The sequence below is a fragment of the Prionailurus bengalensis genome, chromosome C2 (genome assembly GCF_016509475.1).
Source record: "Prionailurus bengalensis isolate Pbe53 chromosome C2, Fcat_Pben_1.1_paternal_pri, whole genome shotgun sequence".
NCBI classification, from domain to species: domain Eukaryota; kingdom Metazoa; phylum Chordata; class Mammalia; order Carnivora; family Felidae; genus Prionailurus; species Prionailurus bengalensis.
The window spans coordinates 69,385,601-69,512,838 of record NC_057350.1 but is presented as its reverse complement, the minus strand read 5'-3'; the positions used below and the strand labels follow the sequence as shown (position 1 = coordinate 69,512,838).

At 40.5% G+C, this 127,238-nt stretch overlaps 1 protein-coding gene and 1 long non-coding RNA gene across 5 annotated transcripts; both read left to right on the top strand.

Moving 5' to 3' along the window:
* Nucleotides 1-7,428: 7,428 nt before the first annotated feature.
* HACD2 (3-hydroxyacyl-CoA dehydratase 2) lies at nucleotides 7,429-112,590 on the top strand. 4 transcript variants are annotated; one of them, XR_006299377.1, is made up of 8 exons: nucleotides 7,441-7,647; nucleotides 10,288-10,405; nucleotides 33,218-33,236; nucleotides 77,402-77,490; nucleotides 101,853-101,974; nucleotides 103,861-104,039; nucleotides 104,925-104,996; nucleotides 109,515-112,590. XR_006299377.1 is itself a non-coding variant. In XM_043594338.1 (8 exons), the coding sequence occupies exons 1-7, from the start codon at nucleotides 7,493-7,495 to the stop codon at nucleotides 109,322-109,324; spliced, it is 711 nt and encodes a 236-aa protein (XP_043450273.1). In that variant the 5' UTR covers nucleotides 7,441-7,492; the 3' UTR covers nucleotides 109,325-109,335; nucleotides 109,515-112,590. The 4 variants fall into 4 exon arrangements, 3 of the variants coding, with proteins under 3 accessions (XP_043450272.1, XP_043450273.1, XP_043450274.1); XM_043594338.1 differs by lacking the exon at nucleotides 104,925-104,996 and adding an exon at nucleotides 109,296-109,335; XM_043594337.1 differs by lacking the exon at nucleotides 104,925-104,996 and having other exon boundaries at nucleotides 7,429-7,647.
* Nucleotides 112,591-114,369: 1,779 nt separating this feature from the next.
* Nucleotides 114,370-116,686, top strand: LOC122491524. Its single transcript, XR_006299376.1, has 2 exons — nucleotides 114,370-114,894; nucleotides 115,404-116,686. It is a non-coding gene; the product is annotated as an uncharacterized LOC122491524 (long non-coding RNA).
* The last annotated feature ends 10,552 nt before the right edge of the window (nucleotides 116,687-127,238 follow it).

The following is a 127,238-nucleotide window of genomic DNA, read 5'->3' as shown; positions in this document are numbered from 1 at the left end:
AATATAACACTATATGTTAATTCTACTGGAATTAAAAAAAATTTTTTAATGTTTATTTATTTTTGAGAGAGACAGACAAAGCGTGAACAGGGGAAGAGCAAAGAGAGAAGGAGACACAGAATCCAAAGCAGGCTCCAGGCCCCGAGCTGACAGCAGAAAGACCAATATGAGGCTCAAACTCATGAACTGCAAGATCATTACCTAAGCTGAAGCAGGACGCTTAACTGACTGAGCCACTCAGGCTCAATTTTTGATTTTTTTTTTTTAAAAGAGAGAGAATGAGCTCTTTATAGATTTTAGATACTAGCCCTTTGTCCGATATGTCATTTGCAAATATCTTTTCCCATTCCGTTGGTTGCCTTTTAGTTTTGTTGGTTGTTTCCTTTGCTGTGCAGAAAGAGCGCACCAAACTCCACACCCAAAAAACAAATAACCCAGTGAAGAAATGGGCAGAAAACATGAATAGACACTTCTCTAAAGAAGACATCCAGATGGCCAACAGGCACATGAAAAGATGTTCAGTGTCGCTCCTTATCAGGGAAATACTAATCAAAACCACACTCAGATATCACCTCATGCCAGTCAGAGTGGCCAAAATGAACAAATCAGGAGACTATAGATGCTGGAGAGGATGTGGAGAAACGGGAACCCTCTTGCACTGTTGGTGGGAATGCAAATTGGTGCAGCCGCTCTGGAAAGCAGTGTGGAGGTTCCTCAGAAAATTAAAAATAGACCTACCCTATGACCCAGCAATAGCACTGCTAGGAATTTATCCAAGGGATACAGGAGTACTGATGCATAGGGCCACTTGTACCCCAATGTTCATAGCAGCACTCTCAACAATAGCCAAATTATGGAAAGAGCCTAAATGTCCATCAACTGATGAATGGATAAAGAAATTGTGGTTTATATACACAATGGAATATTACGTGGCAATGAGAAAAAATGAAATATGGCCTTTTGTAGCAACGTGGATGGAACTGGAGAGTGTGATGCTAAGTGAAATAAGCCATACAGAGAAAGACAGATACCATATGGTTTCACTCTTATGTGGATCCTGAGAAACTTAACAGGAACCCATGGGGGAGGGGAAGGGAAAAAAAAAAAAAGAGGTTAGATTGGGAGAGAGCCAAAGCATAAGAGACTGTTAAAAACTGAGAACAAACTGAGGGTTGATGGGGGATGGGAGGGAGGGGAGGGTGGGTGATGGGTATTGAGGAGGGCACCTTTTGGGATGAGCACTGGGTGTTGTATGGAAACCAATTTGTCAATAAATTTCATATATTAAAAAAAAAAAAAAAAAAAAAAAAGGAAAGGGAATTAGGGCCAAACTGGTACCATTCTGGACTTCCTGCTGGGGCTGGTGTGAAAATTAAGGAGACTTATTTAAGGGTGCAGCTTAGAGGTGAATGTAGCCCTGTCTGTGCCTTAGGAGGGGATAGAGGCTGAAGGAAATGGAAGAGAATTGAAGGTATAAATAAAAGAGTGTTCTGTTAAAAAATAAAAATAAAAAATAAAAAAGAGAGAGAATGGTATACTGCAAAGCAGAAGGAAGAGAAAGTCTGGCTTCCTTTCAATTCCATGACTGTGCACAATGTCTTTTCCCCCAGTAAAAACATGTCCCAGTGAGTTTCACAGATCTTAACTAATTACATTTCTTTTTCCTCTTTCCAGAGGGGACCAGATGTGTTTATTTCTGATATTTCCTGTGGTAGGTGTTTTTCATTTCTGGCCATCCAGTTCTAAACACACTTCCTATTCAGAGAAAGAAGCTCAAGTGTAGGCAAGTAGCCCCTTTCCCTAGAATTTGGGAATGTGACCTTCCAATCAGTGCAGGAGAATCTGACCTTCCAATCAGTGTAGTGCCACAACCTAAAAATCTGACCCTGGAGTAACACAGGAAGCAAATGACAGTTTTGAATCTTTCAGGAGTAGTAGAAGAAACAGTAATGGCAGTGTTCAACATCCATTTATGGCCAGACCAATGACAGAAGCTGCTGGATACTAACTAGATTCTTCCTGTGTATTGATCTGGTCTCTCTTTTTGGCTGCCTAATTTCCCATGGCTTCCTGTCCTTGTTCCAAACCTCATTTATTAGATTTTCCATCAATTTTGTGAGCTATCCATTGATCTTACCATATATTCTTTTCTCTCTAACTAACCTAAGTTGGTCTCCATTGTGTGGGAACCTGGAAATGATTAATACCTTCCCCTTTTGTATGGAAGTTACCTTTTCTATGATAAAAAGATGAGGGAGAGAAGCGCCTCCTAAGCAATTGCTCCTAGGTCAGGTGGCCAGCTCTAATCCAAAAATATCCATTATTAAGATTTGGGTGCTAATCTCTTCTTTACTTTTCTTTATAGTTCTACTACCTGTGTATATATCCCAAATTATACTGTATATGTTCTTTTGTGCCTTACTTTCACTCAGTATTTGTTTATGAGATTCATCCAAGTTTTCAAGTACAGCTCCAATTTGTTCATTTGCATGGCTATAAAGTAACCTATTGTAAGAACATATCAAGATTTATCTATTCATTCTACTGTGTATAAGACATTGTATTCAGTGTGAAGCTAAAATAAACAAAACTGTTTTGAATATTCTGGTATATGTAGCCCAAGTGGCATTCAAGGGCATCTACTTGGCAGAATAACAATCATGGGTTATGTGTACCTTTGACTTTCCTAGATAATGCCAAACTATTTTCTGAATTGAATGCACCAACTCACCACATCAGCAGGCTTCAGGAGTTTCTCCTGCACTAAGCTGTGACTAACAACTGGTGTTATCAAATTGTTTCATTTTAGCCACCCTGGAGGATGACAAATAGCATCTCACTGCAGTTACAATTTTCATTTCCCTGATTAACAATGAACTTGGAGGAGATTTACATATGTTTATTCATCATATTTTTTATTTGGTAAAGTCCCTATACAAATCTTTTGTTCACTTTTTCAATGTGATTATCCCTCACTGATTTGAAAGAGTTTTCATATGTTGTGAAGGCTAGTCCTTTATTAATTATGTGTGTGGCAAATATCTTCGTCCACTCTGTACTTTGTGGGGGTTTTTGTTGGTTTTATGCTACCTTTTGATGAACAAAAGCTCTTTACTTTAATCTAGTCAAATCTAGTATCATTTATAGTTGGTACTTTCTTGTTTTAAAATTCTTCTTTACTTTTGAGGTCATAAGGATATTCTCCTATATTAATTTCTAAAAGCTTTAAATATTGTCTTTCACATTTACGCCTATAAATGATTTTTGCTTCTGCTGTGAGAAAGGGATATCCCATGTGGATATCCAACTGTTCCAGCAGCACTTATTGAAAAGCCCATCTTCAAACCATATGAGACTCAACTACAGAGAACAACCTGAGGGTTACTGGAGGGGAGACAGGTGGGACGTAGGCTAAATGGGTCACGGGCATTAAGGAGAGCACTTGTTGCGTGAGCACTGGGTGTTGTATTTAAGTGATGAGTCCCTAAATTCTACTCCTGAAACCAATACTACACTATATGTTAACTAACTTGAATTTAAATAAAATTTTGGAAGAAAAACAAAATAAAAACCCATCTTTTCCCTACAGCATCTCTGTCATACACAAAGCGTCTATGTATATTTGGGTCTGTTCGTAGGCTCTCTATTCCACTCCATCAGCCTATTTGCCATCCATTTGCCACTACCATACTATCTTATTTACTGTAATTTATAATAAATCTTGATATAGATCAAATTCTCCCAATATTTTGACAGTTTTTCAACCTTCACATTTCTATGTAAAATTTTAATTTCCTTATCCAATTCCACAAAAACAAAAATTAACAAATAACAAAAACCACCTGGTGAAAATTTGATCTGAGATTGCATGCAACTTTTAAATTAATTTAGGGAGAACTGTCATCTTTACGATATTGGGCCTTTCAATTTATGACTTATAACAGCATTCAAACCAGTCTTAAGGGTTAACTTGCTTCAAGCTTATGTACTTCTTGCTTGCTGACCTAAGTCCCTTGGTCTATAGCAGAACTAAATTACTTTCCTTGGGATTTGCAGACCACCTGCCTTGTGGAGTAAAGGACCAAATCTCCCAGAAGATAATGCCTGACTACACCTGAAAACAGCTGCTGATGATCCCAACAAGTCTGTTCAGTATCATGTCAACATAGGACTAACGGCCTGGGCACTTGCTGCTCCTGCATATAGCCTCACTCCCTTTTCTCCTGCCTTCCCCCTTTAAAACCCTCCAACTTCATGTGGACGGTGATAATGGTCTTTGAGATGTTAGTCCACCATCTTCCCAAGTTGCTGGCTTCCTGAGTCAAGAAACCTTTCCTCTCCCACCATCACTTGTCTCAAGTATTGATTTTTCAGTGGCGAGCAGCTGAGTCTGAGTTCAGAACTAGTTCCCTGTCCAGTAACCAACTCAGAATGTCTCCACTTATTTTGGTTCTTCCTTAATGTCACCCAATGTTTTATTATTCTCTATATAGAATTGGAACATTAGCACAGAGGCCATGTAATTATGTACACATATTTTAAATTGTTATGTTTTCCTTATGAACTGAACCTTTTATCATGATTATCTCTAGTAATGCCTTTTGACTAATATCAAGATAGATATAATTGCTGTATTAGTTTCCAATTGCTGCTATTACAAATTTCCCCAAGCTTAGTGCCTTAACACAATACAAACATATGATTTTATAATTCTGTAGGTCAGAAGTCTAAAACAGATCTCATTGGGCTGAAGTCAGATGTTGGCAGGACTATGTTTCTTGCTAGACAGAGAACCCGTTTCCTTATGTTTTCCAGATTCTAGAAGCCCCCTTCCTCCACCTCCAAAGCCAGAAACATTACATCTCTCTTTGCCTTTCTTCTACAGTTACATCCCCATCTGACTCTGATTCTTTTTCTGCCTCCCTTGGTGATTACACTGAGCCCACTCAGATAACCCAGGCCAATCTCTACATCTCAAGGTCCTTGATTTCATCACACATGCCAAATCCCTTTTGCTAAGGAAAATAACACCTATAATCTGAGCGTTTGTGTCCCCCCCAAATTCACATGTTGAAATCCTGATCTCCAACACACTGGTACTTTGAGGTGGGGCCTTTGGGGGTTATTAGGAGCGGTATTAGCACCCTTATAAGAGAGGCCCTAGAAAATTCCCATTGTTAGTCTCTCAATCTTAGCTCTGGTACTAGAGTTTACCCTCAGAGAAATCCTGGCTTTGGCTTTTGCTAACTGATCACTGTTATAATTTCAATGTCCTGTTCTTAACCACTACCAACAGAAGCTCATTCCCCATTTCTAGCTCCCCCTTTGGAGACCCCTTACTTTCCTGCATAGTTAGTAATGGTTTAAAAAGAATGTCATTTTTCTCCAGTCTTTGGGGGTTTTCTTGCCTTTTTTTTTTTTTTTTTTTTTTTTTTTTTTTTTTGGTAATGGAATGTAGTAGGCTGTATAATGGCCCCGCAAATAGGGCCCTACTCTCTTTTTTTTTTTTTAATGTTTATTTTTGAAAGAGAGACAGAGTGAAAGCAGGGAAAGGGCAGAGAGAGAGAGTGAGATATAGAATCTAAAGCAGGCTCCAGGCTCTGAGCTGTCAGCACACAGCCCGATGCAGGGCTTGGACCCATGAACCGTGAGATCATGACATGAGCCCAAGTCTGACACTTAATGGACTGAGCCACCCAGGCACCCCAAATGCGTCCCTATTCTAATCCCCAGGATGTTACTTATATAGCAAAAGGAGCTGTGCAGGTATGACTACGTTAAGGATCTTGATATGGGGAAATTTTCCCAGATTATCCGGTTGAGCCCAATGTAAAACCAAAGTTGTTTGTTATAAGACAGCAAGTGGAAATTGAGAGAGGGCAAATTCAGTAACAGAAGCACAGACTGAAGTGATGCAACTATCAGCCGAAGAATGCCAGCACTTCCAGAAGCTGGAGTAGGTAAGCAATGGATTCTCCCTTGGAACCTCCAAAAGAAACAGCTCTGTGTGCACCTATCTAAATCTAATTGATTAATTAACCTCTCCACTTGCATGTCTAATAAAAATTTCAAGTTCAATGCATAAAAAACAAAATTCCTGATTTCTCCCTTCATAACAGTTTCCTTTGTAACTCAGTTCCTCCAAGGTGCTCACAACATCTCCTTCACTTCATATTCCACATATAATATATACACAAATCTTATCAGGTCTTTTAAAATATGTCCAGAATTCAATTCAGTTTTCATCATCTCAATCACGACCACTCCAGCCTAAACCATTATCACTACGACCTTGATTACTGCAATAACTTCCTGATAACACCTTTCACCAACTAATAAATACTTATTTTCCACTGGCTCCTTCTATATGGTCTCTGGGAGACAGAAGACTTTATCTCTTTCATTTAGTGCCATGAACCCTCAATGCAACCTCACTGACGCTCCACTTGCTAGAATGGAGCCACAGACACAGCAATTCATTTAAGATATTTGTGTGAAAATTAGCTGTAGGAGCCTTTTACAAATAAAAAAAGCAATGAATGAGCGAGTAGGATCAGATGGTTGAAGCAGTTTCCATAAGCCTTCCCTGTTTCCCTCAGCGGACAGGTTTTCTAAGCCAACACCCTTCTGTTCTTGGGTGGAAAGTTTCTCGCTCCACTCCGCACCTCACCCTTAGCCGACCGCCTAATCACCTCGTCGTGGTCCCGCCTTGGCGACAGGTGAGCACACATGGCTTGGGTGGGAAGATGCACTTGAATCTTCCAGACCCTCACAAATGACACTGGATCCTTGGCCACACGTGCGACTTCAGTCGGATAGTAAAAAAGACACACTTCTCGTTGACTTTCACTGTACCAGTAACTTGAAAATTAAAAGCCAGGGCAGAAACCTTCAGAGACTGAACCTTCAAGCTGGCTTCGGGGGTTAAGAGCAGAGCGCACTCGCCATAAAGGCTCTTCTCTACTGGTCCCTGGGGTTGATGGGAAGCAATATTCGTCTGTGTTACCCTGACCCAAAATGGCAGGTTATTAGATCACGTGCATAGCGGTGACGCTAGAGCCACTGGAAGAAGCAAGATGAGAAGGGAGAAAGAAAGCATCATTTTCTTGATCCACCATGGAGGCAGAGGTTATAGGTGAGAGAATAGGGACGAGGAAGCATCCAGATGGCAGAAACTGCGGGCTTGGCAAGAGAGGCCATAGGCGACACTGACCTAACCCAAAATGGCTCCAGAGGTTATAACCGGGAGCGCAAAAAGAGGCGGTGATTACGGTGATCAAAGATGGCGCTGGCGTCTGAAGGGAGGTGACGGGCAGGGGGGTGCCAGGAGTGTCTTTGCCCTCTTCCAAGATGGCGGCCGTCGTGGGCGCTGTCTCTGGCTCCGCCCCACGGCCTCGGCCCCGCCCCTCCCTCGTCCCTCCCTCCGCCTCCTCTCAGTGCCGAGTCCGGGCGGTGGTGTTCTCGCAGGGAGAGCGTGCTCGGGGCCCTTGACATGGCGGCAGCGGCGGCTACTGCAGCGACAAAGGGGAATGGGGGTGGGGGGGGACGGACCGGAGCCGGCGAAGCTGGCGGCGCGCGGAAAAAGAAGGGCCCAGGGCCTCTGGCCACGGCGTACCTGGTCATCTACAATGTGGTGATGACGGCGGGGTGAGGCCAGGGCTCGGGGAGGCGGGGAGCGAGCCTGGCCGGGGAGGGGGCTCTGCGGCCGGCGGGGCCTCCGGGCCCCCGCGCAGCGCAGCCCGGGCGGTGGGTGTCTGGGTCCGGGCTCCGGGGCACTGTGGGCACCCGAGCGCTGAGCCGGCCCGGGTGCCTGCCCGGAACTCCCGTCTGGGCGAGGGGCCGAGCAAGTTCTCAGGGACTGGGTGTGCCCGAGCTGGAGTTCCCGGGCACCAAGGGGGTACGGGTTTGAAAGCCGCCCTGGGGCTGGTCCCCAGGGCCTTGGAAGGACGGGTGGGCTGGCCAGGGGTCGGCCATCCTGCAGCGCGGAGGAGAGCTCTGGCGGCAAGTCACGAATGCGAGCCATTTCCCCCAAGGGGAGTGGAGGGAGCTGTGGCTGCAGAGTGACCATATATTTAGGCGGCTGTTTTCAAAATCCAGACTGAGCTTTAATCTGAAAGGTAGTGGAAAAGCGTTCAAAGTTTTTGACCAGTGACATGAGCAGAGCTGTGCTTTAGATGAGTTGAGACTTTTTAGGAGGGATTGGGGTAAGGAAGAAGGAATTGGGGAGGAGGGCAATAGACCCTCCAAACTGGTTTTACCTTCTCTTGTTTCTCCCTCATTTCAGCCCATCCCTTGCCTCAGCGGGTTTAGTTCTAGTTCTGACACTAACTAGCTATGTGACCTTGGATAAATCACTTTGCTTTTCTTGTCCTCTGTTTCTCATCTGTAAAACTAAAGAATTTGGGTTAGGTGGGCTCCAAGGTTCCTCCAGTTCTTTGATCCCATAGTTTTGGTGAGGAAGATCACAGGATCAGACTATTTGTTGTTGTTGTTTTTTTAAGATTTTATTTTTAAGTGATCTGCACCCAACGTGGTGGGGCTCAAACTTAGAACCCTAAGATCAAGAGTCGCATGCTCTGCCAGCAGCCAGCCAGGCGCCCCTGTTACGTATTTTTAATTCGTATTTATTTATAAAAGATTTTCCCTAACATTTTATTATGAAAATACTTAAAGATGCAGAAAAGTTTAAAGAACTCTATGGTGAACATCTAGTTTTATTTATTTTTAAAATAGGTACTACATTGGCAGGTGTGTAATTCAAAATATTACCTAAGAGCATACAGTGAAACTCTCCCCTCTCACCCTTCATTTCCACCCAGATCCCCTCCCTGGAGGCAGCTAATTTTGTGATGCTTTCACATCTTCACATGCTGATACAAGCAAATATGTACACACACACACACACACACACCCTTTTTTAAAAATGCTAATGTCATGTTAGCATTTCAGCACCTTGCATTTTTTACCCAAATATATATAGAGAGAGGTTTGTGGACTTGATTGTTTTATTAGAAATGGCTGGTGTTGAAATGTAGTTTCAAAGAGATGGTGACTTGCTTGACTAGCTTGAGATCATGGAACTTGTTAGCCGGAGATCTATATCTAGAATCTATTTCTCTTGACTCACAGGCCAGTGAAGAAATACTACAGATGCAAGTTTTCTTTATCACATAAATCGTCACAGAGTGACTTTTAAAAGAACATTCTGGAATATGTGTGTATTTACATCTATATGTAAATTCTTATCAGCAAGGGCATTAATGAAAGCATTGGACTGGAAAGAGATTTTAAGGTTCATTGGGGAAAAAGGAAAGAAGCCTTTATTCCTAGGTGATAGAGAGTAGGGAGTGGTGTCTTAAGCCAAGAAGAGAAATTGGGATTTTGAGAATAAAGTAGGCTTTTTTTTTTTTTTTGAGGCTGCTAATGTTGAGACAGTTACACCATTCAAGAATTCATTTCTTTTACAAATTCTTATTTGATGTCTTTGTATGATAGTTTCTGGAAATAACATAGATCATATATCCCACTGCCTGGTTGAGATTGTACATTATTTAGGTAAACCTATTGTTGCTTTCAAGGACACATACCTTAATAATAAACGTCCATTTGTTTCATTATGGAGCTTAACAAAAAACTACAGGGCCTGAGAAATTCATTTTTGAGAAGGACACAACAGAAATGTAACATTCCCAGTGATAGGCCTAAGTGTTTCCCTGTTTTGTGTTTTGTATTGATCTGGATTAATTGATTTTGGGAAATTGAGCAAAAAATCCTTTTTTCTTTAAAAAACCCACCTTTTATTCTTATTTCATTTGCAATTTTAAAAGAATAGGGTATAGGTATGTTTCTGTGAGATACTTGTGACAATAGTTTAAAACCTCTTTTCTCCTCCCTATTATTATTACAGACCCTCTGACTGCACAGGCCATTTAAAATTTTCCTGTAACAGCTTTTTTTTTTCTCTTGTCTTAGACATTCTGACACTTAATTTAGCTGCTCAAGGACCAATTTAGCTTATTCTCTTCATTTTGGCCTTGTTCTCAACAGGCAAGTTTGCCAGAAAGCTGAGCTCCAGATGGGTGAGGTGCCACTGTGCTTTTGCAGAGCACTCTTGGTTGGGTGTGTGTGGTGGTGCATTACAGCTTGGCATTTGAGGGCCATAGTTGATAAATCCAGGATGCTGATTCTTCAGTCACCTTTAGCAGTATCTTCTGTTGCCAAATTTCAATTACCTCAGATCCCCACTTTTTTTTTTCTAATGGCTCTTTTTTTCCCTCTTTTTCACAGGTGGCTTGTTATAGCAGTTGGTCTGGTCAGAGCATACCTGGCTAAGGGTAGCTATCATAGCCTTTATTATTCCATTGAAAAGCCTTTGAAATTCTTCCAAACTGGAGCCTTATTGGAGGTAGGTACTCAGATTTGTTGTTGTTATTGGTTTCCATCGTGATGAAATAAGAAACATGCTACTGAATTATATTGAAGGAGCCATAACTCTGTTGGATTTCCTTTAAATTTGAGAACTTGCCTCATAGCATACTATAATGTTGATGACCAGATTTATCTTTGTGACATTCTGGATAAGGCAAAATCTCATTGAATTTATATTACCTGGAATATATTTTACATCCAACTTCTATTGGAAATCAAATGAAACAAGCTTATAAGAGGATTGTTTTTAATTCTAGGGAAATCCTAGGGAAGTGTTAGCAAACTCAGATACTCTCAGCAGCCAGCTTATGATGGAAATAGTGAAGCTGGTAAGTGTAGGATGTTAGGAATGGTAGATCTAAGAAACAGTAGAGCCTCTATAAATGCATCAAAAAATTGTTTTAAATAAATGTTCATTAATTTCCCTGTATGAAGAATAACACGTATCTAGTCCTGTCTCCTGTGTTCAGTATATGTTAGAGTTTTTGAGTTGCGAGTGACAAAAACTCAATGCAAACTATTCTGAGCAAAAAAGGAATTTACTGGCTTTATAGTTGATAAAAATAAAGGGTTAACTTACAGAATCAAAGGGACCAGCTCAGTTATGAGACCCCAGGATTGGATTGGACTTTGTCAGACTCTTTCCACCTCTCATCTGTGTTTATGTCTGTTTCTCTTTGAATGTTGGTCTAAGGCTTCCCTACTATAGACTGCCTTCTCCACGTGGAGAAGTTCTAGGGAAGGGTTCTGGTTGACCTTACTTAGACCAGTCACTCTTGCCTGTGATGTGAGTTAGTTGATTAGCCAGGTCTAGGATATAAGCCCATCCTTCTGGCTAAAGGGACTATAAGCTTTGTTAATGGAAAAGGAGGTATAGGGTAGCTTTGGGCGCATAGTTCATTACGGTTGCAACAAAGATCTGGTATTCCGTTTCATTTCACTTAGCCTCCAGGACAAGCCCATCATGTCATTTGGAAGGTTATTACCTTTCACCTCCAGGAAATGACATGCAACACCTTAAGCTCCCACCTTCACATTTGAAAGCAGAAAGTTGTTTTCATTTTTTTTCCCTCTCAGCAGAGGTTTCAATACTGTCCATATGTACATGTTTTAGGCAGATGGTATGGAAAAGTGAGCTTCCAGCTGTGAATCCAAGTACCCGTACTGTAACTCTGCTGGTTTTACCAACTAACTGTGATTTTGAGCAAGTCATTTACTTCTTGTCCACAGCTTCTTCTCATTTGAAATAACTAGGTTAAAGTCGATTTCCAAAGCCCCTTCCTGCCCTAACAGTTTGAGTCTGAGGAAACTTCAGCAAATCCTTGTGTGGGCCATTTGTTAAACTTCGAGTTCTGAATTTTTTTGGAAAGAGCCAAAGTAAGTAGTACCTTGCCTCTCAGAGCTTTGGCCAGCACAATTCTCTCAAGCTGTAAAGAAGCAAGTTTGGAGCCAGGACCATGAGAAACTTGCCCCAGTGCTTGACACAGTACGCAGGTGTGCCCAATTAGAATATTTCATTAATTTAAAGGGGTTCTATCTCTGTAAGACTTTGTAATAATACAGGTATAATTTTTAAAATTTCAGTATGTCTCAGGGAAGGTAGTGACATTAAATATGTTATACACAAAATCCACTCAGGAACCAAATCTTACATTTTGAAGGATTAGCTCATTTATCCCTATAGAATTTTGAACAGGGATTTAAGAAAACATTTTGGATTTTTGGTTTTATCTCTGTTATCCTCACTCAGAACCAATTAGGTGACAAATCCTGGATTTAATTTTGGGAAAAGGATTTTGCAAAATGAAGTGAGGGCTCCCAGGAATAGCAGGGAATTAGCTGTGTAGTTGTCAGTCACAGCAGTAGACCCCTCAGCCTGGGGCAAGAGAGCAGGCTTATGAAAAGTGCATTTCCTGAGTGGTCGGTGAAAGGCTATTTCATGTCTACTCCACCTGCATCCTAGAATATATTACGTGTGCACAGTGTTGTTGAAGTACAGATTAGTTATCCTCATGGGAGTTATTAGTGTTTGACAATATATCTTTTTTGCAAGGGGAGAAAAGGAGAAAATGATCCCAGGGAGGTTGCTCATTTATACCTCTGTATGCTGAATGTCATTATAATTTTGTTTTATTGAAGGATAATTAGCATACAGTGTTAATAGTTTCAGGTGTGAAATATAGTGATTCAGCAGTTCTATACATTACTCAGTGCTTATCAAGATAAGTGTACTCTTAATCTCCTTTATCTGTTTCACCCGTCTCCCCCCAACCTCTGGCAACCACCAGTTTGTTCTCTATATTCAAGAGTCTGTTGGCGGTTTTTTTATTTCCTAATATCCTGTGTCTTTGACTTTTATTTTCCTCTGTCTCTTTTGCATTTTTTGCCTTATTTTAAATTATAATTCTAGTATATTAATACACAATGTTGTATTAGTTTCGGTGTACAATATAATAATTCAGCAATTCTGTGCATTACTTAGTGCTCATCGTGATAAGTATACTTTTAATACCCTTCACCTATTTCACCCTTCCCCCCACCCACCTTCCCTCTGGTAACTATCAGTTTGTTCTCTCTCATTAAGAGTCCGTTTTTTGGGTTGTCTTTTTTTTCTTTGCTTGTTTGTTTTGTTTCTTAAATCCCACATATGAGTGAAATCATATGGTACTTGTCTTTCTCTACCTGACTTACTTCACTTAGCGTAATACTCTCTAAAATCATCCATGTTGTTGCAGATGGCAAGATCTCTTTCTTTTTTATGGCTGAGTAATGTAATATACATATATATATAATATTATATGTACATATAATATTATATCATTGTATATGTATACTACTATAAATGAGGTTACTTGTATCTTTGCATGCTGAGTGTTAGTAGATTTTGTGGGAGTTTGCTTAAAAAGCAAATGGAGATTACTTGTTGTTTGCAACAAACTTCAAATTTTTTTTAGGAAAATGTAACACTATGCTTTTCAAAAGATTTAAAAACATATGCCAGGCAAGTGCAAATGGGATGAAGTAGTATAATAAAGTAAACGATTTTTCTTCTGAGGAAATTAAATAATGTCTTGCAAAATGGGTGTATAGATATACTGAGTCAGTGATACAATAATGTATCTTTTTTATAAAATGAACACAAATCCTAATGTTTTTGCATGCTTGTTGGACAGTGTCTTGAGTGTATTTTATAGATACTTTTGCAAGTTATTCCACAGGTGATCATTTAAATAAGTGTGTGTTTGAGTTGCTGTAATGTATGCCACGGAGGTTGAGCCCTTACTAATAGAGAGCTTAAAGTCTTGTTGGGTAGATGATTATATTAGGGCTCTTGGCTGGAGATTACAGAAACCTCCTTAACCAACTTGAACCGTAAGGGGACTTTTTTATAAGTTTGTAAGATGTCCTATGGAATCCAAGGACAAGGATGCACCCAGAGCCCTTCAGGGAACCCAGGGATTCTTGCGGCACTCTTATCTCTGCTGTTCTCACTTTAATTGTCTCTGATTCTTTCTTCCCATCTTGCACACTAATTTTCTTGGTTTCTTAATCTACATGGCAAATAATGGTAATAGCCAAAAGCTTCTGAGACTATTGCTCCTGCAAACAAGGGAGCAACTAATTAGAAATAGAATCCTACCTGCTCCCAATTCCACATTCCCAGTGAAGGGCCTGAATTGTCCAGCTTGAATCAGGTTCTCATTCCTGGTCACCTGGTAGACAGGAGCAATTAGTCATATTAACCATACAGAAGTTGGAGGGAAGGGCTAATTTCTAGAAAAAGGGGTACTAGGTGGAAAGCCCGGTAAGTATTTACCAAGGCACTGAAACACAGTACAACCAAAATTACAACGTTTGAAATGATTTATAAATTGACAGAAGATGAAATATACTGATAATCTTGTGAGCCAAGAGGTCAGTGAATGAATATAGTGTGTCTTGAATTGAATCTTGAGTAATCCTGAGAGCTAATTAATATATGTAGGAAAAATATATTTTAAAAATGTCATTCGTGGGTAAACAAATTTCCATACCATAAAATTAATGAATTGGTGATACATGTTATGACACAGACGGATCTTGAAAACATTATGCTATATGAAAGAAACCAGACACAGAACAACACACATTATGTGATTCTATTTATATGAAATGTCCAGAGAGGCAAATCCATTGAGACAGAAAGTAGATTAGTGGTTGCCAGGGGCTGTGGGGAGGACAGAATAGGGAGTGACTGCTAATGGGTACAGGATTTCTTAAGGTGATGACAGTATTCTGGAATTAGTGGTGATGGTTGCACAACCTTGCAAATGTACTAAAAAACTGCTGAATTGTACACTTTAAATGGTGAATTTTGTGGTATGTAAATCATGCATCAATTTTTTAAAAATTCATCTATAATAAGCTGTGGGTAAATTTTCTTCTTCATTTCTGTTTTTGATCTGTGATATTCATTGATAAGGATAGACTGCCTTTCCAGCTTTGTTAGAGTTGAGTTAAAGGTTAGAATTTAGTAGATTGATGTTGTATTATGACAGTTTAAAATTATTTCTGAGAGAATTTGGATTCAGTTAACATAAGACTATAATTATAGCAAAGACACTTAAATACTCATGATTGGATATACTTCAGTGATTGGCAGTGTGATTCCAGTGGTTTAAGAATGGCTCTGCAAAGACATTTAATTGTTGAGACTGAAATAGAACGTCATCAACATATGTACATCACTATATATATCACTTACCTACCACTGTCCAGCTGGGAATGCCTACTGGACCACAGGAATTCCTTTTCTTCCCATTCTCTTCCAGATCCTTCTATTGTTTGGAACCCCCTCACCTACAAAAAAAAAAAAAGAGAGAGAAAACACCCCAGTCTCACTTGTGATCTTTTCTTAGAGTTTGTCTAGGGCTGAGGCTGCAGTGGCACAACTAGTTCCAGAGAAGCAGTGGAGGAGAGTGGACAGTTTTTGTTGTGTCTTCTTACCCTACTACCATTTTCCAAGCCCCATCTCTGTAATCTGTTCTGACTCATCGTGCTTCATCTTTCAACTGCCTTTAGACCCTTTAATGACATATTCAGGAAGCTGACTTTGATTATTTCTCTAAAATAAAGCAAAATGTTGGGGCGCCTGGGTGGCGCAGTCGGTTAAGCGTCCGACTTCAGCTCAGGTCACGATCTCACGGTCCGTGAGTTCGAGCCCCACGTCGGGCTCTGGGCTGGTGGCTCAGAGCCTGGAGCCTGTTTCCGATTCTGTGTCTCCCTCTCTCTCTGCCCCTCCCCCGTTCATGTTCTGTCTCTCTCTGTCTCAAAAATAAATAAAACGTTAAAAAAAAAAAAAACTTTAAATAAAATAAAGCAAAATGTTAAGAACTTGTAGTGTCCATAAGAAGAAGGGGGCTCCCAGCTTGTCTTCCTGCCAGTTTTTCTGTCTGTTTACCTCAAATGGTAGATGACTTTTTTTTTTTTAATGTTTACTTATTTATCTTTGAGAGGGAGAAAGAGAGCACGTGCATGCCTGGGAAGAGGGTCAGAGAGAGAAGAGAGAGAGAATCCCAAGCAGGCTCCATGCTGCTCATATGGGGCTTGATCCCACAAACGGGAGATCATGACCTCAGCTGAAATCAGGAGTTGGATGTTTGACCAACTGAGCCACCAGGCTCCCCTAGATGACTTTTTTCCCATAGGGATGCTTGGAGGTTACGTTCTGTGGCATTATTTAAAAAAAAAAAAAATTTTTTTTTAATCTTTATTTATTTTTGGGAGAGAGAGAGAGACACAGAATCCGAAGTAGGCTCCAGTCTCTGAGCTGTCAGCACAAAGCCTGACGTGGAGCTTGAACTCATGGAACCGTGAGATCGTGACCCGAGCCGAAGTTGGCCACTTAACCGATTGAGCCACCCAGGTGCCCACCCCTTTTGGCATTATTAATATGGTAGTATTAATATGGTAGTATGCTTCAGGAACATCATTGGTTAAGTTTACTTTTGTGTACTTGTCTGGGGACATGACCACCATCTGTAATATTTTTCCTCCTCGTGAAAACATGCTAACTTCTCAAAAATAATAATTTAAAAAGGAAATTTTGAAACACAAGCTAAATGTACATTTTAGACTACCTTCATTCTGAAGACTTGTTTTGAGAAAACAGACCTATAAAAGAGACCTCTGAAATGCTCACAGAGCAGTCATAGTGGGGATATTTCACAAAAACAAAAATGACAACAAACCTCAGACAAAGTAGCTTCAAAAACACTGAAAACCAGAGGTAAACTAGGGAACTTGGGTGTAATTAATGTCACAACGTTAGAAGGGAAGAGGGATCCTGTGGGAAACAGGAGCCCACCCACACAGGCCTTCCTGCTTGATGACTCAAGCAAATAGAAGAAAATTGATATGGCATTCAAACAGGTGAGATAGCTAATGGCTATAGAAAGGAATGGACAGAACATTTTTTTTAAGTGAACTAAAAATATAGGTGGTGTCAGTACAGGGCAGGAAGGAGGCCATAGTGCAGAGAAAGTAGGTGATACTAAAGGTCAAGAAAAGGCAAGAATTCCCAGTTATAGGCTGAGATTAAATAGATTGCAGAGCAGAAGCCATTGAGAATGTTCAGAATTCACCATTTCGAATATAAAAAAAGAACATTATAAAATATGTAGTGCCAAGCAGATCAGAAATACTTCGTGTTGGTGGATTAGCTAACGTGTGAATGATTATCTGAACAATAGGAAAGCGAAATATATGAGAAAGTAGTGAAATTCAACAGACAAATAATAATGCAATAAGAACTGATGTATCTGGATTGAGGGTATACAACTTGTTCAAAAAGTAAGGTTGGAACAACAACAATAGAAAAGGTTGGAACATGTAACTCATAATCAGGAAAAATTCTAGAAAACTTTTCTGAAATTGAAAGACCAACTCAGTATGCTAATTGAGAGTATTTGGAGTTCCACATTGGAGCTGTTTTTCAAGAAAAAAAATCCTTTCCCTTTTTAGGCACCTATTTGTTAAATTTTAAAACTCAAAACAAAGATTAGCAATTTCCAGCAGAAAAGAGATCTTAAAATGTTACAGTAAAACAGCCTAAGGCCCTAGACTTTGAAGAATAAAAAAATTCACATGAAGCTAGGAGAAAGCATTAGGTTCCTGGGTAACCTTGCAATTTCCTACAAATGGAGACAATTTGAGAATACCTACAAAAAGGAATAAAACTTTGGAAAAGCCTTATCAAAGGGTATTTAGCTCTTATGTAAATAAAATTAACTAAGTCTTTAGAGTAGCAATGTTCTGAATCTGTGCAGTTTGATACAGCAGCCACTATCACATGTGGCTTTTGAGCCCTTGAAATGGGGCTGATGGGACTGAGAAACTTGAGTTTTAAGTTTTATTTATTTTTAGTTTAAATTTCAGTAAGCACATGTGGGTAGTGGCCACTCCACTGGACAACATAGCTTTAGAGCATGATCCGATTGCAAGGTGTCCATTTGGCATTTGATAAGATAATTCATATCTGACCCAAGTAAAATGAAATAGGAAAGGAGAGTAAAGAAGCAAAGGGAGACAAACTTAACAGTGTAAATTCTGTGTCACTCCAGAATTTAAATTCCTAATTCATAAGGTGAAAATAATAAGAACGATTATTAGAATATGTTGATGTTTTTAGATTGGGAAAAATAGGAAAAAAGCAAATTGCAGGTAATGGGAGAGGTATGGAAGGGTATGTATGAAGCTGCTACTGATGCTTATCCCCATGGAGGGGTGTGGTATTTGGGGGAGAATAAAAGGGAACTTCTCCTTTTTACTCTCTATACTTCAATGTGTGCTTATATATCACTTCCGTGACTCTTGAAATAAAAGGGAAGGTATAATAAACGTAATACGTGGGACGCTTGGGTAGCTCAGTCAGTTGAACATCTGACTCTTGACCCCAGCATCATGGGATTGAGCCCTACATGGGGCTCTGTGCTGAGCATGGAGGCTGCTTAAGGTTCCCTCTGCTTCTCTTCCCTGCTCACGCTCACTGTCTCTCTCTCTCAAAAATAAAAAAATAAATAAAAATAAAATATAAATGTAACACATAATACAATATAATAGGAAACAAAAAGAGAAAAATAAGATTAAAACATTTTTTGAAAAAAGAAAATAGGCAGCTTAGATAGATTACCTTGTCACTTAAAATGATGTACAGAATTTTACATCTGTTGCTAAAAAAGAAAAAGGAAAGGGACGCCTGGGTGGGCTCAACTGATTGAGTGCCTGACTCTTGATTTCTGCTCAGGTCATGATCTCACGGTTGTTGGGCTTCAAGCTGGGTGTGGAGCCTGCTTAAGATTCTTTCTCTGTCTCTCTCCCCTCTCCCCCTACTCTCAAAAAAAATAATAAAAAATAAAAAAAGGAACAATAACAGTAAACCTACAAGATGACCAAGTATAGCACAAATGTATCACTTCTACTATTTATACAAATAGATTCATTAATTTTATCAAAATAAAAAGGGATACTGATGGTTAACATTTTAAAAAACAAAATTCAGCAACCTGTTGCCTATAAAAGACAAGCTTATTGAAGGACAAACCAGCCTGCCGTGACCAAGCATACAAGAAAAACAGGACCTCCCAGTTACAGCATAAGATAAAGTTGATAGCAGAGCAGAAGCCAAAGGGAAACTGGCAGAGTTCACAGTTTGTCATGCAGGAGGAACATGGCAGACATGTTGGTGGAATTAGTTGATGGGTAAATGATTATCGTAGAAAAGCTGGCAGAAATGTTACAGAAGTAAAATTAGAATTGTACTTAAGAAGTGTCATGGTATATGTAAAAGAACACTGGAGACAAGAAATTTGGGTACTGAGACTTTACCTTAAGTGTTTTCCCAGTTTTAAGTTCAGTGAGGCTTCAGCATTTCATTATCAGATTATAAAAATAAAACAGATTGGGTGCCTGGGTACCCCAGTTGGTTGAGCATCTGACTTTGGCTTAGGTCATGCTCTTGCGATTCATGAGTTCAAGCTCCACTCCACTTTCGATTCTCTGTCCCCCTCTCACCTTCCGTCCCCTGCTTCCATGTTCTTAAAAAAAAAAAAAAGAAAGCAAGTAACGAAGTGATAAATTATAGAGGTTAGTGTAGTAAGTAAGGTAAAATTAAGTGACAAAGAGAAGATAATGGTAATTAAGGAAATTTCACCTGTTTTCTCCTTTAAAAATGACATAAAAGGGTTTTGAAAACAAGTTTAGATTGGAGTCTTTCAGGGAGTCCAATAAATACCCCCTTTTTCTTGCTTATGTTCTGAACATTGGGAAATAACTCAAAGGAATTGAATAAGGATCCTAAAAACTTTATTAGCAATAAAGGCCTGATAGTAGCTGTAAGACAGGTAAACTTGTCTTACTGCATGTAGTGCATTTGTTTATTGTTGTAGTCAATTTTTGGCAAATTTCTAGTATTTGTAGTCAAGGATGTCCTATTTCAAACAGTGAAACGTGAACATACAATTGCTAAAATAAACATATACTGTAAGTGTATTAGAAAATCAATTCCCATAAGCAGATACTGAGGAATCTGAGAGTCTCCGGGTCTCCTGCTGCACCTGTTGATACCAGAAAGCATTTAGCTTTTATAAGACCCTATCAGGATCATGTAGATCTATTGGGAAGAATATGGATTTTATGATGGAGGCTGTGTGTTAGTGTGCAAGCTAAACAGATTTGCTAACTGAACTGCAGAATTAGATCACCACCCACCCTATCCTAGGCAGCAGCGGCCCCGGGTGGTGATGAGTAAATAGAGAACTTGAAGTTCTTTGTGAAAACCCCAGGGTAGAGCTGAGCCGAGCATTCCCCACCTATTCTTCCCAAATTTACTGCTCAGATGAGTCATTCTTCCTTTCCTGGGGTGAAGTGATTAGCAGGTGGAGAGAGACCAGAAATATTTGGGGAGATAACCCTTCTCATGGAAGTCAGAAGAGATGAAAAGGTGTTTCCCTCTAATCATAAGTTCTATATATTCATTTTAGAAAAAAAAAAAAACAGATAAGCATAAAGAAGAAAATGGATGGAATCAATGTTTTAAGAAAATGGAATCATACATACATATGGTATGATGATTTTCAAAACTAACCAGATACTGGTAAACATAACTCAGATTAGTTCTGGACCTCTCCACAGTAACATGAATGTGGTAGACATTTCTTGGGGAGCTGCCCAGCTCAGGAGATTTTGTCCTCACTGGAAATTCTCTCAGTTCTATGGCTATACCTCTGTTTCTTGATAGCAATGAAATCTCTACTGCCTCTCAGGCCATGACTGGCTGATCCAGGGGTGTACACCTGGCCCACACTACACTCGCCAGATTTTTCTTCTCCCAAGAATTTGGAATTTTGAGTTGAAAGATATTGGGGCCCATTGTAGCCTAGTCACATTAAATCTATGAGCTACAGCTGAGGTCTCCAAAGGTGCCTCAGTTCTGATTCCTCTTGAGACTTGCTAAACTTTATTGTGAGCAAATTTTGATTGCCATAGTCAGTAGAGTTGTGACTAGATGTTTTACAACACCTGAGGGAGTCCAACTCAGTAAAGATTTGTCTTGCATCTATCCTGACTTTTGTATATCCCCCAGGCTAACCACTCTGTAAATATAAATTTATAGTTTTGTAGTACATGTTGATACTAAAATATCCTCATGAGAAATTAAGCAAAAACTGATTAAGTTAGAAGAAGGTCGTTGTCTTAATTTTCTATTGCTGCTTCAAAGTCCAGATCTCATGGGCACCTGGGTGGCTCAGTTAGTTAAATGTCTGTCTTTGGCTCAGGTCATGATCTCCCGGTTTATGAGTTTGAGCCCCACATCAAGCTCTCTGCTGTTAACGCAGAGCCTGCTTCAGATCCTCTGCCTCCCTATCTCTCTGCCCCTCCTCGTTCTCTCTCTCTCTCTTTCTCTTTCAAAGATAAACATTTAAAAAATAAAGAAAGATCTCATAAACTTAGCAGCTTGCTTTTAAAATAACACTCATTTATTAACTCATGGTTCTGTAAGTCAAAAGCTGGACTTGGCTGGGTTGTCCACACAGAGTCTCATAAGACTTAAATTAAGGTGTAGGTCCTACACCTTAGGTGTAGGTGGCCCTAATCTCTGGGCTCTAGGTAAGAATCTGCTAATAAGCTCATTCAGCTTGTTGGCAGAATCCAGTTCTTGTGGTTGAAGGTCTGACATCCTGCTTCCCTTGCTGTCAGCTGGAGGTCACTTCCTGCTTCTGCCACCAGCTTTGCTTTTAAAGGGCTCACTTTGTTGGATCAGGTCTATCCATATAATCTCCATATTTTAGAATCAATGGATTTGGGACTTTAATTACGTTTGTAAAAGTACCTAGATTAGTGTTTGGATAACCACCAAATAGGAATCATGGGGAATCATCTTTAGAATTTTGCCTACCACAGTTGATATAAAAAGTGAACCTGAGTGAAATCTATCATCACAAAATAATTGAGTAATTTGTTCACTCTGCCCATTGTACTCTGTAAGTATTAACACCATTTCCAACTTGCTTATTTAGTTGAAAAGGATTTCAGTGCGATCGTGTTGTTATTGCAAAAGCAATGAAATGGACTGAAATGATGTAACAGGGGATTTGAGATTCCTGTTCAGACTTCAGTTATTAAGTTAGTAAAGGTACATGAAATACAGGGATCTCCTTGGATTTTTAAAATATAACTATTTTAATATTTCTTATTAATTGTCTTTTGGGGATTACCATAGTTTTTCAGTTTTATCCTCAAAGTATCCAATCTGTTACACAATTGCTTTATTGCCTTTTGCATTATTGGTTTATTTGTTTTTATCTAATCCATCTCTGCCTTGTTGCACCATTCAAAGAATGTGGACATAAGGATCGGCTTTCTGTGATACTTTCTTCCTACCTTATCTCATGACATAACCTAGAGGATTATTTTGACACCACACTTACAAATGAATAAGACCTGGCTCATTTGTGATGATACTGTACTTTCTTTTTTTTTCTTTTGATGTTTTTACTTTGGCTGTTATTTATCTTGGTGAATATTCTAACTTCAGTTAAGATTACTTCTCTATGTCCATTACTATATTAATACTATTTTTTATTCTAGTGTTGGTCTGTATCTCTGCTTTTTTATTGTTCTGTGCTAGTTCAAAGTGCTTTCTGATATTCTTATTTTTATTTTATTTTTTTAACACTTATTTATTTTGAGAGATAGAGACTGAGCATGAGCCGGGGAGGGGCAGAGAGAGAGGTAGACACAGAATCCGAAGCAGGCTCCACTCTGAGCCATCAGCACAGAGCCCAACGTGGGGCTTGAACCCACGAACTGGGAGATTATGACCTGAGCCAAAGTCAGATGCTTAACCAACTGAGCCACCCAGGCGCCCCTGATATTCTTATTTTTAAATCCAAACTTATTTATCATAAATTGTCACATACATCTGACTGCTTCATTATGTACCCAAACATTTGTATACTGAAATACATTTTTTAAAAAGTAAATTACTTTCTATTTCGTCTTTGCATATCACTTAGAACATCGTACTTTTTAGAAATGTTTGGGTGGATAAATAATATCATCTGTGAATTTCATTTCAGGATAGAAGAGGTATTATAAAATATATGTGATTAAAAAGGGGAGATAGAGTCTACTAGGACTAAGACTTGCTATTCTGTCACACAAAGAAAACGTGATAGCCCTTAAGCACTCTACAGTTGATGCTTACACAACACAGAGGTTGGGGCACCAACCTCCTATGCAGTTGAAAATCCATGTATAACTTTTGACTCCCCAAAAACTTAACTCCTAGTAGCCTACTATTGGCCAGAAGCTTTACCAATAACATAAACAGTTGATAAATTATAAGGAAGAGAAAATGCAGTTATTGTACAGTACATTAGTAGAGTGAGGCACCACACCTCTCCTCATCCCCACCCGAAGTTAGCAAAGCTGGACCCTGGAGTCATACCCGGTCTGTGCTCCTCTTCCCAGGAATGTAGGAAACCTCATTCTAAGCACAGTTCAGGGGAAGTCAGAACTGGCAAAGGCAGAGCACTTTTAGACCTTCTCTGTAGGTCACTTGCTTCACCTGACTCCCCTTTACATAGTTCTAATACAGTTTCTGCTTGTGGGAAATGCTGGCAAGCCAAGAGAGGCCAGTTCCCCTTGGGTATTGGTTCCCAGCCTTAGAGAGTTTTCAGCACCGTGGACAGCGCCCCCTCCCTGCTTTTTCTCTCTGCAACCTAGGTTTCTGCCTGATGCTATCCTGCACCCAGAGTTCTTCTGGAACTCCAAGTTATCATTCTGTGGTCCTTGGACCACTCTGGACAGTGACTGGCCCTGCCATTTGGTTGAGAATCCCTCCCCAGAGCTGGTTCCTTAGCGTCTCTCAGTTGAAGACTTCAATGAACCCAGCTTCCCCAACGTGGGCGGTATGGTAAGGAGTGCCAGGAGCAGGCAAGAGCCCTACTGTCCCAGCTTTCTCCATATGTTTCTTCCACCTTGTCTTCACTTGTAAATATTTGGCAACCTCTATCTTTTTAATCACTATATAAAATATGTGTTTATTGAAAAAAATCTGAGTGTAAGTGGACCCATGCAGTTCAAACTATTGTTGTATAAGGATCAACTGTATATCCTTTGCTGTAATGTCCAATTGTTAATCAGCTGCCTGGATGGGTGCCTTACCACATACGTGGATAGGTTTTCTATTTGTGCACTGTCATTTGTCTTGTCTCAGCATGCTCTTTATTCATATCTTTCATTCCTCATTTAAATCTATAGACATCTTAGTTTTCCTCAACTTTGCAGCAGGAGGTCCAGTTTATCTTGTCATATTCACACATTTGAGATTCTTAGCAGTGTTTTCTTTTGAAAAAGATTATAAGATTTGCAGTGTAATAATGCTTTTCTTGTCAATTATCAACAAATTTGTGAAGCTTGATTTTTTTTTAATCCAAGCCTCCTTCACTCCCCCCTACCCCAGTTTAGTGAAATAACAGTTTTTGAGTATATGGTCTTATATTTTAGATGAGCTAAGTCTTGTCAAGTTATAACTTCAGCAGATATCTTCTAACTAATGTGCAATAAAATAATATGATAGAAAAATCAGTAGAGTAGAAATAGAGCCTAGATTCTGGACCCTGGATACTACTTTGGGCAATTTGAACAGCTTTTCTTAGCCTTGATTTTCTCATCTGTAAGTAGAGATAACTGTCCTGAGTATCTGCCAGGGTTGTTGTTAGGACCAAATAATAAACTGCTACAGAAATATGAATTCTAAAGTGTACTACAATAGCTGATAGGTCTTATCATCCAGAAAAGCTTTGATCATTAAATAATATTATGGATGGGTGCAGATTACATTTTTATTATTATATAAGTTTCAGGTATACAGCTTTACAATTCAATATCTGTATACACTACAAAGTGGTCACCATAAGTCTAGTTCCCAACCATACCATTGACCCCCTTCACCCCTTTCACTCACCCCGTAGCCCCCTTCCCCTCTGGTAACCATTAGTCTGTTCTCTGTGAGTTGTTTTTGTTTTATTTTGTTCACTTGTTTTGTTGTTTTTTACATATGAGTGAAATCATATGATATTTGTCTTTCTCTATCTGACTTATTTTGTTGAGCATAATGCCCTCAAGGTCTATCCATGTTGTAGCAAATGGCAAGATTCATTCTTTTTTATGGCTGAGTAGTATGCCATTTTATAAATATGCCACATCTTCTTTATCCATTCAGCTGTTAATGGACACTTAGGTTGTTTTCATATCTTGGCTATTATAAATAATGCTACAGTGAACGTAGGGGTGCATGTATCTTTTTGAATTAGTGTTTTTGTATTCTTCGCATAAATATGAAGTGGAATAGATGGGTCATATGGTAGATTTATCCTTTTTTTTCTCATTTATTTATTTATTTTGTGGGGGAGTGAGCATTCTTGTCTTTTTCCTGTTCTTAAGAGGAAAAGTTTTTGGGGTGCCTGGGTGGCTCAGTTGGTTAAGCATCCGACTTCAGCTCAGATCATGATCTCGCAGTTCATGAGTTTGAGCCCCACATCAGGCTCTGTGCTGACAGCTTCAGATTCTGTGTCTCCTTCTTTCTCTGCCCCTCCCCTGCTCGTGCTTGCTCTCTCTCTCTCAAAAAATAAATACACATTAAAAAAATTTAAGAGGAAAAGCTTTCAACTATTCACTGCTGAATACAAGAAAAAGATATGTTAGCTGTAGAATTGTCATTTATGCCCTTTATTTTGAGGTACATTCCCTCTGTACCTATTGTTGAGAGTTTTTATCATAAATGGATGTTGAATTTTGTTGAGTGCTCTTTTTTTTTGCATCTATTGAGATGATCATATGATTTTTATTTTTCACTGTGTTGATGTAATGTATCATATTGATTTGCAGCTGTTGAACCATCCTTGCATCCCAAGAATAAATCTCATTGGATCATGGTGTATGATCCTTTTAATGCATTGTTGGATTTAGCTTGCTAAAATTTGTTAAAGATTTTACATCTATTTTTATCAAGGATATTGGCCTGGTAATTTCTTTTTTGTGTGTGATGTCCTTGTCTGATTTTGGTGTTGGTGGTGCTGGCCTCATAAAATACATTTGGAAGCTTTTCTTTCTCCTGTTTTTTGGAAGAGTTTGAAAAGGACAGGTATTAAGTCTTCTTTGAATGGTAGAATTTGCCAGTGAGGCCACCTGGTCCTGGACTTTTGTTTGTTGGGAGGTTTTTGATTACTGTTTCAGTCTCCTTGCTAGTTATCAATCTATTCTGATTTTCTGTTTCTTCATGTTTCAGTCTTGGCAGATTATATGTTTCTAGGAATTTACCCATTTCTTCTAGGTTGTTATTTCTTGGTCTCAATTGTAACTTCTCTTTCATTTCTGATTTTATGTATTTGAGCCCTCTCTTCTGTTTTTCTTGCTTGGTTTAGCTAAGGGTTTGTTGATTTTCTCTTTTCAAAGAGCCAGCTCTTGCTTTCATTGTTTTTTTGTTTTGTTTTGTTTTTATTGTGCTTTGAATCTCTATTTCATTTATTTCCACTCTGATCTTATTTTCTTCCTTCTACTAATTTGAGGCTTTGTTTGTTCTTCTTTTTCTAGTTCCTTTAGGTGCAAAGTTAGATTGCTTATTTGAGGTGTTTTGTTTCTTGACGTAGTCCTGTTTTGCTCTGAACTTCCCTCTTAGAACCACTTCTGCTGCATCCCATAGATTTTGATGTGTTGGATTTTTGCGTTCATTTGTCTCTAGGTATTTTATTTCTCCTTTGGTTTCTTGGATGAACTATTGACTGCTCAGGAGCATGCTGCTTAATCTCCATATTTTTGTGGGGTTTTTTTTTTCCTTGTAATTAATTTCTAGTTTCATACCATTGTGGTCAGAAAAAATGGTTATAATATGATGTCAATCTTTTTCATTTTATCGAGACTTGCTTTTTGGCCTAGCATGTGATCTGTCCTGGAGAATGTTCCATGTGCAATTGAGAAGAATGTGTTTTCTGCTGCTTTGGGATGGAATGTTCTGTATTAAGAACATCAGGTCTAATGTGTTGTTTAAGGCTAGTGTTTCCTAATTGATTTTTTGTCTGGATGATCTATCTATTGATGAAAGTAGGATATTAAAATCTCCTACTGTTACTGTGTTTATGATTTCAGGTCCTCCCTTTAGGTCTGTTAATATTTGTTTTCTATGTTTTGGCAGTCCTATGTTGGGTGCATATGTATTTATAAATGTTATATTTTCTTGCTGGATTGACTCCTGTGTCATTATATAATGCTCTTCTTTGTCTTTTATTATAGTCTTTGTATTAAAGTCCATTTTATCTGATAGGAGGATAGGTATTCCAGCTTTCTTTTCCATTTGCATGGCATATCTTTTTCTAACCCTTCCCTTTCACTCTGTGCCTTTACTTCTGAAGTGAGTCTCGTAGGCAGCATATAGATGGGTCTCATTTTTTTTATATATTTAGCCATTCTGTGTCTTTAGATTGGTGAATTTAGTCCATTTATATTTAAAGTAATTATTAATAAGTAATAACTTATTGCCATTTTGTTAATTGTTTTCTGGCTATCTTTGTAATTCCTCTCTGTTCCTTCTCTTTTTCTCTTTTCTTGTGGTGTGATGGCTTTCTTTAGTGTTAGGTTTAAATTCCTTTCTCATTTTCTTTTGTGTATTTACTCTAAATTTTTTCCTTGTTGTTACTTTGAGGTTCACACAAAATATTCTGTGTAAATAGCAGTCTGTTTTAATTTGATAGCAACTTAATTTTAAACACAATTCAAAGCTTTACCTTTTTACTCTTCTCCCCCACATTTATATTTTTGATGATACATTTTGTATCTTTTTCTTCTATGCTTCCCTTAATTCATTATTGTAATTTCAGTTAAGTTTACTACTTTGTCTTTTAACCTTAATGCTTGCTTTATAAGTGATTGATTCACTACCTTGTTTATATATTTACCTTTTCCAGTGAGAATTTTACTTTCATATGTTTTCTTACTAATTAGTGCCAATTTTCTTCAGCTTAAAGAAGTCCCTTTAGTATTTCTTGTAGGGCTGGTTTATTGGTGATGAATATTTTTAGCTGTTACTTACATGGAAAGCTCATAATCTGTTCTTCAATTCTGAATGAAAACTTTGCTACGCAGAGAATTTGAGATGGAAGTTTTTAGCTTTCAGCACTTTGTATATGCCTTCTAGCATGTAAAGTTTCTACCGAAAAATTTGATAATAGCCTTGTAGGGTTTGGTTTCCCTTGTACATAACAAGTTGTTTTTCTCTTGTTGCTTTTAGGATTCTCTCTTAATCCTTAGCTTTTACCATTTTAACTATAATGTATCTTGGTGTGGATCTCTTTGGGGATACCTTATTTGAAACTCTGGGAATCCTGGACCTGGATGTTCAGTTCCTTTCCCAGATTAGGGAAATTTTCAGCCATTATTTTTTCAAATAATTTTCTTGCCCTTTCTCTCTGTTCTCCTTCTGAGAGCCCTACAATGTGAATGTTATCCCACTTGATGTTGTCTTAAAGGTCCCTTAAGTGTCTTCACTTTTCTTAATTTTTTCCTTTTTTTTTTTTTAAACCACATTTGTAAAGGTGCTATGTAACCTGGAAAAAGTGTTAATTATTATAAGATATTTTGGAAGTAGCCAGATAAAGTGTCAGAGCATAGAGACATGTCTGCTAATGTTTTTTTTTCTTGAATTTACATTCTCAGAACTGTTTCTAAAATTAGAATTCTAATTAATTTCCTATCTTTTCTTCTTTTTTCGAAAGACTGTTTTCAGGTATGTTCTCCTTAATTTTTTGTTCCTTAAAAAATGATTGTGGGGACACCTGGGTGGCTCAGTTGGTTAAACATCCAACTTCACGTCAGGTCATGATCTCATGGCTTGGGGGTTCGAGCCCCACATCAGGCTCTGTGCTGACAGCTCAGAGCCTGGAGCCTGCTACAGATTCTGTGTCTCTATCTCTCTCTGCCCCTCTCCTGTGCGTGCGCTTTCTCTCTCTTTCTTTCTCTCTCTCTCTCAAAAATAAACATTAAAAAAAATTTTTTTTAAATGATTGTGGTAGTTTTTGGTATTTAAAAAATGGGCAGTTAACAAAATAAACAGCTGTATCAATTCCCTCCCCTTTTAAAATTGTGGATATTTTTTTAGCCCTTGTGATTAAGGTGTCTGGGAGCCAATACATTATAATTCTTTGATTCAGATTGGAGTTTGGGGAATTTTTCCCCCTTCTACTGCCTACTCCCATTACCAAGCCCCACCACTTCTTTATCAGAGTAATTCGCAGCTACATTCTTTCTTTCCTGTATTCTCAACTCACATACTGTGCAGGTCATTATTATACCACACTTAAATGCAGCTCCTTTGCTATTCATTCTGCCCTTGATTCCTTTGTGCTCCAAACCTTCCAGAGCTTCTTAACATTTATCCATTGCATCACCTTTTTCTTTCAATGTTTACTATTGAAGTATAGTTGATACATACGATTATATTAACTTCAGGTGCATAAAATAGTTATTCAACAATTTTATGTATTATTTAGTTCTCACCTGAATGAATCTGGTTACCGTCTATTACCATACAACTTTTTTTTTTTTTTTTTTTTTTTTTTTTTTTTACTAACTAGGGAGATACCTTTGGGCTTTTCTTTCTTTCTTTCTCTAAAGTAGCTTTATTCAAGTATTGTTAACATACAGTATTATATTAGTTTCAAGTGTACAACATAATATTTCAACAGTTCTATTCATTACACTCATCATAAGTGTACTCTTAAATCCCCATCACCTATTTCAGTCATCTCCCCTGGCCATCTTCCCCATTGGTAACCACCAGTTTGTTTTCTATAGTTAACAGTCTGGTTTTTTGTTTTTGTCTCTTTTTTTCTTTGTTTTGTTTCTTAAATACCACATATGAGTGAAATCATATGGTATTTGTCTTTCTCTGACTGACTTCACTTAATAGAATACTCTCTAGATCCGTCCATGTCATTGCAAATGGCAAGGTTTCATTCTTTTTTATGGCTGGGTAGTATTCTACTGTGTATATATAAAACGTCTTTATCCATTCATCTATCAACGGACACTTAAGTTGCTTCCATATCTTGGCTACTGTAAATAATGCAGAAATAAACACAGGGGGTACATATATTTTTTTGAATTAGTGTTTTCATATCCTTTGGATAATTCCCAGTAGTGGAATTACTGGATCATATGGTGATTCTATTCTGTTTTTAGCTTTTTGAGGAACCTTCATACTGTTTTCCACAGTGGCTGCATGAGCTTACCTTCGTACCAACAGCGCACAAGGGGTTCTATTTGCTCAGTCTCCCTGCCAATACATGTTATTTCTTGTCCTTTTGATTCTAGCCATTCTGACAGATGTGAAGGGATATCTCACTGTGGTTTTGATTTGCATTTTCCTGATGATTAGTGATGTTGAGCATCTTGTTCTGTGTGTTGGCCATCTGTGTATCTTCTTTGGAAAAACGTCTCTTCATCTCCTCTGCCCATTTTTAATTGAATCATTTGGGGTTTTTTGGTATTAAGTTGTATAAGCTTTTTATATATTTTGGATATTAACCCCTTATCAGATACATCATTTGCGAATAAATATCTTTTCCTAGTTAGTGGGTTGTCTTTTTATTTTGTTGACCATTTGCTTCTCAGGGCAAAAGCTTTTTATTTTGGTGTAGTCCCAATAGTTTAATTTTGCTTTTGTTTTCCTTACCAAAGAAGGCATATCTAGAGAAATCTTTCTACCACATATGTCAGAGAGATTACAGCCTGTGTTTTCTTCTAGGAATTTTATGGTTTCAGGTGTCACATTTAGGTCTTTAATCCATTTTGAATTTATTCTTGTGTATGGTGTAAGAAAGTGATGCAGTTTCATTCTTTTGTATGTAGATGTCCAGTTTTCCCAGCACCTGTTTTGAAGAGACTTTTTCACACTGTATATTCTTGCTTCTTTTGTCATCGGTTATACCATACAACATTATTACAATATCACCTTGACTATGTTCCCTATGCTGTACTTTTCATCTCCATGACTTAATTTATTTTATAACTGGAAATTTATACCTCTTAATCTCCTTTATCTGTTTCACTTATCTTAATTTTTTTTTTTTTTCATTTTGCTGTTCTGTCTGGGTAAGTTCCCTTGCTTTGTCTTCCAGCTTGCTGATTCATTCTTCTACTTCGTCCAGTCTTCTGTTGAATCCTTCTAGTGTATTTTTCAAACTTCTGTTTGATACTTTCTTATACCTTCTATCTCTTTGTTGAACTTCTTACTCTGTTCACCCATTCTTCTGCTGAGTTCACTGAACATCTGTATGATAATTTCTTTGAACTTTTCATCAGGTTGATTGCTTATCTGTGTTTGTTTAGTTCTTACCCTGAGATTTTGGCATGTTCTTTTTGGATACATAGTCTGTTTCCTCATTTTGCCTAACTCTTTGTGTTTGTTTCTATGTATTAGGAAAGTCACCTACCTCTCCCAGTCTTGAATGAGTGGCTTTACATAGAAGATGCACTATTGGGCCCAGAAACACAGTCTCCCAATCACTAGAACCAGGTGTTCAAGGAGTGTCCCCTGTGTGGGCTGTGTTGTCCTTCTGTTGTGGCAGGGCCCAGGGCTGTGGTATGTTGGTGGGCTGGGCTGGCACTTGGTTGGGCTGCAGGTTGTGTCCACAACTGCTGCAGTGTGTCTGTGGGAAGGGTTCTCTGCTGGCTGTGTTTACTGTCACTAGTATGTTAGAGGATTCCAGAATGGTGCCTACCAGTGCCCATATTAGTAAGGCAGACTTGAATCGCAAAAATTCCTCCTACCAGTGTTTGTTTCCAGGGAAAGTTCCTGCCGTTTTAGGTTAGCAAATGATTCTCCTTTACCTATGGTCCATGTACTATTCAAGTTGGTATTTTTGTGCTGGTTTCTGGGTTGAGTGAGTCTGCATATCAGCCCTTTAAGAGCAGATTTTCTATTCCCTGCAGTTTTATAGTCTTCCTGAAGGTGATCCCTGTTGATTTTCAGAGCCTAGTGTTTTGAGGGCTCACCACTCCCATTCAAGATCTAAGGATTTGGTGCCAGATATAGACCTCAGGTATTTTGATCCTCCAGGAAAAAGTCTGTTCCTTTAATGTCCCTCCCAGTTATGATCACCATAGCTAGGGTTTGTTTCATTCCCTAGCAAGTCTGTGTTTCTGCCCCCTCTTTCCCATCTTGATGCTATCCTTTTATCCTTTATTGTGGAGGCTCTGTTCATTGAACTTTCAGGTCCCTTTCAGAAGGAATTATTCCACATTTAGTTTTAGATTTGTTGTGTCCATGGAAGAGGTACATTTAGGATCTTGCTACACCACCATCTTGAACCCAGGTCCTCAGATTACTTCTTTACCACAACCATCACCAGGGTTAAAGCAATGCCACATACAGGATGAATTGGAAGGCAATTTAGAATGACCAAATTGGCCACTTGGATGGCCACTGAGATGGAAAAGAGATAGCAATCACACCTAAAGCACTGGAAATAAAAACCCTGAAGGCAGATGCCACAAGTATTAGCAGGACTTGGAAATCAATAGGACTTGTAGGTGAGGGAAAGGAAAATAGCTGAATTTGGGAGACTGGGAAGTTGATGATCAAGAGGCATAGCAGCCGTGAAGGAAGAAAAGCATGAGTTTCTTGAAGAGGCATGCCATGTTTGAGCCACTGCTGGTACACCTGGATGGAGGGGTGCAAAGGCAGTTTGCAATGTGGGCTTGGAGCATAAAGAGATCTAGGGTAGCAGATTGGACTGGGAATATGCCTGTAATGAGGTCACCAAATGAGACAAGATGGAGTCTGAGTTTGGAGCTTTGTAGGTTGAATGAATGTCTGCATTGAAGGGCCTGCTGGATAAGAAGAGCCAAAAAAGGCTCTTCTAACCCTGTATTCTATAGTCTGACAGTTCTGTTCTGTAGAATGTGGGACATGGGAGAGGTACATCTACTGTTTTTACAAGTTCATGTATTAAAAAAGAGATCCTTGACATCTGGTAGACTACTGGGTCAGATTTACTCCTTACAAAATTTCCCACAGATACAGAAACTAAAAATGAACAAACAAAAATAAATAAGAATTTACATTTTGTTAAATAGCCAGGTTTAAAAATGGAATGTTTATTTTTCAAATTCAATACTGAAAGGCTAGTTTATATAAACTATATTGTTATTGATCTTTACTAATTCTTTCCTCTCCCTTTTTTGTCTCTAGATTTTACATTGTGCAGTAGGTAAGTATGGAATTTTTCCCCTACTATGCAGTGGATTTTGCTTTTTTTTTTTTGAAGTCATAAATAATAGGTCAGTTTGATTATTACTGAATATTGAAAAAACTAAACTATTTAATCATTGTATATAAAATTGCTTACACTGGTATGGCTCTTGGTTTCTGAAATGATAGGTACTATTTAGATGTTATCACTGAACAATTTACTAAATGTCACAAGTATTTCACTCTGTCAGTCTCGTTTCACGGGTGACAGAAACACTAGCATATTTATTAAAATGTGACTTGGAGTCCTGGTTCCGGACTATGTAGAAAGCCCTCTTTATGATCACTTAAATATTATATTTTCTTTCTTTATGTTTAAAATGGAGTACCAGGTGTATTGCCTGTGTCCCAAATGAATATTGAATGTGTGTGAGAGAGATTGGAAAAATATAAATATAAAGTTATATAAATGTAAGGGATTTCTGTGAAAAGCAGATACAGTGTGTTTTCTTTTTGGGGGAAGGAGAGGGTCATCAAATTCTGGTCTGGAACTGAGGTATAACTTCTTGTCTGGGGTGGGTTACACCCCTCTAAATAGAAATGAATTTTGGAAAGTTGACAGATCCTGTAGAGTAAGCCCATAGTTGTTGCTGTGCATCTGGATTTGTCTCTGAAAGGGAGGGAAGGTTTGCAGTTGACCTGGGAAAGCACCACAGGTCTGAAAACTCAAGAACCATGGATCCAGATTCACAAATTAAGTGGGTACCTGCTATATTCAGGGCACTGCACTTGGCACTGTGGAGTTTAGAGATGAGGAGACTTAGTTCAAAAGGACACATAAGTGGAGGCCCCTGGGTGGCTCAGTCGATAAAGCGTCTGACTTTGGCTCAGGTCATGATCTCACTGTCCATGAGTTTGAGCCCCATGTCGGGCTCTGTGCTGACAGCTCAGAGCCTAGAGCCTGCCTCAGATTCTGTGTCTCCCTCTCTCTGTCCTTCCCCAACTTGCTTGTGCGCTCTCTCTCTCTCTCTCTCTCAAAAATAAATAAAAATAAACTTTAAAAATAAAAAGGACACACAAGTGGACACACAGCAAGCTATCTACCTTAGGTCTTGCATGGTAACTCTGATATCTGGCTCCATTACTTTTAAGGAAGACAAAGCATCTTCATTGTAAAGAGTTGCACCTCAGCTAATTTCCCGCTAGGACAGAGGTTTACAGTCAGGAGTTTGTCCCAATGATTTGCAGAATTTTGTGTGCATGTGTCTATATTTTAGGGACAGCTGGATAGAATATATAGCTTTCATTAGATTCCCACAGGAATGTGTGATCCCCAAAAGGTTAAGAAATACTGCTTTAGAACCTTTGAGCAAGAGATTTGAAAGGGGCTTGTGGGGGGGGGGGTGTCTCATCTGTCACATGATCTGCTTTGTCAGAAGTTGTAGGACCTGGGCCATGTCACATAGCCAGTAAATGGGTTTTAGCTGATGTGTAATTTCACACACATTTCCTTTCTAATCCTTTATCTACAATTTTGAGATGAAAAATTTTGCCCCTTCTTAGATGGTTGAATGAAGTTTAAGCATAAGCTTGTAGATGAGGGGCCACATTTGGCCCGAGAGAGTTCTGGAATCACTTTAGGCCTTTCCCACATGATTGAACCCTGTGCCCCATTCTCCCCATTCTCTTAACCTTCAGCTGCCCCTGTACAAAGCTCTTAGATGCATGTTTTCTAAGCATGTGTGCTACACTTTAATTATTATTATTTCATTGTATTTTAATGCCCCAATTCCCTTTATCTTACAATGTATTTTCATACCTGTTTATAATAAAGTTCTATCCCTAGAAATAAAGTTTCTGACCAGTATATTTATTCGCACCAAGAACATTACTGAATGCCTGGCAGGTGGTGGGTGCCAGACAGTGGATTGGACAGTGAGAGTAGAATGTGAGCAGGCACCAGCTTGGGTTCAGGAAACCCACAGTCAGATGGGCAGCCTTCTGAGCTCCGCTGGTCGGATGCACTCTGCAGACTAGTGTTCATGCTACACTCTGTTCTGATGGTTTGTGGACAAGTGTCCCCAGGGCCTAGTGTGGTACTTGATACATCGTAGATACTTAAAAATACCTTCCTAATTCAGAGTGCTTGGGTGGTTCAGTCAGTTAAGTGCCCTACTTCACTCAGCTCAGGTCATGATCTCACGGTTTGTGGGTTCGAGCCCCGCATCAGGCTCTGTGCTGGCAGCTGAGAGCCTGGAGCCTGCTTTGGATTGATTCTGTGTCTCCCTCTCTGCCCCTCCGCCCCTCCCCTGCTCTGTATTTCTCTCTCTCAAAAATAAACATTAAAAAAATTAAAAAGAAAAAACTCCTTCTTAATTCCTCAAGGACCTTGCTCTGTCAGTGATTCTGTCTCCTGCATCCTCATTCTTTGTCATCTACCTCTTCCTTCTCAGCTCACAGAATGCTCAGGGGTGCACCATTCTAAAAATAAACTTAACCTTTGACCCTACATTCCTCCCTTATCACTACTTAATTCCTCTCTGTCCCTTTTACCATATATTTTTTTAATGTTTATTTATTTAGAGAGAGAGAGAGAACTAGAGCAAGCAAGCAGGGGAGGTGCAGAGAGAGAGAGAGAGAGATTGAGAGCCCAAGCAGAGAGAGAGAGATTGAGAGAGCCCAAGCAGGCTCCACACTGTCAGTGCAGAGTGTGATGCAGGGCCGATCTCCATAACCTGGTAGTCATCAGATTTTATCATTTCTGTTTCCTGAATATTTCTCAGATTGTCCTGTTTTTCATCACTGTTCAGGGCATCAGTGTGTCTCATCTGGACTCCCTTTTGGATCTCCCTGAACTTCTAGGCTTGCAATATTAACAGTAATAATAAGAGCTACCCTTCATTGAGCATTTACTATGTTCCAGTGCTTTAGACTCATTACCTCATTTACTTCCCTTTTTACAGGTGACAAGACTGAAGCTTAGAAGGTTTTCAGTCTTGCCAAAGTTCACAGTTAATAAGCCCTAGAGCCAGAAGTTGAACCTTTCGCTGTGTGACTCTAAGCCCATGCACAGCCCTTGAGGGAGTTAGTTAAAAGATAATTCTGAGCCTGTGGCTTCCTTGCTTGAAAACCGTTCACTGGTTTAAACTTCTTCATGATTTGGAGCCTGCCCACCCTTCCCAGCCTTCCCTGTGCCCTGCCTCTCACTCCATGCTTCAGCCACCCTGGCCTTTTTGTGGGTCTCCCCACTGCATCTTGCCTCTGGTCTGTGGCCAGGCCTTGCTTTCTGGAATGAGCAGCCCACCCCCTCCGGCTGACAGCTCTTTGCCACTTTTCCTCCAGTAAACTTTCCTACCAGCCACTGGCTACATTAGGTGCCTTTCCTCACTTCTCTGTAATAGCCGACACCTCGCTGTTGTTGTACCTTCTGCTGTGTATTATGGTCTGTCACTGTACCTGTATCCCCCACCAGCACCACTGAGTCTTTGAGAAATGAGAACTGTTTCTTACTGATTTCTGTATCCCTCCACCTCACGATACAGGCCGCCTAGTGGAAGCTCGGTGAACATTTGATCATACACTTACCAAATTCCGGTGACATTTTCCGAAAATGGTTTCAAAATGTGTTCAGTTCTTTTAGAAAATAAATAGTAATAAATAAGCTGTTTCTGGCATTAATCTAAAGGCAGTCCTTTTTTTTCACTCCTACAATTTAAGTTTAGTTTTAGAATGCTGGTTCTTTTCTTGTGGCTTTGTGAAACTTTTCACTCTGAGAATTTCCTCTTTTACAACTTGTTTTGGAGCCTTGAGATATTTTTAGATTACATTTAGATACCTTTAGATACATGGAAAGTCTGGACCTCAGTCAGTCCTGGGTTGTTTATCGGCTGTGTGACTTCCAGGAAGTAACTCCATCTCTGCATCTTTATTTCCTCATCAGTTAAAGGGGGATGATACCCATCTTGTAGGGTTGTTGTGCAAACGAAAGGGGACATGCATGAGAAATACTTAGCATGATGTCCAAAACATGGTAATACTGAAAACTGCCCAGCCCCAAATGGGAACTATTGTTATTAACTAAAACAACAGTAATGTCATAGAATGTTAGAAGTTTCTGTCCCTGATGTAAGGTTGAATATCTGTATAATTCTTCCATATTCCTAGTTTTCTTAAATTATAGTTTCTGTGTAAGTGAGTGCTTCAGGACTGTATAGGTTGGAGCTGCTTCTGATTCATGGTTGTGACAATGCAACGTGGCAAAAACAGCCTCCAGAAACAGTAAACTAAAATTCTGTATGAGGGGCTTGTTTCTGAGAAGTCAAACCTTCTATCTGTGCAGAAGTGTTCCCATGCCCCAGTTATTTCCAAGTAGGTTGTTTGTTCTCCATTGATAATGTAGAGATGGGAGTTCTTTTTGAGGTTGGGGGGAATGATTTTGAACACGTATTGGGGATGTATTTCTTTTTTTAAGTAAAATATAATTAACATATAACGTTGTATTTGTTTCAGGTGTACAACATAGCAATTCGATATATGTATACATTGCAAAATGATGACCACAATAAGTTTATTAGTTAATGTCCCTCACCTCACATAGTTATATTTTTTTTTCTTGTGATGGGAACTTTTAAGATTACTCTCTTACTAACTTTGATAAAAAATATAGTATTAATTATAGTCACCATGCTGTACATTACATTCCCAGGACTTCTTTATCTTAGAGCTGGAAGTTCATACCTTTTGACCTCTTTCACTGATTTCCCCCACCCCCAGCCTCTGGCACCCACCAATCTGTTCTCTGTATCTGTGAGTTTGGTTTTGTTTTTTGTTTTTTTCCCTCAGATTCCATGTATGTGTGAAACAATGCAGTATTTGCTTTTCTCTGGGACAAGGTGTAAATGCTGTGGTTGCAGCCCTCAACCCAAGATTTGTAGTGCTTTATGTTTATGCAATACTTTTCTTTTTGGAAATGAGAATTAAAAAAAACAAAAAACCACTTTGAGACTTACCTTTCACAAGACTGCCAAGAAGGGTTCTGATTTCTTTATTCATATGGTATATAGTTTGTACTGAAAGAAGGCATTACCTGTTTTCCTGTGTTGTGTTGCAAATTAGGTGTGGAAGAGGTATATGGGTGGCTGTCAGCTAACTACGGAGTATGGTTCTCCCTCTTTGTTGGGATGGAAAGGAGAGGTAGAGGGACTGGAGCTGAAGATACTCTTGGTAAGATGTGGCATTGTGCATTTGGTGAACCTTCATGTTGAAAATTATACCGTCAATATAAATAGCTTTGGAAGTTCTCTTGATTGAAAAGTGTAGAACAGGAGCTCAATCATAGCCCAGAGGGTACTATGTCTAAAGTTGAGTATTAGCACTTTGATAAACAAGGACAGAACCCCTTTTCCTGAAATATTCTGTATTTCTGGTTTCAAATACTTGTTCTATGTGCCGGCTTGCCCTCTTCTTTCAAACTAATGGCACGTTTTCTTTGCTTATTTTTAAAAAGTGAATTTTAAGAAATTTGCATTTGCCTTAATATTAGTAGGTAGCATGTGGCTTCAAAACCGATTCTGCTAGGTAACAAATGGTGCCAGGGAGGAAGAGGAGCAGCTGTTAGGGAGATGAGCACCAGAAGACCACATCTCCTGCCAGAAATCTTTTCCCTTCCACCAATTAGAGTGAACCAGCTCCTCTCCAAACTGTTAACGCTACTGTCCCCCACTTTAAACTAACAGTCATTTACAGTGCAGTATTGTGAAGGAACTGTCATCACATATTATTAAAACCGGGCCCAGGACCCTCCAAATTGTAGTGTAAGAGAACTCCGGAAGGAAGCATCGTGGAGGGAAGGGGATATTCCTCTGGATTCACTTACCTGATTCTGTTTCCACCCCTGTACCTGCCCAGTCCTCAGGGGTATGGCTTTGGACAAAAACTGCTTTCTCTAGTTCCACTTAGGTTAGTTGACATTTTTTGAATGAACTTTACCAAATAGGAAGAGCAGAAAGGGAATGAGTATCAAACTACAAACAGTATAAAAATAGCCATATTTCCAAAGTACAAACTTTGGATTCTGAGACCTCCCCCCGCCCCCGCTTTGTTACTGGGAGCTGACACAGCTTCACATGGACCTCGTTGACTCTCTTCCACCCTGTTCCTAGTGTGCTCAACCCCCTCACAAAAATGAATAAAAAATGTTTCGGATTGAGATTCAGGTGTTTTTTTTGTTTGTTTTTTTTGTTTGTTTGTTTGTTTGTTTGTTTGTCTGGGGAGCCTGCTTAGTGGTGCTAATGGCTGAGGGAAGAAGGAGCCCTTTGAGGTGGGATAATGGACTTAACCTTTCCCATCAGGCTATCCTGTCTCCCCTGCCCAGAGGCTTCCAAGGCTCCCACTGGAGAGCGTGCAAGGGGAGGGTTAGAGACTTGGGCAGGAAGTTGCCAAAGTCAATCTTCACATTTTTGCAATTCTGCCTTTGTCATTTATCAAGTACAGTCATTTCCCAGTGTCTGACAACCAGAGCTCTGTGAAGACTGACCATGGTCAAACCGTAGTCTTTCCCAAATCAGTCAAGCCCTTCACACCAGCCTGGCTCAGTCTCCTGCCTTGGCTCTTCGTTCATTGTGTTGCCTCCTGATCAAATTTTGCGTCCTCCCTTCAGACACGAAGCCAAGAGGAAGGACAGATAGTTTTAGCACCTGCATCTTCTGCTCCTGGCACCCAAAGCTAAAGCACTTGTTCTCTGAATAAACTTTGTGTTTTCACACCTCCATAATTTGTACGTACAGTCTCTTTTGCCTGGAACACCCAGCTCTGTCAGTTGTTTCTTGCTCCGTGTGAATGTACTGAGATGAAGGGAAGGGAGAAATAAATAGAGCATGCTCATTAGGAGCCCCAAGTGCCTGAGCAGGGAAGGTTGGAGACTTACCCAGAGCTCATGTGTACCGCCTGGCGCCTGGCCAGCAGTCAGTAAGCTGTAGCAGCATCTCCGTTGGTGACTAGTGGGAAAACTTCAATTCTGAGGGTTTCTGTTCCCAGTCAGAATTCAGAAGGGAAAGCCATGAAGAGAGCCTAGATGGGGAATTTTACCCTCTGCCATCCTTGTAGGAGCAGCTAGGGGGTTGGTTTGAACGCAGAACTGTTACTGAGTTATTTAAAGTGTCTTCTCTATAAGATACTGTACCATCCAGTCCCTTAGGAACCAAGCTGAGGCAAACCAGGTGTGTTGGAAACACAACTAGTTGTTGACAAGTCAGGCTTCCTCTCGCTAGGCCTTAGTTTTCACATCTGAAAAACTAGAGGTTGGCCTAGCTAATAGATTAATGTTCTTGCACCTTGATGTTCTGACATTCTTTGAAATTAAGGCAGCTTCAGAGATGAATTTTAGTTATCTGAGTAGTGATGGAAAAGGAGGATAGGATAGATCTTACAACATACCTATGTATTAGTATTAGGAAACTTGTTTCAAGTATGGTAGTTTCAGTAAATCTTTCCTCCCGATGCATTTTGAAATCCACATCACAAAGCAGAATTGAAATGGGAGATGCGCACTTGCACATTTTCTGTAGCATGCATTTACCCACAGTCACCACTAGGTGGCACCCTTGTATTAGTAAGGAGATTTTTATCTTGGAAGTTCCAGAACTTCTGGAAGATTTCTAATAAAAATAGATAGCAAAGAATCAATAGCTGAAACTGAGGAATGAGAAGGTTTTTTTAGAAAAAAGAGAAATGGATGTTTTTCTGTGAAGTCTGATGATTTGATCATTAATATCGGAGGTAATGGAAAACTAGAACTTTCTACATTACCCTAAAGGAAATTATCTTGTATTTCTTTTTATAAGGCACCAAAGTGTCTTTAAAGTTAAGAACAAAATTAATTTGCTTCATTAAAAAGCTGGGCAAAAAAAAAAATCTATTTCCCAAATGTTCTCTGGTGAGATGGTTAGTAGCAACCTGAAGTCAATAAACCTGTTCTTTGCTTCAGAAGCAGGTTGGTCCAAGGAAGCTGGAAGCACCGTCTAGTGACTGAGTGGAGTAAATTCCATTGAGCCAAAAGGGGAAAGTTTGAGTTCTCTTTTAGCAAAAGAATTACTTGATTTATGACTCTGTGGGAGGAGTTGACTGGTTAAATAAATAATAAAGGGAGCAAAAATGCTTAGGAATATTTGTATGACACTGGTATGTCTTTTTTTATAGCTTGTACAGCTTTCTTGGGAGAGGATTTTTTTACTCTCTGTTCATAGTGAACATTTTTCCGATAATTTTTTCCTTTCAATAACAGTTTCTGTCTCACTATGTTCTTTCAATTAGCAGTCTGCATTTAAGATTTATCCATGTCTTTGTGTGGCTTGATAGCTCATTCCTTTTGATTTCTGAATAGTATTCCATTGCACGGATGCACTGGTGTGTTTATCCATTTACCTATCGAAGGACATCTTGGTTGTTTCCAACTTGGGATGACTATGAATAAAGATGCTGTAATTATTCTTGTGCTGTTTTCATGCGGACAAAAAAAATAATTTTGCATTTTGAAATCTATTGAGTATTTACCTAGTAGCACAATTGTTGGATTGTGTCATGGGACTGTGTTTAGCTTTGTAGGAATCTGCCATTGTCTTCCAAGGCGGCTGTACCACTTTGCATTCCCATCAGTAATGAATGAGAGTTCCTATTGCTCTGCATCCTCACCAGCAATTAGAGTTTTGGATTTTAGCTATTCTAATGTGCGTAGTGGTATCTTTTCTTTTAGTATTCATTTCTGGAATGACAAATGATGTTGCACATGTTTTCATACTCCTATTTGCCAGCTATGTATCTTCTTTTTATTTATTTATTTATTTTTCAATATATGAAATTTATTGTCAAATTGGTTTCCATACAACAGCCAGTGCTCATCCCAAAAGGTGCCCTTCTCAATACCCATCACCCACCCACCCCTCCCTCCCACCCCCCATCAACCCTCAGTTTGTTCTCAGTTTTTAAGAGTCTCTTATGCTTTGGCTCTCTCCCACTCTAACCTCTTTTTTTTTTTTTTTTTTTTTTCCTTCACCTCCTCCAGCTATGTATCTTCTTTGGTGATGTATCCGTTCAGATCTTTGCCCAGTTTTGTAATTGGGTCTTTTGTTTTCTTGTTGAGATTTCAAAATTCTTATGTTTTGGATACGAATCCTTTATCAGATATATATTTAGCAAATATTTTCTCCCAGTCTGTGACTTGCCTTTTCATTCTCTTAATAGCACCTTTCACAAAAGCACAAGTTTTTAATTTTAATAAAGTCTAGCTTAACTACGTTGTTTTCTTTCATGGATCTTGCTTTTGGTGTTGTATCTAAAAATCCACTACCAAACCCAAGTTTATGTAGATTTTCTCCTTTGCTTTCTTCCAGCATTCTACAGGTAGCTCTATGATCCATTTTGGTTTATTTATTTATTTATCTTTTTAATTTTTTAATTTTTTTTTTTCAATATATGAAGTTGATTGTCAAATTGGTTTCCATACAACACCCAGTGCTCATCCCAAAAGGTGCCCTCCTCGGGGCGCCTGGGTGGCGCAGTCGGTTAAGCGTCCAACTTCAGCCAGGTCACGATCTCGCGGTCTGTGAGTTCGAGCCCCGCGTCAGGCTCTGGGCTGATAGCTCGGAGGCTGGAGCCTGTTTCCGATTCTGTGTCTCCCTCTCTCTCTGCCCCTCCCCCGTTCATGCTCTGTTTCTCTCTGTCCCCAAAATAAATTAAAAAAGTTGAAAAAAAAATTTAAAAAAAAGGTGCCCTCCTCAATACCCATCACCCACCCTCCCCTCCCTCCCACCCCCCATCAACCCTCAGTTTGTTCTCAGTTTTTAAGGGTCTCTTATGCTTTGGCTCTCTTCCACTCTAACCTCCTTTTTTTTTTTTTTTTTTCCTTCCCCTCCCCCATGGGTTTCTGTTAAGTTTCTCAGGATCCACATAAGAGTGAAACCATATGGTATCTGTCTTTCTCTGTATGGCTTATTTCACTTGGCATAACACTCTCCAGTTCCATCCATGTTGCTACAAAGGGCCATATTTCATTCTTTCTCATTGCCACATAGTACTCCATTGTGTATATAAACCACAATTTCTTTATCCATTCATCAGTTGATGGACATTTAGGCTCTTTCCATAATTTGGCTATTGTTGAGAGTGCTGCTATAAACATTGGGGTACAAGTGCCCCTATGCATCTATGATCCATTTTGAGTTAATTTTTGTAAAAAAAAAAAAAAGTCCAGTATGTGTCTAGGTTTATTTTTTTGCGTGTGTATGTCCAGTTGGTTTAGCACTATTTATGGAAAAGACTGTCCTTTCTTCATTGAATTATCTTTGTGCTCTTGTCGGATATTAGCCAATTATATTTGTGTTGGTCTGTTTCTGGGCTCTCTGTTCTATTCTGTTGATCTACGTCTTACTATTTTGCGTATACCATGCTGTCTTGATTATAGTTAAGTCTTGAAACCCAGTAGTGCAATTCCTCCAAGTTTGTTCTTTTTTTTAGTATTGTATGGGTCTTTTGCCTTTCCATAAAAACTTTAGAACCAGTTTGTTAAGACCTACAAAATAGCTTCCTGGGGTCTCGAATGAGATTGTGTTGAATCTGCAGATCAACTTGGGAAGAACATCTTAACAATATTGAGTCTTTCAATTCACAAACATGGAATAGCTCTCCATTTGCTTAGATCTTTGATTTCTCTCATCATTTTGCAGTTTTCTTCAAACAAAATGTTTTGTTAGATTTATATCTAAATATTTCCCTTTTTTTGGATGTTATTATAATTGGTCTTTTTAAATTCAAATTCTAATTGTTCACTGCTTGTATATAGGAAAGCAGTGGACTTCTATATATTTACCTTGTATCCTGCAACCTTGCTCTACTTGCCTCTTAGTTCTGGGAGTGACTTTGTAGTGGTTTTGTAGATTTTGTACATAGACAATCATGCCATCTGTGACTTCCTTTTCAACCTGTCTACCTTTCAAGGTTTTTTTTTTTCCTTACTGCAGTGGCCAGGTTTCCGGTTTGACATTCCTAATGTTCATGACTTGATAAAATAAAGCGATTCCCAGATCAGTTTTTCTCCACAACCAGTTCTGAAGAGATATATACTTTCTGCTTCATATTTACCAACAAGGCATAAAACAATACTTATTTGTAAGGTCACTCAGGATTTTTTTTTTTTTTTTTTTTGTAGATCTTCTCTATCCTTACCTTTGCATGGTCTGTTTTGGACTGAGATTGAGAATACTAAAGCCTCTAATTATTAATGTGTTTCTAATTCTCCTTCCTTCTCCCATAGCTTCTGCTTTAGCAAAGCAGATAATTATTTGTAACTGTTATACCTTCAGTATGAACTGTGACTTTTAGCACTAAAAAATGTCTTCTTTGAAGCCTTTGTGAATCACTTTTGTATTAGCATAGAAGTGAGTCTTGTTTTGTGGGAGCCTGTTTGAAAATCTCTTTCCTTTAATAAGTGACTTAAGCCTATTCACAATTATTGATATGACAGATGTTTGACCTTACTGTCACATTTATGTTATAATTGCTACATATACTATGTAATATTTGCTGTGTTTACCTACATGATGTGTTTGTTGTGTTGTTGGGGTTTTTTATATTTTAGTATTTAGAAGGTTTTGTTCTAGTAGTTACCTTTGTATTTATACTTTTTTAAAGGCTCTTAGTTCTCTGTTTTCTTATTTAAACTGTTGTGACCTAGTTTGTCAATTTTTGAAGATCTCTTTTGAGCCCCACCCATGGCCTGTGTGGCACTCCGGGAGCTTCTTCTACTTCTATCTTTCCCACTCCCTTTTCTTCTCAGTTTTCTTACTTACATTTTTTTCACTTTGTCCAAACGTGTAACGTCTCTGTTACTCTTCTGTCCTGGCCTCACCTTTGTCTGAATCTTAAGTCTACACTTAAATGTGTTAAATACTCATTGTCCTTTGCTGAGGTTTCCTGTCACCTTGTACTTGAGGGAAAGTCACCTCTAGCAGTGTCAGGGACTATGAGGGCTGTGTGAGATTTTACCCCACGTGTAAGCTGGGAGGTTAGTCTGTGACTGGTGGGTGCGGACAGTGTGCGGTGGTTTGTGTCAGAAGGGAGAAACCTGGAGCTTGGGAGCCTACTGCTTTTACTGTGAGTGGAAGCAACTTGCCTTTTGTTGGGTAGATGCTACCTTACCCCTTAAAGCTATCCCATGCAGACACAAACATAAGAAATGACCTGGTTAGAATGCAGTCAGCACCTTGCCTTTCTGGCATGCCCAGCAGGAAAGTACAGAAACGCTCAGGGCCCGTGTCAGCTTGCCTTTCCCAGAAAGCAGCTTCTCAAGAAGTGCTTGTGGGCACAGTACTCCCCTAGTTCACACATGCTTTTAAGACTTTTTTCTGTAGCCTTGATAGTTGAAGGACTGATTTAGAGGTAAAATCTTCAGTTTACAATTTCTTCCCCTGAATTTTTGTTCATTTGCTCCATCATTGCCTTATATGTGTCTCTTGGGAAGTCTGATGCCAACCTAATTATTTTGCTCTTTTAAGATATTTGGTCTTTTACCCTGAAAGCGCTAAAGATTTTTTTCCCACCCTTATTAAAGTATAACTGAAAAATAAAAATTATATACATTTACAGTGTATAGTGTGAAGTTTTAATATATTTATACATTCTGAAGTGTGATTACCACAATTAAGCTAATTAACATATTACTTGATATAGTTTTGTTTTTTTTTTTTTGGAGTGAGAACATTAAGATCTACTCAGATCTACTTAGAACATTTCAATTGTACAATAGTATTATTAGCAGTGGGCACCATGCTGTACATTAGTTCTCCAGAACTTATTCATCCTGCATATCTGAAACTTTGTACTTTTCACCAACATCTCCCAATCTCCCCATCTCCCCAGCTCTTGGCAACTATCGTTCTATTATTTGCTTATATGAGTTCCACCTTAAGTGAGATCATACAGTATTTTTGTTTCTTGCCTGGCTTACTTCACTTAGCATAATGACCTCCAGATTCACCCATGTTGTTTCTCAAATGACAGGATTTCCTTCTTCTCTAAGGCTGAATAATATCCCTTGTGTGTGTGTGTGTGTGTGTGTGTATACACATATATGTGTATATATATGTGTATATGTGTATACGCACATTATATATATATAGTGTGTGTGTGTGTGTGTGTGTGTGTGTGTGTGTGTGTGAAGGGAATGTTATTTTCTTTATCCATTCATCCATCAATAGACACTTAGGTTGAATCCCTATCTTGGCTGTTGTGAATGATGCTGCAGTGAATATGGGAGTGCAGACAATCTCTTCAAGATACTGATTTCATTTCCTTTGGATATATATCCACAAGTGGGATTGCTGGATTATATGGCAGTTCTATTTTAAAATTTTAAAGAACCTCCATACTGTTTTCATAAATGCTGTTCCGATTTACATTTCTACCAACAGTGTACAAGGGTTCCCTTTCTCTGTATCCTCTCTAATGCTTATCTTTTGACTTTTTATTTATTTATTTATTTATTTATTTATTTAATTTTTTTTAAGTTTATTTATTTTTGAGACAGAGAGAGACAGAGCATGAACGGGGGAGGGTCAGAGAAAGAGGGAGACACAGAATTAGAAGCAGGCTCCAGGCTCTGAGCCATCAGCCCAGAGCCCGACGCGGGGCTCGAACTCACGGACCGCGAGATCGTGACCTGAGCTGAAGTCGGACGCTTAACTGACTGAGCCACCCAGGCGCCCTGCTTTTGGCTTTTTAATAATAGTTCTCTTAAGTGTGAGATGATGTCTCATTATGGTTTCGACCTGCATTTTGCTGATGATAGTGATGTTGATTTTTTCATATACCTGTTGCTGTATGTGTGTGTTCTTTTAAGAAAGGTCTCTTCAGGTCCTTGGCCCATTTTTTAATTAGGTATTTGTTTTCTTGCTATTTAGTTGTGTGAGTTCCTTATATATTTTGGATATTAACCCCTTATCAAATGTATGGTTTGCAAATATCTTGTCTCCTTGCATAGGTTATCTCTTCATTCTGATCATTGTTTTCTTTGCTGTATAGAAGCTTTTTAGTTCTACGCAATCCCATTTGTCTGTATTTTGTTGCCTGTACTTATGGAATTATGTCCAAAAATTAATTGCCCATATCAGTGTCAAGAAGCTTTTCCCCCATGTTTTCTTCCACCAGTTTTACAGTTTCAGATCTTACCTTTAAGTCTTTCGTTCATTCTAAGTTGATAGTGTGAGATAGGGGTCCATTTTCATTCTTCTGCATGTGGATATCCAGTTTTCTCAACACCATTATTGAATCCTTTCCACAGTATGAGTCCTTAGCACTTTTTTCAAAGATCAGTTGACCATATCTGTGTGGCTTTATTTCGGGCTTTCTATTCTGTTACTTTGGTCTGTATGTCTGTTTTTATGACCATAACATGCTGTTTTGATTACAGCAGCTTTGAAGTATATTTTGAAATCAAATAATGTGTTGCCTCCATCTTTGTTCATTTTGCTCAAGATTGCTTTGGCTATTTGGGGTCTTTTGTGGTTTCATGTGAATTTTAGGATTTTTTTCTATTTCTGTGAAAAATGCCATTGGAATTTTGATAGGGATTGCATTGTATCTGTATATTGATCTGGGTAGTATGGAAATTTTAACAATATTAATTCTTCCAGTCCATAAACACAGGATATCTTTTCATTTATTTGTGTCTCTAATTTCTTTCATCAGTGTTTGATAGTTTCCAGTGTATAGAGCTTTCACCCCTGGGTTTAAAAATTATTCCTAAGTACTTTTATATGCTGTTCTAAATGAGATTGTTTTCTTAATTTCTTTTTCAGATAGTTTGTTGTTAGTGTATATAAACATAACAGATTTTAATATGTTTAATTTGTATCTTGCATCTTTACTGAATTCATTTATTGGTTTTAACAGATCATTTTGTAAACAGAGACCATTTTACTTCTTCCTTTCTATTTTGGATGCCTTTTAATTTATTTTTCTTTCCTAATTGCTGTGGCTAGGATTTCCAGCACTCTAGGGAATAGAAGTGGTAAGAGTGGGCATCTTTGTCTTCTTCCTCATATTAGAGAAAAGGCTTTTCAGCATTTTACGATTGAGTATGGTGTTAGCGTGGGTTTGTCATATATTTCCTTTATTATGTCGAGACACATTTCTTCTATACCTAATTTGTTGAGAGTTTTTATCATGAAAAGGTTTTGAATTTTGTCAAATGCTTTTTGTACATCTATTGAGATGATCATATGATTTTTATCCTTAATTTTGCTAATGTGCTATATCACATTTATTGATTTGCATGTGTTGAACCATTCTTTCATCCCAGAGATTAATCCCATTTGATCATGGTGTATGATTTTTGCTGTTGAATTTGGTTTGCTAATATTTTGTTGAGAATTTATACATCTGCATTCATGGTGGATATTAGCCTGTAATTTTCTTTTATTGTAGTTTTCTCGTTTGACTTTGGTGTCAGGATAATGCTGGCCTCATAAAATAAGTTTGGAAGTGTTCCCTCTTCAGTTTTTTAGACGAATTTGAGAAGTATTGGTATTAGTTCTTTAAATGTTTGGTAGAGTTTACCAGTGAAGCCATCAAATCCAGGTTTTTCTTTTTTGGGAAGTTCTTGATTACTGATTCATTGTCTTTGTTTATTATTGGTCTGTTGAGATTTTCTGTTCACAACTCAGTTTTAGTCATATTCTAGGAGTTTATCCATTACTTCTATGTTATCAAATTTGTTGGCATATAAATATTCAGAGTAGTTTCTTATGATCCTTTGTGTTTTTGTTGAATCAATTGTACTGCCTTTTTTCTCACTTATAATGTTATTATTTGAGTTTTCTTTTCCCCCCCAGTCTATCTAAAGGCTTCTCAATTTTGCCTATATTTCCAAAAAACTAACTCTTAGTTTCACTGATCTTTTCTGTTGTCTTTCTAGTCTCTATTTCATTTATTTCTACTCTGATCTTTATTATTTCCTTCCTCCTGCTTACTTTGGGTTTAGTTTCTTCCAGTTCCATGAGGTAAAAGTTAGGTTGTTTATTTGAAATCTTCTTTTGTAACGTAAGTGTTATTGCTACAAACTTCTCTCTTAGAACAGCTTTTGCTGTGTTCCATAAGTTTTGGTATGTTGTGTTTCTGTTGTCATTTGTCTCAAGATATTTTTTGATTTCTATTTTGGCTCCTAATTTTCCAACTTTACTCCTGTTATTAGTTTCTAGTTTGAGAACATGTGGTTAGAAGAGGTATTTAATGTGATTTTAGTCTTATTAAATTGTTAAGACTTATTTTGTGACCTAACCTGTGATCTGTTCTGGAAAATGTTCCATGTGCAGTTGCAGAGAATGTGTATTCTGCTGTTGTTGGATGGAATGTTCTATAGATGTATACGAGTGTCCCTTGGTCTGTAGTGTTGTTCAAGTCCTTTGTTCTCTCATATTGATACCTGTCAGGATGATCTATCTATTGTTGAAAGTGGCATATTGAAGTCCCCTACTATTATTGTATTTCTGTCTATATCTCTCTTCAGTTCTGTTAATACTTGCTTTATATATTTAGATGCTCCACTGTTGGGTATGTATATATTTACAGTTATTATATCTTCTTGATTAATTGACTCCTTTATCATTACATAATGATCTTTATCTCCTGTGACAGTTTTTGACTTAAAGTCTGTTTGTCTGTTGTAATTTAACCACCTCTGCTCTCTTGATTCCATTTCATTGGAATATCTTTTTCCATCCCTTCGCTTTCAGGCTATGTGTCCTTAAAGCTAAAGTGAGTCTCTTGTAGGCAATATATAGTTGGGTCTTTAAGTGCATTCAGTCACTGTGTCTTTTCATTGTAGGTTGTGATCCATTTATACTTAAAGTAATGATTATTTTGAATTCTTTGCCAGGTAGTTTATAGATCTCCATTTCTTTAGAGTCAATTATTGGCACTTTATTTTGTTCTTTTTTGACAGTATCATGTTTTTCTGATTACCTGTGATCTTTGTGGCTTCGCATTAATGTCTGTGCACTTGAAGAAATAGTCATTCTTTCTGGTCTTTATGGACGTCTTTGACAGGGAAAGCCCTCTACCAGTCAACCTGGCCAGAGATTCTAGGCAGGCTGTCTGGTGGATGTCTGCATGGCAGCTTGCTGCTGGAGTCAGGCAGGCTGGCCTGGTGCCTCGGTTAGTGAGTGGGTATGCCTTGTACCTGGGTACACTAGGAGAGGTCTGAATCTGGGTCCACAGGATCCACTGTGGCATCTGGGTCCAGAGAGGTGGGCTTAGCACCTGGAACTGCTGTGTCGAGCCTGGAACGTGGGTCCATGGGGCCAGCTTGGAAACTGGGGCTGCAGGGGTCTGTCTGGCACTGGAATGGACCTAGGAATGGGCCTGGGTCCTACATCTGTGGAGGCTAGCCTAGTATTGGAGTAGTTCTAGAGCCTAGGTCAGTAGGGGCTGGTCTCGTGCTGGGTTCTACAGGTGGGGCCACAGGTGCAGGCCTGGTGCTGAGATAAAGTTGGGTGTTTACTTCACTTGCCTTACCCCACAACAAAGAGTATCTCTCTCTGAGCTGTACTGGATGTTTTAAGTAACCTCTACACCCAGTGTGGGCCTCAGACTCATAATCCTGAGCAAGAGTCGAATGCTCCCTCAATTGAGCCAGCCAGGCACCCCTATTAGACTTTAACTTGCTGGGAACACTGAGGATTTTTTCTCTATAGTTGAAGTCTAATAGGGGCACCTAGCTGGCTCAATTGAGGGAGCATTTGACTCTTGCTCAGGATTGTGAGTTTGAGCCCCACACTGGGTGTAGAGATTACTTAAAAAATAAAATCTTTAAATAAATAAATAGGAGTACCTGGGTGGCTGTTGGTTAAGTGTCCTACTTCAATCAGCTCAGGTCATGATCTCACGGTTCATGAGTTCGAGCCTCATGTTGGGCTCTGTGCTGACATGACAGCTTAGAGCCTGGAGCCTGCTTCAGATTCTGTCTGTCTCTCTTTCTCTCTGCCCCTCCCCAGCTCATGCTCTGTCTCTCTCTGTTTCTCAAAAAATAAATAAACATATAAAAAAATTAATAAATAAGTAAATTAAGTAAAGTCTAACAGATTCACAAAGATATGCCTTAGAGTTGACCATTGCAAGGCAATTTCATAGGTAGTTAATATGCCCTTTTGATATGTAGATTCAGGCTTTCTTTTACTTCTGGAAAGCTTTATTGGATTCTAATTTTAAACTTTAGTTCTGTTTCTGTTTTTCTTTCTCAGGGACTCCAAATATATGTACACCCATACCTCAGGGGTATTGTGTTTGTTTCCACACTGTAGCAATAAAGTAAATATCACAATTAAGAGAGTCAAATGAATTTTTTGGTTTCCCAGTGCATATAAAAGTTATGTTTACACTACACTGTAGTCTGTTAAGTGTGTGGTAGCATTATGTCTAAAAGAAGAATGTATATACTTTAATTAAAAAATATGTCATTGCTAAAACATGCTAGCCATGATTTGGGCATTCAGTTGTAATCTGTTTTCCCGGTGGAGGGTCTTGCCTCAGTGTTGATGACTGCTAACGGGTCAGGGTGGTCTGCCAAAGGTTGGGTGGCTGTGGCAATTTCTGACAATATGACACAAGTGAAATTTGCCACACTGGTTGGCTCTTCCTTTCACAGTCTCTCTGTAGCATGTGATGCTGTTTGATATTATTTTACCCACAGAATCAAAAGGAGTCAATTCTCTCAAACCCTGCCAGTGCTTTATCAACTAAGTTTACATAATATTCTATATCCTGTGTTGTTCATTTCAATAGTCTTCACAGCATCTGCACCAGGAGTAGATTCCATCTCAAGAAACCCCTTTCTTCGTTCATCCATTAAAGTTTTACCATGAGACTGCAGCAATTCAGTCCCATCCTCAGGCTCCACTTCTGATTCAGGTTCTCTTGCTGTTTCCCCCACATCTGCAGTTACTTCCTCCACTAGAGTCTTGAGGGTTGGAATCAACTTCTTCCAAATTCCTGTTAACGTTGCTATTTTGACCTCTTCCCAGGAATCATGAATGTTCTTATGGCATCTAGAATGGTGAATCCTTTCCAGGATGTTTTTAATTTACTTTGCTCAGATCTATCAGTTGCAGATCTAGGGCAGCTACAGCCTTACAAAATGTGTTTCGTAAATAATAAGACTTGAATGTCAAAATTACTCCCTGATCCGTGGGCTGCAAAATGGATGTTGTGTTAGCAGGCATGACATTAATCTTGTCGTACATCTCCTTCAGAGCTCTTGGATGACCAGGTGCATTGTCATTGAGCAGTTATATTTAGAAAAGAGTCTTTTTTCTGAGAAGTAGGTTTCAACAGTGGGCTTAAAATATTTAGTAAGCCATGTTGTAAACAGATGTGCTGTCATCCAGGCTTTGTCGTTCCATTTACAGAGTACAGGCAGAGCAGATTTAGCACAATTCCTAAGGGCCCTAGGATTTGCGGAATGGTAAATGAGCACTGGCTTCAGCTTCAGGTCACCAGCTGCATTAACCCTAACAAGAGCCAGCCTGTCCTTGGAGCATTGACTTCTCTCTAGCTGTGAAAGCCTAGATGGGATCTTCTTCCAATAGAAGGCTGTGTTGTCTACTTTGAAAATCTGTTGTTTAGTGTAGCCACCGTCCTTAATTACCTGAATTAGATCTTCTGGATAACTCGCTGCAGCTTCTACATCAGCACCTGCTGCTTATACTTTTATGTTATGGAGACAGCTTCTTTCCTTAAGCCTCACGAACCAACCTCTGCTAGCTTCCAACTTTTCCCCTGCAGCGTCCTCACCTTTGTCAGCCTTCATAGAATTGAAGAGAGTCAGGGCCTTGCTCTGGATTAGGCTTTGGTTTAAGGGAATGTTGTGTCTGGTTTGACCTTCTATCCAGACCACTCAGACTTTCTACGTATCAGCAATAAGGTTGTTTCACTTTCTTATCATTAGTATGTTCACTGGAGTAGCACTTTTAATTTCCTTCAAGGACTTTTCCTTTGCATTCACAACTTGGCTAACTGTTTGACTCAAGAGTCCTAGTTTTTGGCCTGTCTTGGCTTTTGACATGCCTTCCTCACAAACCTCAATCATTTCTACTTTTTGATTTTTTAAAAAAAAATTGTTTTAATGTTTATTTAGTTTTGAGAGAGACAACGCAAGCAGAGGAGGGGCAGAGAGAGGGAGATACAAAATCCGAAACAGGCTCCAGGCTCTGAGTTGTCAGCACAAGAGCCTGACACAGGACTCGAACTCATGGACCACGAGATCATGATCTGAGCCAAAGTCTTAACCAACTGAGCCATGAAGGCGCCCCTCTAGCTTTTGATTTAAAGTGAGAGACGTGCAACTCTTCCTTTCACTTGAACACGTAGTGGACATTGTGGGGTTATTAGTTGGCCTGATTTCAATATTACTGTGTCTCAGGGAATATGGAGGCCCAAGGAGAGGGAGAGAGATAGGGAAACAGCCCATCAGTGGAACAGTTTGAACCCGCACATTTACCAGTTAAATTTGCCATGTTCATGGGCACAGTTCGTGTTGCCCCAAAACAATTACAGTAGTAACAGCAAAGATGACTGATCACAAAATCTTCCTAATTGGGGCGCCTGGGTGGCTCAATCAGTTAAGCATCTGACTTCAACTCAGATCATGATCTCACAGTTCATGAATCCAAGCCCTGCATCAGGCTCTGCATTCACAGTGTTGAGCCTGCTTGGGATTCTCTCTGTGTCTCTCTCTCTCTGCTCCTCCCCAGCTAACACTTTCTCTCTCTCTCTCTCTCTCTCTCTCAATAAATAAATAAATAAATAAATAAATAAATAAATAAATAAATCTGTCCCTCTCTCTCTGCCCCTTCCCAACTAGCATTTTCTCTAAATAAATAAACAAACAAACAGCTAAAATATATGACTGATTACAGATCACTGTAACCAATATAGCATAATGACAAAGTTTGAGATAGTGTGAGAATAACCAGAATGTGACAGAGACAAAATGAGCAAATGCTGTTGGAAAAATGGCACCAATAGACTTGCTCAGCATAGGGTTTGCCACAAACCTTTAATTTTGCAAAACCACAACATCTGTGAAGGACAGTAAAGTGAAATACAATAAAGTAAGGTATGTCTCTTTGTTGGATCTTCTTTGCCTCTCTTCCAACCACTGTTTCTCTGATTCCTTTTACTTATCTCATTTTCATTCTCTTCGTTGTTCTTTTCTTCAGTGTCCCTTATTAAATTTTCATTTGATTCTAGTTTCCTTTGATCACCTTGAAATTAGTTTTCATTTCAGGTATGATTTTGTCTTATTCTTTCATTCTGTCGTGCATCAATCAATTTTTGTTTTGCTTCTGCCTGCTTTTGTCCATTTCTGTTCTCTGAGTTTCTGAACTTATTAAAAATAATTTTCATATCCCCAAATGCTTATTTAAGCATATTTAATTCAGTTTGGAGTGTTGTGTTTAAGTTTCCTTGTGATTGATTTTGTGGAGTGCATTTTCATTAGCTGAAATGTTTTGATCTTTTTTTTGTTTGTTTTCTTCTGATAATAGCTTTGCATAGTTGTAAATTGCTTTCATCTATTCACTTTGTGGAAAGGGTTAGGAGTTTGTGTTCATTTTTAAAGATTCTTAGTTTGAGAAAACTTTTATGTGTAAATGTAGTGATGTATAGCCCCTTCAGTTGAACTCCTTTATCTGAGGAGGTTTTTGGGGGGAGATATTGTATGGCCATCAACTATTTAAGCTTTACTTTGTGTTTTGGGAGTCTAAATATCCCCCTGTCTCTTCTCTTTCACCATCCAGTCATTAGAAAGTACCTGTCTTTTCCCTTTTTGCCTAGTTCTCCCCAGAAGCAATGCCTTTTTGGGGTTGCCCTTCAGGAGTCCCACAGACATGAGTCCCTTCTCTCTAGCTGGCTGTCACCGACAGGGTGGTTTTTTCAGTGTTTTCGTACGAAGAGTGGACTGCCTCTTTCTGGGGTGATTATTTATTTCAGATTTAGGCCCTCTGTTTCTCTCTTCTCTTTTCCATGCCTCTTGTCCAAACTCCTCACTTTCCACAAGGGTTTGCAGTGGCAGCTCAAAAGATTGCCCTGTTGGAATTTGGTGTTTGTTTTTCCACTTCCAGGTGAGTAGAGCCCTCAGTTATCTACATCTTTTGGTTGTAATGAGGATAGACATTTTGTATTGATTGGTTATTGTTATCTGTATAGATATTTGGAGGATGCATAGTATTGTTATATAGATGTATTGTGATTGTTATTTAGTGTTTGTTGAATGTGTAGGTAGTTCTAAAATGTGCAAATTATAACTATACCTGTAGCTAAATCTTTGCACCGCTGTGATAAAACCTTACAGATAAATTTCTAGAAATAGGTTAAGAGTAATATCTCCTTTTAAGACTTCTCCTAATGCATACTTTTCAGTTGCCCTTTAGAAAACCTCTAAGCATTTATTGCATCTCTGCCGTGTCACAGGCACTGCACTGACTAAGCATGGAGAATACAAATACCCCGTCGTGTTCTCGAGCTAAGGACACAGACGTGAAGCGCAATGGGACAAAAGTTTTGCCCAAAGGGTAACACCAAAGAGATAACATGAGCACAGGAGAGGCAAGAGTACTTTTTGGAACCCTTTTCCATTATAAACAAACTCCCCTCTATCTTCACAGAATTCTTCCTCAGCTTTCTTACCTTGATAGAACGCTGGCTCCCTCTGAGGACACGCTTCCCCTGCTGCCCCTCAAGGTGGAGCTGCTCACTCATCCACCTGCCCGGTCTCTCTCCAAGCTCTTTCCGTGCCTTAGGCCACAGACTGCCTCTGTCCTTCGACTCTTTCATGGGCTCTTCTCTTTCCTTGTGCCTCTCAGATATTAGTGTTCCCTTGGTTTTGACCTTTAGCCTTCTTTTTCTTCCGTTATACAATCCCTCTGTTTGACTTCATCATATCTGTTCTGTGGCTTCAGTGGCTTCCACATATTCACTTCTGGGCCACATCTATCTTCTGAATTTCTGTCCCAGCTGCCTGTTTTGGAATCTCTACTTGGTTACTCTGAAAAAACCTCAGACTCAACATGTGTAACGCTTAACTCATCACTGTATGCCAGGCCTGCTCTGCCTCCTTTTCTCTGGATCTATTAGTAGCATTACCCGTTTCTACTAGTTACAGAATCAGAAACCTGGAGATAAGCCTTGACTTTTTGCCCTCTCAATCTCTCTCTCTCTCTCTCTCTCTCTCTCTCTCTCTTTCTCCCTTCAGGGAACATTATTTCTCTGCCTCTCTGTTTATCCTCTTTTTGCTCTCATGTCCTACCCTGAACTCTCTCTACCCTTCTTTCTCTTCCTTCTTGCTTTTTCTCCCTTCCATTTATTTTTCCTACCACTTCATTTAAAAAATTTTTTTTTATGGTTTATTTATTTTGAGAGAGAGAGAGTGAGCATGAGTAGGGGAGGGGCAGAGAGCGAGGGATAGAGAATCTCAAGCAGGCTCCATGCTGTCAGCATGGAGCCAGTGTGGGGCTCAAACTCACAAACCATGAGATCATGACCTGAGCCGAAGTTGGACACTGAGGTTAAGCCACCCAGGCACCCCTCTACCACTTCATTTTTGCTCACTTTCTCCATTTCTCTTTTTCCACTTCCTTCCCCATTTGTTTCCTCTGTATTACCTGTTCTCAGACTCTCCTCAGCCTTCACTGCCAGGTATGAGCCTTGCTCATGCCTCTGCTCTTCTTCCTTTGGAGTATTTGAGTTTGGTTGGGACATCTTGAGGCCAGAGTGCCATTTCTAAAGACGGGCAGAGGAGAATGGGGCCGGCAAAGTATCAAATACCTCTAGACTAGAAGCCAACTCGCTGTTTTCTCCCTTCCTCTTCCACCCTAAGAGATAGCCAGTATTTATCTTCAGAGCATGTACATATGTTCCCAAATGACAGCTCTGTGGTGCCTTGAAAGCTACAAATAGTTAAAACTTGGGTGCAAAAATCACACCCAGAAAGCCTTCATCCTGATAAAAGAGGCCTGAATGATCAGGAATGGGAACTTGAAAGGAATATCAATCAGTGAACAACAACTAGTCTTTGTGTTTAATGGTGGCTCTTTTCCACAGCCTTCTTGAGACCTGGTTCATCTTTAGCTTTTATCACAGTCATAGCCTTGAGGAACCTGACTAATAATTCCAGGAGGCAGTTGAGTTGAATAAAGGGTGTTTTGAACTTCTAAGTTGTTCTGTTAGTGACAGCTGCTCAGAAAGGAATCAAGGGTCTATAAATAATGGCAGATTAACACCTTGAATAGACTGTCAGGAATCAAATAGACAGCTTGCTCTTATAGATAGATTTTTCGAGCTGGAATATATTGTTTCTTTATTGACTTATAGGAAAATAGAAAAAGCAAAAGACCTGTGACAATCTAAGGCAGGAATAATCTTTTTATATGTATATATGTTTAGCATATGTTGGTTAATTTTTGATAAAGTAAGTTGAGAAGAATCTCAGAAAATAATTAGCTCAGTTCGTTATGCTTTTGAAGGGACCTGAGGGATATGTTGTTCCACCCTTCTGCAGGGATCAAAACGGTTATTGCTTCCAAAGAATGAACACTCAAAATCATTAAGTAGGGACGCCTGCCTGGCTTGGCCAGTAGAGCATGTGACTCTGGATCTCGGAGTTATAAGTTTAAGCCCCACACTGGGTGTAGAGATTACTTAAAAATAAAATCTTTTAAAAATAAATATGTATGTAAATAAATAAACCATCAAGTAATTATGTAATGGTATCGCTTACCTAAATAAAATTTATACTGAAAATGTGATTCTGCCAAAATATTCTCTATTGATACCTTAAAAATTACCCCAAAACAGAGTGGCTTAGAATCACAAACATCTCCTGTCTCATAGTTTCTGTGGGTCTGCAATTCAGGAGCTGCTTGGGGAGTTTCTGGCTCAGTCTGTGTCATAGTTGCAGCCAGGTGTCAGCCAGGACTGCAGTCAGTTGAAGACTTGACTGGAACTGGAGGGTCTGCTGCTGAGATGACTCACTCACATGGCTGTTGGCTGGAGGCCTCGGCCTCACTACTTGGTCCTCTCCATATAGGGCTGTGCCAGTGTCCCTCATTACAGGACAGCTAGATTCCCACAGAGTAGATAGATGATCCTAGAGAGAAGGCAAGGAGGAAGCCACAGCGCCTTTTATGATCTAGTCCCTATTGTCAACCACCATTACTTCTATTTTTTCTGTTCGTTTGAAGCCAATCACTAAGTCCAGTGGGAAGGGGAAGAGACAGTCTCTACCTCTTGACGGGAGGAGTATCAAAGAATTTGTGGGTGTATTGAAAAACCATCACAGCCTTTTTTGCCTGATTTTTCTCCTTCCTGTGGTTGGAAGTAGTACAGCTTGGCAGTTAAGAGCAGGGACTCTGGAGCCAGACTGCCCAGGGCTGATTCTGGTTTTACCACTTACCCATCATGTAATTTCACATGACTTACTTTCTTTGTCTCTCAGTTCCCTCTTGTATGCAGTGGGGAAAATAATAGTCTCTACCTCATTAGAGTATGTGAGAAGTAAATTAGTTAATATAAGAGAAGGATGTAGAACTATGACTGATGTGTAGATTACTCTCAAATAGTTGAATTTCGTATTATTGTTGCAGTTTGGGCAACAACATAGCCTTGTATTTTTCTCTCTTTATTTCCAAATAATCTAACATAATGCTTGGTCTAACCACAGCACATCGTACAGAGTTTCTGGTCATCTTGGCAAGTCCTTTAGGAACACATGGATACATCATAGGAGCAAAGTAAGCTGGGACCTCCCGGTGTAGAGTCCACCTGTAGAGCAGCCTGTGAGGGCCTTAGCTTTCTAATGACACAGCATGAAGAAAGCGTATCCCTCCACGCTGAAATTCTGACATGTAAAGGGCTTTCTCCTAAACTTCGCAGCAACCTGCTCTGGGATATGGGATCTGTGTCCAATACTCTTAGGGTTCATTCACATATTCAGCTCATCAATATTTATTATGTTTCTTTGGAGTTCAAAGCAAAGTGAGTCTTCATAGTAGTTTATTTACTGTGAAGAATCAAGTAAAATACGTATTTTCTAGCTCTCTGGAGTTTACCTCTTTTCATATAACATTTCATCTTAGATCTGTGATTTGTTTCGATAGAGACTATGGTGCTTATGCTGAAGTTTTTCCTTTATATGATCTGTGTAGGGGGAATGGGGTAGTCACATTTCCAACACTTTTAAAGAATGGTTTATTAAAGAGCAATCAACTATTTGTGATAAATACTTCAGTAAATACTCACTTATATCTGTTAGATCTTGACCTGGCATTGCATTGCCACATTCTTGGCTCCAGAAAGATGTTTTTAAAAGATGCTCATGAATACCACATGTCAAAATTGCAAAAGAAAGCAGTTTTGTTTTTTTGTTGTTGTTGTTTATTTTTTTGCTTTTGTTTTTGGACATAAAATACTAGCAATTTTTTTTTTTTAAGATATGCACTCTGTTTTATAGCTGATTTAGAAAATTGTTAACCAGAAGGAATTATTACACCAAATATCCAGCATCTTTCTTATTGATGCCAGTAGTCTTTGTGGCTGGAAAGTATAATTGAAATAGGTTCTTTTAAAAAGCGTTACCTAGTCTTAAATACTTTACATACTTCTATACTCTTACATACTTTGATTTCTTAAGTTTACCCAATTTCCCTTCAGATTTGTGGTTCATTTTTTCAACTCTGAAAAAAATTATATAGTAGGATTGCATTTGGCTATACATGCCAGAATTCTGACTGCTGTGCTTTAACCAAATAAGGGTTTCTTTTTTCCATATGACAAGAAGTCTGTCTTTATGCTCCGCCATCCCTAGTGTGTGACTTCTGTCTTAGTACATGTGATCCCACGGTCGTAAGACAGCTATAGTGAGTTAAGTGGTGTCTTATCATATTCCAGGCAAAAAGTGGCTGAACAGCAAGGCTTTTCAGAAACTCTGTTTTTCATTGGTCAGAACTGTGCCCCTCTGGCTTCCTCCAGCTGCAGGGGATTCCCAGGAAGCTAGTATTTAAGCAGGGCACACTGCTACCCCAAATAAGAGCAGTGCTCTGTTAGTGAGGAAGAGAAGGAGAGTGCACAGTGAATGAGCAACTAATAGTGGCTGCCACAAAGGGTTTGGATAGTTGCTGAAGTCTCGAGCCAATATAGCAATCCATCAGCTCATCTGTGGCAACAGAATACGATGATACTATAGTATTTGATATGAATAATCTGCTTTACATTTTTTTAAGTTCATTTATTTATTTTGAGAGAGACACAGACAGTGTGAGTGAGGGAGGGGCAGAGAGAGGGAGAGAGAGAGAGAGAGAGAATCCCAAGCAGGCTCTGTGCTGCCAGCAAGGAGTCCCATGCAGGGCTTGAACTCCCGAAACCGTGAGATCATGACCTGAGCTGAAACTATGAGTCAGACACTTAACTGACTGAGCCACCCAGGTGCCCCAATCTGTTTTATATTTCTAAAGTTGGATTTGAGAAACAAAAACATAGATTGATTTATATATATATATTTACATATATATATAACTATATAACTACATATAGTTATATAGCTACATATAGTTTTATATATATATATATATATATATATATATATATATATACACACACACACACACATACTGTATATAGTTATATATAGTTATAAATCTCTGTACCCCTAAGTAGTATACGTGGTCATAAACCTCAGTAATGATCTGTACATGATCTTCTCCTTCCAGCAAAGTCTTTCATTAGAAAGAAGTTACTTAAATAGATATTTTTCTTTCAAAAGCTGCTTGAATTTAGATTTTTGACTTAAATTAGAAGTTTTTTGGCTAAAATGATGTAAATCAGTTATGTGAAAATGCACATTGTTTTGAGTGAAATTGTAACCATTTTTATTTTTAACAGAATTTATGGTGTGGTAGCTATTGAATCAAGTTGTGGTAATTTTTTTTTTTTTTTTTTTAATGAAAAGGCCTTGTTTCTAAAGTAATCTTATTTTGGGGGCCCCTGAGTGGCTCAGCCGGGTAAACGTCCAACTTCAACTCTGGTCATGATCTCGCAGTTCCTGAGTTCGAGCGCCACATTGGGCTCTCTGCTGTCAGTGCACAGCCTGCTTCAGATCCTCTGTCTCCCTCTCTCTCTGCCCCTCCCCTACTCACGCATGCATGCACGTGGTCTCTCTCAAAAATAAATATTAAAAAATAATCTTATTCCTTATATAGAAGTAACACATTCACTTTGTAAAAAAAATATTTAGTAATACTGAAAGACATAAAGAAAATAAAAATGACTTTACTTATCTAGAAATAATTATTGTTACCTTTTTGATATACATTCCTATGTGTATAAAGTATTTGCATTTTAGAATAATGCATTTTAGGTATTTAGATAATATATTTTGGAATTATTGTGAACATAGTTCAGCACAAAGAAGTGTATTAACTGAGATATCTCTTGACATAAAAATTTGAGAAAACTTTGGATAAATAACTGCATTTCAACCTTAAAAAGGTAAGTAAAAGTTACTATTTAATTTTCATTCTTCATAGCTGAAAAATTTTAAACTAGTGCTGATGGAAAAGTTTGACATTAATAAATCATTACTGATTTTGATTTATCTTGTAACAAGAAATAAAAGGTTTTGCCCTGAGCCTAGGATTTCCTTATTCCTCCCTGAGTCCATTTATTTATTTTGGGGGCTTACAGTTGAAATATTTTCAGAATAATAGCAAATGATTGACAGGAAAATATAATTCTTTTTTTTGAACAGTGACCATTTAAAGGTCTGTGTAGGTTGGGTCCTTTTGTTACCTGCGCATTCATTTGCCTATCATTTTCAAGCTGCAGATATATTCCACCTCTCTAGTTAAATTTAGCTGAGGAATTGTTAGGTTCAGGTTATAATTGTTCTCTCTCTTCTCTTCACTTTCCCAGCCTCTGCAGTACTTTGACAAGCTTCACTCCTCCTGCAAGCAGTGTTTTCAGTGTGTGTCTTTTATGCACTGTCGACAGGCTCTTTCCATGTTCTGCTGGCCTCCTACTCAGTGAATGCCACCACTGCCTCCCACCTTAGTGCAGGGATGGGCAAACGGAGCTGGGCAGAGTCACTGTACTTTAACAGCCCCTGTATGAACAGCCCTCAATAGACCTTTTCTTTTATCCTTCTTAGATCTCTTGCCTACAATAAGAATCAAGTTACCTCCAAATGGTGCTTAGTTGCCTTGATTATGGGCTCAGGGTTCAAATAGCTAGGCTTTCCTGTAAGTATGGATAAAACAGAGTGAGTGCAAATACTATGTTTTCCACTTAAATGCCACTTTAACATTATTTATTGGACAAATAACATTATAAATATAACATTGGAATTCATTTTAATCAAAAGGAAAAAATGCCCCTAAATTCTGCAGTTTTAGTCAACAACTTTGTTTTTTTTTTAGAGGCCTAGTCTATATGCATATGCAGTTTTTACATTGTTATAGTTAAAGTGGCTATGATTTGATTTCAGAGTTTTTAATATAATCATTTTTCCATTTTGTTACATAATGTCTGTAGTAATACTTCAATGAGTTTGTTTTTCAAATGGTACAAAGTGGTACAAAATTCAAAAAATATAAAAGGGTATACAATGGAAAATAAGTCCCTGTCCCACCTTGTTTCCTTGCTAGGCTCCCATCCCCTTTCCTAGAGGTAAAACTGCTTTCCCTGTTTTTTTTATAACATAACTCGTGTGTGTGGTGTGTGTGTGTGTGGACACACACACACACACACACACCACACACACACACATCACACACACTTTGTTTTTTTTTTAGCTTCTTTCCCTTTATATACCGGTTTTCAGAACACTGTATTGGTTTCCCAGAATCCTGTAAAGTATACCAGTAAAAGTTTGTGGGGGCTTTTTCCCATGTATTTTATCATTCTTTAAAAAGGTTCAGGGTTTGGTTTTAAATCAGGCAGCAACATTTCTCATCAATCTGACATCTCTCTCAGCACGTCAGACTGGCTTCAGCTAGCAATACCTTATTAAATCCAAAAGAAAAGCCATTTCAGTTTTGAGGGAAAAAATCCAGTTCTGAGAACAATTAATATTAGTCTGTAATTTAAAACAAAATGAAGGCTAGTATTTCATGTTGCTTTATACACCCTTCTCCTCATACAGAACCAGAGATGTAATTTTCCTAACTCAGGCAGACACTAATACTGATAGACACTGCACACACACACACACACACACACACACACACACACAACCCTTCTCCCAAACAACAAAAATCAGGTATGTCCAAGGGACATTGAAGGTTTTGCTTCTTATTTTATCATCATGAACTCGTGAACTTTAACATATTTGATGTGATTCAGTCCATAGTAACTTGCTTTTTAATGCTTAAATGGGCCGTCTTGGGCCTGTGAAAGCATTGTTAGGTTGTTTTCCAAGTCTTTTTTGACAGGACTCCCATCATCTTTGATCACTTCCTTGCTTTCTCCAAACAGTTCAGTCCGTTCTCTAGTACTAGCTACAACTTGGGTTTCGTATTCTACTTAACAATTTAAATAAAGACCGAAATATTTCATAAATATAACTTCCTGGCTTTCTGATATGAAAAGATATTTCAGGCTCATCTTTTTTTCATTGATACTTTTAAATTTTAAATTCACTACACAACATTGAATTAGATGTTTTATTATGCCTCCCCTAGTGGAAAATGTTTAGGTTGTTCCCATTAATAATTTTTCAGCCAGTATCTCTGTTGATATATAGACTTTTTTAGTCTTTGGGTTTTTGCCTTTGCATACATTTTCAGGTGTAATTATTAATTCGAAGAGTATGAATATTCTTTTAACTCTTAAAAATATTGCCAGATTGCTAAAGGAATCACTAAAGGCAGGGCGGGGTACCTGGGTGGCTCAGTCAGTTAAGGAGTCACTAAAGGATTGTGCCCTATTGCAAAGTGAGTATGGTGGTTTTAGCACAGTACCAACATTTAGGTATTATAATTACTTTTTAAAAAAATGTTTTAATGTTTATTTACTTTTGAGAGAGAGGGGGAAAGAAACACAGAATCCGAAGCAGGCTCCAGGCTCTGAGCTGACAGCACAGAGCCTGATGCAGGGCTCAGACTCACAACCCATGAGATGGTGACCTGAGCTGAAGTCGGACACTCAACCAACTGAGCCACCTAGGCGCCCCTAATTATTTTTAATACTTATTGGGTTAATCATCTAAAATCAAAGGTACTCTCATTTACCCTTTTTTTTCTAACTATGAAGTTAAATATAATTCCATATATTTATTATGTTTATTCTTATGTAGATTATCTATTTATGCCTTTTGCTTATTTGCCTAATAGGATCTTAATTTTTTAAAAGACAAAAGCAATTTCTATTCTATATACTTTGAATGTTAACCTTTTGTCATATTGATGGTAAATATTTCAATTATATTCTAGTTACATATTGACCAATAAGTAACCTTTGAGAGTAACCACTAAATGTTACACATAAACATTAATTTGTTGTGTTCAAAACTAGGTATGTAAGCTTGGCAAGTCACTGTATCTCTCCAGACCTCACTTTCCTCATCTGTCAGATGTTGGGTTGAACTTGCTCTCATACATAGATCCTTTCCAGTTCTAACAGCCAAGATTTTCTTAGCTACACATCACCATATTAAATGGCCCTTGTGGTTCCCTGCTCTCGTTAATAGAGCATCTGTCCCATGGAAGTCTTTTTTCACAACCACCGAGTACAGTTAAACTTCATCTTCTGCAGTCTTCCTTCACTGCCCATATGGTTTGGGAGAACTCTGAGAAAGAACATGGTTTGGAAGAAGTGTATTGCTTGATTTGCTTGAGTGAAATCCTGTGATTATTGTTTTTTTTCAAGTCATAAGGAAATGATTCTACTTTTTCAACCTTGTCGTTAGATCTTGTGTTATTTCAAGTAAATGACCATTGGATCAGCTTCAGTCTTTTGAGAAAGCTTTACATAAAAAGAATTTTCAGAGTGTATTGAGACAAAATCTAATAAAATTTTAAAGTAGAGATACAAGAAAATATTTTTTTATCCCCAATATCCAGAGTACTTATGGGTTATTAGCGTAAGTAAGCAAAAAGTGACTATAAATCTAAGAGTTCAACTATCAATCTTATTTGGTTTTGACAGTTTTATTAAATCTTTTTTTTTTTTTTTTTAGTGAAAAGCTTATGATGTAGTCTTGATGGTAAAATATATATGAGCCATCCATAGTTCAAGGCTGCAATTAACAATCTGGCCTGAAACACCTGGAATGCTGTGGACCATAAAAATAACTGGATGGCAATTTGCTATTGAAATGCTAACTACAACGTTTATTTATTTTTGGGACAGAGAGAGACAGAGCATGAACGGGGGAGGGGCAGAGAGAGAGGGAGACATAGAGTCGGAAACAGGCTCCAGGCTCTGAGCCATCAGCCCAGAGCCCGACGCGGGGCTCGAACTCACAGACCGCGAGATCGTGACCTGGCTGAAGTCGGACGCTTAACCGACTGCGCCACCCAGGCACCCCTGAAATGCTAACTACAATACAGAGTTTGAAAGAGTTTCTGTGATTTATAATTGACTCTCTGTGTTCTCTTAGAGAACAGTTTCTAGTATTTTTATGTTTTCATGTTATTCAAAATGTGACACCCTTTTCTGTTATCTTTAGAAAGGTGGGAAATAGGTCTCATTTTTTTCAGGTCTGTATTTTGCTATCATTCAGAGATTCGACTTTCAGTAACCTTATTCTTAGAGAGTGGAGACCCCAAAAGTAAACAAATGAAAAGCCTCTGGATATTTGATAAAGCCCTCAAAAAGCTCATTTCCTTCAAAGCCCTCTGAGTCCTCTCTTGGAGCCAATTTAGAATTACTTTTTACATGTGAGAACCTCAATTAAATGGAAGAGCAAGCTGCCAGTGGCAAACACTTTGACAGTTGGCCATCTAAAACAGTAGACTGTATGAAAGACATTCTAGTAAACTAGAAACTACTGTAGTCAAAGCCATTTAATATGTAGGGATATGGCTCAAAAACCGAGCACCTGGTTCTGTTTCTTTCCTGTACACTGAATTACAACTGGATTGATTTCTCTCCTTGCATTGGCCATAAAGGAGCTCAGTGCCAAGTTTGTGGTCTGTCCCAAACTCAAGTACACAGGCTTTCTCCTCATCTATTTAGGTGTTACTTTCTTCCATTGTTTCAAGATATTTTCCCTACCCTTATTTCCTCTAAGCCTAGCTTCCTACCTTCTATTTTTATTATGTATTGTTGTGCTTTTCCAGCTCTTCTCAAGTTTCCCTAATGTCTGTAAAGGTGGGGGAGGGGAGAGTTGTATAGTTTTACTCCAGGGATTTGAGAGTAAAGGCGAAATAGCCTGCCATAAATGTGAAATACTTATGAAGTCCCCTTTTTTATGTTTTAATGTAAAAATGGATATCCCCCCCCCCCCGCCAAAATTTTTTTTTCAGGGAAAATGAGTGAACCAAGACAATGTAGTGTGTGTGTGTGTGTGTGTGTGTGTGTATATATATATATATATATATACACATATATGTATATGCATACATATATACATATATATGTATGTGTATGTATATATATATATATATATATATATATATATATATATATGCATGCATGCTATGGCTTTATCTCCTAAAGTAGAATTGCTTATGTAGGGGTAAAATTCCAATGAAAAATACTTTGACTTGTTCATGCAACACAATGCAACTTAGTATTGACTTTCAATAAGTCCAACAGAGCCACTTTTTCCTCCAGTATTGAAAATGTTTACTCTTTCTTCACTTGAATACCAGATGAAATAGTTGGTTTGCATTTAGGGCCTGTGTTGGATGGATGACTTTTACATTATCTTTGAACAGTAAAATCACAGTCAGGGTGGTGAGTAGCCAGGAGACCTAAGACCACCACTCACTCTGGTGCCCACAGTCACACCGAAATACTGGGTGGGGTCGTCTACACTAGTTTTGTATCTTATTTTCTTTGGGTTGAGTTCATACAGTTGAGTTGGAGTAAGTTAACTGCTAGTAGGATGTCACTGGATTAGACCCTGCTGTACATCTTTGGCTTATACATGCCCCAGTTTGAGAAGCACTACAGTGCTTAAATTTTGTCACATCAAGGGAAAAGATTTAATTCTAACTGTACATTTCTTTCCAGTGTTAGACACATGACTTATCACTGATAGGTGATAGGATTTTCTCATGTCTCCCTCCCTTTTTATCCATTTCAGTTTAGTCAAAGGTAAGCATGAATGCACTTAGTCCCACTATCCTTTTAGCACAAAGAAATATAATGCCCTCTTACAGTTTAGTACATCTTTTAGAAATGCTAACCTCAAATAAATCCAGAGCTTATCATATAAATACCATAATTTTGCTATTGATTACAGTGTAATACACAAATTTCTTTGTCAGAGCTCAATAAAGTAAGTGTAGTTAAGTAAAATGTACTGCAAATTGCTTTGGGGGTGGGGGCGGTTAGGTACTGCAACCCCAAGAGGCATGGCCAGTTTTCTAGGTTCTGGGAAAATAGAAAAGAGAATTGCCCTTCTGTCAATCCTTCTTTAAAAAAAAAAAAAAGCCATTCATTTTCCTTGAGTACCATACTCTGACACTTTTCTTCATTTTGGCCAGAAATATTTTATTTCTCTGAGATTAGCTTGTACTGTAAGAGAAAATATTTAAGAAAATTCCTGTTTAAAATTGGAATTAGCTCAGTTTCAGAATTATCTTTTTGCTGGTGCCAAACGTTTAAATTCTTGTCAGAGTAATGATTTTATTAATTTTGAAATCAAATTCATGGATTTTACTGGTGCAAGCAATGTGGAAAAGTACAAAGAGCAAAGTTTAAAAATGACTCCAAATTCTACCATTAGAACTAATCTTCATTACTATTAGGTAAACACCATTCCAGAGAGGGTTTTCTTCACATATATATTAATATAAGGAAGAAAAAAATAGACGGATGGAAGAATCAAGATAAATAGCTCCTGCCTTACATGCTACTTTTCCTTAAAATTATTGAGTATATTAAAAATAAGTATAAAATCCTCTTACCATGAGAGATATTTTATTAGAAGTCTCTTAAAGCTTAACAAAAAGATATAAAAACTTAGATTAGAATTACGTTTGGCTATATTTTAGTTTCAAGCAATATCTCTTAATTCTATTAAGGAAATAAGTATGGCCACTTCTCCTTTCGTGTCTTTTTCCCTGGCTCCCATTTTAAAATTATATTACCAACATATTATTGTGGCTTATAAACATTTACCCAATGTTCTATGACCATAATTACCATAATTATTTAATCTTAGCTTTATATTTAAATGGATTTATTGCCTACTATGGGCCCTTTGACCATGACTTCTCCATTCCTGAATTCTTTATTTTGATTCATCTCTTTTTGGGCTGAATTTCTGACAGCATGTGTTTCTTTAGAAGGTTGGTTGCATAGGCATTATGTGGCAAGTTCTTTCATATTTAGGGATGTTTACCTTTTGTCATTGTGCTAGAGTTACATCCTTGTCTGGGTATAATATTCTTGAACATTCTTTCCTTCAGACTATTGTAATGTTGCTTTATTGTCTTCTGACATTGGATGTTGCCGTGAAGTCTGAAGCAGGCTGATTTTTTTTACCACTTTGTAGGTAACTTGTTGGTTGGTTGGTTGGTTGGTTGGTTGGTTGGTTGGTTGGTTTATTCATTCATTTATTCATTCATTCATTTATTTTTGTCTGAATCCCTGAAGTATTTTTGTAACCAAGAAATGTCTCATTTTTTTTCATTCACTATCTTTTTTTTTCCCCCCTCTGGAACATAGTGTATTTTCTCAGTAGAAATTTTGTTCTTATATTTCTTGGATTGTGCCTGAATACATTTTCTGTTTCACATATTGGGTTCTCTACTTTGGGGTAGCAATTATCCTTGTGTTGGATTGCCTTTGTTGTCCATAATGATTATCTTCTTTCCAGTTGCTCTAAGTTTTTACTTTCTCCCTAGATTCAATGCATGCTTTATTTTTTTCCCTTATATTATGTTTGTATGGGTGCCATGCCTCTCCATCTTTCTAAAGTATGAACATCCCTGTCCAACCATTTTATTTGCTCTGATACGGATGTTACTGAATTCTTCCTGGCTGCCTTTCTACAGTGTTTAATATTCAGTTATTTTCCCCTGTGAGCTACAGTTTAGAACCAGAGTTTTCCTGTTTTACATATTTTTCTACACACTGAGGGCATAGGGGTAGGGCTTAGGAGAGTGCATGGATATTAAGGCATAAAGTCTCAGTAATTAAAACAGTGTATATTTGTATAGAAGAGGAAAGATTTTCAGGATATTTTTTAAGGGGAGAAAAGCAGAGTATAGAACAATGTGTATAAAATGCTGCCATTGTGTAAAAAGTTGGAAAAAAGGATCTATATAAATACATCTTAATACATTCATTTACATGTTTGCTATTATATACCTAAAATATATCTCTGGAGTGATAGATAAGGAATTAATATTTGGTTGCCTGTGAGAAAGGTGAGTGGCAGTAGGATGGGATTGGGAGGGAGACTTTTCTCTCTGTATCTTTTTATACTTTTTAAACTTTGAACAATGCATGAATGACTTATTTAAAAACATGAGCTCTTCCTTCCCTTCTGGGATATGACTGTTCCATGCTAGGATTCTGCCATTTCTTAAAAAATGTATCCTATTCCCACAGGGAACTTTGTGCTAGTCCTCAAGCTCAGTGTGGGGCCGGAAAGGCTTGGCATCCATGAGATGGCTCCTGGTTAGTCACATTCTCCACTTTACCATCACCTTCCAGCCTCCACGTCTGTCGTACTCTGCTCAGAAATTTATTTCTCTCTAAATCTGATCCTGTTGGTGAAAATTCTCAAGATTGTGTTGATTCACCAATATCATTTTTGGGAGATGGGGATAGGGTAGGAGGTGTGCAATAATCTTCCCTTTTTTGGCTAGAGCTTTTAAAAATATATGGCATACAGTTGTTACCCCATTCCTTTTTGGTTGCTACTGTTGAGTGTTGTTTTTGTTATTGAATATTACTATTTTTAGTTTAGTGGATACGGTATTTGGGTAGGGAGACCCTGGTTGCACTTGCCATCATTTAGTTTAATTTCTGGCACCAACTTTATGTCTCCTGCCTTGCTTTGGTCTGGCCTCCATTATGCATGTATTCCTTGATGATTGGCTCCTTTTCGGGTGGTGGGCTCCAGCTGAACACTGTTCTGCTCTGCTCCCAACTTACGTTGCCTTGCTGTACCTGACTTTCAATCCAGTCTTGGTCACAGGTAGCCAGTCTCCTAAGCCCATTAACCTGGTCCATCTGAGGGCTGTGCCAAGCAGGGTGGATTTCCAGTGCTGCCCACCTCTGCAGGGCTCACAGATTGTCCTCAAAGCACCCTGGTTCTGGAGAATCAAACTGATTGCCAGATTCCCTTTATACAGCTTTTGCTTAACACACACACACACATGCACACCCCACACATATAAACACTTGTGTTTCTTTTAATCTGCTGATGTTTTGCTTCAAAAGTTCATTGCCCTTTCAACATAAATTCCCATAATTATTTCTCAAGCTATAACCTCGCCTTGCCAAAGATGTGCACTGCTGATAGAGATATTTTTCTGAAACAAGAAGCGATCATGCCATTCTGCTGTTTACAAATGTTTAGTTGCCTCACATCACCTTCAGGCAAAAATCCTAAAATTAAGACATATCCCAAAACAAATCAATTACAGCCTGAGAGTGTAAATTCATGAGGGCAGGGACATTGTCTCATTTACCATTGTATCCCCATCATGGAAAACAGTATGTGGCATAGAGTAGGTACTCCAAAAATATTTGTTGAATTCAATTAATGCATAATAGATGCGTAGTAAGTCTTTTTTTTTTTTTTTTAATGAATTTTGGCCTAGCGATGGCTTACTGATAAGATTGAAGAAACTCTCCTTGTCTGAAAACAACCAATTTAAGTAATCAGCAACCAAAAATCTGCAGTTTCGGTAGTTTTAACACGCTATGTCATGTGTTCAAATAAGAGATAAGGGCATAGTAAATGCAGTCACATCGAAATTGACTTCAAGAAGTCTAGAAAAGAAAGAGGATCTGGTCTGTCTGTGCACTTCATTCCACAAGAATTTGTGATAACTTCTACATAAAATATAATAATGTGGTATACTTCAGATTTGGCTTGAAACTTTGACTACCACATTAAAAAAGGGCAATTGAGAAGGGCACCTGGGTGACTCGGTTGAGCGTCTGACTTCAGCTCAGGTCATGATCTCACTGTTCATGGGTTCAAGCCCCACGTTGGGCTTTGAGCTGACAGCATGGAGCCTGCTTCAGATTCCCTGTCTCCCTCGCTCTCTGCCCCTCCCCGATTCGTGTGTGTGTGTGTGTGTGTGTGCACGCGTGCGTGTGCGCTCTCTCTCAAAAATAAATAAACATTTTGAAAAACGGGCAACTGAGAATATAACCCTGTATGTTAACTATACTAAAATTAAAAGAAAATAATAAAAGAAAAAGGGCAATTGAGTTATATAACTCCTATCAGTGGAGAAGAGTAAATATTTCTTAGCATTGATTTCTAAAATATATTTCCCACCTAGGGCTTTATGGAAGGGGCATGGAATGATAGAGTGTATATTATACTAATGCATACCATTCCTACAACAAATAATGATTTTTTTTAACAGTTCCTCATGAAATCCAGCTAATAATAGCATTAAACCCAACTCAGTGATACCAGTTCTGTTCAGAGCAAAGATGATATGGTCCATCTATGTGGCCTTCTGTTGTTGGTCTGGCTTAACTTCAAGGATAAACTTGGAGCCCCTGGCCCTAAGATGGTATCCCATCTGGGTCAGTGGAGCAGGCATTTTGAGATTGGGCTGTCAGGCTAGGACCAAAACTTCTGTTTGCTGGGTGACTGGTTTAGGTAGGTTCATATGCCATAGAAACCAAGTGAGAATTGGTGTGAATGACATCATTTGAGGGAAATTCAGGTGCCTAAATAGGCAGTTTCCTGAATAGGGAATTTAGGAGCACCTGTTAGCAAAGCCATAAACATCTCTGCATCTGCATCAAATTAGAAAGCGTTAATCAGCTATTTTATTCCCTAACTTATTAAGATTTAAATTTACTGGCTTTTTACCCCCTAACTTCTAAGATTTAAATTTGCCATTGAGGGTAGGCTAAAGCAGCCACACTTCTATGCTGCTGGTGGGAGTGTATATTGATACAAACGTTTTGGAAAGCAATTTGGCAATGTATTTCAAGGGCCTTAAAGGAATTCATAGCATTTGACCTAGTAGTTCTACTTCTGGGAACTATCCCAAGGAAATAATCCTTAAAAAAAAAAAAAAAGTTCTAAACCTCAGAAATTTTTAAGTATTATTTGTAATACTTCATTACTTCATTTATAATATCAAGAAATTAGAGCAATTTAAATGTCTTACAGAAGGAGAATAGATAAACAAATATATTCTGTTCAAAGGAATCTTATGACTCAAGTTAAAATATTTTGGAGAGTATGTTGTAAGAAATTTTCTTAAAATGTTAAGTGAGAAAGCAAATTACAGAGTACAAATAATAGAAGGTGAACTGTATTTTAAAATACACTTAAGGACACCTAAATGGTTCAGTTGGTTAAGCATCCTACTTCAGCTTGGGTCATGGTCTCATGGTTTGTGAGTTTGAGTCCCGCATCAGGCTCTGCCTGACAGCTCAGAGCCTGGAGCCTGTTGCGGATTCTGTGTCTCCATCTCTCTCTGCCCCTCCCTCACTCGCACTCTGTTCTCTCTCTCTCTCTCTCAAAAATAAACATTAAATTTTTTAATAAAATAATAAAAATACACTTAGAAGTAAAGACTGGTAGGAAATATTTACCAGGAACATTTATTACCTAAGGAATAAATGTTTTTGGTTATTAAAACTTACTTTTAAGAAAAACAATCACAATTTTTGATTAGCATTTTCAAAGGGAAGACCTATATAACTATATAAATCTTTGTATTCTCTAGGAAAAAGAACTCTATAGTAAAGAAGGGGTAATTAATTATACCCAGGTCCTACTGAATTTCAGTATTCACCCCTCACGGCAACCAGATCCCTCTGTTGAAGTTGCATTTACTAATAAGCATTCTGATTTCGACAGCAGGAAAAAAGTGCCCCCAGATGAGGGTCTCTGAAATCCCAACCATTCAGTTATTACAAAGGCTGTGCCTCTCATATAAGTAAATAAAGTGACATTTTGGTTTATTAACTGGACTCTTATGAATTTGATTAGTCTTGAGTCAGTCTCCCAGAGCCTGATTTTTGCTCACAAATGGGATAAAATTAGGTTTTTGAACTTGGAAATCTGAATTCCAGATCCTGAACTTCTTGATTCCCACTAAAATACAGCAACAACCCTGAAGCACTTTTCAGACCATTAGCAGTCTAGCCCATTGTTTCATTGGCAAAAGAAGAAAGAGCAGAAATGAAAGAGAAAATAATATTTTTATGTGATGAGCTAGTCTTTGAGTTAAAAAAAAAAAACTAGAAATACTGGTGGTCTTTCCTCAAGTAGTAAATGCTTAATAACTCACTTAGGAAAGCCTTTGATTATGGATCTTTAGTTTTTCTGGTAATGTAAACTATAATATAATCTGGCTAAGTATATTCACTTAATATTTGACTAACTTCTTTAGCAGTGTTACATATATCACCAGGCTTTGTAGTTAATTCACACATTAATTTTTTTATAAAAGCTTTATTCATATAACAATTCACATATACAATTTCCCCACTTAGAGTATACAATTCAGAATTCACACAGTTGTGCAAACTCTTACCACAGTCAATTTTAGAACATTTTCATTACCGCCAAAAGAAATTCAATACCCATTAGCAGTCATTCCCAGTTCCCTTCCTAACCTTCTAGCCCCAGGTAACCACTAATTTACTTTCTGTCTCTATAGTTTGTCTGTTCTGGACTTTTCATATATACCGAATCGTGTAACATGTGGTCTTTCATCCATTGGCTTTTTCATTCAGCATGTATTCAAAGTTCATCAATATTACAGTATGTATCAGTAGTTCATTTCTTTTTATTTATTATTCATTATGTTTTACTTTTATTTACTTTATTTCTAATGTTCCGTTGTATAGCTCGACCACATTCTATTTATCCATTCATCTGTTGTTGGACATTTTTATTGTTTCCGATTTGAAGCCAGTATGAATACCACTATGAACATTCTTTGCAGGTGTTTGTGTGAGCAATTTTTTTATTTTTCTTGGGTATATACAGACCTAGGAGTAGAACTGATGAGTCATATGGTAATTCCATATTTAACATTTTGAGGTACTGGCACACTGTTCGTTCTCCAGAGTAGCTACACCACCTTATAATCCTATCGTCGATGTATGAAGGTTCCAATATCACCACATCCTTGTCAACATTTGCTATTCTCTGTAAAAATGTATCTGATGATTATAACCAACCTAGCAAAGTATATCTCATTATGATTTTGATTTGCATTTCTCTGTTGAGTAATGATTTGAGCATCTTTTCATGTCTTTATTATCCACTTGCATATCTTCTTTGGAGAAATATCTATTCAAATTCTTTGCCCATTTTTTAGCTGGGTTCTCTTTTATTGTTGAATTGTAAGAATTCTTTATTTTGGATATAAGTCCTTTATTATATACAGTTCATGGATATTTTCTCAATTCTGTGGATTCTCTTTTCACTTTCTTGTTGGTATTCTTTGAAGCACACATAATTTTGATGAAATCTGATTATTTATTTTTTCTTGTGCTTTTAGTGTCATAGCTAATAAACCATTTTCTAATCTAAGATCACAAAGATTCACATTTCTTTTTTCCTCTAAGAGTTTTATAGTTTTAACTCCTACGTTTAGGTCTTGATCCATTTTGAGTTAATTTCTTTCTATATGGTATAAGGAAGTGTTCTAACTTTATTTTTTGTTTTTATTTTTTATTTATATTTTTTATTTTTTGTCCAGTTGTCCCAGCACCATTTATTGAAAAGACAGTTATTTTTCCACTGAATTGTCTTGGCATACTTGTTGAAAATCAAGAATTATAAATGTGAGGGTTTATTTCTAGACTCTCTATCTATTGGGCTACAAGTCCATACCTTTATTTTTTTTTCATTCATTCTACAAAGATTTATTGAGCATCTTTATATGGCAAGCATTGTTGACATGTCCATGTTACTTGCTTTTGGAAACTAAATCATTCCTCTCCAAAGCCCAAATCTTCTCCAAGAAACTCATTCTAACAGGATATAGTATCTCTTTTTCTTAATGAGTTGTGAAGTGATTTCCTTTCATAGCTACACCCATAGAGACAATTTTATCTTCGATTTGTACACAGAGTTTTGGCAAGTTGTTGTTTGTTTTATAAATGTTCAGAAGTCTGAGTATGTTTTAGAAGGCTTAGAAGAATGAAAATTTGTCTGGGATGGTCCAGTGGATGTAATGAAGATGGGTTGGTTTTATTTTAATTTTTTAAATGTTTATTTATTTTTGAGACAGAGAAAGAGAGAAAGAGAGAGCATGCACATGAGTGGTGGAGGGGCAGAGAGACAGAGAGACAGAGAATCCCAAGCAGGCTCTGCACTATCAGCACAAAGCCTGATGTGGGACTCAAACACGAACTGTGAGATCATGACCTGAGCTGAAGTCGAACGCCCAACTGACTGAGCCACCCAGACGCCCCAAAGATGGGTTAGTTTTAGAGTGAAAGGAGGATCTGCAGCCATGATGAGAGTTCCTGTCAGGTGTAGGGTGCCCCACGTGTAACTTGAAAGGTGCAGAAAGTTGGTAAGTCTAGTTGTTGTTATCAGTAAGGCCAGAGAGAAATGGCAGAGGTGAGGGTAGTGGAGCTGCTGGATTGGGTACCCATATACTTCTGTTTCCAATTTTATTTAAATTAAAAAAATTTTTTTTTAATGTTCATTTATTTTTGAGAGAGAAACAGAGACAGAACACAAGTGGGGAAGGGGTAGAGAGAGGAGACACAGAATTCGAAGTAGACTCCAGACTTTGAGCTGTCAGCATAAAGCCTGACTCAGGACTCCAACTCATAAACCATGACATCATGACCTGAGCTGAAGTTGGACGCCCAACTGACTGAGCCACCCAGGCGCCCCTCTGGATTTTATTTTAGAGGGGCCGTTCCTTGCCAGTATAAAGTTACAACAAGAAAATGAGGCTTATAGATACTGGCTCATTGCTGGGTCTAAGATGACCTAAAGGAGGCAAGGGTTTTTTTTTTTTTGCAATGGTGGTGGCTCGTCTTTCTATAGGGGTTGTAGTTGTAAGAATTGAAGGGGAAAGCCAAAGAAATGTAAACTTAGCAGAATCTAATGATTATCTAAAATAACTCAAGATGATTCCAGTGTTACAACTTTCAGACTTTGGAAGGATAATTGTACCGATGCTTACTGTAATGAACAAGGTGAGGAGGAATGGCTTATATAGATTACAAATTTTGATTTTGGTATGCTTATTGGCAAAATATTTGAGTAAATTATAGAAGATAACTATTAGATAGTTCGGTATCTAATAATACAGTACAGACAGTATATACGATATCAGGAGTTGCTAACATTCATTAGATATAAATACAGTTGGTTTCCCTTCCATAGGTGCCTGTTCATTTTTGAAACCCATATTGTAAAATGACCTTCCAGTGTCTAATTTTAGAGGTTAAGCAATGGTTTTGCTTTCTCTATATGATAAGTGTAAAATATATTGCACTTGGTTAGGGATTTTGACAGGCTTGAGAAAGGTACCTAGATTCCATGGTATGCTGTTGCCATTAACAATATTGTTTTGAAAAAAAAAAAAAAAGAAGCAGTATTATCATTTTGGAGGGAAAAAGTTTTTAATATTGAAAAACAGTTTACATGCCAATATAGATAAGTTTTAGTTGCTCAAGATGGTTTTATGTCGAAACATTAAAATCTAATGTTTCAGAAAATTTATGACATGTTGAAACTTGGTACAATATACGTTTATTTACCCATCCTAAAATATCTTTCAGGAATTGTTCCATCTTCTGTTGTCCTGACTTCTTTCCAGGTGATGTCAAGAGTTTTTCTAATATGGGCGGTAACACATAGCGTAAAAGAGGTAAGTGTTTATGTAGACTAGAATAAAATCCTATCAGCACTAACAAATGCTGGTCAACTTTTCTCTCTCACCATATGTGTTATGGCTAAAGATGGAACTCTAGGTCATGTCAACATAGCCCAAATAAAATTTGTATTTGCTGTAGCAGTTGGGTTACTGGTGGGAAACACAGTCCAGATATACAGTGTTATTAAAGAGAAGACTGGCTAAATGATAAAGTCCTGCAGTCTTACTTCCCATAGAGATTTGGATGATGTGGATGTGGTCTGCAACTCAGTTATATTTGGGGGGTATCTTGTTTGTATCCAGCACACTAAACTCGACATCTGCACCCTTATAGTGGGACTATTAGGGGAGTAGGGGATATTAATTCAGTCCAGAGCACTGCTTTTTATAGGGCCAGGAGAAACAAACTTGTTTCCACACTGCCCACCAGGACTCGTGGAATTCCCAGTGTGCCAAGTGGTTCTGGAAGGGGGGAGTGCTGTGCAGAGGGCTGGGGCCGTATGTACACAGGCAGGCCCAGGGATGCTGAGAGAAAGCCAGCATTACCATTGGTGTGGCTCCACAACTAAGCTTTCATTTTCTGGTTTTGGAGAAGGGGATTATTTCTCTGTATGTTTCTCCCTTTTTGAAAGACCATTATTTTTTGCTAACATCATCTTCAGGTAAAGTACCTGTAGCCACTAGGAGGATTCATTTTTCAGTTTTTCAGTCCCAGTAACCTAGCACCAGCATTATTGGAATCTTTGGGGTTCATGAAATGTGCTTATCCATTAGCATTATTCTGATGTTTTCTTTGTCTTCTTCTATTCTTCTAAAATCCCTGTCAAAACATTTTGGTTTTCAGGATTTATTTTGACAGTTTCATTTGTATTTCAGCTAATGAAGGGTAATTTTTTTTTCTACTTTTTATTGGCATATGATATACATACAGAAGAATGCACATGGCTAATGAGTTTTTAATCAAAGATGATTAAGCTATTATTTTTGTTACATTCTATGAACTTTGCAGATCCAAAGGCTTTTTTTTAACTTCTCTCACTTATTTTTTTATTTTTTTTTTATTTTTTTAAAAAATTTTTTTTTCAACATTTATTTATTTTTGGGACAGAGAAAGACAGAGCATGAACGGGGGAGGGGCAGAGAGAGAGGGAGACACAGAATCGGAAACAGGCTCCAAGCTCTGAGCCATCAGCCCAGAGCCTGACGCGGGGCTCGAACTCACGGACCGCGAGATCGTGACCTGGCTGAAGTCGGACGCTTAACCGACTGCGTCACCCAGGCGCCCCTAACTTCTCTCACTTCTTGAAGATGTCTAAACTTTATATGCAAGAAGAATGTAAAAACAATCACATACTTTTAAAAAATCCCAGTCAGTTAATATATACAGTGTTCTGTTAGTTTCAGGTATAATATAGTGATTCATCAATTCTATGCATTACTCAGTGTTCATCATGATGAATGTGCTCTTAATCTCCTTCACCTCTTTCACCCATCCCCTTCTCATAACCATTGTTTGTTCTCTGTGGTTAAGAGTCTGGTTTTGGGGGACACCTGGGTGGCTCAGTCCATTAAGTGGCAGACTTCGGCTCAGGTCATGATCTCATGGTTCGTGACTTCGAGCCCCACATCAGGCTCTCTGCTGTTAGACCAGAATCTGCTTGGGATCCTCTTGTCTCCCCCTCTCTCTCAAAATTAAGTAAACATTTTAAAAAACATTTTTTTAAAGAGTCTGGGTTTTGGTTTGTCCCCTTTTTCTTTGTTTAATACTTTTTATTTTTATTTTTATTTTTTTTTTTTTCAACGTTTATTTATTTTTGGGACAGAGAGAGACAGAGCATGAACGGGGGAAGGGCAGAGAGAGAGGGAGACACAGAATCGGAAACAGGCTCCAGGCTCTGAGCCATCAGCCCAGAGCCCGACGCGGGGCTCGAACTCACGGACCGTGAGATCGTGACCTGGCTGAAGTCGGCCGCTTAACCAACTGCGCCACCCAGGCGCCCCTGTTTAATACTTTTTAAAACGTGATCACATTTCCACATTTCTGTAAAAAAAAAACAACCACCAGCAAATAAATTCTAATGTAGAATATCACCCTTTGTTCTCAGTCTGATTTGTTTATAGAGTGAGGAAGTTACTTTATTTATAATACCATGTAACCTTTTCATTCATTTCAAATTCTTTCTGCAAATCATTTTTAACCTGTATTCCTTCCTTCTTTATGTACTCACAATATTTGTTTTAACGAACAACTCATTAACTTTCCAAGAGTCTCAAGTGACCCAAAATTTCTTTCTGCTAGGAACTCATCTACATTCTTAAATAGGTAATTTTGTACTTTAAGTAATTAAATGTTAGGTACATGAAGACAGAGTGTTGTCAACTATGGGGTGTGTGATCGCTTTGCCCACCCAATCAGATATTAATTGTGTAGGTGCCAGTGCCCCAGCTGATAGATTATTTATGGCTTCTGCTTTTTCTCTCTTCTGCCTTGGTGATCACTCTTCTCCTTAATAGCCTCTGGCAAAGCGGGTTGTAGGTAAATCTAAAATGCTTTTAATTCAGGTCAAGCAGTTGTTAGCTATATCACTGTTAGCAACATTTGCCAGAATTCCCTGGGGGATCATTAAGACTACTTGGTTTAAAAATGTTTCTGTGGATTATAGGTGCTCAGACCTGGCCATTGTCCTCAGTAACCATGCTGCTTGACTGATGCATAGATTTGACAGTTTCAGATGGTTTTACATATAGTGTCATACTTGAACTTTACAGTAAGTTATACAGTTGTTACATTTGCATATTCAAAATTGTTTCTCTGCAGCCAAACTTACCCAGTTTCCACTGTCACTGACATATTAAGAACATGGTATAATAAATTTTGTTGTCTTTCTGCCACCTGTTGGGTCCTCTTCTTTTCACATATATACCCTATTAGTTGACTTGCTCCTTTCTCACATAAATAGGATTCATTGTTTCTGCTATCTTGGGATCATAGTTCCTTTCTCCTTGTTCCCCTTTTCTTTGAACAAAACTCCTTCATTATTTTGTTTACACAGTAGATGCCCTCCCGGCCCACCCCAGGTCATGGATAGCTAACTTGAAAGAGCCTGTTGCTGTGGCATTTCAGAGGCCAGTCTGCTGTCTGTCACCTGTTCCTCAGTCTATGCTCTAGGCCAACGCTATTTTTCCTGCCTTAGACTTTTGTATTAGCGGTAATTCACTTTGTTCTGTACAACATTACTTATAGCTTCCCTGCTAAACTTCTATTCTTCTGTTTCTTGAAACATCTTTAAAATATACTTGGGGCGCCTCGGTGGCTTAGTCAGTTGGGTGTCCAACTTTGATTCAGGTCATGACCTTACAAGTTGGTGAGCTCGAGTCCCACATCAGGCTTGCTGCTGTCAGCGCAGAGCCTGCTTCAGATCCTCTGTCCCCCTCTCTCTCTGCCCCTCCCCTGCTCGTATTCTTGCTGTCTCAAAAATAAACAAACAGTTTTAAAAATATATACTCTTATTTTCTTTACATTCAACTCTATTTACTTTAATGGTGGGAACCACATAACTAGCACATAAGGAAATTGATACCAGAAATAACTGCTTAATAATATATATCTTGGGGCGCCTGGGTGACTCAGTTGGTTAAGCATCCGACTTCAGCTCAGGTCATGATCTCGCGGTTTTTGGGTTCAAGCCGTGCATCAGGCTCTGTGCTTACAGCTCAGAGCCTGAAGCCTGCTTCGGATTCTGTGTCTCCCTCTTTCTCTGCCCTCCCCCCGTTTGTGCTCTGTCTTTCCATCTCTCTCAAAGATAAACATTTTTAAAAAAATTTTTTAAGTAGTAATACATATCTCACTTTCTAATAGTCATGTTCAAATTCTTTTCATACTACTATACTTTCATTCTCAGTTTCTTTTTACATCCAATTCCCCTGTAAAGTGGACAAGAGAGGCGCCTTGAGGGCGCTTAGTCAGTTAAGTGTCCAGCTTCAGCTCAGGTCATGATCTCACAGTTCGTGAGTTTGAACCTCATGTCAGACTCTGTGCTGACAGTGCAGAGCCTGCTTGGGATTCTCTGTCTCCTTCTCTGTCTGTCCCTCCCTCCCTCTCTGCCTCTCTCTTTCTCTCAAAAATACATAAACACACATTTTTTAAAAATAAAGTAGACAAGAATTCTTCTTGTTCCTAGCGTTATGTTTGCATTTGGACTCTTGCTACCCCCACCCACTCTGGCCTGCTTAGGTTTTCCATACTCATTCCCTTTGTTTTTCTGTAATTGTACATGGTGTACTAAGGTAATGGCTTTTAAGACTAGATGCTACTTTTTTAATATGTGGGATGTATTTCCTTTTAAGAGGCCTTCTAGCACACACATCTCACTTATCATTTTAATTCTCTGCCCATGCCATGCTAGTCACATAAATGTTGCCATGTATCCTATAGGACCAGAAGGTGACTAGATGGCTTTCTTTTATGATTGTAAAGACCCACCCACCAGTTGGTATGACATCTTAATTGGTAGGTCTCTTTATTCAGGTGTTTCTAAACTGAGCATAGCAAATAACCTTCCCACGTTTTTCCTTTTAAAGAGAGCACCTATATGGCATAGTAAAGCTTCTGACAAAAACAACAAGCTCAGGGTGGGAGGTAGACTATGGGAATCAGCACTTCTAGCTGACCTCTTTCCTTTCCAGTTTTCACCCTGTCTCCCCAGCTTGAACTGGCTCCTTCCCCATCCCTTAGCCAGGCTGGCCACTCCTGCCTCCCCGTCAGACCTCCCTGGGCTTTTCCCTTGCACTCTGTTTGAGTCTTTTCTTTGTCTCTTCATTGAACTGAAACAAGATTGGCATTTTTCAAAGTGAACTGCAACAGAAAATACCACCCTCTATCCCTCACTGTAACCCCCCTTCCAAAGGAGACAAGTTCACTGGGCACTTGTTGTTGTCCAAAAGTAGCTAAGCTGAGCCTCAGATTCCTAGATATGCAAACAGGCCACTGTCTCTTTTCATGACCCAGCCTTCTTTGAAGAAGCCACCCCAAATCCTCGTCTGAATTCTCAGTGTAAGATCACCGTGTTCTTGAAGCAGAAGTCCCTGATCACTAACATGGACAGTAGTTGAGAAAGAAGTTGCTGGAGTCTCACTGTGGCTTTAGCCCAAATGTAATGAATACCCTCTATGGTCTGCTAGGGATAGTTTGCATAAAATAAAACTATACCCTGGAGTGCAGAGCCTTCTTTTCTTTCTTCCTTACCCTCTGCCACCATTGGAGAAAGGGATGTTTTCCTGCATTCTTCTGGAATGTTCTGTGAGTTCTCCTGATTTTACCAGTCAGCTGTTTCCCACCTCTTTTTGGCATGCTACTGGGCTTTGTGACACTTAAACTGCCATTCTTGCCAACTTCTCAGTGAGATGCTTACAAGAAGCTTGAAGTCAGTGTTTAAGAAACTTAGTAACCTCCACTTTTTGATCATCATACTGATCTTTGATGCATTACAGTTTACAGAAGGCCTTATTAAGGTATGTTGTGATCATTCACTCTTGACAGCTGTCCCTTGAGATAGGTTGTAGCCTCCAATTAGAGTTTGGAAGCTAGACAGGCAAAGTGACTGTCACACATCCAACATATGGCAGAGTTGGGGATGGACTTCTGATTCCAAAGTCTTCCCACTGTATCAGAGCTTCCTTCTCACTGTTTAAATTGTGGTGTGAACACAACCTTATTTTGTGTGCTGACTATGCTTTCTCTATCTCGTGTGGAATGGAAAAGCCCCATCTCGGACCCCAAAACACGTGCCTCTCCAGCAGCTCTGTCACGCCACATGCATATGCTGAGGTAGGATGCTCAGTCAGATCATCCGAATGGGAAGCATCAGCGTGAGCTGTGGACCCTGGGCGCTCATCTGTGGCCCTTTGCCCACTTGCTCCTCTGTTATTTCACTGCTGCAGTGGCTCTGTGATGAGTCCCTCTGATTAACTAGCCTTTCTCCTTGAGTTCCAAGACTGGGCACCTGGATGGCTCAGTCGGTTAAGTGTCCGACTTTTAATTTCAGCTCAGGTCATGAAAGGCTAGTTTCATGGTTTGTGAGTTTGAGCCCCATGTCAGGCTCTGTGCTATCAGTGGTTGAGCTAATCAGCCTGGTTGAGATGCTCTCTCTCTCTGCCGCTCTCTTTCTCCCTCTCTTTCTCTCTCAAAAATAAATAAACTTAAAAAAAAGTTTCAAGACTGTTTTTCTATTTCTGTTTATGGACTGTTTGGAACAGAATTACCCAGAAAGCTTATTAAAAGTGAGCACTCCATGGGACGCTTAGGTGGCTCACTCAGTTAAGCGTCCAACTCTTAATTTCAGCTCAGGTCATGATCTTATGGTCATGAGATTGAGCCCTGTGTCAGGCTCCACATTGACAGTGCAGAGCCTGCTTGGGATTCTCTCTCTCTCTCTCTCTCTCTCTCTCTCTCTCTGCTCCTCCCCTGTGCACATATGCATTCTTTTTTTCTCTCTCAAAATAAATAAACTTTAAAAAAAATAAAAATGCACATTCCAAGTCCCACCCCACATTTGATACAGAATCTCTGGGAGTGAAGCCAGAGTATCATCATTGTTATTAAGCTCCTCAGATAATTTTACAAATTCTAAGATTGGAGAAACACTCCAAGATACTTTTTGTTGCACTGTAATTTTAATTGATTGGCTTTCTCTCTCTCTTTGTTTTATTTTATTTTTAAGTAATCTCTACATCCAACGTGGGGCTTGAACTCACAACCCCAAGATGAAGAGTTGCATGCTCCACCTACTGAGCCATCCAAACACCCCTGACCTTCTCTTTCCTTGATTTTCCTTCATATTTCTACTTAATGTACTTGAAGCCTAACCAGATCTTAAAGAATAAAAGCCATAGAGTTCTCTTACACTGCTAAGTAAAGGCACCGTGGAGTTTCTGGTGCCTTGTCCTAAATCCAGAGCTGCTGAACTGAAGTTCGTGTGCATGTAAGAAGAAACTTGAGAGGCCCAACTTGAAAGCAGAGGAAGATGAGAAGCCATAGCATTGAAGAAGCAAAACTAACTTCCATTGGTTTGTTTTTAAGAGAGAAGATAAGGAATCCAGCTGCTTCATTTTGGGGTGGGTTGTGGGAAGGGCTCTGTCCTGGGCATGTGCCTGTCATGTTGCCTTGCCAGAGCCACCAGACAGATTGTTTAAGAGGTCATTCGCAGGCCATTGCACGGAGGAAATGCTGTGCAAACACACTAAACACTCCTCTTCCTGGGATTTATCAAGAAATGTCACCTTCCTTGGACAGTTTTTTTTTATTTTCTAGGTAATTGGAACTCAATATTCTAGAACTTGGAGGCTTAGCAACCATAACTGGTGTGAGGAGTTGTTAAGTGTTGACTTTGACACTTATCCTGTAGCTTATGACAAAATACTTCAACATTCTGGACCTCATTTTTCTCATCTGTAATACAAATATCTGCCCTGCTTATGTCAGAGGTTTGTGAAGATGAAGTGAGAAGGATTTGCAAAAACAAACAACGGTATTCAGAAACCAAGATCTCGAGCATGCAGCTTTTGCTGAACAGCTCCTGAAAGCCCTTAGAAAGCAGTTCCACCTCGGCAGGAATGCTCCTTGTTTCCTCGATGAACTGTTTTCTTTTTCTTCCTCTTCTCTTCTCCTTCACTCTTGCGGAAGCTAAAATACTAAGTAAAGTACCACCCTAACTCCCACACTCCTTATCCTATTTTTGGTTGCATTACAGGTTTTTCTTTTCTGCCTGGTCCTCTGCTGGGTTCACAGTGTGCGCATGCTCTTAGTCACCTCATGAGGTTGCTTCTCCTGTTAGTGTGTTTCTTGTGGCTGCACATGCTTCTTGTTGTCCCTAATGGCCATCTGTGCACACAGTGTTTCCGCGAGGTGGGAAGGGCGCCTTCTTACCCCATCAATCAGATGAGGACCTGAGGTGCTTTGTCTGGGGCACACTTGGTTCTCTACTTAGTCCAGAAGCCATGCCACTCTGTCTTGTAGCACAGCGCCCTTTCCACAGTGACATTTCATCTTAGCAAAGGCCATTGGGATACATTCAGTATCTTTTGCCCCCTTGAATGCTGAATGTCTCAGATTCTCCACCTGATTCCATCTTCCCTTACTTTCTATTTTAAATATTTCTGTAGGTGGATTTGCATCACCTTCACTTTTAAAATTAGCACCTCTCTTAAAGGTAGAAACCATTATCATTTGATTGTTAATGAGACACTGTCAAACTTTAGACAACTCTTAGACAAATGCAGCCACACTATATTGCCACTTCCATGTCTGTTAATAATGGACACCTAAAGATAGTGTTACTTTTTTCATAGATGGTTCATTCTGCCATTGCCTGTACTTAGCATAGGTGATTTTGGCACAGATTGCCTATTTTTCTCTCCATGTTTTTATGCCTGTCTCTTTCCAACATTTTCTTGAGCTAAGTATGAAGATTTTTATTTCAAAATATTGAAAAATACTTAGATTTTTGTAGGTTCACGTCTGCCATCCCATGTTGCTTCTTTCTCCCATTGTCTTAGTGCTTTTGTAGCCCTTGAAAAACTTCGCTGGATTCATCTGTTTAAAATATAGTATAGTTCTTCAGTAATTAAGTCAGTTGTGTTAAAAGGAGAAGCAAGCACACATGTTAAACCATGCAAACCGGCATCACCAGTACTTCCTACAGAACATAGCCCCCTTTCTCAATTAGTCGTTGAATAGGTGCCAAGTACAACAAAATCAGGAAATTGGTTTCATTCGTCTTTAATGTTAATCTTCGTCTCCTCCGGGCTCTCCTCCCCATGGTGACCCTGCCTCACAGACACCCCTGCACTTGAAGCTTCTCAGGACCTTTTCTTCTGCTCTCTCACCCTAAGGGCTAACTCTGACATCCACCATTCCCAGTTGTCAACTCCGGCCTGAGAGGAAACAGTTACATCAGACAAATGCCCTGGAAGGCTGCACAGTTTGTTATTTTCATCTGGGGGGATCTCTCTCAGGAGAGAAGGGGTGAGGGCCAGACCTGCGTCAGCCTACCCCATTACACACTGTCCTGGAGACACCCAGCACTTTCAGGCTTGAGCAGTGTTGGCTTCTTCCTTTTCCTCTACCCCAGAGCTTCCAGATCTTAGGTTTTCCAGTATATTTTACAGTTAGTTAGTCTTTTTATATGTTATGCTAAAGTCCCCTGCTCCCTCGTAAGTGATGTTCTGGAAGCATCAGTAGGGTCACCTACATTGCTCCTGTTTTTTCATAATGAAATGTCTGATAAAGAAACTTACTGTTGGAATTTATCATCTTCAAGAATAAGACATTTCTATGCTATTGGGTAGTATCTTAATCTTTGTATTGCTGCTCTTTACAAATAGTAGGAAGCTTGTTTAGAGCCAAATCTGGTTACTTGCAGTCCTGAGATTAACAAAGATGCTTGACTTTTGACATTAGGGAGCTTGTAGAGAAGGAATGAGAGTGAAGGAAGGAAAAATAGTTACCTTGGGTATAAAATAGTAGTTGCCCAAATAAGCCCACGAGATTGACGGGCTAGAGCTTACGTGGTTTCAGCTTTGGTTACACGGCATCAGTTTGAATTAAAGAATAACACAGGGAAGCAAAACTCTGTGTCACAGAAGTATGCTGCAGAGTTGTATTGTCAGTGGACAGTTACCAGGAAGTGAATTCTGGCATTCAAACTGTCAACCATGGTTTGAAAATGAAATGCGGTAAAGTGCTTATTTAGACTGTTTATTCCAAGCCAAAAAAGGTAACAGTTTGGTTACCAACATTTTTCTTTTGGGTATTTCCTCTTTCCCAGCACTGTCTAGTAGAACTTTCTACAGTAGTGGAAGTGTTCTGTATCTGCACTGTTCAATATAGTAGCTACTAGCCATATGTGAGCACATTGAACCCTTGAAACAAGGTAAGTGTGACTGAGAAATTGAATTTTAATTTAATTTAATTTAATTTTAAATAGCTACCTGTGATTGGAGGTTACTGTATTAGTGCAGCTGTACATGTTCAGTGTAATATTATTTACCATTCTCTTGATTTCAGTCAATTAGGTTTTCATATATTTGATCTCCTATGCACATGACTGTGTGATTTTTATTTTATTTTTTTTTATTTTATTTTTTAAGTAGGCTCCACACCCAACGTGGGTCTTGAACTCATGACTCTGAGGTCAAGAGTCACGAGCTCTCCCAACCAAGCCAGACCGAGCCAGCCAGGCAGTCCTGTGTGATTTAAAAAAAAAAAAAAAATAGATGAAAGATACTTGGTATGCTATGTTATTTAGATCCAGGGATTTTTTTTTTTTTTCAACACTTGGGATTAAATTGTTAACAAAAATCCTACTTGCAGATGTGGGAAGCTGTGTGGCTGGTATTTCTGTTGCAGAGATAGCAGTAGATTAGCTGGTGAGGCGGAAGGCCATGCGAGCCCCACCTTTCAGAAGCCTGTAGCTTGGCCCCTGCAGTGGATTCACCCATGATAACACGTCCCAGGTTTGCCCTTTTTGAAACCATTTCACAAGCCTTTTCTATTCTATTTGAGGTAAAAGATGCCATAGAAGTACAGTCAACATTATTATCCCAATGAGCTCGAAGATTCTCATTTCATACTATAAAAGTGAGATGATTGACATGCATCGTGAGCATTGCTAAAATATGTCAGCAAAGTCAGGGAAAGTTAAAAATTGTTACCTATAAATTGCTTTTAAACAGGTGTGTTCCACAGTACAATGAGTGGCACTTTTAAAGCATTGATTAATATTCATTTGAAAACTTTTAATATGTGGGAGTAGGAACTATCTCTTAAATTACCTTCTCCTTTGCCAAATTGGTCTTTTATATACTGTAGCTTTTGCAGTATAACTTTATTTTTAAGCATGAAAATGGAGTATGAGATAGTTTAATTAAAAATCTATAAATTAACAAGGATTTCTTCAGTACATTCAGCCCTCTGACAGCTGGCCTGCGCAGAGAATGCAGCAGGTGACTGGTCTTGTTGGGAATCTTGACAACTATGGGGCAGCCTGAAGAAATCACCTCTTTCCCCCCTGTTCCTGTGAAATATATATAAAATATAGTTTAGTTTCTTCAGGGAAGAAGGATCAATAACATTTTATATTTATTCATATCAAGAAGCACTAGATAGGCCCCTCTCATTACAAGCTGTGATGCATCACGGATAAAATAAAGCATAAGTTGTCTGCATTTTCCAGAGAGAGGATCCTTTTCAAGTCTGAAGTGAAACCCTGGTGCACTGCGGGAATTTGTAAGATGTGACTTGATGTACATGTGCGGATGTGTGTGGGTGCATGCTGAGAGTATGCTTTGCATTTTAGAAGGAGGGGAGAACTAATTACCAGGCTTAATGCATTAAAGACTTAACTTTTTTCCTTCAGATTGCTGCCATAAATGTTTGATTTAACAAGAGGAGTTTTGGCATCTTCTCCCTTTTACCTTATTTTGCTCTGGCAAAAAAAAAAAAAAAAAGACCAGAATAACCAAAACCTTGAAAATTGTCCGTCTCTTTTGCATTCTGCATTTGGTGCTGGATTGTTACATCAACTTGAGGAAATCTTTTGTTGGGGTCATTGCCTCAAAGGAAACTGTGTTCAAATCCTCAAGTGTAAAAGCTAATCAAGCTAACCATTTTTTTAAATAATATTTTATAGTTTTTAAGACTTTAGCTTTTAAGAATGTTACATTTGTATAGCGTTTTGTGACCTGTGCAGAGGTTATGAACTGGCAGCAGATGTCTGTCCCACAGGTGGGTTTAAAGAGAAAGTTCAAGAAGAACCTAGTGGCTGGAGGGTGTATTGTCTCACAAGAGCAACAGTGTTCAGCTCAGCTAGTGATTGCCAAGTGGATCCAGTGTTATACAATATGGATTTTTTAAAGAAAAGGTAGAAATCTAGATTATTTTTTATGTGGGATCTCCCAGCTTTTAAAAACTAGCTCAAATATTTTTAAAGCACCATAAAAGGACAAACAGAACATCTGTGGTCCAGGACTGTGGACCAACCTTTTTAATATTTCTACTCCAGGAAATGGTATTCATAGCCTTTATTTTTATTTTCTGTCTTCTTGAAGATTTTGCAATTATTAAGCAGTTACAAAACAAAAAGAACCATGACATTTCATGATATTATATAGCCAAGTTCATGTTCTTTTGACCTGTCATTTAGGTTTCTGACAATGATAAGTCCTCTCCCATCTCTCCTCTAGAGTGCTGAGTAGGTACATTTCATGGAGGTTTGGGGGCAGACTGTGTGGAGTGAGTATGCCCCAGATCTCCCCATAGGATCACAGTAACCTTCTGCTGTGGTTCTAGTCTGGATTAGATACATGTGATCCAGGTTGGGACTGCCTATGACCCGTCTGATGAGATCCCCATGCTTGAGTTGGGGTGGAGGAAGTAGTTGCATGAAAGATTTTCAGTTAATAACATTCTCTTTGGAGGTGAGAGAATCAAACAGAACTCAGGAGGAATCCTGGGAAAGCCTAGCAGCTGGTGAAGTCCTTAGACACCCCAGAGATGGTAGAAGCATATTACCGCATCTCCTAAACAACACTGAAACAAACAACAAAAAGCAAAACAACAACAAAACAAAATATTACCTTGGTAATTAAGCCAAAGAGGGCAGCCATCATCGAGTCACAGCACTGGCTAGCATAGTAATAGGAACTTAATAAGTATTTGTTGAATTGAATTTTCTTTTCATGGAATAGTAACGACTGCTATTTATTAAATCGCTAGCAGTTTACTAAGCACTTGCTGTGTGTTTCTGACCCTACAATAACCATGCAAAAGCAAATGTTCTCCCAGTTTCCGCAGGAGGGAGCAGAGGCTCAGAGAGGGTAAGTAACTTGCCTTGGGACATGCAGCCTGGAAGACTGAAAGTCTCTGGTTCCCGAGCAATAATGATTAGAGAAGAGGAAGCTATCACCCTCCCTTCATGTTTTCTAGGAAATGGGCTGACTACATAGTAGCATTAAAGCTGGGCTCATGGGGACATTTTAGCATTCAGATCTGCATGTCTTTGTCTTAAGTGCGGAATTGATTGAGCATTGCTTGTTGACTGCATGCTTATACATTTTTTTCATTGCATGTTCAGAAAAGTTGATTTCATGACTAAGAGTTGTTTTGGTAGGCCAAAATGCTTGACTAGCCATCATCCACATCAAAGAATAGCCCTTAGTTATTGTGTTGTAATAGAAAGAATCTTTAAACCAGTTTCCTTTGTCACTGTAAGTTTGAAGAAAATCTATTTGGATGCACTTTTTTCTCTCTTGTAAGGAGGAAATGTGCTAATATTTCTTTATAACATAACTCACATTCTCCATAAAATAAGGAATAGTATTTTCTGGTTTGTTTACCATATTACCCTATTAAGGATTTTTAATAAATGCTTAATCATGAAAGACACTTCACACATGAATTGTCATGGGAAAAGACTAATACTGATTTAGACTTTTTAAACCACCATATTTAGTATATTTCAGGTTTTTTTCTTATCAAGCATGATATTTCTTTTAAGTAGATAACTAAATGTGTTATATTTTGTTCAAAAACTTAATAAAGCTATGGAAAGGACCGGGATTGTCGTCAGAATTGTCCTACTGTCCTGCTCAAGCCCTTGGCTGACATCACCAACCAGGCACCAGCCCTGTGACCCTTAGCCTCACTCTCATTAGGGAGCTGCCCTCCTCACCCAGGGCTGTTCCAACCAAGTCAGAGAACATGCAGGCTCAGGCTGCAGACGGGTCACCATTTATTCATTCTTATTCACTCAAATATTTATTCAGTATTTTCTACGCTCTAGCCGTTGTGCGAAGCGCTAGGATGCATGAGAGAATGAAGAACATGGGTGCTATCCTCACAGTGCTTCCCGCGTAGTCAAGGAGCAGAATTGAGCAGACAGCAGTACCATACAATGGGATAACTGAGAAGACAGAGGGAGGACAGGGTGCTGCTGGGACCAGGTGATCACTTCAGCTGCCCCAGTTGAAGTCTGTGCTAGCCTGTTCGGTTGCTAAAGAGCTGTTCCAGTCTCCTCTGCCCAGTTGTTTCTCTTCATGGGGTGGTCCTGGGGACTCAGTGAATACATACGCAGCACTTAGAATAGTGCCTGGCACTTAGGAAGTGCTCAGTAAGTGCTAGCTACATATTCACTGTAATGTAATCTAAACTTGTCAAAAAATTTTAGTGACCAAGTTCTATGCAGCTGTTTTGAATTCTTTTCCATGTCCTGAGGTCCAAGACAGAGATATAATTGATTTTTCACATAGAAATGAATGTTTTTTATACTTGAATAGTTTCACAGTTAGCTGTTGAAAATTTACACATAATTACTTTTATCATACTTAAGGAGTAATTAGCCCTGCAAATGGGAGTTATCATTATCTTAATCATCATTATTATCCTACTCTAAAGCATTTATTAAAAATTAGATTTTGCCTTATAATTAAAGCTAACCCCTCTTCAAAGCAAGTTTGTGGACCTTTCTTCAGGGTATTTGCCATCTGAAACAATACAAATTGAGAGGTAGCATTAAGTCTATTACTCCTTCGCAACTTACCCTCTTTTAGTGTGCTCTTATTTATGTGCTGTGTTGTAAATGTTCTTGTATCTTTTTGTGGTTATACAGCCTGCCTCTTCCAGCTGATTCAGAGGCTTCCTATCAGGAACAGTATATCTAGAAACTAAATGATAGTTGTATTTGCTTCTAATTGTGGCCCCAGAAAAGTACAAAAGCTCTTGATTCCCTCCACTCAGATTCCCCACCTGTTGGCATTTACTGCATTTGTCCCATCACCTTTTCTTCTGTCTTTATGTACCCATTATCATCTGTCCTTTTCTGAACCTTGAAGCAAGCTGCACGTTCTGTCCTGTCACCCCTCGACACTCAAGTTCATGTTTCAGACATTCTCCTACATCACCTGCAGTGGAGGTGATGGCTTCCTACAGCCTTCCAATCAAGAAGCCGATATTGATCGAACACTACCACCTCCTCTACAAGCCCCATTTGGATTTCACTAGCTGCCCAAACACTGTTGGGTTTTGCTTTTTTTTTTTTTTTTTCTTTTCTTTTCTTTTCTTTTCTTTTCTTTTCTGGAATGGCAAATATTTACTAAGTATTTCTGTGCTCTGGGTATTGTGCTAAACACTAGGATACCCGGGGACAGGAGTGGTTGTTATGGTATTCCTGCCACATACATGGCACATACATGTCAGGTCTCTTAAGACACATCAATCTGAGAGAGCTTCTTAGTCTTGCTCTGTTTCTCATGTCCTTGACAGTTTTAAAGAGTACAGGCCTTAACTTCTGTAGAGTGACCCTTCACCCACATCCATCCCATGTTCCCTCATAACCAGTTCAAGTCATACATTCTTGGCAAGAATACTAGAGAAATGGTGCTGTGATCTTCTCAGGGCATTGCCTGAGGTGGCAGTGTGCCATGACTACCCATCCGGCTCCAGTGGTGTTGACTCCAGTCACATGCTCCTGTTGGTCTTTTCCCACCTTCAGGTAACGTCTTCCCCTTTTTATTGATGAGTATTTTGTGGGAATGACTCCTGCCTGTGTCAGCCACTCCGTGGTGGTTACTAGGCGATGATCCTCTATTTCTGTCACCCCTTTTACATGTATTAGGTGGCTTCCTACTGTAAGGAATAGCTTTCCCTTTCTCCCATTTATTCATTTATTTCATTTATATCATTAGTTTGGACTCATGAATTCCTGTGCATTTCAGTGGATTGTAATCTGTTACTTACTTTGATGTTAAAATTGTCTGATTTGGCCAGTGGGAGCCCTTTCTCCTTGTCCTTTTGATTTATCTCTTCATTTGTTGAGCATTTTCTTACTTTCTGACAAAAAAGATTTCCAGACTTATCTTGTACTTCCGGCCCAGCCTTGGAATCAGCCATTTTGCCAAGGAGCTCTGGTTCCTTTTAGTGGGAGATGGTATTTAAGGACCCAAGATCTGGATAGCTGAGATGCTTCATGCTACTGGAGTGTTAATGCTTCTAGGTCCTTTCAGTGGAGGAAGCTAGGAGATACACACGCATGCACACACACGCATGCACACACACACACACACATGCATACTGTACATACATCTAAAAGTATATAGCTCTGTGTGGGTGTGTGTATATGTATCTGTGATTGATTATGAGTTCATACAGATTCCTTCAATTACAATCCAACACCTTAGTGTTCTCTCTGGCATCCTCCCTCCCTGTTTGTAAATACTTCTCAAACAATATGAAGCCCCCCCACACACACCCTTTTTTAACATATTGATTTCTTTGCTGAGCTAACTCTTTACTCCATGTAACTGATTTCCCAACCACACTGGCCATCTCTTCTACCCATCACCTCTTGTGTCTCCTTCCCCTCCCTATCCTCAGTTGCTAGGCCTCTGGCTCACACCTGTCTGCAGCCCCCCCAACCTTCCCTCTTCTATCCTTGTCAGTGGCCTCCAGACCCACTGGTCTTCCATGTCCATGTGGCTCCCTACCCCTCACCACATCGAGCTTTTATCCCCCATGCTGACTCCTCCATGAGGGGAAAGGAAAGAGACATTTAGGTGAATCTTAATGCCTACCCAGACACAAACTTGAAATGATTGGGAAGATCACTTCTCTGGAAAACTAGAGGCTTATCCCAAAAGGTGTTCTGTTCTTTTTTTCTCATTTTCTTTTTTATCTTTATATTTATAAGTTTGTTTTCATCTTGAATTCAAATAATATTTTGCATTTTTATTCCTGCAGAGCAGAGATAGAAAAGAGAAACAAGCTTTTGAGATAGATTTTTAGGGGTGTTGGCAGTAAGTTAAACTCAGGAAATAAAACAAGGCTAAAACAAAAAAGCATTGAAGATAATTAGCAAAAAGCAAGGCTCAGGGAAGAAGTTTCACACTAACTGTAGGGAATTCATTAGGGTTTGTTTCAACTTCTTATGTTGGTTTCTATCTCAAGTCAATTGATTCATGATTAAATTCATTTCATGGGTATATTCAAGATATCTCTGGACAGCAGTGACCTAGAATTTTTCATACTTTATCCAATCCTTTTCAATGAGCCTATTCCGTTCAGTCCGCCCATTATCTACTTTTGAGAAGTGGGCCACATTTTTTGAAGAAGTCATAGCTTTCTTGATATTCCTTATCTGTTCTCTAGGCTCTTGTATATGGATTTCTTTGAAGTTTTCTTGATTTCTTAAGAGAGGTGTTCTTCCCATAACAACAGGTGTGGATGGGTGGATGTGTGCGTGCACACGTTTGAGAGACAGAGAGAGCACTGTTCAGAGTTTAGGGGCACATACCTGGGTTCAATTTCTGTAAGGCTCACTTGCCTCATCTGCAAAATGGAGATTTAATGAGGTAATATATATAAAAACATACTTTGTATATAGTAAGAGTTCAGTAACTATTGAGTACAATTATTATATTTATTCACTATAATTATTAAAAAGGGATTACTAAAACAATTAAAAATGGTCAAAGGACTTGACTAGACATTACTTAAAAGAAGATATACAAATGACCCAATAACCACATGAAAAATGCTCAACATCAATAATCATTAGAGACTGTGTGTCAAAACCACAATGAGATGCTACTTCATACTCACTAGGATGGCCACTATCACAAAAAAAAAAGAAAGAAAATTACAGTGTTGATGAAGATGTGAAGAATTGGAGCCCTTGTGCACTGGTGGTGGGAGTATACAATGGTGCAGCCATTGGTTTAGCAGTTCCTCAAAAAGTTAAATATAGAATTACCATATGATCCAACAGTTCCACTCCTAGATATGTGCACAAGAGAATCAAAAACAAGGTACTCAGATACTTGTATACCCATTTTCATGGTAACATTATTCACAGTAGCCAAAAAGTGGAAACAACGCAAATGTCCATCAACAGTTGAATTAACAAACAAAATATAATGTATACAAACAATGGATTATTCAGCCTTTAAAAGGAAAGAAATTCTGGTACATTCTACAACATGGATGAACCTTGCAGGCATTCTGCTAAATTAAATAAGCCAGACACAGGACGACACATATTGTATGAATCCCCTTAAGTGAGGTATCTAGAATAAGCAAAATCTTACAGACAGAAAGTAGAATTGTGCTTACCAGGGACTAGAGGGGTATATGGGGTTATTACTTACTGGGTACATAGTTTTTTTAGGATGATGAAAAGTTTTTGAGATGGAGAGTGGTGATGGTAGCACAACATGGTGAGTGTTGTGAATAATACCCCTGAATTATATACTTTAAGATGGTTAAATTTGTAAATTTTATGTTATGTATATTTTACCACACACAAACAATTGATCCCCTCCCCGAACACACACACACACACACACACACACACACACACACAGTCTGTCAAAGGAAGACTGAAGAATGATATCTGTACACAGGTCGTATGAAGGGAAAATTTGGAGGGAGGGGTCATATGAACCTAGAATGGGGATTGACCTGTGGGCCAAATCTAGCCTGCAATTTATAATGGTTTTTACATTTTTAAAGGGTGTGAGAAACAACAAAGATGAATACATGACAGAGCCTAAAGTATTTGGAGGCAAAGCCTAAAATATTTGTTATTTAGCCATTTACAGAAAAAGCTTGCCAACACCTGGTCAGGAACATTGCTGTGGAGTGAATTGTGTTCTCCCCAAATGTGTGTGTTGAAGCCCTAACCCCCAGTATTGTGGTATTTGGAGGGCATATAGGAAGTACTTAGGTTTAGATGAGGTCATGAGGGTGGGATCCTCATGAGGAGGTTGGTGCCCTTATAAGAAGAGACCCTAGAAGGCTCTCCCTTCCCCTCCCTGCCACATGAAAACGTGATGATAAGGTGCTAGCTGCAAACCGGGAAGAGACCCCTTACCAGAAACCAAATATGCCAGCACCTTGATCTCAGCCTCTAGAACTGTGAGAAAACATATTTCTGTCGTTTAAGCCACCAGTCTGTGGTATTTTATTACAGCAGCCCCAGCAGACTAAGACAAACATACTCTTCAGAGTTCTGCCAAGAAGAGACTCAAGTCCTTGCCTTCTAGATTTTACCAAAATCTCCTCTCTTCACAAATGAAGGGGGTATTAAGGAGAAGAAAGAACACTTATCATAAAGCATGATCTTGGGATTTCTTTAAAATAACCAGAGCGGGAAGCAGCAGGTTCCGAAATGCTAAGAAGAATAAGGTTTCTACAATAGTGATTTTCTTATGTGGCACCATCTGTTTTCCTTTGAATGTAATAAAAATGACAGCTTTTCATGTACTGATACTCCCTGAGCCTTTTAAAGTCAAACATATGATGCTATTTGTGTGTAAAGGTTTTTCTCTTGCACCCATTTGTTTCTCCAGCTTGAATTTCTATGTAAACTCCCTTGGCTAAATTACACAAGCCTCCCACACCCAAGCGCCTCCACCCTCGCCATAGAGCAGGGGATGGAAACCTGCCGTCTGCAGCACGGAGGGTCCGGTACGCAGCTCGCTGACTGCACTGGGCAGGGGAAGGCTTCCAGACTGGCAGAGCCGCCCCACTCCCACTCCCATTTGTGCCACGATTGCAAATGTGCAACTTTGAAACATGGCTTTCGGACGTTTTTGGCAACCAACCCTTTGTCCCCTGCTTTTCCTTTGTAAACCTTGATAAACCTCCTTTATCTCCCTTCTTTCCCCCCCCCCGCCCCCCACATACCTACTTTTCTCTTAAAAGGCAATAATATAATTTAAAGTAAACATCAGGGTGCCTGGTGGCTCAGTTGGTAGAGTGTGTGACTCTTGATCTCTGGGGTCATGACTTTCAGCCCCATGCTGGGCATAGAGATTACTTTAAAAAAAAAAAGCTTAAATGTCATATTCTTTTTTAAAAGACAGTTTTATGGAGGTATAATTTACATACGATCAAATTCACCCATTTTAGGTGTACAATTCAGTGCTGTTTATTAAATTTACCAAGTTGTGTAACCGTCATCATAATCCAGTTTTAGAGCATTTCCATCACCTCACTGTGATCCTTCATGCCCTTTAAAGTTCATTCCTAACCCACTCCCAGCCCATGGCAACAAGTAATCTACTTTCGTTCGTTCTTTTTTTTTTTTAATGTTTTATTTTTGAGAGAGAGGGGGAGACAGAGGATCTGAAGCAGGCGCCAGGCTCTGAGCTGTCACCACAGAGCCTGACACGGCTCAAACTCATGAACCGTGAGATCATGACCTGAGCTGAAGTCAGATGCTTAAGCAGTTGAGCCACCAGGCGCCCCAGTAATCTACGTTCTGTCTCTAGATTTGCCTTTTCTGGACGTTTCATATAAATGAAATAGTTTGCATTTGGCGTCCTTCACTCAGCAGCATGTTTTTGAGGTTTATCTATATTGTAGCATGTATCGATATTTCTTTTTTTTGTGTGGCCAAATAGTAGTCCACTGTATGGATTATATCACATTTTGTTTATCCATTTGCCAGTTGCTGGACATTTGGGTTGTTTTTACTTTCAGCTCTTCTGGGTAATGCTGTGTGACGATTGCCAGCACATCTTTGTGTAGGCATATTAAACCTCTTATTCGTGATAATGAATAAAATCATGTGTTTCTAGTTCCTAATTCAAAGAGTAGCTAAGTTGAACTTTTTATAATTGTAGGCCTTAGCCCTTCCAAAAACCCCTCCAAAGCTAAACTGGCTTTTTTTTTTTTTTTTTTTTTTTTTACCTTAAGTGATCTTTTTCTCTGAGTCATTGGCCTTTGATAGAAAGGCTCCCCACGTGTTAGAAAAGTGTTCCCAACTCCTGCTTTAAAAACAAAAACAAACCAGAAAGAAAGAAAATAAATGGTATCATTTGAGTTAAGGAGCACTGACCCCGCACATGCCTTGTGTGCAGACCTGTGTCAGGGCCCGAGAAAGCCACCTGAGAGGAGAAGCGGAGCCCTGAAGACCTTAGAGTCGGGGATAAAGAGCCAGAGAACTATTCCCATGGTATGCCCTCAGTAGTCAGCAATGAAGGGAGGTCTTTAAATTATTCTCTCCTCTCTCATGTTCTTTGATAAAGGGAAATTATTTTTAAGTACTCTTAAAAGACTCTACCCATTTTTTTTCCAGTTAAAAAAATTTCCATTTATGCAAAGAGGTTAGGGTTAGCCAGAGTCTTGTGCCTTTCCCATGTACAGGTTATATGCACACCCCACCCCTCTCTACAAAGAACAGCAGCTGGAAGCTTTCATTGGCTGCTTCTAAGTCAGCCTTCCACCCTGCTCAGGACTTTCTCCTGAGCAGTCTCAGTTTGACTGTGTCCAGAGTCGGGAAGCACACGGCTTCATGGGGCGGCCTATTTCATTAGTCAACTGGTTTGTTACACACTTCTTATTTTAACCAGGCATATTTACTCCCTGTTAACTTTGCCATTAGTCTTGTGTCCATATGCCAGTTGCACACAATATTCATTTACATATTCTGAAGTAGTTAACCTTCTCCTTTTCCAAAGTAAGCTTTGCTTGTTCAGGGGTTCTCATTACCTACTCAGACCTCTGGGTGGGATCTAATCTATTTGGAATGGAATCACTGGGATGAGACTATTAATGTGGCCAAATACTGGTTGGTTGCTTGGCTGATTGGTCGTTTGAACAACCACCTGCACCCTGTTGGCACATATGAAGTTTGTAGTTCACCCAAAACTGCTCATCTCCCAGATTCATAAGCTGAGTCTTCTCCATTCTGTGGTGGAGTCATTTTGTTGCTGCTGAATAGTTAGTCTGGTTAAATTTTATCTTACTGGGTTTTTTATTGTGCTAAAACATAACAAAATTGTCCATGTTAGCCATTTTTAAGTGTATGGTTCAGGTGCAGTAAGTACATTCCTGTGGTTGTACAATCATCAGCACCGTCCATCTCCAAAACATTGTTCATCTTTCCAAACCAAAACTCTGTATTCATTAAACATTTATTTCCTATTTCCTCCCACCCCTCACCCCTGGCAGCCTTCTAGTCCTACTTCCTGTCTGAATTTGACTTCTCTGGGTACCAGATGAGTGGGATATAGTACTTGTCTTTTTGTGACTAGCTTATTTCACTTAGCAAATTGTGTTCAAGGTTCATCCACATTGTAGCATGGGTCAGAACTCCCTTTTAAGGCTGACTAATATTCCACTGTATGTGTATACCATTCAACTGTTGATGGATATTTGGGCTGTTTCTACCTTTAAGCTATTGTGAATCATGCTCCTGTGAACACAGGTATACAAATAGCCGTTTGAGTCTCATTGATCTTACTAGCTTCAACTCATTACATTCTGTCCCTGTTTTGTGTCATTGGATAATTGTTTACAAATCAGACAAGCTTGGATCACTGACTTTACCCAAGTACCTTCTTAATAACAGTGTTGTATTTCCTGTTAATCTGAAGGTACCATTTGTATAACATGGTCTTCACAGCTGGGTTCTGGGAGCACCTGCTTTCACATCCAGCCTGAGTGTGAGCTTGTTACTGTTCTTTTGGTTCAAGTCTAATGTGGGCCTGGAGAGAATGAGTCCAGTAACCCCAAGGCTGGACCAGAGTGCAAGGGGGGGTTGTTTGTTACCTGTCTTTCGGAAGGCCACTTAAGACTATACAGAAACTATATCAGGTATCCAAAGCAGGAACTTAATCTTGGAGTGACCTGATTAGAATTGAATTTGTTTGCTCCACTTAGCAAAAAGCACAAAGTGCTTTTAGGAATCAGAAGATGAATAAAACACGTTCCCTGCTTTCAAGATGATTAGAAAGCAAAATATTGGAAGGGCTCCCTATTGCAACCCAGAGATCTTTAGGCAAGCCTTCATCCCATAGCTGCAAAACAGATCTTCAGATGAGGAAGATTACAAAATACATCAAAAAGCAAAATGCTCTGAAATTATGTTTTAGTATAGGCGGGTTTTAAGCAAGGATTTGGGGACAGACTGAAAAATGAAACATAAAAGCTTCAGAGGTATTTAGGTTTTACTCGGGCTAATACAAGAGCACCAGGAAAACAAAAAGTACTCTTGCTCTTGACAGTGCAAAATTCTTATTATTTTTAGGGATTAGTAACTATGCATTTATGAAATTCTTTGTCAGAGCAATTTAGCTAATAGGTATGTAAATGACTAGTTATTTTATTGCGTAGGTGGATCGCTCCATGTACCCTCTCTGAGGAAGAATATAAGTGCGAAAAAGTATTCACATTGCAAATGCAAGGAAGAAAAGTTAAGGTTAGAATGCCGTACCTTTGTTGTATTAGGTGTTAGGAATAAGGCAGAGAACATCCATCTTGTCCAAATCTGTCCTGTTTACTCAGTGGAATTTCTTAATCACATCCAGCTCTCTGACTGCCTGTATTAGATTCAAGAAACCATGAGTGAATTGGGTATAAGGTAGTTTCTTGTTACTGGTCTTCAAGCCTGGACCAGGATCATTATAAATGTGGCTGGGGGGATGGCAGAGGCACTGAAAGCAAATGCCAGTGTGGTGGAAATACATTCCACGTGAGATTTGCAGTCCAAGGCATCTAAAACCTAAAAACCACCTGGGGGGGGGGGGTGCTGTGTTCAAGTTTATCGTTATTTTCATCATGAAAATAATCCAGAAGAGGCTGGAAATTCCAGAGCCTCCTGTGGTCAGCATGGAAGTTTCTATAATTTTTAAGTTAAACCAGGCTTCTTCAGGGGAAGAAATCACCAATGGGAGAGAATAAATGGGCTAGGCCTTGCAGACAGTCTCTGGCTCTTATTCCTTCACTTGAATTCATCCTACCCAGTGAATTAGCCTCATCTTCAGTTGTATTTCAGGCACTATGTTCCCCTTCTTTGAAGTTTCCTCAGATTCTTAGCTGTCATGCAGATCAAATTAAAATTCTTGTTAACAGACCCCAAGCTTGCCACCAGTTTGCCCTGCTACCTTCTTATCTAACTAGTCTTGACTCCCACTAACATCAGTTCACATTCTCCGCAGCAGGCCAGCAGACAGAACACTCATCTGTGTTTGTTTTTTCCTGTGGGCTTTAACTCGTGGGATTCCTGTTTCTGCCCCTCCTACTCATCAGTAAGCTGAGTTCTTCTCACTGGCCCTTAATCACTCGACTCTACACAGCTGTTGTGATAGGCACATGTTCCTATATATGGTAGGTAGGCTCTTCCTGTGCTGTGCTGTGGCCACCAAGGATACAGACCAGGGCTGTGTCCAGTTGTTCAGTCCCCTAGCTCGGCAAGAGGGCGGGGGCCGGAGAGGGGGCGTGGCTGGTGCTGCACACTGGTGCAGCTTCTTTGTTAAAATGTTTTATGTGTTTGCTTTTGCTTTTGTTCCTTTTCCTTCAGGTTCAGAGCGAAGACAGTGTCCTTCTGTTTGTTATTGCCTGGACAATCACAGAAATTATCCGTTACTCCTTTTATACTTTCAGTCTATTAAACCATCTGCCTTACCTCATCAAATGGGCCAGGTAAAGTACATGGGATAAAGATTAACTTTTGAAGTGATCCATCACTGTATTTGTCCTTTTTTGCTAAATATTGTCTCCAAGCTCCTAAAAATAAATATATATACGATGTCAACTATACTTCAGGGTTTTTTTAATTCTATGAGACAGGTGTTGGGATTGGTGATATGAGACTGGTCTTCGGATTTCATCAGGATAAGAGATGCTCCTTAACTTTGATTATTAGAAATACTGTTTTAAGTTGTATATACTTATTTTTATTGGATCAATTATTTTCATTTAAATTATTCGGTAGAGATTTGATGTAACATCACTTTTTTTTCATACCAAATTTTACTGATGAGCTCCTGCCCTTATGTTTTTTGGACCAAGTCCAATTCTCCTAGTCTCAGTTTTGCCAAGAGGCTATGACTCAATTTTTAATTCATAACAAACGATACATGTGGTTTTAGAATGTTAGCAATTTTATTTTGCTTTGATAATTTTTGCCAGCAGTATTTGTTATGAATTGGGTAAAGGGCTGACAGCTCATCCATTTATCTGAACTAATTCAGGAGACGGTTGTGAGCAATGTTCTGAGTTGGAGAAGACTGTGGGGAGAGTGACAAAGCAAAAGGATCAAAACTGTTCTTGGGACCCAACTGCTCATTTCATAGAAGGAAAATGGTGCTTCCTAGACAATTTATGAGTTTGATGGTTAAATTAGAGACATCAATCAGTTGTTTCCAACGTTTCAAGTATGCAAACTTCCTTTTTCCCCCCAGTACACAATTTTATTAGGAAAAGGGAAGAATGGGAAAAGATAGCAATTAATAACTAACCAGGCAAGCATCATGGAAGCTGTCTGGTCTGTTACAGGGAGAGTTGGCTGCCCAGCCCTGAACTTATCAGTGGAGAATGATTTTCTTGTCCATGGTTGTCCATGGCCTATGGAAGAATCTTCCTTTTCCACTGTCCTCTTTAGCATGGCTGAAGCTGGCAGCGGGGAACACGGTGAACACGGCTTCCGTTCTTTGTCACAGATTCCTCAGCACAACTTCTGCACCTGGAAGTTTGGAACCCAGAGTGCTCGCTGTCAGCTACAAACACCAAAGCCTCTTTAAAATTTGAGCTGATGGTTTCCTTAGCAATACTAACACCTCCGAATGATTTCCAGTTAGTTCCACAGGATGAACTTCTCTCTGAATTCTTTTTGAAACATAGAGAATTCCTTTTTAAAGTGAAAAAAATTGTGTGGACTCTCCTCTGTAATAGTTACTGTAGGGTTGGGTTGTTTGTTTTGTTTTGGTTTTGAAAAATTACATAGTGACCAAAAGCTGTTAGGAACTTTTAAGGTTTTTAAAATTAGCATATATTTCATTTTTCACAATAACATGTACAGACATTTGGCTAATAGCAGCACTAAAAGCACACTGGATGCGCTATGTTTTTCAGTCCACAGACCAGTTTGGTATACATTGGAGGGATTCTAGCTACATGCTCTAACGTCTCCCCCACCAACTCCCTGCAAAGCCCCCAGCTCCACTTCTACCCCACAGGGCAGGATCCTTATATGAACCATGACTCAGTGCCTCTACTTCACCAATGATTGGCATCATCCTTGTTATTTTAGGGAGTTGTATTGAATGTTGTTTATTGGGCCAAACTGAACAAATTGTAAGCTGACCGAACACATTTATTATGTTTTATTTTAGAACATTCAGAGACATACCTGCTATAGGCCCTTTCCAAAGACTGGCTTGTAAAGCCTGAATTTAAATAGTGGGCAAACAGGAAAAAGTAGAAACAGTAGCTTCCTGGAAAACCTGTACGGATTAGAAGGGTGGGAATGTATCCTTCTACTAGTGCTGGCTTCGAGCCTCAGTCATGAATATTCTGTTTTGTTTCAGGTACACACTTTTCATTGTGCTGTACCCAATGGGAGTGTCAGGAGAGTTGCTCACAATATATGCTGCTTTGCCCTTTGTCAGACAGGCGGGCCTGTACTCCATCAGTTTACCTAACAAGTACAATTTCTCCTTTGACTATTATGCATTCCTAATTCTGATAATGATCTCCTACATTCCAAGTAAGTAAACAGTTATACATATATTTATTTATGTTTTTAAAACTGGCTCTACAATAACTAGAGTTAAATGCCTTTGGATGTTTTTATACCATATCCAAGTAAATGTAAATCTGATTTATTGGGAACGCTTTGGTTTTTATTGAATGCTGACTGTTAGAGGGAATTTTCTCTGGTAGTAATTGAATAAAGATGAACCGTTCTCAAGATAGCTGCCAAAATGTAGCCCTTCTCAGTGTGTAGGTTTGAAACAGTGAATACCAAGAAAGGTTAACTACCTATTGAGGGAACGTGCTGAGTAGAAAACAAAAAAGGCCATTAAAGACTTACCGTGAGTTTTTCTGTCTCTTGAGAACTGCTTGTTACAGTATTTGGAAAACATTGTAAAGAGATTTTTGCATTTTTATTGTATCAAAATAGTTACTTCATTTTTAAGGAACCGATAGTTAACTAGAAACAAATAGCAAAATAAAAATATTTTTTTTCCATATTTCTTATTTTCTTGTTTGGAAATAATCACTAAAATCATCTGAACAGGACATATGTTCTCTTCAGGATGATTTCCAGTTATTTTAATAATCCTGCTAAAGGTTGAAATACAGGTAATCAGATGTGCCTATCAGCATATTCAGTAACAAAGAGAAATGGCTATGTTTGAGGCTTCTGTGAAGTGAATCCTGTTTGCTGAGGAAGAGTTGTTTAGTCCTTTGCTCAAATTCTGATATTCACTTGAAATCCTATGATTGATTTTCACATATCCAAAAAGATTTTGTTCTAGGCGAGGATATGTAACGTTAATGTGTCTTCTCATTTAGCTATTTTTATAGCCATTGTGACTGTGAGTTTTATTTTAGTCTGTAAGATGCTATATTCTCCCCTAAACCTCAGGTTAAATTCAGACAGGAAGGTTGGATTTTTCTTCAGCCCACAGCGTGAACTGAATGAATCATCTTAACAATCGTAAGCGACATGTTTGTGTCCCTCTGTGGAAAATTGCATTTCATGCGTTGTGAGAAAAAAAACAAAAAAACAAAAACTACATCCAGATTTCATGTGAACGTTTATCTTGGAGAAATTCTTGGACTGTAATTCTGCTTCATGATTCATTTCCCACTCTTTATTAATTATCAAGTCCTCCTCTTTGGTACTGGAACCGTGGTGGCCAAAGGCCCTTTCTCTTCAAATTAAAAAGGTAGTTGATTTTCAAACAAAAGAGATAAATAGAGAAGAGTCAAAATTAGCTTATGGTTGTTCATCTTTCTAGTTTCGTTCCCTTCGAGTTTCATTTTCCAGTCTCTAAATATTTTTTATTTCATTTATATTTTTTAATGTTTGTTTTTAAAAGAGAGAGAGAGAGAGAGCATGAGCAAAGTAGGAGCAGAGAGAGAGGGAGACACAGAATCTGAAGCAGGCTCCAGGCTAAGTAATCTCCACACCCAACGAAGGGCTCGAACTCACAACCCCAAAATCAAGAGCCACACACCCCACCGACTGAGCCAGCCAGGTGCCCCCCATTTTCCAATATCTAGAGCCACGGTTCCTAGTTGCAGTTTTGCCACCCCCAGAGTAGCACACGTTATCCCAGTGGGCACCACAGGATTTATTTAAAATCAGCAAAAGTTTTTGGGGCACCTGGGTGGCTCAGTTGGTTGAGCATCCGACTTTGGCTCAGGTCTTGATCTTGCAGTCCGTGAGTTCGAGCCCTGGTTTTGTCTCTGTGCTGGCAGCTCAGAGCCTGGAGCCTGCTTTGCTTGTGTCTCCCTGTCTCTCTGCCCCTCCTCCCCACACAATCTCTCTTTCAAAAATAAACATTAAAAAAATTTTTTTTTTTAATTTTTAAATCAGCAAAAGGTTTTGAATGAATAAGAGATAGGTATCAGATTGGATAACTGGCAAAGGAGCAGGAATAGTATCGTGAAATCAAATTATGGAGCCCCTACCTCAGAGATGCTATAAGATCTTAGTCTGCCAAAGAAGGAAGGTCTTTATTCCAGGACAGCCTGAGTCTGTCTGTACCACCTAGTCTTTTTTGTGGTCTGGCGGCCAACCAGTGCCCAGACTTTTGCCTCTGCCTATACTGAACCCTTTATCTAGTTAAGGGGCCTGGTCAAACACAGGTGATAGTGATTCCCGAGGGAAAACAAACCCCGTTCCGTGGGATTGTCCTTATGGGCCTTAAGACTGAGAGATAGGAGAGAACACAAAGAGTAGGTTGGGGTTCTCCACAGAAGTTGGCTTTCTTGACCTGGGTTCCTTCCCCTTCTTCCATTCTCAGCCTTGTTTTACTAAGAACTTGGCTTGGTTAAAGTCTATATTACTTCTTTCTTAAGGTGGCTTAACTCCTATAGACCAAGAAAAAGGGCTGATTTCAAATAAAGATTAACAGATTTTCTCCAAATCCCTGACACACACACACACACACACACACACACACACACACACCCCAATCCAGGGTCAAGATGACAGCCCAGGCCCTATCTTCAGATATAAATCATTTGTGTCTGCTGGCACTCATTATGGTTTTGGCCTGAGCCAGTTGCCCTGGATGTTTTTAGTTGTTTAGGTTGTTGAGACCAGTTTGTACAGTTCATTCCAGCCAACAGCACATTTCCAACTTTCCAAAACTTTGTATTTATAAGAAGAAAATGCAGAGTTAAGAGAGGTTGCTGTTGACATCCAGCCTTGACCAAATTTGGTGTTCTTTCTACAACTTCAGTTTCTTTCTATCTTCTCTAATGGGAAGTTGGTAATATGCGTGTATTATATAAAAAACACCCTTTCTTTATGGTCCTGACCTATTGTTGCATTGTTGCACATATAACCCAAATTGTAACCCTGGGAATTTTCTCGTCTTGGGGTGCTTTGGAAGCACCCTCACTCCCTGGCAAGGTGCCCCTCTCCCACCTTGCTGCAGCTGCACCGTGTATAGTATCTGTGGGACTTGTAGATGTTTAAGTCCTGTCTACATTTCCTAAGCCCCCTACATTGATAAAAGTTGGCTGTAGGGGTTGGGATTTACAAAACAAAAAAGGGGGGTGCTGAGAAATGAGAAACACCGATGTAGGGTGAGGACACTGAGAAGTTGGGCACCCTCCAGGTCATCAGTAAGCATAACCACACCTCCGATTTTCAGAGACACTGAGAAGACACTTTTCCCAGGCAGCGTACTTCCATTTGCTCTCAGCCTCCAGTGTTCCTCTCACAAGAGGAACCCCTACCCCCACCACAACCCTCGAGTGCACAGCAACCATCCCCATTCCATGTGTGCTGAACTGGGAGAGAAGAAGGTAGAATGCAAAATAGCCTATTGTCAGGTCGAGATTGTCTTGGGGGGGTTTCTTCTTTGGAGTCCATGGTTAAAAGTAGTAGCCATGTATCTGGAATTGTTTTGGCCGTTTATAGTTGGGTTCAGCCTAAACATGTGGGTAATTCAGATGGAGACAGCATCACCCAAGTTCTGATCACCAAGAAATCATTACTAGAACTGTAGAGAACCACCAGCCCTAGGGCCCTCATTCTCCTGGCCATCTCCACACACATTCCTTTGCTCGGGCACAGAGAAACCTCCGAAGTTGCAAAGAAATGAGACGGCCATATCCGCCCTCCCATCTCTGACCTCTGGCCCTCACCCGTGGGGAGGAGGATACTCAGCCGGCTTGCTGCTGCCACCAAGGGTCTAACGAATGGCTTCCAGGTCATCCTTCCTCAGCCCCTCTGAACTAGTGCGGAAGCTTTAGCCAGCCCTGCAACCAGTGCAAAAGTCCTTAGTGTACTTTGCCACAAAGTTTCCCTTTACTAAAGTATATCTATAGAAAAATGACTGGCCCCACATTTTTAAATGATTGCAATTAGCATTCCTTATGGTTTAATTATATCTTTACTTCCAGTTTTTAGATTATAGAGCTTGTCAAATTTTCTGGCTTTCGTACCAGAATAGTTCTCTCCCTGTTGAATTCTGTGCACAAGCTGGGTCTTTTCTCCGAATAACTTCCTGCCTACAAGTAGCGAGTGGAGTGGATGGCAGTCCTGGTCGATACCGGCGCCTCCTCTGCGGTTTCCCAGATCCATGTGTGCACACCCCCTGATGTCTTAGAGTGCTTCGGGAGGATCGTTTGAAATTTGGCCAACGTGGAACCCATTTAAAAAGGAAGAAACTGTCAGGGGAATAGTGGAAATTACCACCCCCCCACCCCCTGTCCAGAAATACAGGTTACTGTCTACAAAGTAGAGATTGGAGCTGTTGAGAAGGGAAGAGGAGGAAGCATATTGTACATTTAAGACCATCCCACTGGAGTTATTACACAGTTGTTGAACCCCCAGTTCCCAGTAACCTTGTGAAGGCAGGTGGCTTAGCTGGCATTTCCCAGCAGGAATCCTATAGGCATTTGGGGTGGGACACCTCTTAGTTGTGGGGACTATCACACATTGCAGGTTTTGGCATTCCTGCTTCGTATGTTAAATGTCAGTAACCTTCCTCCTCCAAATATACACTCCCCTCCCCGCAATTTCCGAATACTCCTAAGGGAGGAGGGGCCACCCCATTTATTTGAGAACCAGTACTTTTTTTTTTTTTAATTCTTTTCAACGTTTATTTATTTTTGGGACAGAGAGACAGAGCATGAACGGGGGAGGGGCAGAGAGAGAGGGAGACACAGAATCGGAAACAGGCTCCAGGCTCTGAGCCATCAGCCCAGAGCCTGACGCGGGGCTCGAACTCCCGGACCGTGAGATCGTGACCTGGCTGAAGTCAGACGCTTAACCAACTGCACCACCCAGGCGCCCCATGAGAACCAGTACTTTTTAAAGTAATCTATGAAATGACCAAGAACAGAATCTCCGGTCCCTAAGATACTAGCTTACTTTTCATCAGGACTTTCTACATCCAAACCTGGCTTCGTCACGTTCAGATGAAATGTCATAGCCCTCCTCCCCCTCCTCAGTCTTCCCATTCAAAGAACAACCGTTCTCAGGAAGTACTTTTGGGAGATCCCCTCAGGTGACAGCAGTGACAGAAGGGGCTAGGCTGAGTGTCAGGAGCCCAGAGACTGTTCCTGATTGCCAGGAGTTTGCCGTGAAACCAGACAAGTCACCTACCCCCTCTGGGGCCTGAATTCCTCTGTAAAGAGGAATGGTAAGTCTGTCACTAAATGTCAATTCAGAGAATAAGTGTGAAGATAATATTAGAGGAGGTAGAATGTTATTTGGCAGCTCTGCGGCATCTTGATGGGTAATGGTAGTATGGTACTCTGTGTCACTCAGGTCCGCACCACCCTTTTCCCTTCAGCTAAAGCCAGAAAAGGTAAGTCCCTCTGCATTTTTCTTCCCTTTCCCCAGGCATACTTTGTTCCCTTCCTCGGGGAAGGGATGAGAAAGTAGAGAGTCAGAGAGGACCTCAAGTCCACATGCTTTAGATTTTAAGTGATTTAGATTTAAGCAATTCTAAGTGATCTCTTTAACCAATACTCTCTTTTCTTTCAGTTTTTCCCCAGTTATACTTCCACATGATACACCAGAGAAGAAAGGTCCTTTCTCATACTGAAGAACACAAGAAATTTGAATAGTTCCTGCTTTCTGCACACCCCTAAAAAACAAACTTTTCAATGACAAAAAAATGCTGCAGACTTTTTGAGTTCCCAATACGTTTCATAGAAAATAAGTAAGAACTATTTTTAAAGTATTAAAAAAATAAAAACAAGAACCAAAATCCAGTGTCACACAGGCCTGGGATTTTATTTAAAACAAAAAACAAAAACAAAGAACAAAAACTGTTACATAAAACCTCCTGGCCGGTCCATTTCAGCATGCTTTTCAACCAGAAGTTCCCAATATTTATGATGGCTCTGGAAAGGGATTTGGCATTTTATATCCTCCTGTTTCTTTCTTGTATCTGATAAATAAAGATCTGTAACACTAAATACTTGAGAGTTACAGTCTGAGTAATGATGTTGTACCAGCTGAATGCCCGGCTTGCAGTAGAGTTCTGTTTCAGTCTGCAGTGTGTTTATTAGCATTCCCTTTTCAAAGCGCTTGACCGCATGCTGGAACTCTGTATTTTTGAAGTGGCAAACTTTGTTCTCTGGAATGTTCTGAGATTATGGCTGGGACCTATCCCCTCATATCTAGTGAATTAATTATACAATGTATATGTCTGTGAAGCTTTGGGGTAGTACCTGTAATCTGAAAACAACTAGAACCCTTTTGTTTGTTTTCAGTTGAGTCATTACTGCCTGCCACTAAGAAACGTGCTTGAACTTAGTATGTGTACATCGTAGAGAACCTATCTTATCCAGGGCTCAGCCTCAATCATATTTTAACACAGTGACAGTTCTCAGAAAGGGAAAGCTCAATCGCTAGTAAATGACAAGTACCTTTCACGGTATCATTCTCAGAACAGCCCTGAGTAATGTATTTACCAATAGCTATTCTCGTTTGTGGACCCAAAGCCGGTCAAGTCCCATAAGGAGTTAGAGAATCTGTTACTGAAAGCACATGGAAGGTGTAACTTTAGAAATGTAATCCCGAAGAACATTCAGGGACAGGTTTATACACCCTTATTTTATTTTTAAATTTCATTCAACTCTTCTGTTGGGGTACTTTTCCCAATTATGGTCCTGTGTAAGTCCCACCAAGTGTAAGTCCAGAGGCAGCGATATGTTCCTGTTGGGCAGCCATGAGCTAAAAGCAGTGTCATCCCCATGTGTTGGAGCAGCCAAGCGATAGTGTCCTGTGGACATGGGCTGATTACTGTCATATCTTCATGCCATTTAATTGCTCAGCTGTGCATTTAAGACTCTTCAAGAAAGGGTTGATGAAAATGTAAAGCCCAAGTTCAGATGTGCATTAGATTTTAAACACAGAATGTTCTTTGTGGATTCTTTCTTCCACCCCCCACCTTTCTTTTTTAATGGTTGATTTAAAAAATTTTAAAAGCCTAGCTTACTAGCTTACTGAGTAGTTATTTAAAATATAGTTGCTAATGTCAGAAGAATGTCATAATGGAAAACTAATTTTTTAAGTGTTATTTTCATAAAAGCTTGACAATTAAAATGAAGATGAGAAGAAAGTATGCAGCCTAAAATTTAATGCAGGCAGATGCGTAATAAAATTATTTTTGAATTGAACATTAAAATTCTGCTTCTTTAAGTCAGCACTCTTAACTTGGGCATGTTGAGATTAGAATCTGTTCTTGTACTTCATAAACTAAATATAGAGGAAAGACTATTTTTCATGCTTTTTCTTTTTCCAAAATGTACTTCTACTGTAAAACAGAAACAATTTGAGTTACATTAGTCTTATTACTTAGTTTGGGTAAGATTTTTTCAGTTTTTTCTAGAATAGTTCCAGAAGATGGGATAAAAAAAAAATGTAGATTTTCCAGGATCTCTGGACTGGGGTTTTATTCAGGCCTCTCTGTTATAATTTGTTGCTATTTACAAAGAACGCTCTGTCGCAAACAGTGGTATTGCACCAAATTGAACTTTGGCAGCAAGAACACAGCGCGCAACTCCCTCCTCAAAAAGGGTCTCCACCCCTGTGTGTACTTCTGTCCATCAGCGTTTAAAAGGCTCATGGCAGATAAGTAAGGCATGCGTGCGGCCATCACCTCCCTCTGTAACTGGTTTCTTTTATCTCCAACATGAATTAACTTCTCCTTTGAAGTGGCAGTGTTCTTTTATGAATTGAGAACATCTAACCCCACCAACTGTCACACCTTAACAATGTGTGAACGAGGAAGGTGGTGTTCGGTGGGTATTTTGTCAGACTTCCCGTTTTCATTTCAGGACACAGTCAAAGGCGTCACCTGCCCGGCTGCCCACCTGATTGGGTATCTCAGGCTACCCCCTTCAGGGACCACCTTCCAGCAGAGAATTCTTTGGGGTATGCAGTAGTGCTTTGTAGACACTGATCTGCATCCTGCTGTGCTCTGTTTGCTCAGGTTGGGATCACTCACTTAACACGTACTGACCGTTATCAAAGGCACCATGGAGAGTTAGTCATGGAATAAAAGCACTGTCCTTCCAGATAAAAGCTGTTCCTCTGGAGCAGACTTCCCACGGAAAGGGTTTAGAAGATTGTAGAGGTAAATTACGAGGCATATGAAGATTGTGCCCTCATTTCTACTCGTTTGTTTCGGTTATTCATTTATAATAAAAGATTGGCGTTGACGTGGTACAACCTGCAAATTATTTTCAACTCTGAGTTTCTAGATAAAACATTGTAAAACATCAAAACCAGTACATACTGCTCCTTTGAAATTTGGGTAAAAAATTATACAACCATATATATAGTCATTTTTGTATTTTTTCTATGTTGTGAAAACCAAAATTGTAATTTTATAAGTCTTTGATTCACTAAAATTATATAATTTAAATGTATTTTTTGTATATTTAGAAATAAGGAGTTCAAAGACTATATCTAACTTTCTATGCATGCATTTGGAAGCTGTTTTTACCTGATAACGTTAATGTAGTAATAAGTTGTATTCATAAAATATGGATCTGTGTTGCATTTCAAAATAAACTGGTGTGTGCTCTGCCTGGATTTGAAATACTGACCAGTGAGTCTGGTGATTTTTCACATTAGGTTGGCCTAAACGTGGCGTTGTAGGAATATGGAAGAGTTTCCGTTCTGTCACGGCTTCCAGTTCTTTCTTTGAGAGGTTTAAAATCTGTTTCTGCTATTCATAATGGTTCTGCACTTGACAGGAGAAATAGACAGATGATATTAAGAGGTTTCCAAAAAGTCATTCTTCCTGCCAGGCTGTCTTCAAGCTTACCAAACCCCTCTCGGCCTGGCTGCAGAGGGACACGAGGGATTCCACATATAAGTGACCAGGAAGTCTAAGAAAATCGGTAAACAGTCGAGGATCCTTGTCTTACAGTGTTTTGGGGTTTGGGGGTTCTTTTACGATATTTTTTTAATCTCACTTTTCTAATATAAGTTAAGAGGGGAAATATTGTTGCCTACCAAAGTTCATCTTATATTAAAACAAGATGTGGGGGCGCCTGGGTGGCTCAGTCAGTTAAGCCTCCGACTCTTGAGGCCCAGGTCATGATCTCATAGTTCGTGAGATTGAGCCCCACATTGGGCTCTGCACTGACAGCACAGAACCTGCTCCCTGCTTGGGATTCTCTCTCTCTCCCTCCCCGGCTCATGCTCACTCTCTGTCTCTCAAAGTAAATAGATGAACATTAAACACAAAGAAAAACAAGATGTGGTCAAGTACCTACATCATGAAAATGTCCCCAACTACAGAGCCATCCGAGGAACCACTTCATGCACTCTCAAGTTCACAGTAGGTAGTGGCAGAAGGGATGCTGACAGGATGCGCCCCGCCTGGCCACTTCTGGCCTGCTAGTTATAGACCCCAGACCTCTTCACCTCCGAGTGAAAGTGCTGATGTGCCCATGGGATGGGTATTTTCTACAAGGCGATCTCTGAGTGACCTTTTCTTATGTGCCTCTAGCAGTAAGGTGGCCACTGCTGGGTCTGCCATGTCCTTCTCAGACTTAACCATCACTGTTGGTCTCTGTTCCAAAGGGAACATTTTCTTCCCACCTGCTGTCACGGCTTAGACATGACCAGCACGGTGGTTACAGAATCACTCTTGTGTACAGTCTAGTCTGTTTCAGATAGGCTTTTCATTTATGAAAAGAATTATTTCCACTAACACTAAGGAACAGATGGTAAAGTTAATAGTAGAGGCTACCCAGAAAATCCAACCTTTACAATCTTAGTGTGGTAATGGGAAACCAGGGCTTTCTAATTTGTCATTGTCATATTTTGTGGCAATTATGTGTCCTATGTTAACATAATAAGCTCTAGCCTGAGGAATTACCGCTGGTATAATTAAGAGACCTACTGTTACACACACTGTTCCAAAAATACCACTGTGTTGTTCTGTTCCCTTTAACAAGAATGGAGACTAGCTTTGCGATTCCTCATATTATTTAAAAAAAAAAAAAAATCCCAGCCTTACAAATGGACTGGCTCATTGTCATACAATTTAGTGGTGAAGAAACTGTTCTAAGCAACTCTTACCAAAAATAGCCATACCTATTAACATTCCCCTGCCTGCAGCTGAGAACCAGAGTTACAAAAGAGCTGTATGAGTTTTTGACCAATGCTTTGTTTTTAAAGTGAGAGACTATTTAATCTTTTTAGTTCTCAAAGTTAGAAGGATAGTCCTTCATGTTACTGGGGCAGATCTTGCTACCAAAATAATCTTTTTCTCCCACAAAAGGCAGTTCACCCTAAAAGCATCACTTGATGAGCAAAAATAAAATATGAGAAAGGCTGTGTATATAAGTACCAGTGCCATTTCATAGATTTTTTTATGTTGTTTGGAAATTGCGTTTTCTGCTCACTAGGTCCAGAGCATTACTCCCACAGCAGCGCTTTTACATCTTTGACCTTTGTGGCTACAAGTCCAGATAACTGCACTTGGTTGCAGGCCAAACTCCATTTCCGTACTGTTGTAGCCGGGCTGCCCCGCTGGGGGGCAGCACCTCACAAGCGATCGGGGCCTTGGCGTGAGGCGTTTGGAACTAAGCTTCAACCCGAGGACACCAGAGGACATCGCCGTTGGGGCAGAAAGGCGCACTAATGAAAATTAGTCACGGATCTCTGTTGTCCGTATAGAGCAAAGACAGGCAGGTCTCAAAGCATATTCTGAAGGGGTACTTTTTCGAAGAGACCAGCTTGGATGTGTGTGCGGAGGATCCATCTATTCTCTTCCCACTGCAGAACCCTCCCCAGCACGGACTGTGCGGGGCTTTTGGAGCTGGTCGTAAGGCAGGTGTGAGCGCCCCTGTTTAGCCGGAGAGCCTGCTTGTTCATCTTTGAAACGTTCAGAGAGGTCAGTTCCCACTCTGCTTCTGTCTCCGGATATTTTTGGAGGGTGGCCTGGGCCATGAGAAAATGTCAGGCCACCTTATAAGGCGGTGTCTGGCCCCGAGAATGCTTGTCTGCAGCATGTCCTGTACACTCTGTGGGTGTGAGTTAACTTGACTCTTGGACTGGGTTTTCTCACAGATGCAAAATGCTTCTATTCATGCCGTGGGTTATTCTCACTCTTTAACGGGCTTCAAGTCTCCCTCGAGAGAGAGCTGTTTAAGTGACACCAATTTTGGACGTACCAGATAGATAACCAAGGGTACGTGTAATCCTCAACAAACACACTAGTTGATTGTGCTGGGGCCCATAGAAATAGTCGACTGCAAGTGGTTTCTTTGACTAGCGTATGTCAAAGGGAATTGCACGGAATATTAGTTCTGAGTGATGACAGGAGGGGGAGTGTTGGGAGGGTGGGAGTCTGTGGTTTAAAAAGTTGAAACAAAAAGTGTGTTCTCCTACTAAACTTTTCAGATCTTTTTGCATGTGAATGCAAGTTGTGACTCTCCAAGAGAGGGGGTTGCTAATGTAGGATTTTCCAGAGCTATTTTCGGCATTCATCTTCGAACCATCTTCAGGGCTGACGCTCCTGGAACACCTTGAACAATACTAATCGGTTGGTGGCAGCTTTCCTGGTGGAGGAATGTTAACCCATCCACGGGGCAGGAGAAAAACAAAACAAGAGATGGGGGCTTAGCCACGGATCTAGGAAGATCTTCCTCGTTTTTTGTTTTAATAATCCACCATCATCAAGTAGGTAAATGAATTGTTTGAAAGCCCAGGTGTCAGCAGCTCTGGACAGGCTGCCGTTTGCTGCTTTCCGGTGAAGATCAAAGGTGCCAGTGGACGTGCACTCACGTGTCAGAGAAGACCTGGCTGGGACCAACAACCCTGAGAAGATCAGGGCCACATGGGCTTGGAACCCCAAGCTGGGAGCAGTCCCGCCACCACTCTTGTGCCTACACCTCGGTTTCTGAACGCAGACTCAAGTGCCTGCTGTCAGAGCCTCTCACTCAGGCTCGTGTCCTCCTTGAGACTCCTGGTGTCAGGAGACCGTCTTCCACACTTCCCCCACATTCCCGAATGTTGCCAGGGGGTGGCTGCTTTGTCCTTGTGTGCACTGTTACCTGACAAAGCCTTCCAGTTCCTTTTGTTTTGTGTTGCATCCTCCCATGTCAGCTCACCACGTAGACCCCTTATGAGCCCGAGAAGCCAGCACTCAACACTGTGCAGACGAAACAGAAGCTGTACAGAGAGACACAGAGCTGGGACTAGCCCTCAGGCCCTCCCCTCCCACACACACCCACGAGGGCCCCTCCAGGTCTGTGTCCTGCCCTCTTCTGCCCACATCCTCCCATGGCTTTGCTGAAGCTTCTAGCTCTTACTCTGCTCCTGGTCTCTCCCTGCTCCCTAGGCTCCCCCGCCCATGACGCCTCAACCTTCGTCATCAGCCCCTCCTGCCAGACTCCATCGTTCTCACCATCATCACAAACCTCCCTGCCCTCCCGCCCTCCCACTGCACCCTCATGGCCAAACCCCAAGCTGGGATCAGTCCAGCTGCTACCCTTGCCTGTGCCTCTCACGCCTGGGACTGCTTGCCTGGCACAGTGTCCATGATTCCCTTCAAACTCCATCCTCCTTAAACCTCTGACTCACTCAACCCAGGATAGCACCCCCGATTTCACAGAGAAAACAGCCACCAGACAGCAACTCCTGTAAATTTCTGTCACCAAATTTATAAATGTGCCTGTACCAGAGGGCTTTTCGTGTCTTCCTGTTAGAATGGAAGGGGTGGCCCTCTAACCTCTTACCAAAGCTAACCGCTCTTCTGTGCTCTGGGTGTTTCCAATCTCCTCCTTGCCCCCTCCCTCCCCCCGCTCCCCCCCCCCCCCCCCGCCGACTCAGGGACCTGACTCTGGCCATCTGGCCCTCTCTGTGCTCTTTGCCAAAAATTCCCATCAACTGCCTCCCCATCTTAACCTGGACCCCCATGCACCCCACTACTCCCCTCTCTCCTGTTCTTTGGAAGGCTTGGCTACAAGCACTTCTCTGCTTCCCACCTCCCACTCTTTTCCCATCTCACTACCGCCTGGTGCTTCCTACCATGCCAATGACACAGCTCTGTTGGTGGCCACTGGTGACCTTGTTATGAAATCCAGTGTACATTTGTTAGTCCTTGTCTTTTGGCTGAAGTTGGGGGTGCCGTCATGCTGGATGTTAGAAATGATGGTATGGTTTGGGAGTAGACTGGGGGACCCAGCAGTACCAAATCCTGGGCCCCTGAGTTTGAGCCCCATACCCACATCAGGCTCTGCACTGGCAATGCAGAACCTACTTGGGATTCTCTCTCTCTCTCTCTCTCTCTCTCTCTGTCCTTCCCCAACTCGTGCTCTCTCTCAAAATAAATAAACATTTTTTAAAAAGTTAAACAAACAAAAAAAAAAAAGCTAGCAAGAGATAGTAAGGAGCTGGGCCTAAAGGAAATTGTGAGACCTGCTCAACTCAGCTTCCACTCTGCCCACCTCACTTTTCTCCACCCCAGACTACTGTCTCCCCACTGTGACAAGGAGAGAGGCTGACCAAAGCCCGCACCAGCTCCAGTGAAGAAACACTCAAAGTTGAGTGCGTGTGCCATCACACTTGGCAAGAGGCCAGCTCCGGTGGGTGGAGGCCAAGTCCGGGAAGGACAGGAAAGCATCAGGGAGAACGCAGATCCCGCCCTGCTTACCACTTACAGCTTGAGGAGCCGGAGGAGAGACCCACACCCCCTGCATACCAACCCCTCCTGCTCCCTGACCCTTTTCATTCTCACTAGCAAACTCAGCTTCAGCAGAATCTCCAAACCGAACACTAAGCTCAGCGTTCCTCTTTCTCGGGGAGGAGCCAAAATGTGCCAGGGGAGAATGAGGACAGACCTAGGAACCATTCCCAGGAAGCCACCATCATTCTTGAGACCGTTGCTGCTCTGGACAACCCACGCTTCTGGTTTTCTCCTGCTTCCATGACCAGCCTTGCTCTGTCTCCTCTGCTGCCCCCAGCTCAGAGGCTCTCAAGCTTGAGTGCATCCAGAACCACACTGGGAGCTTGACAAGATCAGATTCCTGGGCTCCTTCAGACCTACCAAATCTGAATCGGCACAGACAGAGGTTGGGGGTCCATTTTTACACAAGTCCCAAGGATGACTCAGGGCTTATTTTGCAGAATATTGCCTTAAGGGCTGATGGTCTTGAGGGTTCTACCCTAACTCTCCTTCTCACTTCAGCCCAAGGCCCCTGGAGCAGATCTGGCCCTTGAACATGTTCTGGTTGGCCCGTGTTGTTTTTTGATTTTTTTTTTTTTATATTTCTTTTGAGAGAGAGAACATGCACTAGTGCGGGTGCGCACTTGAGTGGGGGAGGGGCAGAGAGAGAGGGAGGGAGAGAGAGAAAATCCCAAGTAGGCTCTGTGCTCAGTGTGGAGCCCGATGTAGGGCTCGATCCTCTGACCTTGAGATCACGACCTGAGCCAAAGTCAAGACTCAGATGCTTAACCGACTGAGCCAACAGGTGCCCCCACTATTGTTTTTTTAAATTGAATCAGTTTTCAACACTAAAATTGACAGATGTCATGTAAGCCATCTACAAGAAATCAGAAGATGAGGCAGCAGGAATCCACATTCCCATATGTTGGGCATCAGTGAGAAATAGGGAGTGTTGCCCCATTGGTTGGAGCTTAGGCCCCAGGGCCACCTGCCAGAGATTCCAGTTCACCCCCGTCCAGCCATGCCCCCCTGGCATCTGAAGCAGGAGCTGGAGAGAAGGAGCTTGGCTGCCATGGTTTCAAGCTCCCTCCGATGGGAGCCTGTGCACCCCATGTTCCATGAAAGCCTACCAGGCCCTCAGTGCCCTTGGCTCCCACCTCCTGGCCTTTGTGCACCACATTTCCTCTGCCTGGGAGGCTCATTCCCTCTCTACCTGGCTACTTCATGCCGGTCCTCCAGGAAGCCCCTGCCCTGAGGTCTTAGGACAGCTCTGGTGCCCCTCCTGGACGCTCCCACAGTGCCAGGGGTGCCAGAAGAAAGCTCACCTAATTAAATTAGAATTTCAGATGACGGTGAAGCTCTTATTAGTATGTCTCAGGCAATATTTTATTTGCCAAATCACTGTGACGGGGTCTGTATTTCCCCCTCATGGTCCTTATTGCCACCTTCTCTCACCTTCTCAAGACGGTAAGCTCCACGAGGCTAGGGACTCCTCCCAGCTTGTGTACCCCTGTAGTCTCAGTCCTCGCTTTCCACTGGGGTTTGGGACACTAGCAGGAAACTTAGAAACAAATGATGTTTTTTTAAGTAGGCTCCACGCCCAATGTGGGGCTTGAACTCACAACCCTGAGATCAAGGGGAAGCTCAGTTAAGCATCTGACTCTTGATTTTGGTCCAGATCATGATCTCAGTTGATGAGATTGAGCCCTACATCAGGGTCTACACTGACAGCGCAGAACCTGCTTGGGATTCTCTCTCTCCCTCTCTCTTTACCCCTTCCCCACTCACATGTGCACACCTGTGCACATGCAGGCTCTCTCTTTCTCTCAAAATACATAAACTTTAAAAAAAAAAAAAAGAAAAAGGAGGGGCACCTAGATGGCTCAGTCAGTTAAGCGGTGGACTCTTGATTTCGGCTTAGGTCATGATCTCACAGTTCACGGGTTCGAGCACCACATCGGGCTCTGCACTCACAGGGCAGACCCTGCTTCAGATCCTGTGTTTCTCTCTCTCTGCCCCTCCCCCCACCTCAAAAATAAATAAATGTTAAAAACGTTTTTTTGAAAGAAAAGACAATGTGTAGGAAGGGGCTGGACCCACGACTGTGTACTCAGGCGTGGCCTGAGGAGCCATAGATGCAGGATTTGGTCCTTATCCCACAGACACCCAAAGCCCACAGTTGGCTCCCTCCACTAGTCTGGTGAACACTGCCTGCCTAGTCCCTGGAACACAGGGGCATTGGCGGCGGGGGGGCGGGGTGCAGAGGATTCATTTAGGATGAATGTCATGTGGGGACCCTGCCCAGACAGCTTCTCAAAGGGCCCAGGTGCCAGCTCCTTAGAGACTTAGTTCTCTCTGTGCCCTCTGAGAAGCCCAGCAGGTGCAATGGCAGGTTGAGGTCCGAGGAGGGCTCCGCCTCCTCATTCCAGACGGCACCACCCTGCACATGCTTCCAGTCAGAGCACCGTTGGTCTGAGTTTGGAACTTTCCTGAGCCTCAGCCTCTTCCTCGGGCACTTCTCATTAGCAAAGCTGCTGACAGCTGAGAGTCTGGGTACAAGGAATTCCCACAGGTCTGGTGGTTGCGTAAGTGTAGCAGCCCAGGACCCGAGCCCCTCCCCAGGCTGGGCCAGGCCAGGCCCGCATTCCCTGGGCATACAGATGTGCGCCCACGCGCCATGGTCGTCTCTGACCCCAGCCTACAGCCTGCATTTCCTTGACTGTCTCTGCCTCTTCCCCCAGCCTCAGGATGGCTGAACAAGCCCCAGCTCTGGCCAAAAGCTCAGGCACTGATCACAGCCTGCCAGCAGCTTGGGGCTGCTTCACTCCATATGCAAAGTAAGAAGGTGAGCAACCCCACCTGCCTCCGGACAGACTGTCGCCAAATACCATCCCCCATACCTTTCCACATCTCCAGCCCACGTCGTCGTATACAAGGGAACTATGACTTGTCAGAGCCGGAAGGGACCTCAGACTGGCATTGACTCCTCCAGCTTCCACTTGTCCAGAGTTGGAAACCGATGCAGAGAAAGGGACACAGGTGGTGAGTGGCAGGGCTGAACTACTCCTCATTCCCTATCCCCCAGCCCGAAGGACAGCTGTGCAGGGCACTTCTGAGAGTGCAATCAGACGACTTCATGCTCCTCCAGGAACCTGAGCTTCCTGCCAACTCTGCCCTCAGCTGCCCACACTGTGATTTCATGTGTACGCTTCCAAAGAGATTGGAGAATCAGGGTCCTGGGGAGGGTGTCCTGGATACTGCCTATACCCGGAAGCCTGGAGGACACAACCAGGGGTCTCTGTGCCAGGCAGCCCTGTGAGCGGGGAGGGAAGTCTGCAGTGGGGTTCAAGTGCCTCCCCCCCCCCCAGGCCATAGAAGCCCTGTGATTGTACAGCTTATCCTGGGCCTAGGAGGGTTTCCCAGAGTCCCTACAGGTAGTTCCCCAGCAATGGAAGTCCCAGCTCCCAGCATCAGCCCCTGTCCCCTCATTGGAGGAGCACAGCCTGGGATGCAGCCTGCACAAGTGGAATCCGAGGGCTCCCCCAGCCTCCTGTCAGGAATCTCAATTCAGAGCCAGGCGGCTGTTGGCTTGCAGGGTATATTTAGAAAAGTCAGGCTCCACTTGCTCCCTGTTCCCTTACAAAGTGTGAACTGCACCCATCACATGGAAATGTGATTCACTTCTCAGCAACCAGGCTGAGCTGCTTCCCACCGCCTCCAAGCAACCCTCCCTCTCTGCCCCACTCAGCCCTCCTGTGCCCATCTCCTCCTGTGCCCCACGTGGAGCCAGAGGCTCCGGCAGCGCCGTGACCTGGTGGGACAGGCAGAAGGCGCCTCCACGGTCAGAGGCAGAATGTCTCTTGCGCATCTTTTGCAGCAATGCATTGATCTTAGTCTGTTTGCTTTCTTTCTGGAAACCTGGACACTTTCTTCCTCATGGCCTCACAGCCCTCAACCCTCAATCCCACCCCCACTCCATGCTGCTCCTCCTGTGGTCTTTAGAGGCCTGGGAGAAGCTCACAGTCTGTTGGTAAGTCCCTCATAGAAACAAGCGCCATCAGGCAGAGGTTGTACCCCAGCAGCCTGCAAGCTGAACACGGTTGGTTTTTTTTTTTTCTTTTTCTGAAATGATATTCTAAATTGTTTTGATTACTAACACTTTTAAATTAAGAGAGTTCACATTTTAGGGGCGCCTGGGTGGCGCAGTCGGTTAAGCGTCCGACTTCAGCCAGGTCACGATCTCGCGGTCCGGGAGTTCGAGCCCCGCATCAGGCTCTGGGCTGATGGCTCAGAGCCTGGAGCCTGTTTCCGATTCTGTGTCTCCCTCTCTCTCTGCCCCTCCCCCATTCATGCTCTGTCTCTCTCTGTCCCAAAAATAAATAAACGTTGAAAAAAAAATTAAAGAGAGTTCACATTTTAAAAAACGAATCTCCTGCTTCTCTTGAAAAAAAGGTCTGGAGTTCTGGTAACCCTGGACCCTAGTCCTGTAGGGCACATGATGAGAGAAAGGAGGGAGGCTGTTCCCTTTCCATGGATGGGTTCTCCAGGCCATGCTTTTCCCTCCTTCCTCCTAATTACCGGCTCCGAGCCTGCCCCAGCCCAGGGCAGGCACGTCCACCCCAGGCCTTCCAGCTGGAGCCCAGTCATGGGGTCCGACGGGAACAAGCAGAGGAAGCCAGGGGTGATGGTCCCCACCTCTCCTCCTTCTGGGAGGCACCAGCATGGTGAAAGAGCACTGGGCTTGGTACAGAACTAGGTCACAGAGTCCCGCTGTGTCACTGTATGCGCCCCTGCCCCCACTCGCTCGTTCCTCAGAACAATGAAGGGGTGAGTGCTGGAACCTCTCTGGCACCCCCTGGCCCTGATGCCATGTGACTTAGGCAGAGAGGAGGAATCTGATGTTTGAGGGGTGCTCATGTGATTTCAAATCCGCAGCACAGGAGTAAAAGCCGACACTATAGTACAACCAAGAAAGACTGACCTAAGGCTTCAAGGCAACAGAGAAAGAGGTCTGGGACGGAAGTGATTTGGTCCATTCCCAGCATCCCTAAGTCTCCCCAGGATGTCATCTGCCTTCAGACAACACTATCCCAGGGTAAGTTTTTGATGGCATGCCAGGGGACCCAGGGATATGGAAACCCACAGGCACATCCTCTGAATGCACAGTGACACCCACATGTAGCCTCTCATGCAAGAGTGACCCATGAAGAGCGGGAGTAACCAATACTGCATAGCACTCACTAGGTGCCAAGCACTAGTTTATATTTTTTCACATATAGTAACCCATTTATTTCTCCCAATGGTTCTATTAAGTCAGTATTGTTAGAATCCCATTATACAGATGATGAAACTGAGGCACAGAAAGCTTAAGTAATGGCCCTAGGTCACCTGCCGGGTTGGTATAAGCTGGAGATACACCCAGAGGGCATTCCAGAACCCTCACTCTTTGTGACTATACTAATTATACTGCTTTTGCTTGAGCTCCAAGGCTGTAGGGTGCCCCTCGCTGAGCACCCACCCCCTTGCCATCTGAAATTATGTCCAGCTGAGCCACCCAGTCTAATTTCTAAGCTGATTACCAGTAAGCACCATGTGATGGCGGGCCAAGCAACACCAACAGTAGGCAAGTGCCGTGAAGGACCCTCTTTCAAGTCAACCTCTGCACCACACAGAGAAAGTAAGGGCCCAACAAGGAAATCTCTTTGCTTTGTTGTCATGGTAAAACAAAACAACCCCTTTAAGTGCCCACAAAATGACAACATCTCCATGACTCTCTTCCCCATTTTTGTCCTCCTGCTTCGTCCTAGCCAAAAGGATTTCACTCAAATGCCTGAGACAGCTCCTTCTGCCCTCCAAGAGCACTGATATGGGTCCTACACTCACGTAAAGAACATTCACAGAAGCTGACCCAAAGGAGCCACGTTGTCTCCTTGCATAGACCATAGAGGAAGTTTGGTAGTCGCCCTACTAAGGTATCCCAGGCAGGAGCCAGTAGAGGGGAATATAAATGAAGACAGGAGAAAATCTGCTAGGTGTTGACAGGCCTCCTGAGCCCTACAGAGCCCCTGAGCTGGCCTTCTACACACCAGGGAGTGATTCCCACCGGAGCCTTGGGAGTGCTGCTTGGCGAACCCAGGGTTTCCTGATCCGAGTGTGTCCCTGTGTTATTTCCCAAGCCCTCGCCCTCAGGGGCCCAGAGACAAGCCTCCCAAAACCTTGCCACCCCCGGTCCTGTGGGTTCCTCAGGCCTTGGTTACTGCTCCTGTCTCTCCTGAGAGTACCACAGTCCCTTTCCTGCTCCAGCAAGATCTGACTTATCTCCAAGAAGCAAACCAGTCCCTCAGACCTCTCTGAGAATCAAGACACAGGCAGGAACAAAAATATGGTGGAGCCACAGAGGTCTGTCCCTTGCCAAACTCCCCAGAAGACTTTGCCTGCCCCACTAGAAGCTCAGTCCATCTGAATGGCCCAGGAGTCTCCTGATTGCTGATGTTAGGGCCAGGCAAGCCTGCCCAGTGAGTCTCCCTTCTTCCCGACAGGACCGGGCAGCCTGGTTTGCTGCTAGCAGGAAAAGCGACCGAGATTCCTCGCCAAAGCAGGAGCCCAGACTCTCCACTTAGGGGCTCTGTAGGCCTGTAGGACTCCACGCAATGATCACAGGCCCTGCTCACTATCGAAGCTAGGCTGTGGCTGGTCAGCTGGGCATTTGCCAGAGGCGACCAGGTTCCCTGTGTTGGCTGATGGCCACCCCTTGGTGTGGATGTGACCTCTGGGGGTGGGGGTGTCAGGGGGAAGAAAAAGAAATCAGCTGCCCTGACTGAGGCCAGTGGTTCTCCTCTTGTATTACAGGCTGAAATCAAGCTATGGCTAGGGTCATGCTCTCTCTGGAGGCTCTAGGGGAGAATCCTTACTTGCCTCTTCTAGCTTCTGGGGGCTCCGGGTTTCTCCGGCTTATGGCAGCATAGCTCCAACCTCTGCCTCTGTGTCCCTGCATCTCAAATCCTCTCTTTCCCTCTCTCAAAGGAACACCAGTCATGGATTTGGGGCCCATCCTTAATCCAAAATGATTTCATCTTGAGATGAGATTGTACTCTCATTGTAAGATCTTAACTGCCTTAATTTTATTTGCAGACCCTATTTCCAAATAAGGCCACATTCACAGGGGCCCAGGGTTAGGACTTGGACATATCTTTTTGGGGGACACCATCCAACCCACTACACTCAGTTCCCTCCTCTATAAAATAGGACAACGCTGTAAGGATCGCATGGGTTAATACAAGCTCAGCACTCAGAGCAGGGCTCCCGGCACATCAGAACTGCTCAGTAAATGTTAGCTGTTACTATCCTTCCTCATTCTTCAAGACGCTACCCCATGAACTTGCTCTGAGCCATACCCTTGTCCTTCCCCTCACCCAGACAAAAGCCCTTGCCCACACAGCCGCTTCCACGGCCTCGGTAGACCTCTCCAGCTTTATCCCAGGGCTTGGTATGAGCGGGAGGAGGCTGGTTTCCTCTGCCAGCCCATTGGCTCCGTTTATAAAAAGCTGGATCTTATTCAGCTTTTTTAAAAAAAAATAACCATTTTTGAGTCATACGAAAATAGCTTGATCACAAGCAATAATGTGTGTATAGAGACATCATAGAGAGAACATATCTTGCCATCCTAAGCCCAAATGCTTCCCAGTTTCCCCCTGACCATTTGACTGGTCCCCTTCACCTCTGTCTTGCCAGCAGCCAGTACGGAGCCTGCCACCTGGGGCTGGGGCCCAGCTATCAGCTGATAAAGTGAAGGAGGGGGGCAGCCTGAAGTCAGAGCAGAAATGAAGGAGCAGCTGAATATACTTCCCAAGGACCCCTCGTATAGGGGGGACACGGGCGTCCCGAAGGGTGATGGGAGAACAGAAGGAAGGCCTGGACTCCAGAGTGCCTGAGGCACAGTGAGTGTCATCAGTTGAGTCTGATGGAATGGTGCCTGACCTCCAGGAAGCTCAGCCCGGTCCATGATACATCCCAGAGTGCTAACCAAGCAAAAGAGGCCCACTATATCCGCTGGCTCAGCTGTACAAAACGCATGGCAGTTACCTTTATTTTTGTGGACTGTTTACTATTTATGACTAATTACCATGTAACATAAGCAGTTATGTATATAATTATGTGGCAGATTAATTTGTTATAAGCTTTATTTAATTATACTGCTAAACTCTGTTTGGTGAGTCTCCACTGCCTCCAAAGCAAAAACAAAACAAAGCAAACTTTGAAGGCCCGTTGCTCACCTCTGCTTTCACGATTGGAGAAGGTAGGTAGGACCTGGCCCCACCTCCACGATAGCCCGATCTCTGGCCAGAGTTGTCCTCATGGCTATTGTTAAAGGTACTGTCCTGTGCTGAGCCCTTGCTGTCCTGGGCTAAGGGTCTTGTGTCCAACACGCATACCGCATGGGTGTGTCTAAAAGCCTAGGATGGGCTCAGTCTCCTCTACTTACCTGGGCTGGGAGAGGGGTCATCTGGCTCCATCCTGGGGGGTGGTTGGAATGGCCTCAGGGCTCCCACAGGGTGTGAGTTCACTCCAAGGGGGTCTATCCTGCCCTTACCCGCACAGCCCTGCCTCTGGCAAGAGGCATGGACACTACTCCACCGGTTCTTCACCCCTGCCTTCCTCACATTGCCTTGTTCCTTTTCTTTTCTTTTTTTTAATGTTTATTTTTTTTATTTTTGAGAGAGAGAGAGCACAAGCGGGAAAGGGGCAGAGCGAGCAGGAGACACCGAATCCAAAGCAGGCTCCAGGCTCCGAGCTATTAGCACAGACCCTGATGTGGGGCCCGAACCCCCGGAACTGCGAGATCAAGACCTGAGCTGAAATCGGACACTCAACCGACTGAGCCACCCAGGTGCCCTGGTCTTATTCCTTTTCTATCTCTCCTGTACCTGAGTGATGAGCACCACAGAAATGCTCGTGGACTCCTCAGGTTCCAGCCTTAGAGCCAAGTTGGGAAGAGGCAGGAAGCCACTGAGAGAAAAGCCAGGCAAGCTAGGCAGCAAACCTGTGATCTTGACCTTTCCAGGAGACATAGAAGATACCTGTGGGAGCCCCACCAGACCTCTGTGGGGTCCAGCCAGCCCTTCAATCAATTCCCACTGTAGAAGTTCTTTCTCTCATCTAGCTTCATCCTTCTTTTTTTTTTTAATTTTTTTAATGTTTATTTATTTTTGAAAGAGAGAGAAAACACAAGTGGGGGAGGGGCAGAGAAAGAAAGGGAGACACAGAATCCGAAGGAAGCTCCAGGCTCTGAACTGGCAGCACAGAGCCCGACGCGGGGCTCGAACCCACTAACCATGAGAGGTCATAACCTGAGCCGAAGTCAGCAGCTTACCTGAGATACCCAGACCCCCAAGCCTCACCCTTCTTTTATTTATTTATTTATTTATTTATTTAGAGCAGGGAAGGGGCAGAAAGAGAGGGGGACAGAGGATCCAAAAGGAGCTATGCATTGACATCAGAGAGCCTGATGCAGGACTTGAACTCATGAACTGTGAGATCATGACCCGAGCCGAAGTTGGACGCTCAACCAA

What these genes read in the sequence shown, in the direction of transcription:
- HACD2 (XM_043594337.1), top strand. Translation starts at nt 7,493, where the DNA reads ATGGCGGCAGCGGCGGCTACTGCAGCGACAAAGGGGAATGGGGGTGGG. An exon ending in TAACACATAGCGTAAAAGAG is followed by an intron (nt 77,491 to 101,852) that starts GTAAGTGTTTAT and finishes CTTTTCCTTCAG; the next exon opens with GTTCAGAGCGAAGACAGTGT. An exon ending in AATGATCTCCTACATTCCAA is followed by an intron (nt 104,040 to 109,514) that starts GTAAGTAAACAG and finishes CTTTTCTTTCAG; the next exon opens with TTTTTCCCCAGTTATACTTC.